This window comes from Adelges cooleyi, unplaced genomic scaffold (assembly GCF_023614345.1).
Source record: "Adelges cooleyi isolate 19-005CV unplaced genomic scaffold, UGA_ACOO_1.1 ACOO_flye_CR_arks_rails_tigmint_CR_PRNA_34, whole genome shotgun sequence".
In the NCBI taxonomy this organism is placed as follows: Eukaryota; Metazoa; Arthropoda; class Insecta; order Hemiptera; family Adelgidae; genus Adelges; species Adelges cooleyi.
Window position 1 is genome coordinate 106,828 of NW_026096013.1, and position 144,179 is coordinate 251,006.

General features: G+C 33.0%; 6 protein-coding genes and 2 pseudogenes across 6 annotated transcripts; 3 read left to right on the forward strand and 5 right to left on the reverse strand.

Annotated features, from left to right (window-relative positions):
- Positions 1-1,017: 1,017 nt before the first annotated feature.
- Positions 1,018-2,275, reverse strand: LOC126840059 (uncharacterized). The gene is made up of 2 exons (XM_050575548.1): positions 1,736-2,275; positions 1,018-1,617 (listed from the first exon to the last, which is right to left on the reverse strand). Exons 1-2 carry the CDS (start codon positions 2,273-2,275, stop codon positions 1,018-1,020), a joined length of 1,140 nt encoding a protein of 379 aa, XP_050431505.1.
- Positions 2,276-42,776: 40,501 nt separating this feature from the next.
- On the reverse strand, positions 42,777-43,670 carry LOC126840060 (uncharacterized). The gene has a single exon (XM_050575549.1). The coding sequence runs from the start codon at positions 43,668-43,670 to the stop codon at positions 42,777-42,779; it is 894 nt and encodes a 297-aa protein (XP_050431506.1).
- A 5,190-nt stretch (positions 43,671-48,860) lies between these two features.
- On the forward strand, positions 48,861-49,721 carry LOC126840061 (uncharacterized). Its single transcript, XM_050575550.1, has 2 exons — positions 48,861-49,056; positions 49,351-49,721. The coding sequence occupies exons 1-2, from the start codon at positions 48,861-48,863 to the stop codon at positions 49,719-49,721; spliced, it is 567 nt and encodes a 188-aa protein (XP_050431507.1).
- Positions 49,722-65,235: 15,514 nt separating this feature from the next.
- On the reverse strand, positions 65,236-90,984 carry LOC126840062 (dynein axonemal heavy chain 2). The gene is made up of 66 exons (XM_050575551.1): positions 90,958-90,984; positions 90,624-90,883; positions 89,108-89,184; positions 88,417-88,485; positions 87,816-87,940; positions 87,259-87,425; positions 87,026-87,191; positions 86,499-86,623; positions 84,159-84,338; positions 83,046-83,358; positions 82,491-82,714; positions 82,263-82,420; positions 82,116-82,194; positions 81,440-81,533; positions 81,169-81,336; positions 80,902-81,094; positions 80,624-80,771; positions 80,327-80,527; positions 80,142-80,269; positions 79,826-80,059; positions 79,629-79,762; positions 79,258-79,556; positions 79,072-79,195; positions 78,863-79,011; positions 78,689-78,800; positions 78,490-78,628; positions 78,206-78,420; positions 78,027-78,144; positions 77,841-77,968; positions 77,520-77,739; positions 76,995-77,336; positions 76,449-76,921; positions 76,034-76,378; positions 75,488-75,605; positions 75,231-75,367; positions 75,005-75,160; positions 74,725-74,936; positions 74,464-74,649; positions 74,117-74,394; positions 73,713-74,042; positions 73,519-73,628; positions 73,313-73,428; positions 72,936-73,246; positions 72,585-72,853; positions 72,360-72,499; positions 72,141-72,285; positions 72,014-72,046; positions 71,808-71,953; positions 71,421-71,748; positions 71,196-71,360; positions 70,945-71,111; positions 70,712-70,883; positions 70,078-70,657; positions 69,564-69,991; positions 68,569-68,929; positions 67,890-68,036; positions 67,520-67,826; positions 67,238-67,454; positions 66,985-67,176; positions 66,715-66,899; positions 66,284-66,623; positions 66,050-66,200; positions 65,828-65,982; positions 65,672-65,767; positions 65,460-65,610; positions 65,236-65,390 (listed from the first exon to the last, which is right to left on the reverse strand). The coding sequence occupies exons 1-66, from the start codon at positions 90,982-90,984 to the stop codon at positions 65,236-65,238; spliced, it is 12,918 nt and encodes a 4,305-aa protein (XP_050431508.1).
- Positions 90,985-96,136: 5,152 nt separating this feature from the next.
- Positions 96,137-104,856, forward strand: LOC126840063 (putative nuclease HARBI1; annotated as a pseudogene).
- A 393-nt stretch (positions 104,857-105,249) lies between these two features.
- On the reverse strand, positions 105,250-115,499 carry LOC126840064 (mitochondrial import inner membrane translocase subunit TIM50-C-like). The gene is made up of 8 exons (XM_050575553.1): positions 115,409-115,499; positions 113,655-113,755; positions 113,418-113,543; positions 113,248-113,352; positions 112,224-112,479; positions 111,942-112,045; positions 110,202-110,299; positions 105,250-105,433 (listed from the first exon to the last, which is right to left on the reverse strand). Exons 1-8 carry the CDS (start codon positions 115,467-115,469, stop codon positions 105,250-105,252), a joined length of 1,035 nt encoding a protein of 344 aa, XP_050431510.1. The 5' UTR covers positions 115,470-115,499.
- Positions 115,500-119,738: 4,239 nt separating this feature from the next.
- On the reverse strand, positions 119,739-120,388 carry LOC126840075 (uncharacterized). Its single transcript, XM_050575562.1, has 2 exons — positions 120,251-120,388; positions 119,739-120,173 (listed from the first exon to the last, which is right to left on the reverse strand). Exons 1-2 carry the CDS (start codon positions 120,305-120,307, stop codon positions 119,739-119,741), a joined length of 492 nt encoding a protein of 163 aa, XP_050431519.1. The 5' UTR covers positions 120,308-120,388.
- A 6,108-nt stretch (positions 120,389-126,496) lies between these two features.
- LOC126840065 (uncharacterized) lies at positions 126,497-128,593 on the forward strand (annotated as a pseudogene).
- Positions 128,594-144,179: the final 15,586 nt, after the last annotated feature.

The window sequence follows — 144,179 nt, forward strand, 5'->3', positions numbered from 1 at the left end:
ACAACTTTTAAATATCTTATTATTTATATAAAAATCATCTAACTAACCTCCACGTCCGATTTTATACAATTTATTTTAAATCTGAAATTATTTTTAAACGACAAATTATTAGCCTTTTCGCCTTTTTTTCCGAGTATTTTGCCTAGATGATCTATACTTAGAATAGAGGAGTTATATACACAGCTAATTTTAAATCATTAGTCATTTGTTCCATAGTTAAACTGACGATGTTACTTAAAATGGATTGTTTATTGATTGGTGGATGTATAATCGACCGCCCGGATATCTATAAGACGGGTTGGGTTGGATTATTAGCGTGGTTCAATTTCAATATGTTAAAAGATTCTTGAGATAAAATGGACTGTATGGTATGTAGATAAAGAGACGGTACTGAACAATAAATAGATACGTAGAAATGAGTATTTTTTAAGGGGGGGGGGAATTTTTTATTCTATCCGTATGCACTTTTATGTTGGACGTTATTTAAGATTACTAAAAAAAACTAAGAAGAATAGATTTGTTTTAAATTAAATTTTATTTGTAATACACGTTTATAATAATTAATAATAATGTTCGTAATTTTATTAATAATGAACTATTAAATAATATGTTGTTTGTTAAAAATATTAAAAGGACGAAATTTGTTTTTACAAAACTTATACTTAGTATTCTAATGGCTTTTGAAAAAAAATATCACTACTTGCATTCTTGTAATACCCATCCCACGCCACTGGTCAAAGTGGTGTCGAGATATTGATGACGAAATTCCAGATAGACCCTTAACTTTAAGATATATTCAAGTAAACAGGATAATTAGGGAAAGAGTTAAAATCAGTGGATGGCTTTGGAAGCTTATTTTGAAGAGCATTTATTCTCATTTGCCGATTGTTGTTTGAACCCCTTAATCAGAACAAGCCTGAAAATAGTGTCTTTTGTCAGCATATAAAATGTACGTCGAATTTATAATATGAATTTAGTTAGTACAGTTACGCAATTGATTCTATGCCACGGAGTTTGTTATTTGTTTCTAGCGTTTTTTCGCATCCTAGCCTTGGCCGCCGCGTTCATGGCAGGCGAGGCATTGGCGTTCAACGGACGCCGTCGCGGCGGTTGCGACGCACAAGCATCGTTCTGGTGCGACGGGACCGCCTCTACACAGTCGTTCTGCCGACGCCGGCACGGCGAGGGCGACGGCGGCGGCACGCACTGTTGTTCCAGCGGTTCTTCCAGCTCGGCGACGCCGAACAATCTTTTCCTGAAGCTGCGGATTTCCCGCATTATGTTTCGCTCGAGCAACGGGTCGACTTCGTGCTCGATGGCCGGCGCTCTAGACCAGTACTTGCACAGCTCGATCATGATGTGGTCGAGCAGCTCGTGGTCGACTTCGTGTTGCGCCAGGTTGAGCGCGGCGAACGAACCGCGCATCCGACGCCGCATCTCCACCCAATCGGGGTCGTCGTCCGGATCGGCCATCGCTATCTCGGCCATCTCTTTTTCCAGGCGACACCTCTCGGCCACCGCCTCTTCGTCCTCGTAATCAGCTTTCGGATTCACGTCCGTCTTTTTCACGTTAATCAACTCATTGGCTTCGTTTATTGCTGCGCACATGTCGATCGCCTGCAACAAGAAGGTACACCGGCTTTTAAAAACGTGTAGATCTAAGGTTTATAGGTAAGCGCCAGGCAGACCTCTGCGTTCGGTCATTGCCTAACGTTATTCGTTATTTAAATCTCACTTTATCAATGTTTTCCTCCACTTCAGCTTCGCATTGGCCAGCGGCCATCAGCTGCCGTTTTCGTTCTTCTCTTTTCTTGTCGAACGCCGATCTGTGTCGAAGTATCTCCGCCCACACGGTCACTCGGACTTCCTCGTCGCCGGCCAGCCATTCGTCTTTGTACTGCCAGTAGTCGCATGTGTGGTTACACTGGTAGTACAGCAGACTCCACTCTCTGATCAACGTGGGGAACCAAGCTTCGTCGTAGTATTCGCCCAACGCGCGGAACAAGCCGGAACACACCGGCTTCGTTGTCTGCCACTCGGTGGTGCACTCGAAGCCCGGCGGCGGCCGTTCCACTTCGTCCGGGGACGCCGGCGGGTAGATAAGCCGCTTTCTAAGCCTCTGACACTTTCCTGTTCCTTCATACTCCCAGACCTCACGTGGCGGCTTCTGCGCTTTCCTGCAACGCTGCGGCGGTATCCGTCCGGCTGACAGTTTAGGATTGAGCGGCAGCAGGTGTACGTTGCTCCTCGCCTCTTCGCAATTGTTCCAAGCCATTTCGATTGACAATTTTAAAAAACCACGTGTTCACTGTTAAATAAAACAAATTTCTATTTAAATTTTAATTAAAATTTTAAGAAGGGTTGTTATAATCATAGATAATTAATACTATAGGCAATAATATGATAACGGTTATTATAATAAAGCAAAGACTCGTTGAGCATTTTAAGCCAGAATTATTTAGTCGTTATTTATACTTTTGTTGTCTGGCATTATTTAAAAAAGAAATTATTTTTATTAAAACATAGATATTGAGTGTTAAAAGTATTTAATGGTAACTACTAAAATGTTATTGTTACGCCATCGGGTTACATAAAATCTGCATTGAACAAAATATTAAAATCAACACATCAAATTTGACGTGGTGCGGTTTTTTAACCCACGCACTGGTCGAACGGAGGGGTTTCGAAAGAAACAATACTAAATGTTGAAATAAAATCAGTTCACAAAGCAAACGTAATGATACTATGACCCTATACTGCCAATACACGGTTACTTGTTATTACTTAAACAAATACAATTTATTATTTTAATTCTGGTCCCATTACCAGTTGGAATAAAATCGTTATTCAGAAGCATATCAAATAACATAAGGGTTGAATAAGTGTAACAAATAAAATGTTTAATATCAATATGTGTACACATATGAGTAAAAACGACGACGACTCCCAATAACAATAATTAAATACTCGGTGTACACGAAATACAAAATATGCTTTCTAAAAATTCTACTGACCTATATTAACTACATAATATAATATAGTGTTTGGTTTATAATTTCAACAATAAGCAATTTAATTAATATTTATATTATTACTAAAAATATTATATAGACAAATTAATAAGTTAGTGGTAATAACCAAAAGTTTAGAAAATTGATTTTTCGGCGGAATAAACGAACGTGTTGTCGCGGAAACAGAGAGCTTGCGGTATTGACTGTCAACTGCCGGTAGTCAACCATCGCCCGAAGTTAAAATCGACCGGTGACAAGAGAGTACAGCGGGTGCCTCAACATGTGTAGCATGTCGAGGGGACCTCGTCAAATTCATATTATATACACGTATTAACACACTTAAATACATCAAAATAATAAGTACAAATGTTTACGTAAGTATATTATCGATGTTGAAAGTGTGCCAGTTTGGTAAAAAAAGAAAATATTTCTTTTTACTACTTGAACTGTTAAATGGTGTATTGTTATATTGAAATAAGCTGAATATTTCTTTGATTATTTCAACCAAATGGTTATTTATTGGTTCTTAATTATATTAGGCGATTAAATTTTAGACGTATACAAACATTTTAATTATATTGTCTTATATGTAAATTATAAGTACCACTTCAATTTTTAAAAATAATACGAGACAAGTCGGTCCAAAACATTTGAGTGAACGCGCCGAAGTATATTTTCGTCAATTAATGAAATTTCTGCTTTAATTGTATCCTGAAGGTCATCCAAGGTGCGAGGTTTTGATTCATAAACGCGTTACTTAAGGTATCCCCAAAGGAAAAAGTCGCCAACCGTCAAGTAAGATCACTTATGAGACATCTTACGTACGACATTCATTGTGGCGGTGGCAGTGTGAGGAGAAGCCCTATCTTGTTGAAACCAAACATCCAACGGATTGATGGTTCGCCTTCTTCTGCGCAACTCTGGTTTTAAGAAGTTATTAAGCATATCTATGTAACGGACAGTATTGACAGGCACAGTGTTTCCTTGTTCCTCATAAATATAGGGACCGATGATTGGCTTCTTTGTAACTGTACACCAAAAAGTTACTTTGGGGCTGTGCAGCGATCGTTCGTGGAGGTTTTGAGGATTTTCAAAATCATAATAGCGAAGGTTTTCAATTCTTCTTTCATTGACTGACTAACTTTCTCAATACAACTCATAACAAGTTTTTGCACACATTACACCTATTTTTAGGTAATCCTACAGATACCAAATTTTTGAACAATGGATTGTGGACAATACGTATTGGCTGCATTTTTTGTGACAAATTGTCAAATATACTTATCAAGAGTTTATTAAGTTACAATAAAATCTTTTCTTGATCTCCAACTATCCGAAGTTATCTGTTTTTTACACCTATTTCTGATTTATCGCCTCCGAAAGTAGATCCAGAACGTTTAGTTGTAGTTTTTTATTACAAACTTCAATACAATCATCATATTTATAGGAATGCAATCGCTACAAAATAAAAAATATATATGTTTCATGTTAGGCACATGTATTTAATTTTGTTTAATCCCTTATTCCAACAATTTTTTTAAATTCATTACTCAATAATATGTATTAACAATTATTATATAAAATTGCAACGTCCGTTCTTTCAACGCTCGTGTGACCTCGGCCTTATAGGTGTGTACCAAGTTACGGGGTCCTAGGACCAAAATTGGGGGTGTGACACTTAAGTCCCTTGGAAGGGATCGTAGACCCCTGGAGTGATGGCGTACCAGTTAGGGTACTCCGAAACAAAATAGTCGATTTTTATACCAAGTCTCTAAGAGCGTTTGCCACGGAGTTATGACGTTTACAAAAATTCAAAATTTGGGGGAGGGGAAAGGTCACTTTCAATATGTTAGGCGCCTAGGTGCCCCTATAAGGTGGCCGCGGGCCTGGAGTCTCTAGGTTCAAGACAAATATGCTAGCGCGGTTTTAGTCCTCCGGGGGGTGGGGTAAGGAAGAAAAATCTTCAGAGCCCGAGAACGGACTTCTGCTACACCCTGTATCACCAGGTGTGATTGAACACCCGGTATAATCGTAAGTTAAATTTAAATAAAATATGCCTTGAACCATAAACCAACGACAACCTAGTTTTTTATGTAGTTTTTGTTTTGTATGTATGGTATACTTTCTAAATATATTTCTTGATTTTTCTAGTTAAAGAGTACGCGGTTCTTAAATACTACTTGCTATGTTTAATAGATGATTACCGCATTTAGTCGATTTCGAGCTGTATAATAAGGTTCATCTATGTTAAAAATTGCAGTTTAAGTGTCCTGCAAAATTGATCACGGGCTATAAACAGTATTTCGTTATATTGTACGGATATATTGCTGTATATCAAATGTTAACATTTTTATAATTAAATTTCTCTAGCCTTAGTAAAAAATAATTTTAAATTATTGCAAATAACTTCTGTATGCCTGGCTGTTTATTTTATTTTATCACACACTTTTAAAAAATAAATATAAGCAGTCACAAAAATATAACGTATATTCAAATTTCAAAACAACAAAGACGAAAAAAGGGTTTATTAAAGTGTCAGTACACTTAGTAAACTAATTATCATTTTTTTAAAATGTTTTCCCTCTTTTGTTTAAGGTAAATCTCTCTTTTTAAAGCGGCTTGATTCATTCGAATACCTCCCCTCCTCTTGTTTGGAGGTTGATTTATTTGTGTATCATTGTTCACATTTGCTGCAACCAACTGAGTGAGGTCAGTTGTATTAATGTAACGTTCAGTACGGTTTTCTTCGCAACAATTACCACCACTAACGTCAACATTAGTTGTGTCTGTCCATAAATCTTCACGGGGCTTACTCACATTTGGAGTTGTATCAATCACACCGACATTTAGATCACTTACCGAATTTGTTAATGTACTGCGTTGGGCAATGAAAAAACAAACTGTTTTATAAAAATATACATACAGTTAGTCGCTAGAAATAGTGGTTATCTAACCTTATCTCGGTTACTTCAGCAGCAGACGTGACGTTGTTGTCTTGATTTAGTTCCGAAATATCGTCATTATCATCATTCGAATTAATAATACTTGCCAGAGTTCTCTCTGCTAATTGTACATCACAAGATGCTTCAGTACCAGTGGTTTTACGAAGCTGAGCAATAGTCATAACCGGTTCGACACGAGTAGAATAAATCTCTACTGTTTTCTTAGCATCACATGTTTTGATCGAACAACCGATACTCTTTTGATTACAATTATTTGTTGTTTGAGATTTATGTGTATTGGATTTCTTAAAAACACGTTCTGGTATCGGAGGCTTAGCACCTTCTCTAACATTTTTGAACAGACTTTTTACCGTGCACATGGTTTGATTCACGTTGAACACTTTGTATCGTTTTACAGGCTGTGGTAGTCGACATTTTGATATCGACTGACCGGTGCGTGGGTCTTTCAAAGACCGAAAATATGTTAGCTGCAAGCACAAAATACTTTTCAATTCGTGTGGTGTATATAGTGCATTAAAATTATGCAATAATGATATAAAACTGATATATTCAACACACACGCGTCTTGTACTAAATTAAAATTCATACAATTGGAAAAATGTAGAAATCGATTATATATGAAGGGCACAAGGGAAAAACAGAAGTAGCCACATTATGAAAATTTTAGAGTATAGCAAAAGCAAAGTTCGTGATCACATGCTATTCTAATAATACATTTCTTAATTTAAACAATCTATTAGCATAAATAAAAATTATTAGTGGTAGTTTAAGTACATTTAATTTTAAAAATAACATAATTTACTATATTCGGTGTTATCTAATAAAATAGTTGATGTTGTACATCGAAAACCAAATTGATTAAAAACAAAAAGTAGTTTTGCAATGTTTTCAAATCGAATAAGCTTAAAGTTTTTTTTAACTTACATGTCCCAAGCTTATTGGGCACTATAAGATAAAAGCTGCTATAAGTTCCAACCAATCGAATTCCTTTTAACCGTTCTACTAAGTTCTACAGAAATGAACCGAGAAAAAAGGATTCAGTTCTTTATGTCTCATTTATTATAAAAAAATTAAACCCACGAGGGTGGGTGGTTAAATCTCCAAATTATCTTATTGGGTTACTGTTAACTGTAGTGTCATTTATAGTTTAACTGACTTGTTTCTCACTGATCGGCACTGGTTTCGATGAAATTAACCACAACGCGGGATTTGAAGGGTCATTTTCTTTAGCACCCCAGTACATCATGAATTTTTTAAAATCGCCATCGAATAGGTCACTTAACGGAAATGAGTTCACTTCTACCGATTGTCCAGGCTCCGTGATTTTTTTCAGTTTGACTGTTATATTACTTAAAGCTTTGTTTTCGGTGCTAACTATCTGAACATGTACAAAACAATTAACTCAACGAAATTTATCTACTGTGGGTGACATACCGTGCACATATACACAAGAACCAACAATCCGTCTTTCGCTTCCAAGGCTTCTTCCGTGTTCCTATAGCTTATATTGTAAAAAAGTATGTGTATTTCCATTGGAAACCTATAACGGAACCGTATTAATTTTTTTTTAATGGAAAAAACTAACAATATGTAATCCTTAAGTACTAAACGTTCGTAAAAACCATTAGTCGAACCCTTTTTGCATTATTCGATGTTCACTGCCGTTATCGTTTTTCGTGCCCCAATGAAAATGATAACACCAAAATTCGTATGGACAGCGCAATGCAGAACCACTCAACGAAGGTCTTGGTCCTGAGTAGTCGACATCCACGTTTACTGTTGATGGTTTTTTAAAAAAATATTTAAGTAATCAATTGTATTATAGGGCATGGGACTGTAATTTCATGAATTTATGGAATATTACTGAGAGTAAGGGGGATTACCCTCAAGCTCCTAAAGTGGCCCTAGGATCCGCCCTCGGCTTAACCAAAATGTATCGTAATCGAAAAAATTTAATTAAAGTATGGAATAACAAAAGAAAAAACCATTAACCTGTATGTCCAGTGTTCCGAACGATTATACGCGATGGTACCACGTCTGTTTCCGTCCATTTCATTGGCGGTAAACTCAACGTAATCAGATCATTCAGGTCGATATCCAATGGGCTAGATGGATGCACCCATAAGCCCATAAATGGTAATTTCGGTATCAATTTTAAGTTACCGCTGGTATTAAAGTACTCTGGAATTTCTAAACGTATATTTAAATTGTCTTCGGGGTTTGTCATTTTTATTTTGCATTTACATAATCTTCTAACTGGAAAATATCATATACTTTTTATTTTAATGTTTTCTCACAAAAAATAAAACAAATTATTTTACCCCATAATTATAACCGATTGTTGTCATGGAGCCACCTAATCTATATGATGTATCGTATTGTAATTGTTTTATTTGATATACCACAAGGTAGTCCGATATTACCTGTAGAACCTTAATAAAAAACTCCGTACGAAAATAGAGAATTGGGCAATGTTAATAATATTATTATAATTTATTGTTTTGTGTTCTGATATGTATAATATGTTAATAATTTCAGTGTCATTTTTAATGGTTTTAGCCCTATTGACACATTTAATGTTAAATGTTTAAATTATTACATACATTTAAATGTACGTACAATTAAAAGAACCATGTACAGAAGACAAAGAACGAGAATGGGATGGACCAGGTTGTCTCTTTGCTTGGACGAATTCATTTTAGCAAAGGCTATACTGTTGGATGCTATTAGTAAGCGGCTTTAATACTTTCCTGAATTTAATTTGAATTAGTCGGAATTCTAATGTCGTTTGGAAATATTTCCACATGATGCGGAATGAATTCTCATCTTACTGCAGTTATAAAATGGGCATGGTGAAGTAGGTACTATATTTTATTTGTAAATTAATGGAATATTTTATTAATCAACTATAAAACAAATAACAAAATCAATCTTTCTTTAGTAAACTAGTAAGAGAAGTATAGTAAATAGATATGTCATAACTTATAACAAATAAATTTAAATCTTTTTTTACACAGAAATGTTTAATTAAAAATTTGTTATTATAACATAATTTCATTATACAATTGTTTGTATAAATAACAACTTAAAAAATTAAAACAAACTTTAAAGTCATTGCGAAATTACGTAGTCAGACACAAAGTTAAACTCGTCTTTATTGCCATTTTCTTTTATATACAGATTTTTAGAAGTCGTGGATTTGACCATGTTCATAGTCCATAATTCAACGCCAAGCGACGCGACGAAAGGTACTTACTACTGATGTTGCTTTAAATTAGTGTGACCTCTGTCAGGATATAATTTTAAAAAACATTAAATGATTTTAACGCACGGATTAAATCAGTATCATTAACTTCGTCTATTTCTGCATCAATATTTAACGGTCAAAATCCATTCGTCAGTTCGCCTGGTAAAAACCAACAACTGTCATCTGTCGTACACATAACACACCTATACTAGTTTCAGTTATATTATCATCATCATTTGGGTATGTTTCGAAGATAGATTATCGGGTCAAGTGTGATCATCAATTCAATTTATTAACAAACCATTAATATAATGTAGTGCGAACAAAAAAAACAAAACTAAATTAAAGCGAAACGGAAAAACATAAATTTCAAAACTAAACTAGATTTTGATAAATATGAGTATAAAATATAAACTTATATTATATAATATTGTCTCCTTTCTGTCCTGTTTATGAGGTGTACACGTCTGTGTTATCGGCTGTTGGCGTTTCCTCTTCCCCTTGTTAGTGTTGTTCCCTCCCTCCTTTTCGTGCGTTCCACAATCATTTTGATTACATTGATATTCTCTTTGGTTTTTTTTTCTTTCTCTATCACGTTTTTGTTCTAACCTACAACAATGTTTTTTGTCATTATTATACATTTTATATATCCGTGTACTTTCTTAAAAAATAGGCCGTCTAGAACTGGAGTCAACCGGCAGATCACCCGTCAACCAAGCGACCAACGGTTCGTTTTTATTGTTAATTTGTCTATTGTTAAGTTATTAAATTGTTACCCATTTTCTCTTACTATGGTTTCTGCTACTTGACAAAGCTTAACAACATCTTGACTGGCCATTGTAAGACCTATGTTTTTTTTAGTAATGAATAGTAGTAAATTTGTTTCATTGGCACATATTTCTCACTGAATGGATTTTAAAATGGATCTTGCTATAAATCCAGCAATATACTCGATCACATCATGTACCTGTTGTTTTGATAAACTGTCAAAAGTTCTTCGTCTTCATTAGTCTTGATATTACTACCTAGTTTGGTAATGTTGTTTTTTTAGTCTTAACACTAGCTACTCTTAGAATGTTTGTGTCATCTTGAGCAAGACAGTTGGCACTAAATGAAGTTTTAATTTCAGCATGAATAAAAGTGTCTTATACGCTGCCTCAAATTGGGTTACAGTTGGATTATTATTAAAACCTCTTTATCTTAAGGCTGAAAATAACATCCCAAGATGATCCTGGCTGAATTTATAAGACACCATAACTTTAATTTTTGCTGTATTGATGAGTTTATTTGTCAAATTGGTTAAACTTTTAAGGCCAACAATAAAACCTATAGAAACAGTCTTACGTGTCGACTGTATTACTAGTCATGTACTTTTGTTTGAACTTTTTCTCAAATTAACACACTGAAACTTTTCAATATAGTCAATAGCTTCAATAATATATTGTATGGTACCTATATTTTTTATTGTCTGTATTGATTGGTTTATTAAACATAGGTATTTTTAATAAAATATCTATTATTTAAAATATCAAATACATTATTTAGTAATCTGCAAAAGTGGATAGTAGCCTCTGATCCTTGAAATTTTTGAAGATTTTAAATTGACATACAGTTTATTCTCATCTAATATTAGTTGATTTTCATTCCTACAAGCTTGCCATTTTTTAAGTGGTAGTTTATATGACAAATGTAAAAGACATTCAAACATTCGAATCCAAAACAGATAAACTGAATCCTAAATTTACAGGTTTAATGTCTTTCAAAATCATTTTATCGATTTTGTTAAATTGTTTTTATTTTGCTCCACATATTATTTAGCATCACATTGTTGATGTAGTTTCTATGAGTGCGTTACACACTTTGCCATCCACCATAGCAAATATTAATTTGTGGTTTATTTTTATTTGCCTCGATTCAATTACAAAATTGCTTACACTCATTTTTTTAATTTCATCATCCATTCAGAATTCAATTAACAAAAAAACATTCAGAATGAGAAAATCTGTCTCCGAAAGAACACAAAAGTTTTTTAGAACAAAACGAAATACCATCTGACGCGAAATTGTACTTTCAAGGTATGTCCTTGATTTTTAGAAAAATGTATGCAACGCAAATGCTAGATAAAATTGATTGGAGTTCTAATAAATCATTCTACTCTAAATTAAAATACTTTTATAGCTTAGACAAACTAAACATATTTAACAAACAACAAATGTACAAAACATTTCGCAAACAATTTTAGAAATAAAATAGCACAAGAAATCTCAAAATAAAACATAATTCATTACAAAAATCGAATTAACCCTAAACAACTCTATATTCAACATCGATATTTCATTTACAAATCAACTGAAATTACATAATATACACCGTACTCTCGCAGCATGGTCATAATCGTTTTGACTTATATGGGATTCGGTTAGGTCGTTAAAGAATGCGTATTTAGGCGGAAGCTTTGTTTCTTCTAATCTATCCCAGTCACACGTGTAAGAGTATGGGTAAAAAGATTTTTAAATAACTAGGCTTAAATCACATCCGGCAAATGTCTTTGTTGTTTCCTTGAATAACCCTATGTCACATTTGCGTAAATTGGTAGTCAGGAAAGCCAAGCTTGATCCCATAAACCGATAGCTGTCCACGAAACGTATAGAAAAAGTGTTTGTAACATATTTGGAAAATGAAATAAACTGTTCCTCTGTGTTCGGTATAACGGTAATCCTTTTGTCTGTGTTCCCAAGCTGTTTTATGAGATAATGTGAATCATAAAAACTTAAGTTGTGAAAAAAACAAGGGACAAAATTTGCCGTTTTAAGCTTTAAGTTACACTTGTTGTACAGTGTTTGTAGGAAATCCCCCGTAAGATGATCGTGGTCAGCGGTTTTTGGTTTCCTTTGGTAAACAGGCACTTGCAGAGGTCACACTGAGTTTCGGCCATGTGTATGGAGACCTGCTCTTCGCTTATCTTGATATCGACATTTGTTTTCAGCAAGTCTGAAATTTTTCCAGCTTCCTCGGACACGTCTTATAAAAAACGACTAGCCACCTCGTTCGGCCCTGACTCGTTTGTCCCTCGGAACAATACTACCGACTGTCTGATATTATGTGCATCTATAAAAATATAATAATACTAATAATATAATATAATACATCTTATAATATAATATATCTTATAATATAATAATCGGATAATATTCTTTTGGTATATTATCTGCAGCTTTGACAACAAATGCATAACTTATAGGCTTATGTTCGTGTATAACTTGTGTATTCTTGCCCATGTGGTCTTCAGATTTCACAAAGTCTTTCGAAATCTGCGTAAATGGCGAAGGGAACTCTTTTGGTCTTCTCCCATGATTCAAATTTCAGTTTTGACCCTGGTTCGGACATGAGTGGAAGTGCTGGTTTGTGCTCACCGCAGATTTTTTTGTGTTGATCCAATGCTTCTCGCCCGTGCGGCTTGTGGATCTTTGATATAAAATTAAACCCAGTAAAACACCGCTTGCAATAAATCATTTTTGCGCAGTTTTTCGTTTGTTGGCCCTAAATTAATGCACTGAAGTTCCTTATACATGTATAATGGCTATCGCCCCTTTGTTTGTCACAATAAGTAAGTTGTGGTGGTCATTTTTTTCTTCTTGCACGACGCGTAATGGATATAGAATGTGTTTAATTATGTTGTTTTCATGACATACTATTAACCCAAACCCAAACACATCCTATTTTGTGCCCGTATTTTAGAAGACTCTTCGCTTTTCTCTTCTTTGGCTTCTCGTTTTAAATTGAATGAATCTACATTGATATTCGCTACATTGTAGTCATTAGTAGTCATTTTGTAGATCAGAAAGAAGAGCTAAGTTATACAGTCTAAGTTATACATAGTTTTGATGCTCCACAGAGAACCTAAGCGAACCTAAGCCATGAAGTATTTCTAATGCTCGATCCGAATTCACAATTATACTAAAAAAACTCTTTGTTTTATTATTTAAATATTTAAACGTTGCGATCATATGTCGCACCTGATTACTCACGTGAAATGGTTTGGTTTCATTGGATTTTCATTTCTTTTTCTAAACTGTCCACCGAACATCGTATAAAATACATGACTCGCAGAGGCCAATATTTTTCTGTGTGCTTCTATTTTTAAGCTTTCATCGGTAACTAAGGTAACATCACATTTATATGGCCTTTCACCAGTGTGCACGCGTTCGTGTTTTGTAAGGTCAGATTTTCCTGAAAAACACTTTAGGCACATATCACATTTGAAAGGCCTTTTGTTGTAATACTATACATAAATATAGTATCAGAGTGCGAGTAGTGATGATAATCAAGTATTGAACACAAATAAAGTTATTACAATGATAGATATATTATACATAGAATATATAAAACACAGTGAAACAATAATACACTAGTAATATGTATAAACTGAATAGAAATAGTGAGCCCCGAGCCTTTAGATCAAATGCTATTTATATTAACCCACAAGGTTGCACGCGTCTACAGATACATGTGTGCTTACAAAAACAACTTTGTTTTTCTATAACATTTCCCGGTATAGACAACTGCGTATTTTTATTATATAGATAAATAACATATTTATATATTGTAAAATACTTCCTGATATGTAGAATATTAATTATTATTCCAACACACCCCCTTAATTAATATTTTCTTAACACTATATCAATCTACTGTGATCCTCTTCACGCCTATGATTGACCGTAACTTTTCAAGTCTGTCCTTGGCTAATGGCTTCGTGAAGATGTCAGCTAGTTGGTTTTCTGTTTCTTTGTACTGCATTTCAAATACACCTTCTTCAAACTTCTCCCGAATGAAATGATAACGAACATCATTATGTTTTGACCTCTTGTGAAAAACTGCATTCCTAATCAAACGAATAGTACTTTGATTATCTATATACAAAATAGGTTTATACAATCCCTTTTCATTAGTTAATTTAGTTAACAATCTTTTAAACCAAATTAAACTTCTTATCGATTCGCAACTGGCGACGAACTTAAGCTCTTTTTCTATGTATCCGTCAGTACTATGACAGCACTAGTGCAAAAATTGCTTTTCTGAGATAGACCCAGATGTCAAAAGTGCAGTTGAATTTCTTATTCGTATAGAATTCAACAAATATTTAAATTTTGGACTTCTTGTTACTGGAAGCGGGTTACTTTGCTCTTAGGGTTAAACTTTGCTCCAAAAATATTTTTTGTTGATATCAATCGTCCCACTTTGTGTACAATGATAAATAAATTGATAATTATTGTTTCGTGTTCTTGTTATAATAACAAGTCGTTTGAAACGTTTCTAACATCAATCTATCAACTTGCCGTCAAGCTATGCGTCGTGATAAGAGCTGTTATCAAAAACATAAAAACTCGATGCTGGAAAGTTGAACAAAATCTCATAGCTTCAAAATAAAATAACAGGTAAAAAGTGTTTTATTTGTTAATACACCTTCTAAACTTTAAAAATTGTTATAGTTTTTTACACATTAATTGTTATTTCCGAATATTTATCTGTTTTACAAAAAATAAACCCCTAAATCATAAAATTTCATGTAATTTTGCTCCAAACATGTTTTTTTTATTTAATATTTTATTTTATTTCACTATGCCAGACAAGTATAAAAGAACTTTGGGTTCAAGGCCCTACAAGAATAATTCGGAAAATACATTAAAACGTTGTTTACTTGCTGTGCGGTCCAAAGAGAAGCTGAAAAAACTTTCAAAATTCCTCGGCGAACGATTATTAACAAACTGAAAGGCCATCATGTACAGTCAGCGGGACTACCCGCTATAAAACCACCACAGCTAGTGAGACGGGGATATTTCAAAGTTCAAGAATTGGATGAATATACCTCTTAAAAATATTTGAAAATGTGATATGTATTAAATTTATAAGTCTGATTATAATTTATCAGGTATATTAGAATATATTGTGTTACCTACTATGAAAATACTAAGACTGATAAAAATAGTAAGTTACTTATTATTAGTACCTGTTCACGCCGTTCAGTGCGTATAATTGTATAAATATAATTACCGTATATAACGCGTTTATAATCATAAACGTTAAAAATAACCCACTCGGTACGCGACACCGCTCATTGCGCTTCCCTTTCCGTTTTGTTTTCCCTCCTTTATTTACTATGTTGATGGTTGTATCAAGCGTCCGGATTCCCCGGCGCTTCCGTCGACGTGTGTGTGTGCTGCTTGGTTTTGCAGGTTGTCGTTTTCCTTTTTTTCTCTCGTTCGCCTATTATTAAAATATGGTTGGACAAAACTCTTAAATGTGTTTGTTTTTCTTTTCTTTATTTATGTAAAATCACTGTGTGAATATTAAGTTCATAATCTTGATTCTTAACCAATATTCTATTGGTACACGTTTTAAACGTAATATATTCGATTCAGTGCAGTAGTCATCGAAACCTCGTGTTTTTTTTTGTTCTCGTCTTCATTTGCTTTTGGCCATCACTGAACCCGAAAATTGGTTGTGACTTGCGGTGTCCACCAAAACCTTTTCCACAACGTCGTTGATAATTGTATCCGTAAGTCCTCCTTAGACTGTAACGGGGCCGGTCAAGGTCGTCGGAGCCCAGCCGTCATTCACCGTCGGTGTATAATTTTAGTTTAGTTGTTAAGATAGTTTGTAGACGGTTTAACCGTTTAGTTTTTAAGTTTTCGTTTGTGTCCATTTGCACCAGACCGAACCGGGCACAAACACATTGTACATCAATTCGCACAATCCTTTCTCCTGTGTATATAATGTTCTCCTTTCCGTATCTTTTTTTTCCCTAAGACGTCCGTTCAACGCGCGCGTGTATCGTCGTACGTAAAAGAAAAAAAAATGAATATTTACTGAGGTGTACGTTCGGTTGTCTGTAATCAGTCCAGAGTCATCCAATTGTTTATTGTGATTGAAGTCAATTTTTTTGTGTGTGTATTTATTCACCTATTTTTTTACCTGTTATTTTATTTTGAAGCTATGAGATTTTGTTCAACTTTCCAGCATCGAGTTTTTATGTTTTTGATAACAGCTCTTATCACGACGCATAGCTTGACGGCAAGTTGATAGATTGATGTTAGAAACGTTTCAAACGACTTGTTATTATAACAAGAACACGAAACAATAATTATCAATTTATTTATCATTGTACACAAAGTGGGACGATTGATATCAACAAAAAATATTTTTGGAGCAAAGTTTAACCCTAAGAGCAAAGTAACCCGCTTCCAGTAACAAGAAGTCCAAAATTTAAATATTTGTTGAATTCTATACGAATAAGAAATTCAACTGCACTTTTGACATCTGGGTCTATCTCAGAAAAGCAATTTTTGCACTAGTGCTGTCATAGTACTGACGGATACATAGAAAGAGAGCTTAATTGGCAAATCAACGACACCTATGGTATGTATGCTAAGTGAAAAAAAAATAATAACATTGAGAAATCTTCTTTAATGATTCCTTTAGTGATTTACTATTGATAATTGATCAAGAAATGTAGATGAACTCAATGAGATTGAGTTAAAAATTGAAGATATCCATAATTTTAGTTGTACCTAACATAACGATTGAAAATAAATCTACACTTATCACGGAGGAAATTATTACAAAAATTGTATATAAATAAAAGAAGCTAATTTACTTGTTGTACCTGCTGTTTTATATAAAAATATCTTTATAACAGACTTTATTTATATCATGTTTTTTACTTTGGAAACTAATAATTCAAATTTCAATTACAGCTAGGTATTTTTAAATGCCGTGTTTTAGCCCATTTACATTACCCTATTATATCTTATATCTTAGTATAAAGCATATCGAATAGTAGATTATTAATAAGCATTTACTTTGATTCCAGATTCTGAAGATATGTGGAAACCGCGGGTCCTGGTCCTTACGATGTAGTTGGTGTGTATAAAATTCAAATGGTTTTATCTAATAATTTTTGAATTTTTTATTTATATTGTCTTATTAATTTTGGTTAAATCTAGAAATTTAACATTCAACGAAGAAGATTTTATTGTCCCGGAAGACATGGAGCTGGAAGTTTGGCAAGAAGATTTTGGAAATGAAATTGTTGTGCCATTTGTTCGTGTGCCACTTACAATTGTTAACGAGGGACAGCCTTCCTCCAATACCGAGAACACAAGGTGTGTTGTTTGTAGGGACAACCTTCATACCCACGCATTCATACCATGTGGCCATAAGGTTTTGTGCCGATTGTGTGGCCAGGTTGGAACACAACCGATGTCCCATGTGTAATAGCGTGTTTGACAGTTGTTTAAGAATATGGTGAACCATTGTAAAAAAACTGTAAAAATTTAAAAAAAAAACAGTAAAATTTGTAAATATTTGTAAAAAATTATAAATAATAAAAATTTAGTATTTATTTTTTTTTCTTAATACTTTACTTACCTAGTGTGTGTGTTAATGTGACAAAGTAAAGCTTTCATTTGTTAACCTCAATAACAAATATCTGGTAAAAGTTAAAACTAACGTTGTTACGGTTCTTTTAATGACCTTTATAAGCAAATGCCAATATGAAGTGGCCGTGTTTTATTGTTGAATTAATATAAAAAATTTAAAAAGTAATATAAAAATGTTAAGAACAGACAAATGTAAAATTAAACAGTATACACCTGAACATTATTTTTTCTACTCCACAAGTTTATTTATATTAAGTTTATTGAATTCTGTTAGCAGTTCAAATCTACGAAGTCAAAGATGCAGCCAAATTATTTTATAAACAAAACTACTGCAGGCGAGTACGAGTTATTGGACATCGAAGTCGATCAAACTGATCGGGAGATATTTATTGAACAATTTGGCGAGCCGGAAGGAGTCTTGGGTAATGAGGGGTATATGCATGATATATTTGACGATAGTGAAGATGAAGAAGAAGCACAAGAACAAGAATCTACTGATAGTTCGTCTTCAACATTAGATTCTCAAGATGAAAGCGAATCAGAACGTACGTAATTTTAATTTTTTTTTTTTTTAATGAAACTTATAAAACTTTATTGCTATTTTCTGATTAATATTAGTCATTTAATTATATCTGTTTTTAAATATAGTGGAAACCCGCGTCTTTGGTGAATACACCGCTGATTATACTCCGGTCCATCCGTCCAACCTATTTCCATGTTCGAGAAAAAAGGAAACTTACTTGGACGAATGGTCTTTAGAGGACAGTAGTGCGATGAGCGACCTACGTTGGCGAATGTCATTCCCAGGCTTGGCGAACAGCTACAGAAATATGAAATGAATTTATGGTAAACTTGACAGATATTATGGTACGTCATGGGCTTATTTTAATTATTTTATTCCAATTTCTGAATCCTATCCCAATATTATGTGTCTAGATTTCAATGCCATGCGCCCCCCGATGTAGATTTTTTCTATATATACAAATGTAATTATGTCATATTATTGTTAACAGCATTATTATTATTGTTATTGTTTTATTATATTATTACTATTACTATTACTAGAAAAAAATACTGTAACATTTTGTTTTTACTCATAGCCTAATATTAATTACCATATATCTGTTTAAACCATACGTATCTTGAAAACACAGCATGTATGCATTCATGCGTGTCTGTGATAAAAATCACACCACCTAACGATCGTAAAACTCGGAGACTAAATAACAACTTATATAATATAATGTTATTGATACGCTGTGAGGTAAACCGGGTTTCTTTTGAATTATTACAAACAAAACATAATCACTCATTTAGAAAAAGAAAATAATCTATTATTGTTAAAAACTCGTAAACTATTACAAATAAATGAATATGAGAAAGAAACATGCGTTTGTTTTACAGGTTTAAAATATTTGAATACACTTATTTTATATTATGGTTCAACATTATAATATTATTATTGTATTAACAGTAATAAGTTATCAACAGACAAAACGTAAGATTCCAAGAATCATGTTAATTTATAATATTAATAATTTATATTTATAATAATTTATAATTTTTATTTTCAAATATTAACACAAAAAAAATAAGAGTATAAACGTTTTATTTTTTAGATATTTTGTTTTCACACTGTTAAAAAAAAAAAAAAAATTATGTCTCAAAGTCTATAATGAATGACTTATTTTGTCTACGGCCTCTAAAAATTAAAAACACTGGACCTGTTTTGTTTTCAAACTCGGCGCATTCCTGTTCCGTGAGCTTGAACGATTGTGGTAGAAAAACTCTATATGTTAGCCCGTCTTTTTTTATCGTCATGCGTACTACCGTGAAGTTAGGTCCAAATTTACTGGCGATAAATTTGACATTTTCTATTTGATATTTGGCGTTCGTTTCCAGCTCGCCTATACTGATTGATTTTGCGTTTGTTTTTTTCGGACTCTTCAACTTTTGACTTGAGTAAATTTGCGAAACCAGACGTGCTAAAAACAAATATATATATATATATATATATATATATATATATATATATATATATATGTAATATTAATATTTTATATTTTATAAAAAGATATATTATTATCTTATTTTTTGTTATGTACGGAGTAAATAAAAAAAGTCGTCTGTTCTTGTAGAACTTGAAAAACGGATTAAACCGTTTCGGCTAACAGTAGTATGATGTTCTAAAAGAAAAGTTATATATCTCCCACTCTTTTACTAAAATCTTTAGGTACAGGAGAGGTCAAGGCTAAATCTTGTGTTGGTACTGTTACAGTACAAAAAAATAAAAATACATACGCATCGGTTAAACAAACGTTCTCGACAAGAATGTTTTTTATTTTCTATTAATTTACCACATTGACCGCCATAAGATCTAATATGAGATATCACAAAACTTTGTCCTGGCCGCCAAGAGTTTTTTTTCGAAGTTTAGGTACTCAAAAAATTGTTAAACATTTTTTTTCTCAGATTTTATTCAAAATTTGTAAACATTAATAAAAAGTTGTTTCTAATACTTTTTTTATAGTTTCAAGTCAATTAGAGCTGAGATTTCGAATTCGATCTTGTGGCCGTAGGATGTAACTCACTGAAAAGTTATTAATATTACCCTTACCGCGAGATCTTCAAATAAATATCATACCGATTATTAGGTCATGATAGCTCATGATATTTAGTGTCTAATAGAGTGCTGTGAAGTTCGTTGTGTGTTATTTCGGTTCAACATTTCAGTATTTTAAAATGACCAGTTTAATAAAAAAAAATGAATTAACTTACACAAATAGAAAATATATTACGTTACTTCCACCCCAGGAGCTAATGGACTGTACGATGTTTACAGTTGACTATAGTAGTAGAAAATGTATTCAAATCGGCTTAGATCCAAAGGAGACATTTAATGTTAAAATACATATTTTGACTTCTACAAGCTATGTGACAGTCGGTATAATCTTATTTAGCAGATTAATATCTGCTATGAGTACAATATTGACCAATTTGTCGATTGAGAAAACCGCTTTAGAAAACTACGACTAAAAGTTTCAAAAAAATGTTATGAAAAAACTATTAACAGATGAATCATTCATGAAATTAGTTTCACGCAGGCAGCATTTATTAGTTGTACAGGCTAAAAGTGATACATGCTCCAAAATTTTACTTTGTCGTGAGGAATTATTTAAAATTCAAGAACTTCAACACGTTGTTAATGCAGTATATTACCACAAATCGTATGTAAACCGTCTTATCGTGTTAGAACAACTCGAAATATTTGTAAAATATTTAGACTCTCAGTGGAAAGAAAAAAACAGTTCCCACAGCGATGAAATGGTATGCTGCATACAAAAAATGAGACAAGAAACGATTTCTAGCCTAATCTCAAACGATAAACCTGACTATACCAACCAACTTATTTCAATCGCAGCGAAATCTGTTGCTGACGCTTGGGTTGAACTTAAACATTCCGAAATAGAGGTTATTATAGATTTTACATTATTATACAATAATACTTTAACTAAACAATCATTATAAGTGTTATTATTATTAATTATCAAGAGGCTCCTAAACGTGAAGATGAAAACGTGATAGAACAACTTGCAGATTTTGAAACTAAAACTAATTTATCACCTGAAACCGTGCAAGATGTAGATGACAGTTTCAAGTGTGATCTATGTATTTTCACAAACATAAATAATCTATGTGATAACATTACAGACAATGGGAAATATTATGTATTTAAATAAGTAAAATAGCTACTTATTGTACAGAAATTATTGTACGAAAAAAAATAAAACATTTATTTTTATTACATTGAGAGATAACCACATTTATTTATTAAGAAGTTATTCTAACAACTATCCTTCTATATTCCCTCCTCCTGCTTTTAAAAAATATGTAAAAGAAACAACTTTCTAAAATAAAGAAAAGAAAACTAGTGTCCCACACTAATGTTTTATTCAAGAATATGGTTTCGTCGTGTGTCAGTTGATGTTACGCTTTTACGTTCATAGCTGTTTTTAATATTTTAAAAAAAATTTTACTGTTTTGTACAACCGTGTTATTTTCATTAATATTAATTGTACTATCTAAAAGTCATCATGTTTACGTGTACACAATGTGGTAAATCTTTTGCAAACAAATCCAATTTAAACAGACATGGCATAAAACACACTGACGTTCGATTTCCTTGTCACGCTTGCAATAGAGTTTTTAGTAAAAAATCAAATTTGTTGCGTCATGTGAGAACCGTTCACCGTCAGTAAAGCATTAAATATATTACATTTATTTAAACAGTAGTTATTGAAAATAAGCATTAAAATCAATAGACATAAAAACAATTTATACTATTATAGATCTTGCTAAAAATGGGGTTGATTTTAATGACGCTATTGACGGTATAGGACAAGTGTTTAACAGTGAGTAGAAATAAAAAAAAATAAAAAACATAATATTCTATTCGTAATTTCGTATTTTTTATCGTAGATTTTAAACAGCGAAAACAACAACAACAACAATCTAATTTAATAACATATATTCCGTCAAACGCGCAGGCTAAGGGCACCTTTTTTATGACACCAAGTGAAACTGTTGACCCTCGTAACGGTAAGACTTGTTTTTAACAATATATATATATATATAAGTAAATATTCAACAGGTGTAGATTGTACGTCGGTTAATGTTGTACGTCAGGATAATTTTATTCATATTGAGTCATCGTTCAAGAGGAAAATTAAATGGTTTTATAAAAAAAATATAAACAATACATTGGATTATAATGAATTTTTAAACAACTCCAAACCACAAATATCTAGTCTTTTAAGTTCAATGGCATCAATTCATCCAATTAAATACAATTTAAAACTAGAAGCAACTTATAGTATACCGCAGCAGAAAAACACAACAGAAAATCGGGCTTTTAAAACGTCTGCTAGAGAGCTTTAATCGGCGAGTGATTTGAACGCTGCAGTTCTTGATGATTTTACAAAGCTCCTCGAAGAAGAAGATGAGTATGTTGCCAAGGGCTCTGGTTATTTCCTTCAAACAATTGATGGATTACTTCTGGGAGTATATGTATTTACACCGTTACGGGCATCATCTCATATATATCTACCCGAAGATATTATAAGAAAAAAGGCGGGTTATTAATCCTATGAACTTTAAGGAGAATGAATGTTTTAAATGGGCCATTTTAGCAAAGCACGTGTCATCGGGGAATAAAAATCATGTTGGTGAAAATTAGAGAAAATGTACAATTTTAATAGGATTATATATCCAACACCTTAAAAATATTAAAATGTTCGAAATCGATAATCCGGCAGTATCTATAAATGTATATTGTATATGGTTTGGAAAAACAACCGGGCCATACTAAATTCAAACCGGCACATTATGTTTATCCGCTACTTGTATTGAGTTCGGAAAAACTAGATCATTTTGATTTATTGCTCATAGAGGACGAAACTACGGACTTAAGTCACTTCACCTACATTTCAAATTTCGCGAGGTTGATACATAGTCAAAAAACAAATAATGTTTTACCGGATACGATACTCGTCCAAAAGTCCATAAATTATCAGGACAGGAGGCGCTCGATCAACACAGACAAATTTGTAACAAACATAAAACCATTTTGCCGGTAATGCCTGAAGCAGGTTCGACTTTGAAATTCGAAGCTTGAGGCAAAACAGTTCGACATCTATTTGTCGTGTACGCAGATTTTGAAGCTCTATTAATCAAACCCGATAATTTAGGCAAGAAAGGCGGAAACACTAATATTATGGATTAACATAAGTTAATGTCATATGGATTTTATGTAAAAGCTGCAGATAATATTCCTATAGAACTTTTAAAACGGTACAATATTTCTCTAACACCCATATGTTTTCGTGGATCGCAGACAATAGATTCCGCAGAAGTAGCGAAACGCTTTGTGGAAGCACTCGTTGAAGTAGCGACAAATATAAGCGCGCAACTTCAGACGAATACAGCAATTAGATTTGCTGACGAAGAAGCTCAGAGGCATGTATCTGCCATAAGTTTTGAAATCTGTCAGTGTAGTTTTACGGATTTCAATCAAAAAGTAGCTGACCACGATCATTTATGCGGAAAATTCAGACAAACGCTTTGCAACACATGCAATCTCAAGCTTCGCACACCGAACTTTCTGTCGGTATTCTTTCACAATCTCAGCTGCTATGACATGCACTATATGGTCACTCAACTAGTATATGATGATAAACCAATCAATATTATACCAGCCAGCGAGGAAAAATATATAGCATTTACAAAATATATCAAAAATAATTTTTCAATCCGATTTTTGGACTCATGTCGTTTCATGCCATCAAGTCTGTCTGCATTGACCGCAGATCTCGCTAAAGCAGGACATTCAAATTTTCGGGAGACGGTCAAAGTATTTTGCCCCGAAGACATGTCATTGTTAACGAAAAAATGTGTTTTTCCTTCTACCTTCGTCGACGGTTGGTCTAAACTTTAGGTCACAAGCTTGCCAGCTCGTGAGGCGTTCTTCAACTCACTCATGGGCGATCATATTAGTGTAGAAGATTATAAACATGCAGTGCAAGTATGGGATCACTTTAAATGTGATAGCTTGGGGATCTACAGCGATATATACACGAAAGTGGATATAATGACACTTGCCGATGTATTTGAACGATTCCGCGGCTTATGTATGAGTACATATAATTTAGATAGCGTGTTCTACTTTTCAAGTCCATGGTTGAGTTTTGACAGCATGTTAAAACATACCATGGTACAGTTAGATTTATTGAGTGACTATGAGATGCAGTTATTAATTGAAAATGGAATTCGTGGAGGTCTCGTGCAAGCTTGCACATGATGGGCTCGAGCGAATAACCCTAAAACACGCGGTTATAATCCAAACGATCCGACTACATGGCTGGTTTACCAAGATGCTACAAATTTGTATGGATATGCTATGAGTCAATACATGCCCTGTTCAGATTTTAAATGGTACGCCGGAAGTGGGGAGGAAGCACTGAGTAGATGTGAATTATCCGACCGGCTTGCACAATGACCATAACGAATATCCATTCCTTCCCGAACTCAAATGTCCACCAAATTCTAAAATAAAAAAACTGCTCGCTACACTGGAAAATAAAAAAAATTATGTAATTCATTATATGAATATAAAACAAGCGATTGCGAATGGTCTGACGGTTGAGAAGGTAAACACCTACTTCCTATACTTAAAAAAATTGCTATAAAAATAATAATTTAAAATAATTAACCCTATATTATGAACATAACAGGTACATAGAGTTTTACAGTTCCATCAATCACCTTGGCTTACTTCCTATATTGATCTAAACACTCAAAAGCGAAAATACTCAATAAATGATTTTGATAAAAACTTTTTCAAGTTGATGAACAATGCTGTATTTGGTTTGAATATACATATTTTTTTTAAAAATAAATTTATATAGTTAATATTACGATACATTCAACGTTGTGTGTATATTGCAGGTAAAACGATGGAATCGATGCGAAAGCGTGTCAAGATTGAACTTGTTTCCAATCCTCGGAGAATTCAAAAATTAATAAACAAACCCACCTTTAAGCACTGCACTACATACAACGATAATCTTGCAGCTATTTCTTTGGAGGATAAGATAATACATTTTTGTAAGCCAATATACGTAGGTTTTTCGGTGCTAGAGCTAAGCAAAGTTTTGATGTACGACTACCATTACAGCGTTATGCGCAAGCATTTCAAAGATACTATTGAATTCATTTATGGTGATACAGGTACCATTTTAAAAATATGAATAATTATAATAAATAGCTGTATTTAGTTATAAATAAAATGATAAATTGTTCCCCTTAGAAAAATTATTTTCTTTTGTAGGTATAAGAACTTATGTAACTCAAAAACACATGGTTCTTGATGACTTTAAAAGATGTCTTTTCGACGATGACAGTGATGATGATCATTATAGTATTAAAATAAATTAGAAATCATTGTTTTTTTTTTCAGCAGTATAGCAATAATACATATTATATCACATTTTAAAACAATACATACACTTATTCTCAACTGATACTTCGAAAATACCAGCAGCAAATGTCTCACCCGTCGAAATAAAATTAAAACCATATACAACAACACCAAAATTTCACTCACCGCACAGAATTTCTCCTTCTCAAAGACTAGAGCTAAAATCACACATAGACAAATTACTAAACGCAAATATAATCATTCATACAAAATCAAACTTCGCAGCACCAGCTTTCTTAGCCAAAAAGAAAGACAAAATTTCACACAGGTTGGTAATATCGTACAAGGACCTTAATGAACGAGTTGAATCAGATAATTACCCATTACCCAGATCGACTGATTTATTTAGATCTTTAGAAGGCTCAACATACTTTACATCATTAGACTTGAACAGTGGATTTTTTTCAAATTCCAATTAAAAAAGAGGACCAATACAAGTTAGCATTTACGTCTGCTTTAGGATTATATACATTTTGCAGATTACCTCAAGGCTTTAAAAACTCAAGTGCGATTTTTCAAAGAGAACTAATTATGGCATTTTCACAATACTTGTTCAAATCGGTAATCATTTTCATAGATGACTTAGCCACATTTGGACAAAATTTTGAAACAGCTTTCTCAAATTTACACCAAGTCTTAAAAATACTAAAACAATACAACTTTTCATTAAAAACCTCGAAATGTATATTTTTTTCTCATAGCATTGACCTCCTTGGGCATCAGATTTCACAGCGCGGTTTTCAGCCTCTACAAAGAAACACAATAGCCATAACTCAATTTCAAAGACCTCAAACTCCTAAACAAGTAAGAAGCTTTATCGGAATGTGTGGGTTCTATCGTAGACTAATAAAAAACTTTTCACAAATAGCTAATCCTCTATTTGATTTAACTAAACATGATTGCAAAAAAATTCAATGGCTACAACAACACGAAGACGCCTTTAATTTACTCAAAAAAGCATTAACCAATGAACCGGTACTCGCACACTTCTCAGAAACTAAAGAAACATTTCTAAGTGTCGATGCCAGTTTAATCGCTCTAGGTGCTGTTTTAGAACAATATGACGATATTAACAAATTTAGACCAATAGGTTTTGCATCACGAAAACTTTTGCAATCTGAACACACTTATTCGTCAACCACACTTGAATTATTAGGATTATGCTACGGTATTACATATTTCAGAGAATACTTATATGGAAGAAAATTCACAGTTTTTTCAGATAATATAAGCATACAATACTACAAAAATTTAAAAATACCATCAGCTAGAATAGCACGTCTAACGTTAAAGATTCTTGACTTTGACTTTGTCATTAAACACAAACCTGGAAAGGATAACAAAGTTGCAGACTGCCTTTCTAGAGAAGTCCTAATGAACATAATAGACGCTGTAATATTTCAATATGAACAAACAGACAGCAACACTCACTCAACAGAAACGAATGAACTAACACAATATAATTATACGCAAACAATCACAATGGATGATAATACACTTTATTGCACAGAAAACATAGATGAAATCAGCACTGACTCAACACACAAATACTATGTTAATACAAACGATAATGAACAGAATGTTATACAAAATATAGAAAACGAATTATCTAAAGACATTGACATAATTAAAAGTCAACAACAAGATTACTTTTGTCTCAACATAATAAAAGCTTTAAAAGGAGAAGAATGTCCTAACAAAATTAATAAAATGGCACGGCGATACACAATAATAGATGATATATTATATCTCAAAAGAAATATACCAAAACAATATAGAGAACCTATTAGTTGTACCACAATCCTTAGTCAATAAGGTAATTTCGGCATACCATTGTCCGCCGCTTGCAGCTCACATGGGCATTTCAAAAACAATTAAATTAATTCAAATAAAATATTTTTGGAAAAATTTAGTAAAAGATATAACCAATTTTATCAAAACTTGTCACTCTTGTCAAATACACAAAAACGTGCCTGGCAAGCCAGCAGGCCATTTACAGCCTATACAATTATTAACTTGCAAACCTATGTCTCGATATACAGTAGACTTCTTAGGTCCTTTACCAAATAGCAATAAGAAAAATTACATCTTGGTGATGACATGTCAAAGCACTAAATTCGTACTCACAAAAGCTACAAAGGCAGCAGACGAAAATTCTGTGGTATCTTTTCTAATACAAACTATAACAACTTTCGGTGTACCCAAAGAACTTTCGTCAGACAGAGGCAAGCATTTTAAAAATAATCTTTTATCTGAAGTATGCCAAAATTTTGGAATAAAACAACTATTCTCTTCAAGTTATGCTCCTCAAACACAAGGATTTACTGAAAAGATAAACGGCGTTATTTGCCTCGCGATAAAACACTACATCAAGGACAACGATCAATCTAGATGGTCTTATTATTTACCGTTCATCACACACGCTTATAACAATTGCCCACAAATTTCAACTTCCATTTCTCCCTTCTTCCTTTTACACGGATTTAATGCAGATATTGGATTATACCATATTTTATTATCTGAACAATTACCATATGACATTAAAAAATCTTTGGAAGATCTAAAACAAGTTAGACTAAAGATACCCGAATACATAGCCAAAGCACAACACACACAGAAATTACAATACGATCAGAGACACCAATTAACACAATACACTCCTGGCCAACTAGTTCTAATAAAATTTCCATTTCAGCAAGCGAATAAAACCCCTAAACTAGCCGAAAAATATAGAGGCCCTTTCAAAATTATATCTAAAATAAATGATGTTAATTACCTAGTTGAACTTTTATTAAACAATAAATTAACAAAAGATGTCATTCATATTAGAAGATTGAAACCATATCATGCAAGAGAAAATAATTTAATACAAGACATCGCAACTTCGTCCAAAACGCAACAAGGTAAATAATTAATATATACACATTAATACACTACACAACACTTCACATTCATCACACTAGCAAGACGCATTAACAACAATAAAACCAAAAATGAAACATACGATGGTAATAATTACAATATTATCATTAATACAACTATTATATGCATTCATAGCATATGATTGTCAAGGCCCGAAAATAAATATCACTTCCTTTAGCACATTAGACGTAGAATATTGTCAACCACCTACACTAAATAAAGTTACTAAAATTCCAATCATAAAATTACTACAAAAAACTGAATCCCAGATGATTCGATATCGTTCGTGTTATGTGGTAGCCGATTACCTCGTATCAAGATGTGCATTTTTAAGCGACTTACAAGCAGTAGAAAATGGATATTTCACGGAAATTATTGAACTCTCATACCACCAATGTCACGAAATGCATGAAAAACTGATATTTAAACTACCGAATGGTAACATAATATCAAATCTAAGGGTAAACCACACACAATCATTTGCCGCAATAATAGCAGGGTCAGTAAATAAAGACGGAGATTGTACGGGAGATAATTTTTCGACAGAAAGGCATTCTTAGAAGCAGGTCATTGTGCAAGTAAAATATCAAAATCGACAAAAGATCCCTTAAATAGAATATCTTCAGGTTGTTTCCACTCAATCAAGTTTCGACCTTGCAGATGTTCTATCACAATTTTATAATTATATAAACCTCTGTTCTTATTTTTATTTTTGTGCTGTGCTCATACGATTTTTTTTTTTATAACAACAACTTTTTTAACGTGGACTATTAGACAAACATATTAATTGTGTAAAACTTTCGTATTTTTCTTTACTCTGTGTTAATTACAACTTTGTGTCAAATTTCTTTATTTTCTTAAACCATGAACAACAAGTTTACTTATTTTGCCCTGGACACGGAGTTTGGGAATTATCAAGGTAAGGATATATTAGTTTCAGGTGCCATTAAACAGGCAATTGGTAACGCAACCCCCACTCGCCTTAGAGGGCCCCCATTAATTATTTCACACCCCCAATCTAAGCCAATTCCACCTCACAAATATGATGCTTTTCGGCATCATGTATATAATTATTTAACCCCTAAACCAACAATTAGATCAGCAATTCTTAAACAAATAGACATCTCCTTCACTACTGACTATAACACACTTAACGCTGACTATATTAATAACTACCTTTCTCATGATCCGAATCCTTTCATCATCCTCTTTCACGGCCATTATGACTATAGAATTCTAACTAAACTTGACATAACGACACCTTTCCTGAACCTAATTGCTTCACGAAAACCAAATGATACTTGCCTCCTTTCTTTGCACTCATTCAATGATAAAGAACCCATTTGCTCAACAGCAATGGGTAATTTACATAAAAATGGAAATTTACTTAACCTTACAGAAGCTCACAATCTGATATGTAACTTAACACATTGTGAGCTAGAAGCACACGATCCTGTATTCGATGCCCATAATACGGCTTGTTTATTTTCTTACTTGACAACACGCGTAGGACTTGACCATATAGAGCAATACTTAAAGGATCACTTCTAGCTCACAAAATAATCAATGTTTTCAAATATTCACTTCTCACCATAACAATCCTTAAATAACTTATAACACCTTCTTTTCCCTTTCACAAAATAACAACTTTACATCACTCACAAACATTTTTGTAAATCACAGTTATCGCCAATATATCAGGGTCAAACTCTACAACAAATCATATAAGAATGAAACATGAATCAACAAACATTCCCACAACCTCTCACAATTCAATTAACAAAAAACCATTCAGAATGAAAAAATCTGTATCTTTGGAGGATCACAATTCTTTTTTAGAACAAAACGAAATATCATCTGACGCAAAATTGCATTTTCAAGGTATGTCCCTGGTTCTTAGAAAAATTTATGTAACACAAATGTTAGACAAAATTGATTGGAATTCTAATGAGTCTTTCAATTCTAAATTAAAATATTTTTATAGCTTAGACAAGTTAGATATATTTACCAAGCAACAAATGCGCAGAGCATTTCGCAAACAATTTAATAAAAATACAAAAGCACAAAAATCTTAAAATAAAACATAATTCATCACAATAATCTAATTAACCTTAAATAACTCCATTATCACCATTGATATTTCTTTTACAAATCAACTTAAAATTAAATCAATCATTCATCAACAAAAAATACCATAAAAAAACATATCACATCCTATATCACACATGAATCAAAAATCCTCATAACAACATTCTTTTTTTTAGATGCATAAACTTAATTTCGAACACAAATTACATAATATACACCGTACGCAATGGCGGGGAAATGGTGAGAAATATTATTGGTCACCCTCTGGCTTTCCTTTTATCATAACTAGTTGGAACAACCAACTTTTAACAAGAAATTCTCAAATAAAATTAGCACCTATTGCGCTTCAATTTTTTCATAATAACCATCACGAAATAAATTTATACAAAAAATAATACATTAACATATTAAAATCAGACGATAAAAACAATTTAGTGTATCAACATCCTTATTCCATATCAATCATAAACAACCCAATTAAACATTTTAAAGATGATAATGACAACCTATATTTCTTTGACACACTAAATAAAATTTTTCATCCAAAACCATTAATGAAAATTCTCACACAAGCAATAAAACAGGGAACAGACAAAGGTTTTTCTGTTCAACAAATTTTAACAATTTGTAGCAAAACAGAATTTTTTCTTTTTTTTGCGACTTACGTCTGGAATAGACACGACAATGGTCATTACACCAAATTGTATAAACTAATTGAGGTCTTTGTTTTAACGCTATCATACATGCATTATGCTAACATTTTTGATGTCAAAATCTTATCAATTACTTCTGGAATATGGGACGATGATGTTAATATACAAAATGTACCAGACGATTTAATAACACGATCCCACGCCAATAAACACTTATTTTATCATTATTTTCACAACTATACAAGAATAAAAAACTCTTTCAAAACATTAGACATATCTTTTCAAACAATTCGAACACTTCACATTTTTCATAATGATCACTGTTTAGATCGCAATGAATATAAAACAGTCATACCATTACATACAAATAACGTAATGAACATTATAAACACCAATTCATTACAACTTACATCAATAAAATATAGGAATAATCAATTACAAACAACCGCGATCCCTAACGAAAATGGCAATATTTATCTTAATAATTCTCTTAATGAACCTATTAATATAATATTAGATATATTACAAGAGGCATCCCTAATTCATGATTCTCAATCTAACAACGATCATTACGCCTTGGGACAATTGTTATTGGGTTTTAAATTTCCAAACTTAAATTAAACATATTGTATCCACAAAATCATTCCCTATCATGAATTACATAAATGACATGACATCATTAACAAACAAATTTATCTCAATTAATTAACATATTACACACAAACAATTTATCATTAAGTATACATGTTTACATCGCTAAACAAGACACAATGATACATGCACATAACTATGAGTTCATCATATACTAATAATTACTAATCTAGAATAAGGCTTATTACTAAACATAATATAATTCACTAACACAATTTTAAAACAAAAATATATATAACTTATATAAAAAACAAAAAAGATTACATAATTAATACTATCATAAATCATGTATTTAGCATTTAAATATTAGATCTTAATAAATATCACTTAACTCAAAATATTCTCTAAGTTTTATATTATAATCATTGATTTATGTAAAAAAAAACATAAAATATAAAAGTATAAAAAAAAAAAAAAACCTTTTTATTATATACAATCTCATATATTCCCAATTATTAAATAATATTATTATCAAATGTAATCATGTCATAATTGTTATTATGTGTCTAAAACATTTGTATTTCAATATAACCTAGCACTTAAGTCATTATCACATTATATACAACTTAAACATATATATATAATGAATCATTACATATATAAAATCAATACATGCCTCATTTTCACCAAAACCATTTATTGTATAAAAAACACAACACTAATTTGTAAACAAACATACACACCTATGCTCACATATAATCTACAATCTATCAATGTGTACAACAACAGGATCCATTCCATCACATACGGTCATCGGCAACCAATCATCGGACCGCCCACATCTATACGGAAACGAATCACGAAGGACACGCAAACCAAACCGGATTGTCAAATCCTCAATACAGCCTGGTAATAGAAGGGATGACCATACTATTGTCAACCCAACAATACAATTCTGAAATCCTATTACAAACAGTAATTCGTTCGACCTTCGCAACGGTTCACGTGTTTAACTTCAGTAGTTCAACCAATCTTACTGTCATGTCGACATTTTCTAAAAGAAATGCTTGGTATTCAAATTTCATTATTGACGACTACATGAGACTTCTCGTGAATTATTCCAAGTCAAACGTTTATGCATTTAATACGGATTTCATTAATCAACTCCTCACACATGGTTTTGAAAACGTCAAGAAAAATGTAATCAAACACAACATATTTTCTAAACAATATTTCTTTTTACCAACAATTGTGTGCGGTTGCCATTGGATTCTAAACACAGTACACATCCCATCACATACTATAACACAGTATGATAGCTTATACACATATTTTCCGCAAGTAACCAATACCATTGCAACCATGTTGAAACAATACACAGATCTTATGAACATTGACCCAATTAATTGGACAATCGTTCAAGGTAACTCTCCTTATCAAGAAAACGGGTATGACTGCGGAGCATTTGTTCTCGAAATGACCAAACATATCACTATGGAAACACCATTCAATTTCAATCAGAAACATATGTCTCTTATTCGTATTCGACATGAGAAAGAATTACGACTTCAAACAATACTACCAATACTTTTACGACATGACATGGATGGGAGCAATAATCAATCATCTCAAACTTCTAAAAACACAACATTATCACCCAACTCAGCATCAGGTGAGTCCATTGAGTTAATAAACTATAAAGCCATAAAGAACAAGCGTAGACTCAAACGTATGGGTTATAAAAGACCATGAAATCACAAGAAAAGAAACTAAGCAAAAACATGATCACACATTATCACAATAATACACACACCTAAATTTTTCAGACAAAAAATATAATATATTCATAATAAAAAAAAGGGGAAACAACATGTATTACTATTATTATTTTATCCATTATTACACACCTTATCATGTTACGAGGGCGTAACATAAAAAAATTAGCCCGCACTTTGTAGTAACATAAAGCATATGTTTAAGTTTTAACTATATTTATTAAACTATCATTTTGTAATAACATATTATATATTCAAATTTATACTATATGTGACATTTTTATATAACTATCATGTTATTATTATTCAATATACAACGCGCGTAGTGTGATATAGAACCTCTTTGAATAATTTCAATAAACTTAAAATACTCTAATAGATAGCGTACATACTCATTACAGGCGTAACATTTACATAACAATAAGTTCATTAAAGAAGGGGTCGGACACACGACTCGACACGAACTTAACCAACACAAAAACGCACTATTTAACCCAGCCTACAGCGCAGCGAAGCGCAGTTGCTTTCTCTCACATCTCTCATACAACCTTCCTCTCCTTATTGTGTGGACGCCAAAGTCGGGTAGCTGTTGCCAGTCCGCCGCGGCCACCAATATCATAATCCTTCCTTATTATCCTTACACATTCATACGCCAAGTCCGTAGCGATACATAAAAAATACTATATTCATTACAATTCAATCACTTAAATACTTTAAACCGTACGAGTTTCTTATCACACACGTGTCATTATTAACCAATAAAAACACTGTTGTTCTTTCGTTCATTATATACATATACCTATACCTAATTACTTTCCTCTTAAAACTATCGTTAAAGGACATTAATTCTAGCGGTCGAACAATCCTATTACACCCATGTGACTATTTTTGGTCAGCAAGGAATGTAATCGGCTTATAATAACTCAGTAGACGTTGTTATTTCTGACAAGCGCATTGATTATTATAAAACCATTGGTAGACCGTGTACTGAATTACACTTTAACGAGAAACAGATGGTCGTAAGATAACGTTAAAACACCAGTGTCTGAAATATTTTATGAATGAAAACATTCGCGTTAAAACAACGTTCATCTCGACATATCAAGATCACATACTCAAGGAATATTGACAAGGTCATAGAGCTTCGAGTAACTCCACGACAAGGTATGTACTATATACAATATTATAACACTGTGTAATAGTAAGTCTAGAGGCAGGAAGTGAGCCCTTGTAGTAAATATACACTCATGCACACCCCGATTAAAAGACTTTACATATATATTTAAAATATCCATTCACCGCCGCTTCCCCGTGCTTTTCTTCTATTACAATGAGTTTATAAGAAACCCGAGCAAAAACAAATTCTGCAATAAACCGATTCGAGGCTTGTCTTATAATTCATGTTACATATCTACAAGGACCGTCAAACTCTTCCACAACAAACAAAGAGTTCTACAAACCATATGGCAGAGGATAAGATAATATTTGAATAGGTTTGTTAAGACTCGAATACAACAATGGCCGATTCTATGGTTGTAGCAGCAGTGGTTCATCTACAGGTGAAGAGGGTAATATGAAGTTGTCACTTCAACATAATACCACGAAGCTTTTACAAATTAACCGGTAAATTAATTAACATGGTCGAAATTTATTAAAACTACGTTTTTCTTAAATGTTGCCATACAAAACTCTTTAAAAATGGTCGATTTTCAATTTAAACCTACGCGTCGATAAAAAGCTGTTTGTACTTTATATTGGAAATTGAGAAAAATTTACTAAAATATTGGCTGTAGTAAATTGTTTTGATAGTAAAAACATTTTTCCAAACTCAACAATGGGTTATTGTACATAAATAAATATGTTCACTACTGATCTTGATCTGCTGAGCTTTTCTTCTAGCAAGCCAAAATGTGATTTATTTTAGGCTGATGTACCACATATTTTTTAATAATTATTATTTCGATTCCGTGGGACTGATGCGATAGTTGGTATTATTATCATATTTGCAAGAATTGGGGGAATAACATACTATGCAAAAGTCTTCATACTATATTCCCATACATATATTGAGCTTTTTTTATGTTGAAGACTAATATTGACACATTTCCTAGCGTGGCAAAATAATAGGTATACCGTAGGTATAATACACTTAGTAGTTTAAAACATATTTCAAAACGGTAAACGTCGTGTAGACTTTGTCAAGGCCTGAAACCACCCTAAACTAACCGAGGGCCTCTGAAACATTTAAGCCGTAGCAAATAAATAGAAAAACAATGTGCACGTGTATTCTTCAAATAATTTGAAAAAAAATGTTTTTTTACTTAACGCAAAAAATATCAAGATTACTCATGTAGCAAATTTACCGGTTTGAAAAAAGAAAGCAACAATATTATATTGCTTACAAATATTATAAAAGCCGTACCACATTATCTCAATGAATATACAGGTGCAAAATATTTAAAACTACATGGTACATATGATGCATGTCTTAGGGTGGCAAAGTATTTAAGCAAAATTAATTAAAAAATGTATTGAAAAAAAGCAGTACGGTGGGGTCGGAGCATAGTGGGGACGGAGCATAGTTGGATCGGGGAATAGTGGGGACGGGGAGGTCACAGGTGATAAAATCACTTTCGAAAAAACGCTTCGATGCAAATCGGTAGTTAGTATTTTCAAGTACAGTCCAAACCAAGCACAGTATAAACCAGCAAAGTTAGAAAGTTTTAAATTAAGGTTCTGCATTTACAAATGAGCATCAAAGCGTTTATTTGAAAGTGATTTTATCCGAGAGGACTAGTACAGTATAGGCATAATGGAATCAAAGCAATGAGGAAACGGAGAGGTCACAGGTCTACAGGAATTATTATAAATAAAAGTGATAAAATTGAATAAAACCACTTTCAAATAAACGCTTTGATGCTCATTTGTAAATGCAGAACCTTAATTTGAAACTTTCTAACTTTGCTGGTTTATACTGTGCTTGGTTTGGACTGTACTTGAAAATACTAACTACTGATTTGCATCGAAGCGTTTTTTCGAAAGTGATTTTATCACCTTCAGATTTAAAAATTCCTGTAAACCTGTGACTTCCCCGTCCCCACTATGCCCCGACCCAACTATGCTCCGTCCCCACTATGCCTCGACCCCACTGTACTGGTTTTTTATAGTCAAATTTGAAGAGTGGCTAGAAACACAATTTCCTTTTCCTTTCATCACTAATAAATCTGATCAAAAAAGTGGGCCTGGTAGACCTTTTTTTGTAAGACCTTTTCCACCAGATAGTCATCAGGATATAGAGTTTTGCTTAATTCTTCATTGTAGAAACTACCTGCTATGGGTTTACCGGTATAGTCTTCTATGTAGTAAGTAGGAGGAGAAGTAGGATTAGTTTTTCTACTTTGAATATTTCACTACTTTAGCTAGGAAGATATCCCTTAGTAAAGATGGTTTTGGACATAGAAACTCTTACTCTATCGCCAATTTAAAGCGAAATTTCTGGTCAGGTATTTTACGTCCATGTATTACAACCGAAGACGGGTTAGCCTCAGCCTGATTCGGTGTCATTCTAATAGTGCTATGTTTTGTATTATTTTACGTATCTACGAGGCTATCCAAGATAGAAACCCATTCATATGAACCTTAGGCTGTAAATTGTTTGTACATTTTTGATTTAATTATGCGATTAAATCTCTCAGTACGTCCGGGAATGTCGAGTATGTGTTTTCACAAAACCACTCAACAGGAAACCGGAAGATGCGATATCAACACGAGTACCACGGCAGCCATGGGAAGTCTTGAGCATTGACCTTATGGGGCTTTACCCCCGATCAGCTCGGGGTAAAACGTTTATCTCGTTACTCGTCGTAACGGATTGCTTTAGCCCATTGGAACCGCAACAACTCGGGTTGGAACGCGAGGTATTTCCACGTTTTGGGTTCCTCGCGTCCTACTATCAGACAACGGCCCCAAATTCGTGTCAAAGACAATGAAACAGGCGCTGAACCAATGGGGAGCAGAAGGGTGGACCACTCCGGTCTACCACCCACGAGCGAACCCAGTGGAGAGACGGAACCAGGAGCTAAAAAAAGGACTGCGAGCTCAACTGCGCGATAAACCACATCGTCTATGGAATACGTGTTTACCCTCTTTACTGTTCGCGATACGGAATCGAAAAAACTCGAAAACTGGCTATACCCCCTCTCAGCTAGTTCTTGCGGAGCCAAAGCGCCGGGTGACTGGATCCTATTAGGACCCAGAATCGAATTACCCGTAGAAGCCGAACTTATAGGAGGAAACGCGCTAGGGCAGTGATAGGGACCCCTAATGACAAACAAGTAGGGAAACCCCTAGACAGGTTCTCGATAGGAGATTGGGTGTACTACCGCAGTCACCCACTCTCAAACGCAGCAAAAGGATTTCACGCGGGGTTTGCGTCTAAGTGGATAGGACCAGTGAGACTGGGAAGTTCTCTGGGGAAAGGTGTTTTCTTCACGGAAATTAAGCCGGTCATAAAAGTTCACTGGTCCGCACTAAAACCCGCTTATGTGACCAATTATCCTACGCTGATTTCAGATGTCGCAACCCCCAGTGAAACGGGCACGAGTGGAAGACGGCCGAAGCGGCAAGCGCTTTCGCCCCCCAGCCACAACCATCAAGTCCGTGGTCCACCAGATGGAGGGGTCACGGGTCACCAGGACGCCATCCGCCGGATGAGAGGGTTTAACCAGGAATGGAGCGAGGAGGGGTCACTTCCGAACCCCCCGAAGAAGCCGGTTGTCGATACGTCTACTCAGACGTATCTACCACCGGTGATAACCTTGGAATGGGCGAAGAAGGCGACGCTCTCTGAAATACGAGACGGGCCGGTGGCTTGCGACTACACCATCGAGGATGGCTAATGGGCACCCGGACGAAAGTGAGGTCACGACCCAGACAATCTGGAGTGACCTCCTAGGTAAGGACAGGTAAGTCTGCTTTTAGGCCTAGCGTCGTAAGTGCAACACCCGGTACATCTGGAATGCCCCCCCTAGTACGCCTAAGAGCAGAGGCCCAAGGTAAGGTACAGGTAGACCGAAAACCGGCGCCAAGAGCGCTGGGACGGCCTAGCCAAAGTCAGGTAGGGACGAGAGGAAGGATGGGAGCCGATACAGGGAAGGCCGTCCGTACCCACTCAACCCCACCCCCGGAAAATAATTACTTCCGGAGGCCCCACTCATCAACAAGGCCGTTAACTGCCCCCGGGACCAGTACTTCTCCGATAATCGTAACCCGGATAAACTATAGACAGTGACTCAATTTATTTACAATTTTTTCATAAAGAATATTTAAATAACTATGTAAATACCTATAATTTTTGGCCTTAATTATGTTTATTCATTGTTTAAATCCAATATGTTATATCAAGTAGGTACTTTAACTAGTAAATTTGAATGTACATATAATGTTTTTCTCTTGTTTATTTATTATTATAGTATTTTATTAATGCCAGGGTGTCCTGCTATTGGGTGCTCAACCTCTAATAAAAAATGGTTCCTTATGAAATATTTCCCGAAAGAACCGACTAGAAGAAAGTTGTGGCTATCAAAAATGAGGAGAGATAATTGGGTTCTAAATAATTACTCATATGTTTGTGAAGTATGTGTTAGATAAAATATTTGTCCTACATTGTATTTAATTTTCATTTGATTCAGTTAAAAAAATGCATGATGCATTATTTTCAGTTAATATTCAATTTTACATTATATTACTTGACATTGTACAATAAATGTATCATTAGAGCCTTAAAGTAAGAATTCCATATTTTGGTTTGAATGTTATTTATTATTATTCTTTCCTATGTAAAACCTTTCAGCGAAAGACAAAAACGATGGTATTTATACACTTACACTAACGGACTTCACCACACGTAGGACATTATACGAAGTAATGCTAGGGCAGGTACCGTCAGGTAGGGGACACATGTTAGGACTATTTGATACCCACAATGTATTCTGTGTTAGGTCCCATTCCAATTTTTCCCATGAACATTGCCCTGTTTCGGACACAGTCCTTACTAAATGTATCTTTGATAGAATAGTCAGAAACCTTCATTACAAAAACCTATGTATGGAACTCTGAACAGCATTACCTAAAATTTTGTTATATATATTTGTATTATCTATATATATCTTGTCTTAATTGCTTAGTAAACATTTTTAGACCAGTGAACTATATTTCATTATACCACTTAATACGTTACAGAGTATTCTGGATCGCCATTTCTTTAGGATAGGTACCTTGCTTAAGTACAGCCCACGTTGACTAGCAGTGACAGGTTTGACACAGACCTGTTCTACGAAAACCAAGGTGTTTGAATCACAAATGATAGATGGAAACTCATTACGTACTATGACTTTAGTAATTATATTAAAAACACTAAGACTATATATAAAAATTAAAAGTTGCTGTTATAAAGTTAACCACGGTTTACAAAGTTATGTTACCTAAATTATTATGTAGAGGCTATTGTTAATAATGGCAGATAATAATAAAAGTATCATCATGTTTTTTTATGAAATTATGAATAGAATAGAACAAATTATGATTTCCCTATTAATTTGCATAGGTTTTTGAGTGACTATCAAGTAATTGAACGTTTTCGAGCCCTGCATGTATGTTTGTTTTTAGCATGGCCAGCTTCGCTAGTTTACTTAAGTCGAAAGTTGTAGAGTCTGAAAAAACGTATACCAAATCGATCAATATGGGTGAGCTGGAAGTGAATGCAAGATATCAAATAGAAAATGTTAAATTAAGCGCTAGTAAATTTGGACCAACCTTCACAGTAGTACGCATGACGATAACAAAATATGGAGTTTTTCTACCACAGTCGTTCAAGCTCACGGAACAGGAATGCGCCGAGTTTGAAAACAAGACAGGTTCGGTATTTTATAATTTTTAGAGGTTGTAGACAAAATAAGTAATTTATTATAGACTTTGAGACATAAATTTTATTTTTATCAGTGTAGAAACAAAATGTCTAAAAAATAAAGCGGTTATACTATTTTTTTTTTGTGTTAATATTTTAAAATAAATACTTATAAAAAAAATACTATAAATTAATATGATTCTTGGAATCTTACGGTTTGTCTGTTGTAGTAAACCCACGTATTGCATATGTGTCCCTATAAGGGCATGTCCTTCTTGCATCTATGCATGTTACTAAGAAGTGACCGATGGGTGTCCCTTCAGTATAGTTTAATTATACTTTCATTGTTTAATTGCATTATTTTATTATATTCGGGTAGAGTGACGGCGTCGTTCTATCGTTAGTAGATTACCTATCGATCATTGTACTACTCAGGTTTTATTATTATATTAACTACAAATGTATTAAATACTTATTATAATACTATCTCATTGGATTACTTATTGTAATGCTAACTAATTATTCTATCATACTTTTCTTATTGTTATTAAATATATTACAATTAACTAAAAAGTGTTCAACTTATTCATTAAAACCTACTCCTAGTTTTCCGTTACAAACGTTGGTCGTTTACGGTTTTTTGTACGCGGTCATTCGACCGGTGCACTACACTGTTGTTAACTTATTACTGTTAATACAATAATAATATTATAATGTTGAACCATAATATAAATAAGTGTATTGAAATATTTTAAACCTGTAAAACAAATGTATGTTTCTTTCTCATATTCATTTATTTGTATTAGTTAACGAGTTTTTAACAATTATATATTATTTCTTTTTTTAAATAAATGATTATTTTTGTTTGTAATAATTCAAAAGAAAACTGGTTTACCAGACAGCGTATCAATAACATTATGTTATATCAGTTGTTATTTCGTTTGCTATATCTAATGGCATGACTATAGCAGCACTACTTTCCCACATAAGGATATACACAAGTACACGTGGAGATCGCCGGACGGTATAACAATGAATTAAATCGATCATGTAATGATACAGAACAGATACCGCAGTACTATCGCTGATGTTCGAAGCTACAGAGGAGTAGACTGTGACACTGATCATTACATGGTAGTAGCAAAATGCAGGCTAAAATTAAAAAGCCAAACTAGATTAAGAAGAGAAAAACAGTCGAAGCTCAACCTCGAGTCTCTCAAGGGAGATGAGGTAAGAAGGAAGTATCAAGAGGCGATCAATAAAAATCTTGATGTAAAGAGTGGAAAGATTCTAGAACATAGGAAAGTATAAAAAACGCCTTACAGAGAGCGGCGGAACAAAGTGTCGAACTAATTAAGAACGCAAGAAATATGTGGTATAATGAAGAATGTCGTGCCGCAGTGGAGGAACGCAACAGTGCTAGAGTAAAATTTATGGCAAGTGGTACTCAAGAATTAAAAGGTAGGTACGAAACCCAGCGGAAAACCTGCAAGAGAATCATCCAGAGAGAAAAAAGGAAATATCTCAACAGAATCCTTGAAAACGCAGAAAACGACCACTTCCTAGGGAGAACCAGACATTTCTTCCGAACCATCAAGCAGTACCAGAAATTCAATCCCAAATGGAGTGCAATCAGAGACTTTAACGGACAAATACTAATGCAACCAGCAACAAAAGCTATGCGTCGGAAGCAGTATTTTGTAAACCTCTTGAATTGCATGATACCAGATGACCCGATACCACATACTAAGTACCAAAGAGCAGAACCGTGCATAGAAAGCCTGAAACTAGAGGAAGTGGAAACTGTGGTTTTTAACTGTGTTAGTTAAACTATTAAATATAAAAAAAGGTTGATTATAATAATACAAAGAATAATAGTTTATTAAAAAAATTGCACACGGTTAACCAACAAATAATAATAAAGTTTGACATGAAAAAAAGGTACGCAACGGTACAGAATAAAAATACAAGTAAGGGTACAGAAAATATTACAAAGAAATACCGGTCATGTGTATATTATCGTTGATCGCGGTACGTCATGAATATAGCGACGAAATGTGGTTTTGTTATCAACTTCATACAGGCGACGCGGTAGCTGATGATATTATACAATAAGTCCGCCACAGTACTCCCCTCCTAGTGGACTTCACGACAGGAACCTCCTAGCAAAGCGAATGACTCGTCCTGACCGGGATGTCTTCTGAGGCCTAACTGATGCTGCATCCGACTCTGGTTGTTGCACCCCTGGAGCTTGGTCTGACTGGACGATGTTGTTGGCTGGGTACTCCTCTTCTATGGTCGGATTAACCAGGAAGCATAGCTTAATCCGATCAATCGTAACGTTTACTAAATTCTTGCCAGCTTGAATTTTGAAAACTTTATTATCCCTTTCCATGACCTTAAAAGGTCCGTCGTACGGTGGCTCTAGCGATTTAATAAGCTTGTCTTTTCGGAGGAAGACGTGCGTACACTCCTTGAGTTCTGGATGGATGAATACTTTTCTCTTCGAATGATTTGAAGTGGGAACGGGTCGTAACTCCCGCATATCGTCCTTCAGCTTTCCAACGAATGTAACTGGATCGACATATTTTCTGTTAGTGTGCAGGAAATCACCTGGGAGTCGTAGAGTGGCTCCATAGACCATCTCTTCTGGTGTAACGCCCAAGTCTTCTATAATGCTTGCTCGAAAACCTAACAGAATTAAAGGAAGGACTTCTACCCAACGTTTCGTTTCGTGTGCCCTAATTGCAGCTTTTAAGGGCCGGTGTAGGCGTTCAACTAATCCATTTGCGGCCGGATGGTACGCCGTCGTACGAATCTGTTTGGCGCCTAAAGCTGCAGCAAATTTGTTGAATGCTGTAGACTCAATCTGTCCGCCTTGATCGGTGGTAACGTAGTCTGGGGCGCCGTGACGTGCAATCCATCCAGCGAAGAGCGCTTGAATAACAGTTTCCGTTTTAATGTCGGGTATTGGAAAGGCATCCGGCCACCGGGAAAAACAGTCTACTACTGTTAAGCAGTACGTATTGCCCTTTGACATAACGAGTGGTCCGACCAAGTCAATATTCAAATGAGAAAAACGTGTACTTGGCAAAGGAAAGGTGCCTACCAGGCTCATTGTATGGCGTTGTACTTTCGATTTTTGGCATGCCATACAAGTTCTTGTCCATTCAGTACAGTCTTTTTTTAACGAAGGCCAAACGAAACGTTGACGTACTAAATCAACTGTGGCTCGAACTCCTGGATGAGATAGACCGTGTAAATTATCGAATGCTTGTTTTATAAATGGCTTTGTTAAATAGAGCCTATAATTTGTCGTGGATGTATCACAGAATATTTTTATATTCGTAGTTGGTACAATAATATGTGCGAGTTTTAACGATGTATTTTCCGTTTTTAATAATGTAGCAAGTTCATTGTCGGAATTATGTGACGTTGCTAAATCATTATAATTTAAAGTTGGAAAAAAAATTGTTTCTACGCGTGACAACGCGTCGGCCACTACATTTTTCTCTCCCGATATGTGTTGGATATTGGTGGAAAATTGACTGATAAAATCCAATTGCCTATTCTGTCTGGGAGGAAATCTATCGGATTTTTGTCGAAACACATATATCAGCGGCTTATGATCGGTGAATAGCGTAAATTGTCGTGCTTCGAGCATATGACGGAAATGTTTTACCGCCGAGTAGTTCACGGTCATAAGTGCTATACCGTTGTTGTGTGGGACTTAGTTTTTTGGAAAAAAAAGCTAACGGTCGCCATCCCTCGTTGGAACGTATCTGTAAAGCCGCGCCTATTGCGGTGTCAGATGCATCGACCATTAACGATATCTCACTGCTTTCGTTCGGTAATGAAAGAAGAGTATTTTCGGATAAATCGGTTTTGCATTTTTCAAAAGCGCTAATTGCTTCTGGAGACCAGTTTATCACACGTTTGTCATTTTTTTTTTAGTTTTTTAGATATTCATTAAGAGGTGCTTGGGTTTCTGAAGCGCCAGCGATAAAACGCCTATAAAAATTCATCATAGCTAAAAAACGACGTAGCTGTTCGACCGTCGTCGGTCTCGGATAATCTATTATCGCTTTAATTTTTTCTGGGTTCGGCCTAATTCCCTCCGCGGAAATTAAATGGCCAAGAAATAAAACTTGTTGAGCTCCCAGAACGCATTTAGATGGGTTTATTACAATATTGTATTTTTGTAACCGAGTAAACAATATTTCTAGGTGCTCGAGGTGTTGTGCCTCAGACGTAGAAGAAACCAAAATATCATCCAAATAAGCCTCACAAAAATCCAAATCGATTAGTATCTCGTTAATGAACCGCTGAAAAGATTGCGCGGCGTTTCTAAGGCCGAATGGCATTGCTAAAAATTCAAATAATCCGAACGGAGTAATGATCGCGGTTTTCGGTATGTCATTTGGCTCAACCGGGATGTGATAATATGCTCGAATCAAATCGATTGGAGAAAAAATATTTTTTCCATTGAGTCTTTGAGTGACGTCTTGGACGTGTGAAATAGGATAATGGTCTGGGACTGTTATGGCATTTAAACGGCACTATCACCACACGGTCGCCAGTCACCATTTTTCTTTTTTACTGAGTGCAAAGGGCTCGCTCAGGGACTCTTTGATGAACGACAGATCCCCTGTTCTATCATGTATTTAAACTCATTTTTCGCAACCGCTAAACGGTCTGGTGGGAGCCTCCTAGGTCGTGAAAAAACAGGGGGGCCGTTTGTTTGAATATGGTGCGTTAAATTAATATTATAATTTGGTTTAAAAAAAAGTTGACTGACTAGTTTGGGAAACTTTTTGAGAAGATTAAAAAATATAGTGTCTTCATTAATTGCTGAAATTTTTGATGAAGATGCAGTGGTTAATTTACCGGTTGTAAAAAGTTTAGTTTTTCCATCAACCAAACGTTGATTTTTAATATCGATAAGTAATTAGAAATTATGTAAGAAATCAGCTTCAATAATAGGATTCTGGACTTCGGCAATTATAAATGGCCAATTAAACGCACGGCGAAGGCCAAAACTTAAAGTTAAAATCTTTTCACCGTATGTAGGTATAGCTGTGCCGTTTGTGGCAAATAGGGTTAATGAGCCCCGATGTTTAATTGGAGTAAACCGCGTCCTCGGACTCAGAAAAACACTCAATAATTCTCTTTTTGAGTGTCGAGTACATGTCGTTCTCTGGGGGTGTTAATATTATGTCGCTTACCTGCGTTAGTATCTCGCTCTCGATTGCGGCTACCACGTGGTAGAACTTTTTAGAATCCGCTTTGATCAATGCCGTTACGAACTGTGCCTCTATCTGCTTGAACCACAGCTCAGGGCTTGCACGCCAGAATGGCGGAGCTTTAAAGCTGACCCTCGATATTTCGTAACCGTTACTGTCGTATATAAGGCCGTTTGTGCCAGCGGTATTTTCTTCGGTTTTAACCATTGTGTAACACGTTTATTTTAAACAAAAAAAACAGTAATTAAAAAAAAAAAAAAAAACGTCGATGGTCACCAATGTGGTTTTTAACCGTGTTAGTTAAACTATTAAATTTAAAAAGAGGTTGGTTATAATAATACAAAGAATAATAGTTTATTAAAAAAATTGCACACGGTTAACCAACAAATAATAATAAAGTTTGACATGAAAAAAAGGTACGCAACGGGACAGAATAAAAATACAAGTAAGGGTACTGAAAATATTACAAAGAAATACCGGTCATGTGTATATTATCGTTGATCGCGGTACGTCATGAATATAGCGACGAAATGTGGTTTTGTTATCAACTTCATACAGGTGGCGCGGTAGCTGATGATATTATACAATAAGTCCGCCACAGAAACAGCTCTACTTAGTTTAAAAAATTGGAAAGCCCCAGGCCCAGACGGAATTGCCGCAGAGGTAATCAAGTTCGGAGGGAAGAGACTTCACAACCCCATTTTCCAAGTGTGTCAAGAGATATGGAATGAAGAGGAAATGCCAGAGTGTTGGAATGAAGCAACAATCATACCTCTATATTGGAAAGGAGACAGAACGGATTGCCATAACTATAGAGGCAAAGTCCTCTTGAACACAGTGTATAAGGTTTTCTCTAAAATACTGCTGGCCCGTCTCATACCTTACTCCGAGGAATGCTTGGGAGAGTACCAATGCGGGTTCCGGAAACAAAATATTGAGTAGTGAGGCAAAGAAAATAGGATTACACATGACACGGCCTGCCAGTGCATGTTTCCGTTATTAGCGATTAAATGTGCGCCCGGTCGTGTTATCAACTGTCCACCGTCTCACCGCAGGTGGGAACGATAAACTACTATATCGACCCGAGCCGGCCGTCGGTGTATGAAGAGGTCCGGGGGTGTCATCTTTACAGCGAAACACGGCGGCGATGACCACTGTAGGTAATCCGATAATCAGTTATTGATTTAACATTGGTCCGGTTTTTCACGTATTTCCACATTGTTTCTAAGTTAAAAAAATAAAAAACCTTAACTTTTTTAATTTGGTTTTTTTTGTTTCTATTTTCTTCTACCCCCCCTTTTCTACCGTGTCACACATTAGTGATGGTAAAACCAAAATAATGGAACTGCTAGAAAGTGATTAAGACCCCAGAGACACGGAAGAATGAATGTATGAAAAAGTTGAAGACTTTAAGTAATTAGGTGCAACCCTGAGTACGAAAAATGACTGGGCCAAGGAAATAGGCATTCGTATAAGTAAAGCAGAAAAAACATTTTTCGCGTTGACAAAATTTTTAAGGTCCAAATGCCTCTCTAGAAAAACCAAAGTTAGGTAGTACACAGCGATAGTTAGACCAACCCTCACATACGGTTGTGAAGCGTGGACAACAACTAAGCAATCTGAAAGAAGGTTGAGGACGTCCGAGAACAAAATTTGGAATTCAAATACGATATTTTATAAAAGTATAAAAGGATATACTAAAATAAACAGGACACATAACATATGCTGACTCATACCATACAATTGTACGCTTGGATGATTATCCTAGGAAACATTTCATACTTCACCCCCCTGCTAATGACGCATTTACTCCCTATATAAGACAATACGACGGGCTTGTCGCTGCTCAGTCGCTTAGCTACAATCGTCTGCTACTTATTAATTATTTAATTGTTAAGGCATGGTGTGCGTAGTTAACCGATTCTTTTCGTAATTGTTCGTGGTTTTGATTCAGTATATGTTCAAAGTCTTATGCACAACAAAATATTGTGTTCATTTATTATTCTATTTAATAATTTATCTATTCATTTAACTATCTAAACATAGTCCGAGAGACTGGCCTGGTTCATTTAGTTCTCTTGAGAAGCGTAGAGCAGCTCGAAGGATCCAATTCCATTGAATTAAAATATCCACTTGGAACTTGGATGTTCTCGCCAGCAGTTGGAAGATTTATATAGTTAAATAGTTAATTAATCAGTGTTTAGCTAAAGGAAGTCAACCAGAGTAGCGGCTGTTAAGTGAGGTTAAATATCGACCCTTAAGGTCGGTTGCTTCTAAATATCACAGCCTGGTTAGTCTGATCTTCTGAACGAACTTTCGTAGTCCTCTGACTAGTTATCACGTAGCATGGTAGAGGATCACCAAGTTAAAAGCGCATAAAAGTATATCTAAAAAAAGGGTAACTTCATTTGGACAAACAAGAATATACGTTAGGCGGGTCATAAACACATTACACCTAATAGTACGCGTGTTATTTAGAAGAACTTTCGGTACCTCATAGAAAATAACGAGTTCGATAAGTGCGTGTCATACGGGACTTCCATTTCAGTCACGAGAGACAACAGAGGACAACGCATTTCTACTCTATAGCTGAGCCATAAGGTACGTGAAAGCTTATTAACACCAGCATACTATTGTAGTAATAAGATATGGAAGAAGTAGGATATATTAGCAACACACATATACACACTGTTTACCCCCTTACATCATAAGAATAACTTTACTATATAAAAGCATTACAGCACATCAAATTACCCCTCTTATCCCAACTTCTCCCCACTTTCATACTACTACAAGATGTAATACTGGTTTATAAGAAAATATGAGAAATTAGTATGCTGGCTGAAATATAACTGTTTACAATTTTAGACGGCGGTTGAAAAAATGTCCACGGTCATTCCATCAGCAAAAACAGGACCAAATGCATATCAAAATTCGACAAAGTTCGACGACGATCGCAGTGAAAACTACGAATTTTTTCGTTAAAAATGCCGGAAGACAAAGATAGTCCAAAGAAGGATGACAAAAAAGACGAATCGTCACCCGATGGGGAACAACTTGCGTCTCCGTCAAAAACTTCTTTGACTTCGTGTCCTCCGCTGTTTCCTCGGCCTGACATTAAGTGTATTGACGATTTGTACGCCGATGGTCGGGCTACTTCGAAAGTGCTGATGTATTTAATGGGTAAGTCTGCGAACACGGATTCTCTTATTATTTGCATTTTTCAAATCGGACATTTTCACCGAAAAATTCAAATGGTATGACTTTACTATCTAATACCTCTGCTAATATATAAAAACCCCACCACTCACCCTATATGCGAGGCCCTGGAGTATGTGATCTCTTTGCCAGTGTAAGCTATCAGTTTTTTTAACGCATAAATATTACGGTTGCCGAACAAAAGTTTGATATTTTTCTCGCTTTGTCCATTGAAACAGTTTCTTTACGTATATATTTTAACGTGGTTGAACTTTTTAGACAATCGGGATCGCGATAGAGTGATGTTATGGATAAACAAACTGGACCAGATGACCGACGAGGCAGGTCAACTGGAACGTTTGCTCTACATCAAGTACCTGGTGGATATGCTGAGCGGACTTAACGGTCTGACCGAACCTTTTACCATGACGCCGCCAGAAACGTTGAAACCCCTGCGAAATATTTTGCCGCCAATTGTGTTCGCCGACCTGATCGACGAGGACAGTACACATTGTCGAGCAGAACGATCCAGGTGCTCAACCAGCAGAGCGCCAATAATAAATCAACCCGACCGAGATTTCTACTACCAGCAATTGTTTCCACCCGAAGGATTGTTTTGTTACGCCGCCGCGTTTAGTGCAGACGATTGACTGGAGTCCTGGGAACTCCTCGACCTCTGCAAAGGACAGATATCGTTCATATTACATATATTTATACGAATTATGTTTACATAGGGGAAAAAAATAATCACAATATTATAATATTATATTTGCATTAGACATTTGTCAGAAAACTTTTTCTTTGCTTTGTTTGCTTGAAAAAGTCTTTCCACAAATTTAGCTTTTGAACGTGGATAACGATTACCAATTTGTATACAAGACTTAGCATTTTAATGATTTTTATTAACTTAACCTTAGGTTAATTAATAAAGTTATTAAAGTTTTTAAATTATTTTATCTTCGGCCATTACCACACTCCGCCGCGAGCCTATATTTTAAACTTCAAATTGAATCGCTTTTTGTTAAAAGGGCATATTTTACATATTTGGTTGTCTGTTCTTTGTGTATAAGTTCATCATGCGTGTTAAAACGGCACATGTGCTAATGATTATGACAAAGATTACATACTATTTATTTTTATCATTCTTACCTCGTGGTTATTTCGATTGAGCTCACAGAACTAATCATCAAAAGTAGTGTAGATCGAAAGTTTTTAGTGATAGAAGTAGATGAGAACATGATTTTGGATTTCAGTTATAGTGGTGTAAGTACTACAAAAGAAGTCTTATTTCACAAGAAACTAAAAAGAAACCAAAACAGCAGCAGACTAGTTTTGATATAGGCTCATATTAACATTTTGAGTATGACACAGCCGCCAAAGGTGTTTGTAAAGCAATGTCTTGCATCAACGGTTTAGTGGTAAACACATTCCACTTGGCCAACTCAACTCGAACTCCAATCCAACTTCTTCAAAACCTACTGTACTCAAATATTGAAGTCCCAATGAAACTAGCCAAACTTCAAAAAAGACATTCAGAAAACATTGGACTATATCCCAGAAGAACACAAAGACTATTATATCGACATTATAAGCAAAAGTATCGTTGCAGATTATTTCGAAGATGATGTACATCAATATACTTTTTTAATTTAAAAATATACCAAAAATAAAAATATTTGTAATTATTTATACACCATTTTCCTGATTTTTGTTAAAAGGGCACATGTAAAGTAACTTTCAAATAGTATAAACTTGAATTAATTATTTTTACAGTATTAAAATTTGGTACAAATACCGAGTAACGTGCATGTCTATGCACACAAAAAAAATTATTGACAAAGTTACCATATTTTAGTGGTTATGCAGTTTTTTGACATTACCCGAAAGTTCACCTGTTGAAACAAGTGCCCTTTTAACAAAAAGCGATTCAATTATTATTACTGAAAACCGGTTATCGAAAAGTCGACGTTTTCAGAAAATTATTCTTAATTCATAAATGCAATTTCATTTGTACGTTCTAGCTCACAGGGGTTCAACACATAAAGGATGGAGTTGTATCGTTGAAAAATATATCAAACTCGGTCCAACTATAAATATAAAAGTATGAAATAGAATAATTTAAGACATAGCTGGTAACCAATCATCTCGTATATGTATTAAAGGTTATCGTGCCGACCCTTAGAAGCTGTAAAACGCTGTATTGACCGATACAATATTTTTAGCGCGCCACAGGTATAATACTGGGATCTAGATTACCTTAACATTTCTAACTTTATAATAGGCAAATCCCCTTTCGGTTATGCATTAAGTGCTATATTATATTATATAAGTGCACATAATATTATAGGAGACGACCTGAAACGAATTGAGTTTGCGGATCACGCAGCAACCGTACACGAGCGTAACGCCATTACAAACCGGCCGGGTTCGACCTGGCCTATATCCTAATAGCCTATAATAAAATCTGCCATATTATATCTTCGGCGTACACAACACATAGTACCCGTGTATATCCTGTGGGATTTGACTGGAAACGGCACAACACACCTTGATGCTTTATTCATGAAAGCGACAAACCCCGTTTGATCCGCACATACACATAATAATAATTGTGTCATAAATAAATACACAGGCGGCGCCGACCAGGGCAGAAAAGAGATTTGGACTGCTGGGTAGTTAAAAAAGAAAAAGATTTTGGTAGAAAACGGCCATGCAAGGCTATTTCTCGGTAATTATAGCATAACTGCCTATCTCCTTTCTTATGAATGGGACACACCAGCGCCGTCCTCCATTCCTTGAGTATTACTTCTTTTTGCCATATTTTTTTAAAAATTTCTTTATATATACTTACAATAAGACGTTCATACCTAGTGCTATCTACATCTAAGGATATAAAATATACAAACACAGTTTTAATATTTTATTACATGATAAAAGTAGGAATGCGTGAAAATTAAATTTCTAATAGCGGTGTAACACTACAAATTACTTTAAGCATCTGCATAATCAATTAAGTGAGTGATAATGGATTACAACCTAAATGGTCAGACCACTTACAAAATATTAAAAATAAAATGAGGAGGTTAGCAGTACTATTTTATAAAATTCGTTTCTTAAATAAAGCAACAATAAGAAAGAATTACATGGCTTTGTGCAATTCAATTCTACTATATGGTATAACTTGTTGGGGTGGTGCTAATAGAACAGAAATTGCTACAGTACACACTGCCCAAAAATATATTATAAAGGTAGCCTACTCCCTCCCATTAACATATCCTTCGGCGGAATTATTTAGTTGTACAAATATATTATCTGTCTATAAATTATACATTAGACAAATCTTAATAAAATCCATACTGAGGCATAGACTAAAAGATATAGAAATTCTAGAGAGGAGAACAGGAAAATTTATTAAAACACCATTTATATCCCTTACTAGCTCAAGAAGCTCCCCTGATTACATGTGTAAAATAATATTTAATAATTTGGTAGTGATGTAAAAAGTCAAATTAAAAAAGTATGTGAACTCTTTTTAAACAATACCAATGCCCTAACTATTAAAAATTATATTAAAAAATTATTAAGTAAAATAGTGGGTGACCTTGATGAGAATGTGTGTGTAAATCAATTATTAAAATGTCATTATGTGTAAGAATGTTATATTTATTTATTTAACGCCAATCGGCAATTCAAAGAGATACAATAACAAGTTAAGCACAAAAAAAAATTACAATAATAATAGTGATTAAGGTGATCTTACAGAAAAATTATAAACATTAAATGCTATTGCACAATACGACTAAAAACTAAATAGCTTATGTTAATATATAATAATTCAGAATAACATGTACGGATCTAGGAGTTATTGAGTAGACGGAGCATTCTATGCAAAGGATGGTTATGAGAGTAGTTGGTACTGTGAGAGGGGACTAGGTAAAGAGAGTGATTTCTAGTATAATGCACGGGAACGCGGAAAGAGATAGAAGAGAGGTCAGGGGCATCCACTGAGCCATTAAGAAGAGAGGTGATAAATGAAAGGTCAACATCTACACGGCGAGAAGTAAGACTAGGGATATTTAAGGAAGATCTAATGGACGAATAGTCATGGGGCGGGTGATCAATCTTAAGCAGAAAAGCAACGTAGGACAGGAATCGGTTTTGTACTCGCTCCAAACGTAGTTGGTCTTTAGCCAAATACGGGTTAGGACAAGAGAGAAATAGAGGGAACGTAGACAAGTGAGGGATGTGAAAAGGGTAGTGTTGCGCTTTATGAAACCCAGAACTTTTAGGGCTCTACCAACTGCAATATTAATATTCTGTTCGAAAGAGAGAGAAGGAACTAGGTGGATTCCAAGGTCTTTGACACAAGAAACACGATCAAGAGGAGAGCCATTGAGGGTATAAAAGAAGTTGATAGGAGTTCGCTTTCTATAGAATGTCATACTATGGCACTTGTTAAGATTGAGTGTAAGGCCAATACGCTGAGTCCAGAGACAAAAAGAGTCGAGATCTGACTGAAGTTGACGGCAGTCGGAGATGGAAGTAACTTTAGAATAAATTTTAATGTCATCAGCAAATAGAAGGACTTTGGAGAATGAAAGGTAACTGTTAATTGAGTTGATGAAAATGATGAACAGAAGAGGACTAAGATGTCCTCCTTGGGGGACTCCAGAGGGAGTTATATACAAGTCAGAAGTAGCACCATGAATTCTCACAAATTGCATTCTTGGACTAAGGTAAGATTGGAGCCAGGATAGTAAAGGATTCCCAATACCGAGTGATTCTAATTCAGAGATAAGACGGCTATGAATAACCGAGTCAAAAGCTTTACTAAAGTCCGTGAACACGGCATCAACTTGACAATCGAATTCAAAGCTTTCAAGAATATAAGATGGGAAAGCTAGGGTACAAGTGGTAGTAGATTTACCAGGACGAAACCCATGCTGGTCAACTCCTAATATATGGTTAAGACTTCTTTTGATATTAGCATATATAATGGACTCGAACAGTTTAGATATGTGGGGGAGGATGGAAATAGGTCTGTAGTTCGAAACAAGAGAGGGATCACCAGATTTAAAAACAGGGGTAACAGAACTGGTCTTCCATACAACAGGAAAAATACCCTCGTCGAGTGAGCGTCTAAAGAGCAGGAATATAGGGTACACTATAGAGTCTTGACAATTAAAAAGTAGACGTGCAGAAATACCATCGGGGCCATTAGAATTGTTATTTTTTAGGGAGTTAAGTGCAAGTTGCACATCATTAAGCGTAAAATGGCAATTAGAGGGAAGTTCATAGGGATAGCTATTATTTGTAGGGGGATTAAAAGCTGAAGAAATAGAGGAGTTATACACGGAATAGAAGTACTTAGATAACAAATTAGCAGAATCACGAGGATTATCAGCCGTAGCGTTATCCCAACGTAAGGTGGAGGGTATTGAGTTGTGCTTGTTTAGATTTTTAGTATACTTCCAAAATTGTGAGGGATTATGAGTGAGCGAGTGTTCTGTACGTTTTATATAGGACTGATAGTCTATATTTGAAGTGCGCTTGCATTTCGCACGAAGCTCAGAAAAAGCTATGTAGTCGCAAGGCAACTTGGACCGTTTAAAAACTGCAGGGCACGTTTTTTCTTCAAAATGAGATTTTTAAGTGCAGGAGAGGTCCAGAGAGGAAATTTTGGTAACTTGTAAATTTTAGTAGGAACAAACAATTCAATGGAATGATGTAGGGCTTCATTGAAAATAGAGGCAGCATCTTCGATTGAATACTGCGAGAAGGTAGACTCCCAGTTAAATGAGTTAAAAAATTGGGATATAGCAGAGTAGTTTGCATCTTTGAAGTCTTTAAAGGTATGGGTATAACCTGTAACATCGTCCGATAGGAAAGGAAAGATTATGTGAAGAGGTGGGTGGTATAGATCAGGAATAACGAGGGCCTCAGTTGCTGCACTGATAGTGACTTTATTGGAGTTTGAAAAAATAAGATCCAGAATGCTGCCATGACTATTAGGAAGGAAGTTATGCTGAAAGAAATTTAAGTAAGAAAAAGAGTCAATAATAGATGCGGTAACAATATTGTGATCATTAGTGGCAATTAATCCTAGTTCATCAGACGACCACGCAACATTAGGGAGATTGTAGTCACCACATAGGATAACTGATTGAGGTTTATAGGTGGATATGATTTGCTCAACAGAAGCAACATGGGATTCAACTACAGGAAGAGGAGAGTGTGGGGTAAATAAACACCACCTACCAATAAATACTTAGAGTTGAAGGATAGTAAGGCAAATACTTGCTCAACATTCGAGATAGTTAAAGTAATAGGATGGGATTTAATGGAATTATTGATGGCAATTAGTACTCCACCTCCTCGGAGAAGAGAACTGTTGTTTGGATTTCTATCAAGTCTTATCACCTGAAAGCCATAAAAGCCTAATTCACTATCACTAACGTCAGGTGTTAACCAAGTTTCGGTAAGGATAATAACGTCATAAAAGTAAAACATAGGAAAGGAACATCTGAGATTGACTATTTTAGTTTTAAGGCCACGTACATTTTGATAGAATATTTTTAGATTAAAATTAAGGGCCTTATTACATATATTATTGCTATTAGTATTAGAATTATCAACAGGTTTAGAAAATGAAGTTTTAAAGTTATTAAAATACAATAAGAATGATTTTAAAGTTTGTTGAGCTGAGTGGCAGTGTGTACAGTAAGACGATTGTGACTTAAAGTTATACATACAGTTGCGGTGAAGATCTGGAAGGCATGAGCAGTAGTACAAGACGGCTTTGTTCGTGACAGGTGGAGGTTGTTTAGGCAGTGGCAGGTCGGGACTTGCTAGTTTTTTGACTGGATAAATGTAGAGTTAGAAGCATGGTGGCGCCTGGCCTGGGACGACCGATAAAGTGGCACAATGAAGGGGAGTCCATCTCTATAGTTGATCGTCAGGTCAGTTTCACCGTTCTTTTTACGGTTTTCTAATTCGGCGTATACAAGACGGATAGACTCTCGTTAAAGTGGGGTGCGATCACGGGTCATCGTCACAGAACGAAGCGTACTGTCGGCAGGAAGACCTCTGGCATTTTTATTGAAGTCAGAAACTAGTTTATGAGCTATTTCTTTAGAAGAGAAGAATACCTTGAGAGGTCGTGGACCTCTATCATTAGTTTTGCCAAGTCTTATAGACTTGAGATTTGCAGGTAATTCAGGGAAGTATGGCCCGATTGCCTCAGATATTTTCGAAGTGTCATCAGAGATTCTTTCTTCTATTATGGAAGAAGAAGATTCTTTAATTCCACGAATAATGACATTCCGAGAGCATCGCTCACGTTCGGAGATCTCGTTGAGAATGATTGGAACAGTGCCAGCCGAAGAAATAGGGCGACAACTATTTGCAGATTCAAGGTCTTGGATACGCTTGTTGAGATTAGAGATGATCACACGTAGATTGTCATTGTCTGATTTTAAGGCAACAACCTGAGAGGACAGATGACTTATGCTTTCTTTCAGCTCAGTAAACTTAGTACTTTGGGATTTACATAGTAATTTACACTGGTTCAGGGTTTCAATTTGCATTTTTTGGTGCTCAGCCATAGTTTTGTTAAAAGTATCTAAGGTTAGTATATCGGTTATTTTGGAGGTAGAACGAGTAGAAACTTGGGAGACAGCATTTAGAGTCGTCGGGGCCATAGCTCAGCATAAACAAACACAAATAAGGCTACTCCCTAATGAGAGTGGATGCAACCAAAGTTGCAGCGATGCGTGCGGAGTGCAAAAGTGATACTAATAAAGATTGTTTCCACGCGTCTAAGTCTCCAAGAATCAGAGGTGAAGAAACAGCTGATTCGTTATCAGCCAGACTAGTCCGAACAGTTGTTGATAGGAAGTAGGCTGTACTCACGATTGTTCACGGCCAGCAAAGAGAACGACAATTTTTAGACTGTTGTACTGCAAAATATAGATGGATAACACGAACAGGGGTTGAGAGAGTTTAGATGAAGAAGTGAAAACACTACTAGAGAAGAAAGACCCACAAATACTCTAGAAAAAAAAATAAACTTTGAAGAGAGCGGTACTTGCTAGATAACGTTATCACATCAGTTATAAGAAATTAAGTGATTGTATTATAGTATTATTCGATTATCGTTTATTATTATTTTTATTATAATTGTGTTGTGTTTTTCATTCTATGTTAGTAAACAGTATACATTCTTATTATTAGAACTCCGTATGTCAGATACGAGCAATTTAGCTCAGTTGGCATACGTATCAGTAGTATTATATTGTATTTGTTTGTTAGTTTTTGTATTAAATTATATTAAATATTGAATAAAGATGATACTAATAATAATAATAATAATTACTTGCCGACGAGGTCTATTTCGGATTTCTGCATTATCAAGAAGATATACAATTATAAACGACATATTATATTTCAAACAACATAACCCAAAACAAAATGTCAGTAATCTAATAGTAATTCCCAAAGCTTTAATAAACACAATTATATATGCACATCACGACCCACCTATGGCATCACACATGGGAATATCCAAAACAATTAAACTTATTCAAATAAAATACTACTGGCCAAACCTAATAAAAGATGTCACAAATTACATAAAAAGTTGTCACCAATGCCAAATCAACAAAAATCCACATACAAAGCCAGCAGGTCAATTACAACCAATACCCCTGAACTCTTGCAGCCTATGACAAGATTAACAGCTGATTTCTTAGGACCACTTCCAACTAGCAACAATAAGAAATACATTCTAGTAGTTACTTGTCAAAGTTCTAAATATATCTTAACAAAAGCAACGAAAGCTGCTGACTCTACAGCAGTCATTAACTTTCTGATACATATCATCACAATATTCGGTGTACCAAGATATTTTACAAGTGACAGAGGCTTGCATTTCAGAAACAAGACTCTAGGGGATGTATGTAATAATTTTGGAACAAAACAAATCTTTTCATCAAGTTATTCTCCACAAACGCAAGGCTTTACGGAGAGAGTAAATGTCGTGTTGTGTCAGGCTATCAGGCATTACATTTCAGATAATAATCAAAGTAAATGGTCATTTTATTTGCCATACATAACATTTAGTTATAAAAAAGGTTTTCAGCCGAGTCTGCAACCATGAAAGAGCATTTTCATGTCTCGTTGAAGTACCGAATACATTAGGCCAAGGAGATTAAAAAATTATGTATCAAAATATGAATACTTTATATTTGATTTTGAATTTGGAAATCTCCCATCAAAGGAACTTATATTAGTATCCGGAGCAGTACAATTAGCACTCTCACAACATTAAATCAGGCAAATTAAGAGGCAAACCATTAATATTAAAATCACAGCCATCATATCTATCTTTTAAACAAATAGTTCCATTATTAAAACATGTCAAAACACATACCCCAAGACAGAATAAAAGCATTCACTGAACAACTAAATATAGCAATTACAACGGACTACGAAACACTAAATACTACACACATAAAAAATTATATAAATAGTAACACTCATACACCCATAATAGTATTATGGAATGGCCACATGGATAAGACAATTCTACAATCATTAGATATTATTCACAAATACCTAGAAATAACAGTATATGACACAAAAAACAATGGCATTTTTGATCTCATACTAAAAGATATGACCACAAAAAAGATAATAACTTACACAACACTAGGCCACTTTATCAAATCAGGACGATTACTCAACTTAAAAGAAGCTCACAGCATGATTTGTAACCAACATATAAATATTGGTCCCTCTCACTTTTCAGAAATTGATACTACAATGACACACTGCATTTTTAAATACTTAATCAATAGAATAGGATTAGACAAACTAGAATCATACTAAGATAACACAGTAGAACACCTATTCTTCTAAATTAATCTAAATAATTAATCAAATACTCCATTACTTTCATAACATCAAAACAATAAGACAAAAAAAAAATCAAAATCAAACTATCAAACATCTAAATCAAATATTCAATTATTAAAATATAAAATATATAACATATTTCATTTATATTTAGGAATAAAAGCAAAAATCCCCAAATCGGTCATTTGCAAATAAAAAAAAAATGGAAAAACAGCATATTTCAACATCAAATGGTATGATAATTAATAAATCAACTAATCGAACAATTACAATGGCAATCATATTCATACTAATATTAACAATGTATACAACACACGGGTTTATCGCATATGATTGTAATAGCCCATCAATAAATATCACATCTTTTAACACACTTGAAGTTGACTATTGTACAACACCCATTCCAGCAAAAGTAGAGACTATACTGTTAATCAAGTTATTACAAAAAACTGAAGTACAAAAAATAATGTATAAAAGTTGCTTGATAAAAGTAGAATATTTAATAATGACATGTGCAACCTTCTCTGATGCGCAAATGGTTAATGGAGGATACTCTGCAGATATTATTGATCTCACAAGAAATCAATGTAGAGATATTCATGACAAATTAACTTATCCACTTCCAAACAACCAACTAATCACTAATCTAAAAATAAACAACACAAAATACACTCACTCAGTAATAGCTGGCAAATTATCAGACGATGGTTCATGTTCTGGAGCTAACTACAACACTGAAAACCAAGCATGGGAAAAAGTTGTTGTCCAAGCAAGATATCAAGTTACACTATCAGAAGGCTCAGCCATAGCTAACTATAAATATGACTTAATAATACTACCAACTGGCACAAGATTAAAATTATCCGACCAATATGGAATTGATTCATACAAAGGTGTCATATTTTGGGACTCCAATACACCACATCAATGCGATGAAGATGATTTTGATGTAATCTACAAAGGAGCAGCATCAAGAATCACTTCAAACACTCCTGATCAATCTAAAACATCAATAACATACTTGGTTGAAACTGATAAAATTGCCTTTACTCTCAGAAAGATTGGCAAAGCTTTTGTATGTGGAAAGGAAGCCATTGAAACGAAACACCCACGTCTATTAATTTTAGAAAATGCTTTATACATGTCATACTTCAAAGTTAAACCCATATCCGCATACTCAACCGATTTATTTGCTTACATTAACACAAAATATGTCTATATAGAGAGCTTCTTGGGTTCTTCTGTAACGGCTATGTACCAAGACCTAATAATGAAACAATGTAATTTAGAAAGAAAATTATTAATGCAAAAATTATCTGTAGCTACATACAATCTAAACGAATTCGCTTACTTAATGGGTGGTGTTGGACACTCTGCTATAAAAGCTGGTGAAATTGTATATTTGCTTAAATGTAAACCAACAAATGTTGATCTAGCAATATCAGAAGTGTTTTATACTTGCATCACAATTGTTGTAAAAAATAAAGTACCATTTAATTAATTTTAAAAAGAAATACTTTTATTTTAAAACACATAACATTACACATGAATTACATATACCAACTCTGTTATCAAGTACTATTTGTATTGATAGGCTAATCTTGAACAGTGTTACCACATATCACATCTCCCCTTTTAATTTTTTTTTTTCATATAACAAGTAATTGCTACACAACTAACATATTATAGAACAAATTACATTTAAAAAATAATTGTATATACAAAAGAATAAAGCATAATTAAAATACATAATCAAAATTTGCAATTATGTGACAAAATACTAATTAAAACACATTAAATAATTTACATAATAGAATCGATAGATACTTAGTTAATGAAACAAAATATTACATAGTAAAATAAAAAGAAGAAATGAGAAGAATAAAGAAGAAGAAAGAAGAAGCAAAGAAAGAAATGAGAGAAAGAGAGAAAGAAAAGAAAGAAAAAAAAGAAATAAAAGAAACAAAGATACAAAGAAAGAAAGAAAAAAAGAAAGAAACCTCATATAGTATTTCTTTTCTTTCTTTCATTTCTTTCTTTCTTTCTTTCTTTCTTTCTTTTCTTTCTTTCTTTCTTTCTTTCTTTCTTTCTTTCTTTCTTTTTTTCTTTCATTCTCTTTCTTTCTTTTCTTTCTTTGTTTTCTTTCTTTCTTTCTTTCTTTCTTTCTTTCTTCTCTTTGTTTCTTTCTTATCTTTCTTTCTTACTTTATTTCTTTCATTTCTTTCTTTTTCTTTCTTTCTCTTTCTTTCTTTCTTCTTTCTTCTTTCTTTCTTTCTTTCTTTCTTTCTTCTTTCTTTCTTTCTTCTTCTCTTTCTTCTTTCTTTCTTTCTTTCTTTGTTTCTTTTTATTTCTTTGTTTCTTTTTTTTTCTTTCATTTCTTTCTTTCTTTTTTTCTTTGCTTCTTTTCTCTCTTTGTTTCTTTGTTTGTTTCTTTCTTTATTTCTTTCATTTCTTTCTTTCTTTTTTCTTTCTTTCTTTCTTTCTTTCTTTCTTTCTTTCTTTCTTTCTTTCTTCTCTTTCTTTCTGTTTTTCTTTCTCTTCATTTCTTCTTTCTTCATCTTTCTTCTTACTTCTTCTTTCTTCTTCTTTATTATTCTTTCTTCTCATTTCTTCTTTTTGGAAGAAGAAAGAAGAAAAGAAAGAGAGAGAGAGAGAGAAAGAAAGAAAGACAGAAGAGAAAGAGAGAGAGAGAGAGAGAGAGAGAGAGTCTCTTTTTCTTCTTTCGTCTTCTAAAAAGACGAAAAAAGAAGCAATAAGAAGAAAGAAGAATAAAGAGAGCAAGAAAGAGAGAAGATGATAGAAAGAGAGAGAGAGAGAGAAGAAAGAGAAGAGAGAGAGAGAAAGAGAGAGGTAGAAGAGAGAGAGAGAGAGAGAGAGAGAGAGAGGTAGAAAGAAAGAGAGAAAGAGAAAGAGAGAGAGAGAGAGAGAGAAAGAGAGAGAGAGATAGAGAAAGAAAGAAAGAGCAAGAGAGAGAAAGAAAAAAGAGAGAGAGAAAGAAAGAAAATATAAAAAAGTATCTAACCGTACAGTGTAATTTTCAAGAAACTCAGAATAATTCAGATTCAATTATGTAATTTTTACAAAAAAAATTAATACAACTTTTTTTATGTAAACAGTTGTTTTGTTAAAGTTGCAAAGTTAGGCATTTACAAATATTGTTTTTTATATATTATTTATTTTTATGCATTTTATAATTAAAAATGAAAATAATCAATATTTAATGGTCAGTTTTTTTTAATGCATATTATAATGTATATTTTGATGATTTTAGGAGCATATTTGTGTAATTTTTAGAGCTATAAGTCCTTAAGCCTTAGTCATAACTTACGACTCTAATCCAGTCAGATTGTCGGTGCTAAAAAAGAAGCCTCATAAGGATGTGTGGTCCTAAAAAAAGCACCCATAAAAAACAAAAAGACTTCCAAAACCTCATGAGTTCGTTTTACAAGGACATATTTTTTCAACCAAATGAAGAAATTGAAGAATATTAAATATAGATGGCATACCTCTATATGATGAGGATGAAACATAGTCATAATTATTAATTATTAATTTTATTTAAAATTGTAATCTTTAAATAATTTGTATATTTTGTTAATGTTTTTATTTTTAATAAACGATGCATAGTAATACTATAATAGGTTACAATAAAAAAATTGTATTATTTAATTAATTAAACACATATCCTAAATTGTTTTTTTTTTATGAAAATATCAGAGGTTCGGAATTCGTTCCTATTTGACTCATTTCTCTTTTATGTTCCGGAACTCGTTCCTCAAGATATTTGTTCCGGAACAATTACCCGAACTCGTTCCTCGAGATATTCGTTCCGGAGCAAATACCCGGAACTCGTTCCTCGATATATTTGTTCCGGAGCAAATACTCGGAACTCATTCCTCGAGATATTCGTTCCGGAACAAATAAAATGTAATTGTTCCTTGTCATTATTAATAATTTATTAATGGAACAAAATGTATTGGTTCTACATATTATGTTGTTTCGTTCGAGTTTATTGAAGGTGCACATTTTGACATTTACATGTCTTAGCTCTGGCACATTATCGAAAAAAACGTTCTTTACAAAAGCGTAACGAAAAAAGCGTTCTTTACAAAAGTGTTACTAAAAGGGGGTGGGAATAGGGATGGGGTTCCCACCCCATCCCTATTCCCCTTTTCCCTATTTGGTATTTATCTTGCCACCTATCTCCCGATAGGTGGTAAGATATAGGGGTTAGGGTGGGAATAGGGATGTGGGGTGGGAATTAGCTCTGGCACATAACCGAAAAAAGCGTTCTTTAAAAAAACCTTCACAAACCCGTTACAGGGGGTAGGAGATAGTGGGAGAGAGATAGGGGGTGATTGATAGGGGTGGGAGATAAGGGATAGGGGATGGGAGATAGTGGGTAGGGGATAGGGAAAGATATAGGAGATTTGTTGTACGTTCAACGTTCAAATTAGAACTAAATAATAAATTCAAAACAGCTTAAGGGCCCAATTTCTCTATGAATTGTTTTAAGCTAGATAATAAACACTACAATTTTAGCCAGAAACTTGATGTTTTAATATACTAGCGCTTGTTACTGCTTCTTAATATACTATATCAATATTTATAATCTCATTTATAATATTATTTATTATCTCGGTACTTCAACGAGACATGTAAATGCTCTTTCGTGGTTGCAGACTCGGCTGAAAAACTTTTTTATTGTTACTTTAGCCTTTGTGTGTGGTATTTTAGAAACAATAGACACATTTATTTAAGTTGAATGTTAATTAATTTAAGTTAAATTTATTTTTTCATATTATTTTTATACAATGTGATCTCAAATTTTCACAATATTTTTATTTTTTACCCCCTACTCCCAACTAAGTTTTTTTGATAGCAAATTTTAAAACTTAAACGGTAACGTATATGTCTTATTAACTTTTTAAATTGAGAATAATATACTAAACATTTTGACTGGTCGATGACCAGATTACAATATTTTTTTTTAAAGTTATAAGAGTTTTAAAGTTAGGATGGGAGGGTAAGTGCGGTTGGAAAATGTGCGCAGATAAAAATAATCTTACACTCCACCTTTCCTTCTGTCCTAAGCTTGAAACTTCATCACAAGTTGGGAGGGGTAAAAACAAAAAAATTGTGAAAAATTGAGATCACATTGTATAACAACAATATGAAAAAAAATATTTGAATTTCTTATTAAACCCTATGAGATATTGAGTGGTTCATGATAAAAGAATCACTCTGTATATGTCATGTAAAAAAATTACACTGGAAATTAGCCATATATTATAGCCCGTATGTATCTAAAAAAATATTAAATTAATATTAGTTAAGCGTTTTTTAACTTAACAAGTTGAAGGACTGATGGTTTTGATGGATTAGTTGCATACATATTTCTTAGTATGTATAAATTTATTATAATAACTCTGTTAACTTTCACCATGTATATACTATATATATATTTATGTACACTGAAAATAACATTAATTGTTATATCAAATGCATTAACTATAATCTTTTGGTAAATTAATTAACATTTAACTTAAATAAATGTGTCTATTGTTCTAAAATACCACACACAAAGGCTAAAGTAACAATAAAAAAGTGCACCGTCAATAAACTCGAACGAAACACATAATACGTAGAACAAATACATTTTGTTCCATTAATAAATTATTAATAATGACAAGGAACAAATACATTTTATTTGTTCTGGAACAAATATCAAAGGAACGAGTTCCGAGTATTTGCTCCGGAACGAATATCTTGAGGAACGAGTTCCGAGTATTTGTTCCGGAACGAATATCTCGAGGAACGAGTCCCGGGTATTTGTTCCGGAACAAATATATTGAGGAACGAGTTCCGGGCATTTGCTTCGGAACGATTGCAACAGGGAGTCATGAAGGAACATGTTCCGGAATTAGTTCCGAACCCCTGGAAAATATAATACATTTTGAAAAAAAAAAACATAATCCAAATATCATAATTTTGAGCTTAATTATTCCTGACTGATTTTGACTTCAAAAATTGATTGATTAGGTAGCTTTACAAAATATTAGCATTTTGGTTGGGCATGAATGAAGCCAGTGAATTAGCAACAGTAATTCACGTCACCTGATAAAATTATTTTTTGGAAATGAATGACATGTGTACAACATGTACGTTTAACTATAAAATGTTTATATTTCTAACAATAGCAATAAGAAAAAATGAATGAAATATAAATGTGAATTCAATGTCCAAAGTTTAATTTGATAGATTAAGTAAAACTGCTGTCGCTCGTTTTATCCAATGGTCTGGTGGTTCTTCTCCACTTTTCAAATACAAACCGACTACGAAAGCATCTCTTCCTTGTACTCCACATCTTTGGGGGTAGTAATACACCGGGCATAAATAAAAACCTATGAAAGAGGTATAAACAATATTGTAGATATAGTTTAATGTGGTTGCTATTTTGAAAAGGTAACTACTTCTTGCTTTTCTTCTGACGCTTTTAACAGGTCTGAACTGTATGACTGGTAATTTAGCGATCAACTGTAACGGATTAGGTTCACACAAGCAGGATGCTTTATGATCCCAGTTAGCACCTTCCAAGTAAAGACTGCGCACGTATACGCCCTCCTAATAAACATATACGATTATTTACCTCGGATTATCGTCAGCTATACCATTGATTGCTTACGTTCGGCGGCATAACTATGTCTTTTGGAGGTATAGGGATTGGTGTAAAATCCCAAACGAGTAAATCTATTGGAACGGACGTACTTCGCGATTCAATCTGTACAGTACACAATAAGATAATATATTGTAACTAATTTAGTCGTTTATATACACATACTTGTAATACGGCAGTCAGAAATCCGGTGGGAAAAGTGTAAGCTCCGAGCCAAAATAGAACCGGCGGACGAACAGTGTTCGCCCAAATTGTAAAGTAACTAACCCTCTCAATTAAATCTTGCGTCCAAGCACCCAAATTCATTAACGATGGATACGCTAAAAAAAATTATAAATATATATAAATTAGGTACTACTGAATGTCCTAACGTCTGGCGGCTTAAACCTTTGAGCCATTGGCTAGGAACTCTGCCCTCGTCTATGCACTGAAACACTTCTTCGAGATCTGGCGATATAACTACGAGACCTTTGATACCTTTTCTTAAATTTACTAAGGATGACTTAATGTTGTTCAACAAAATATTGTAGCGTAATATCTAAATATCAATCAACAGTATTAGATGTATAAATAATAGTTTCTAAATTACTCCAATGGATAATTCGATTCTGTTAATCATACCTCCTGCAAAAGCACAACATCCAGTGGATTCCTTTTGGTCCCTATGTTCTTGACTGTCGTGTCATAGTCAATAATTTCTGGTATCTTATGCAAAATTTTAGATAGTAGATTTAATACTTTTTCTTCTTTATACTCTTCGCCTCCACCTGAAGATGGCCCTTGCAGGGCCATAAGAGTTTCGCAGAATATACGGTTTTCTCCCATCAAGGATGCCATATCAGAATTCGGATGCTGTCCAAACGCTTGCGGGCTATCCACGACCGGCAAGGTTGATATATAATCTCTGTATGACTGGACATCTCCATCTCGTGGAATATAATACATTACCAGCGAAGACAATCTACAATAATTAATAGAAAAAAAATTCCTTTACACATCTGACATATACAAATAAGCAATAAACACATTAATTAAAAAACAATAAGCTATGCCTGTAAAATGGAGTGTTGATAGATTCCTCGTTAAAATACTGATTGATATAAGTGTCTAATAATCTTCTGTCCCAATCATCGGTCACGTGTCCGCCATAACAAATCCCTGCGATGAGGTATTTTAATGCATCCCACGGGGTGTCTTCGTATTCGTCCAAATAAATCGAAAGCAAATTTTCTGACACCTTATTGCGATATTTTTGTTTCGTCAATGCCAAACGACTTAAAATATAATACGTTAATCGTATAATCTTATGTATTATTGTTTACCTCGAAATCAGAGTCGTTAAAACTATACACAACGTTCCATCCGAGATTTTTAAATTTTTTTCTTTCAACGAGCACTGAATGGAAAAAGCAAAGTGCAAATAATAATTTTTTATATTTTTCTTGAGAATGACATCGAGTAAAGTCGGATTCGCTAATATTTTGATACAAGCGTGTCATGTTTGCTTTTAATCCCTAAACCAAATAAAACATACAGTTTGCGTGGACTTAGTTATGTAACTTTTATTTTATAAACCTTAGGCGGTTCAGTTGTCATCTTAATAGCACTCTGTAATATGGCTATAGGAAAATCTGGATGTGGACTTGAGCTTAACCATAATCTGAAATTTGTGTGGCTCTTTCCATCTTGCATTACGTCAACTATTTTATCTAAATGTGGCATCCACGAAAGTGATAGATGACAATTAGCAAGGAATACCCAATGTCCTTCTCGTTGTCCAATGTCGATTAAACTGTTATAAACGAACCTTATAATAAAGTTAACACAAACAAAATATTATCAAAATATTATTTTTACGCTGTAGCAATTGGTGCTTGGCCTTGACCCAATGAGAGTGTTTGAAACTTTTCTTTCATATTATAACTTGCAGCAAGGCCGATCAACATGTTTGTTGGATCGACACCAGGAGACAAAACAAATATTAATGGAGTTTTGTTACTTGAGTCTTCTAGAACGCTTTTAATGTCTAACACTGGAGGTTCTACAAATTTGGGACCAAGGTTTTCTACGATAAATTTCGAAATCGAGAACGATAATCTATCCAGCCTTAAGCTTCTCACTAACAACATTTGTTGAAATGGAGTACATATATCTTTCCATTGACCTATTAGTTAATTGCCACAATTAAAAGGCTTGTATAACTATTGTACTAATTGACAATACTTACCTACGAGATTCATGTTTTCTGGTTCAGGGGACATATACCATTCTTTCCATTCGCGAGAAAACTGTTCAAATGATTTTCCAATACCGTGGAAACCAGGCAATTTATCCAACTCAGTAATATTGTCCCAGCTTGGTAGTGGTAGCCAAGCTAAGCATAACCAAATAAATCATATTTATTTGCATTATAAATAAAATAATTTATTATGAATTTAGTAAAACACTTTAACGAATAGCACAACAAAATTGATACATTCAATGGATTGTCGCAATAAATAATAATACCGAAACACAGTTTAATTTTATCTTAAGTATATTTACGTATATTGAGCGCCACATTTGTATATTTATTGGTATTAGATACACTCGCATAACACCAAAACATATTTTAGGTTAAGAGTTTTACTTAAATACAATGAAATCCGATATTAAGGCAATGAAGAGTGATTTTTCTATGTTCAACGAGAGAACGCACGACTACTGCACATTAATGGTGAACAATGCAGCCGACCGGTACCCAAATCCCCTTTACTGTCATATAAGCAAAAAATAGAGGTGTAGATGAGGTGTGATGAGGAAAGATCCATTTTTGGTCGATGCACCGCGAGAGTTCTCTCGTTCAACGAAAATGATCTGTAAATAAATGTATATAAAACCCTGCATTATTGTATACATACCGGCACATGGATTTTCTGCCTGTTCCTCTCTGTTCAACACTATACCACCCTTTAGAAGAAAGTCAAATTCTGTTCTAGATAACTGGCCTTTGCCCAATAATATTTTAACGCATATTTGAAAAGAAAACAACAGCTTGTGATGTTCAAATAGTCCACGACACGTGTTTCTGTATACTGCATACGTGTGATAGACATTTAAGTAATTTATTCTGAGATTGAAAAAATCACATTTCTCGCTTTTCCTTATTGAGTTTTCAAACAATGTCACATACGAATCCAGTGAAAATTGATACATTGGGTCAATCTGACTCAGGTCATTAAGAATGAAAAACAACGTAGAAGCTCGATTGGCACAAGGTCTGTAACCCTAAAAAAATAGAACTGACATATAATATCATCGAAAATGGTAAAGCAGGATAAGGCATTCTAAAATAATAAAAAACACTATATTAAAATGTTTTTTAGCATATGGTTTTGCGATGAATAATTTTCCGATAAGTAACACGAAATTAAAAAATTAGATGGGTGCTGGGTCTGTTTTAGGATATATTTGAAATAGTTAGGTTCTAACTATTAAACTATGAACATCGAGAAAATCAATAAACTCTATCTGATTTGAGGAATGAACATTCACCAGATTTGAAAATCTGAAATCACCAACATTAGCGATCAGACTACGCACCGTTAGCGACGAATGCAGGGAACTTTTACAACGAGCTGAGATTTATCTTAGCTTTCATTTCACGTACAGTTTGAAAACGCACAAGAATATTTTATTTAAGATAACTGAGAGGAAATAACAATAATCATCATCATATTCTATATTTGACATACTCCCCTTGAAGTGCGAAAATGGTAATAAAGGATAGGGCTCCCTAGCTAGGCCCGAAAAACCGAGGTTTTTTTTAATAAGAATTTGCAATGTATTTTACTAACTTATTATTTCGATTGTGTACAGGTGTAACAAAAGATTTTTTTTTCAATTTAAATTATGATGTTACCTCGCGAGCAATGTCAATATCGGCCTGTGTCACTAATGCACTCTGTAGTTGTTTACCAACTGCGGCTGAGGTTTTTTTTGAGGATTCTAAAGTTTCGAATAATTCTTCGTTTTCTAACAGCGAACCTTCACTCTCGTTTAACAATCTCAACAATTCGTCCTCCAGTTCGACCAATGTTCTTTTTCCAGTGTCGATATTTATAATTAAACTATCTTTAAGTTTTTCTAACGCTGGTTTTTCTATTCTGACGACGTTCCCGAGTAGCTGGTCTTCGAGACCTTCCTCTTTTATAGCAAAGTTGACAACAGTCGCTAGTGTAGAAATTTCAGGTGGATAATGAGGATTTCTCATTTTGGTCGTGATGAAAAATCTAAACCGTTCATTGTACATTAAAAGTTTATCGCCCATTTTTATAAAGATCTTGTCGTCTGAAATAATTATTCAACTATTAATATTACTGTAAATTCTATTGCTCATATTTCTACATTTTAATCCAGGTAAAATATTGACTTACTTTCTTTTACCAGTGCTTTGGCCAAAACTGGCATTACCGCAGGGTCAACAGTTTCCGAGGCAATTTGCAACAACGCGGGAAATCCGTTCTGCAACGCGTCTTCTAGTATGTGAATATAGTTTGGTACACCGAAATCAATGACCTTCAATTCGTTCTCAGCTTCCATGTTTTTAATCCATTTTAGTGCTTGACACTGTGGGTCTATGACCAACGGCCAACGGGAACCCCTACTGATAATAATACCGTTTTCTGTACTGAATGCATCATTTGGCAACCCATTTATGTTCCATGTCCTAATAATTGCTGGATCGGACAAAAACTCAATGACTTGGTATTCCGGATCACACGGTATAGTCATTTCCCTGACCGATGTGACCCATAATTCCATGAGGGACTCTCTATATTTGGACACGAAGGGTCCCATGTAAGAAACAAATGCCGTGCTTATCAGACAGTCTCCTGGCAAATAGTCAAAGTCTATGTCGAGTTGTTTTACGGTTCTAGTCCATCGTTCTCTTTCGTCAGATAATCTGTCAATAAGCGTAGCAGCTCTCTCGAGATTCCGCCTTAATTCCTCGGCCTATGAAAACGTATATTTTAACGGTGTACAGACTTATATGGCAGTTTGGTTTACTTTTTTGACGAGTTCTTCTTTTTCTATCATTTTTTCGGCGTAATCCGCTTGAAGTTTGTCTAGAAGAATTTTCAGTTGCAAAAGTTTCTGCTCTGCCGTATAAAGAGCTAATTGTTTTTCTTTAAGAGATGCCATAGCGTTGTCTGCTAGTTCTTTTTTCGGCGCAACAATTCTAGTATATAATTTACTTAGTACATATTCTTACCTAATTTAATGTATTAAAAACAGTTTACTTGTAAATTTTTGCATATTTTTCAATAGCAATGACCCACATAGCTAAAGATTTTGCAGCTAAAGACTGAGCGCCTACTTTAATAGGATCAAACTCAGGATTTCTTGTAAATACCGCTATTTTTTTAAGGACCTTTTCAGGTATATGGTCTTTATCGAAATCTTTCAGCTAAAAATCAACAGTAAAATTATAAGTTAACAAATACGGAATATAAACATAATATTTTATAAAATCACATAAAAATTATAGTACTTGATTTAAAAAATTCGGATCTCCTAGTTGCCTCTTTGCTTCAGCCCAACTAGGTTCCGACTGCTTTAATGTCATAACAGCCTCTAATACTAATTTTACTCTTTCTGGAGGTCTCGAAAAAGATTTAACTTCAGAAAGATCTTTTTTGTTGAGTGAATTTAAAGCCTAAAATTGTTCGGTAAGTTTATAGTTGTAAAACAATTAATATTGCATTATATAATTTACATCCATCGCTTCTTCTAAAGCCGGCATTGCTAATTTTAAATCAGCTAGAGCCTGATCATATAAACCTTGACAAATAATTTCATCTTCTTTGATTTTAATACTCTGTTCCGCCACTTCCGCTTTTTGCTTATCAGCCTCTAACGTTTGGTTGTAAATTATAACAAGAAACTTATCACACTCTTTAGCGTACTGATTAACTAGTTTGGTGGCTTTTCCTAATTCTTCTGTCATACCAGCAACTTTGTTGCTAGTATCATCGATTTTATACAAACCATTTCTTAATTTATTTGCTGAACTTGCTATTTCGATACGTTTAGAATCTAAAGTCCTAGAAACAAACGATTGGTATAATGAAGAAATAAGTATAGTAACAACATTAACTAGTACTCTTTATATCCGGACACTAATTCCAAAAAATTTGTAGGAGTTACATAGTTGTAGCGTTTCATTTCAAGTATCATTCGAGTAGAACAATCAACCACAGATTGATGAATCGTGGCAAAAATATCTGCAATACAGACTCTCAACTCCTCCTATACATACATCCTATTAATAATATTTTGATCATATTTATTAACGCATATTCAATATACCTGCGTTAAAGTAACATTTTCTATGTCGTAGACCTGGAATCACATATAAGTAAATATTACACGGAAATACTGACGTGTTTAGTATGGGCATTTTTTTTTTTTTAGTTAAATTATAAACTTATTATACCCTTGGTTCTCCTGTGATTGTTTTTAAAATATCTAATGTGATTAACGAATTGGCTGCCACCTCAAGTAAAGCTTCTTTTGGCCAATCCAAAAACCAATCGATGGTTGTACAATTGATCAGCGACGGGTATTGCCGTAATCGCACTCTATAAATGTATAAATTAATAAAGGTCTTGGTAAACGATTATAACAGCAATGTAATAATACTAAGTGTACAGACCGGAATTCGTTTCCTATTGGACTTAAGCAAAGAACAATGTGCAAGTTATTTCTAACTCTTTCTATAAAAAAAGAATAAATTGCTTCAGCGGTTTCAAGTACTCCAGATCTTTTTGCAATATCTGTCAGAGAGGATTTAATCTAAAACACAACAATTATTATGTAAATACGTACGAATGAGTGTCAAGTTCTTTAGATAAATAATAGCTATAATGTAAGGCTTTACTTCTTCGAATTCGTCTCCTTTGTACAGTTTCGATACTTCTCCTGTACTTAATATGTTATTGATTATCTCCAAAAACGATTCGTTAGCTATTTGAGTATCGTTAAATAAAAATGTAGTCGGCTGATCTTTAACCCCAGTAAGTGCATAGAGGGCTTTTAGGTCTTCCTTGAATTCCATAGTGCCGTACGATTTAGTCAACTCAATAGTAAACATGTTGTAATTGCACAGCCAAGTGGCTAGTCTCGCGAGTGACGATCTTCCTGAACCACCTGTTAACAATACGATTTAGATACTTTGAGAGTTGAGAACTCAGCTATCTAGTTTTATATGTGCATAGCAAATGCGTCCTACCAATGCCAACGATGAGCATATAGCCTCTAGGCTGCGAAATAACTCTGGCTATACGGCAGACGTGATCGATGGCGTCTCTGAACAATACGAGGTTCATCGGTATTACCCCAAAACTGGCGTTGTATTCATCCAGTCTGCTGTATATGTAACTGTGCAGTACCTTCTCGTCAAGCACTTCTTCGTAAAGTACATACTTGTTCAGAAAGTCACAGAATATCGGATTATTATCAGAACTGCACAGGCTACGGTAAGTCAAGTCAAAATTTTTGCCAAGCTGATTGTTGACTTGGTCTGAAAACCATTCTCGGTCACTGAATAAAATTACGGGCGTTCATTTATTTTAATAAAAACGAATATAAGAACTTATTAATATTTACTTAATGTCAACCAAGCGGTCGCTGAAGACCCGAAATACTTCGTGACACCATAGTCGTAAAATAGAAGCCTTAGCGTTTTGGAAATCAGTGCTGCTTCGCAGTAAACCTTGAAACACCTAAACTTAATATTTTTTTAATGTGAGATCATTAATGATTCATATTATGATGATAAATTATCAGTCATAAGAAACAGCTTCTACGTAAACCTTAGATATATCTCGCAAGTTGAAGAGATAATGCATTTTTGCTGGCGTAGGTAACATACTTGAAACAACGTTACTGTACAAGTCGACCGTCATTGTAGTCAATCCTTCTCCTAATACCAATAATACATACAAAATAAAACACCCCTACACATGAATGTAGAGGAAAATATAGTGTAAACGAAATGTTTGTGTACTCGAGTCAAATACGTCCTCATTGAAATCCTTTAAGTGTTGTTGTAACATAAGACCATAAATTCGAAATATTTGAGATTCTTCTGGGAACGTTAAGTTGATGATGCTGAAACTACTCATCAAACGATTACTAATAGTATTTCTGCCGCCACCCGGAGGTCCCATAGCGCCGATCAATAACATTTTTTTAACGTATTTAATCGTTTGTTTCTGTCGGTCGTACCAGAACTCGTAATCGATCCATTGCCTGATCAATTCCAGAGGTGGTTGAGCTCCATAAACTTCTTTAGCGGGCATATTCATGTCATCCAAAAACGTTATCATGGTTTTACCTGAAATCCACAACAATGTCGATTGGTTTTATTATAATACAGCAAAACATTTTATCGAAACCACTTTTGCATACCAGCCATAGGCGCGTATAGCTCCTTAGTCCTTTTTTCCAACCGTCCTTCAATGGCCTCTTGCACATTGTTAGACGTAGTCTGAGCAGACATGTTAATCGTTAAAAACGAAAATGTATTTTTATTCAACGACTCCAAAGCTTTTTGAGCAGTCGACGTTTTTCCGGTTCCCACAGGACCTACTAAGAGGACAGGTTGTTTTTTGCTTAAATAGGCTTCAGTCAAGTAGTTATACCGGACGGTGTCAACTGTAGGTACGATTATCTTAAAAAACGGAGCGCTAAAAAGAAACAAATGTTGAAATGAAATACAAATATAAATAAAGGTTTTAATAAAATCCAGTACTGACTCTGAGTCGTATGTCCAATGAGAAGGTAATCTGTCTTCCCAATGATTTAACCTGCTGAAATTGGTATCCACATAATAATGGTAAACTGTATCTCTTACTGGAAATACTCTTTCCAACTCTCTGATGTAGATGTCGATTTTTTTGCGTCCATTTTCATTCACTCCAGCGCATACTGACCACAGCATGCTGAAACAAATCGTTGTAGTTTGTTGGGTCGCATTCAAATGAACTATGCTTTAACACATCATGGTATTTACTTACCAAAATAGAAACCATATTTTCGTGAGGAACATGTATTTATCCTCGTCGTAGTCTTTTGGAATTCTAACGGCCACATCCTCAAAAGTGAAACATTCCAAAAGTTTACAACAAGACATAACCAAACTCAATTCGGGTATCGTCACTGTTTCTGTACAGTGCATTTTTTTAAACACCAAAATATTGTCTATGTAGTTATCGAAATGAATTTTCATCTAGACAAAAACAATCATTAATAACAATTACCTACGTTAAATAACTGATTTATGTTTGAATAACACACCGCCATTCTATATGGTTCGAAATTACAAAGGCTTAACCACGAATCTACATATAGCTTCCAGCCAAAATCGTTATAATCATTAAACACAATACCGCATCTGGAAACGGTCGCTGGTGATGCTACCGCCAGATCTTCAACTTCGAACAAAAGTGAAACCTATACGATAGATTATGAAGCTATAAAGAAACACTCATTTGATTGATTTATGTCTTCTTTTGGTATTAACCTGTTGCGGCATTGTAATACGTTCACTGTTGATGAGTGTCAGCACCTTATTATCGTCCATTACAGAATTCATGTTCTCGATCCATACGGCGTCGACAGGTCCATCAAAAAGTATCCATTTTTTTTCAATTGAACTATCTTTAAGCACAACACCCGATGAATTAATTTGTATTAAATATAGACGAAATAAAATAATTATAACTAGACACCTGATGATCGAAACACATGTTTAAAATAGAAATAAATAATTTATATTACCTGAGCAGACTTTACGCATAATTGACGATAATACGCCATCCATCCATTCTTGAGTGGCTAAATTATTCTCACCATATAACTCTCCCAAAGAAAGCGCTTTCGGATTCATAGGATATTCCTGGTTATAGATATATGTGAAAAAGACATAAAGTATACGATACAAAACACTTATGGACATAAATTTCTAAATTTTCTAAATTACAAAATGTATATAAATGCTTTACATATAAGGTATAGCAGACATTTATATAGACAAATTAGTTTTAAAAATAATTGTTATTCAAAACCGAATTTAGAAAGAAATAACTTAATTAAAATACGGTTATTGTTAATCAGCTTGTTATTTAAATGAGTGTTTAAACTAAAACATTTCAAACAACACATTATAACAATTTAAGTATCCTGTATCACGTCTAGAATATTATTGTTATTTATTTAATTTGTATATTATTATTATTTTTCTCTGACACAGCGAATTCGAGGCGTGTTAAGCCACATGATAATGATGATTATTGTCATTATTATTCACCTATATTGTATACTTACAATAACCACTTCAAATCCGCTAACATCATTCTTCTTTAAAAGAGCCGAGGCATCTCTTAATATTTTCCAAGTAGTGCTTTTGGCTGCCCCCGTTTGTCCTAAGACCATAACCGAGTGTCTTGAATTTTGTGTTTCATAGAGCTGAACGATTTTCGCAATCGCAGCTTTCGACGGCTGAAGATTACGTTTAACCATGCATGTAGTTATGGCGTCAATCAATATGTCGTTTTTTACTGGCGGCAAAATAATATTGATAAACAAGTCGTTGGTTATACCCATGAAGAGCGGCAAGTCTTCCTGGGTAAGCTTTGCAAGATTCATATTTTGCATTGCCAATAGTAGTACCTAGTAGTTGTAGAACGTCAAGCAAGCATTCTCAATTTATACATTAAAAAACAATAATATGTAATATTACTTCTTCGTTCGGCAAATGAGAATAGAGGCGTCTGCATTGACCCGAGTACCGTAACAAAGCAACCATGCCCCGGAGCCCAAACTCATAATGGTCTTGTTTACTGAGCTGCTGTTTGCACAGAGAAAACAAAACAAACACCTTGTTGGCTAGATTTCGGGTGTCCTTAAAACCTTCGCCGAACAACATAATCTCGGCGATAAGTTTACTGTCCGGCACCATCATAGAAATAGCGCGAAACATTGACTTGAGATTGTCGGGCAGCTCCGTTCGTCCAGCATATCCGGGATTCATCGTGATGAATATACCGCAAGTGGATATCAATCTAATTTCATTTCTTTCGAACACAAAAGACGTCTTGTTGGCGGCGAGCGCTGAGAAAATGGATAATATTTGTTGTGCGACTACGGACAACACTTCAATGTTGATACGGTTGAACTCGTCGAAGCATCCCCACGCGCCCTGTTGAGCGAGACCTGCGGAAAAACGTATAAAAATTAAGTAATATAAAAACCAGAAAGGAGAGAATAGTAAAAGAAAGATTATTACCGGAGAAGTTACGACCCATGCTCATGTAGTCGTGTCCTTCGGAACAATTGATGACAATGACATAGTAGGCAAGGTTTTTTCCCAAATCTTTGACCGTTTCAGTTTTGCCCGTACCCGCAGGTCCTTTAGGACTGCCTCCTCGGAACAAGTGCAGGGCCGTGGTCAACGTGATGTAACACCTGTCGGTTAGCGGCGTGATCACCAACCTACCTGAGTTTCCCAGGTATTCGTATCCATACAATTGTCTCGTGTTGGTTTGCCGAATGACTATGTCACTGATTTTCTTGTCCCAATAAAATCTCAACTGAGACATCCATTCAAACGCCGTCACATCCATACAGTCTACATTATCACATAGTATGGTAGCCGTACGAGTTATAGTTTTTATTTAATTACCGGATTGCATGAGATTTTAAAAACTATTTAAAATTGATCTCGATTTTACGTTTCAGATTTTATTAATCATTAAATGAACGTTCTTGCAACCCGGCAAAAACAATTGTTAAACAACCGAATAGTACGCACTGTTCTTATACATTTTTTCGATCACGTCTCTAGCGTGAATTTCTATAGTGACCAAAGCCACCACCTTTAACCTTGCGGTTTTCGGTAGGTTGCCTCTGATTGCGTCGGAAAACTTTGACAGCACTTTTTTCTGTTTTTTACGGATTTTTTTTAACGGTAACTTGTTCTCAATCTGTTTACACATTATCAACGCCCGCGTACAGTCGGTCGTCCATTGTATCTGCAATAAGACACAATATAAGCGTCAATTCTTTTACATACTGCAGGAATCAACCGTTCTGATTACTATTATATTATGTTAGAAAGTGGTAAGAAAATTACTTGAGACGCAGTGATACACAGCTGGCCCGGCCAATTTAATATCCAAACGTCACGATTTTTCAAGTTTTTCAATAATGATAATTTAACTTCTTTGAACATGCTTTTCAATGAAGCTCGCATAGCACTTTCTGTTAAATATATACCCATTGTAGGGTTTAATTTATTTAAAATTATTTATTAGGTTACCTATTGCAACTAGCCAAAATTCAACGGGCCCTTCACACATAACCGATTTGACCCAAGGCACATACTCTCCATCGTCAGAATACATTCCGATAGCTTCGAAATATTGATCTCTGCCTGACTGTAATTAACAAGACAAATTTCAAAATAACAACCGAGCACATTTCTTTTGAGAGGCTTACATTCATTTTAACTCTAGTAATGTTATCAAAACATTTTTTCAAATGAGGCTGTATCATTTCTGGATTCTTTGAATTTCCCAAAATCTCCAATAGATCGTCATTGGATATAAAATAAAACCTTGGAAACACATGACGCTTGGTTTCCATGTACACTTCCAGAGCTCTTTGAATCGATTGTAGACGATCGTTCATTGTATTCAAATGTTTGAGCAACGCTAAAATAAATAACCAGATATAATTTTTTTTAGTAATAAAAAAAATATGTATAAGTACATAAAACTTACATTTTGAATTACAAGCTTTAAAAACGTTTTTGACGTGATACATTTTCGACGTTATTTTTTTCCATTCTGACGTCAAAATACCGTATTCCCGTGTTTCATTTGGCATTTTTTCCCGAATGTCATCACCCACAAATATGTTCTAAATAATACGATTGAAAAAATACAACTGCTGATCAATACTAAGTAAAAAAAGTATTACTTCTAAATAAATGTACAGCCTCTGTACGTTGAGTGTCATTTCCAATACTTCCATAACTGTACCAAGCCCTTTTTCCCAATAGTCGGCTTCTTCCAGAAATATAGATATGTATCTAAAATTATCCATATTATTATTGTATAAAAACTATACATGTGTGTAGTAACAACTACATACTTCGATCCTTTCATGGAAGATATCTGTACCAATTGATCCTCCAAAGCTTGCGTTATGTCATCAGCTGCTTTTAGACGATAAATCTGATTCTTATATGGCTCTATACTTAACTTCATATTATCCCAAGTTTCTCTTATTATCCGTAAAGCCTATTAAATAACTAAGAACGTTACTATCGATTCGACGACATTATTCGTTATTTAATTTACATTCTCAATATTAGCTTCCATTGACGCTCTGGTTGAAATTTCACTTATTTCATCTTCAAAGTTTTGCATTCCCATTCCTATTACCATTTCTAATGTAAACGTTTCGTCGGTCTCGTCAAATTCTCTATTGATATTATTTTGATTGTTGAATTGATTTTTAACGGTTATTTCATACATTTTACTCACGATTGTATTACTCTTCGCACTTCGTCCCAGTGTCTAGCTCTCATCGATGGGTTTTTCAAATCAGTTATTAAAGGCAAAACTCTTCTAAACGCGTCCACAGCGTTTCTCGTAGTTTCTAAGACTTCCCATTTTCTTTCTCTCAGTTCCTTTACCAATTGATTTAACTTTTTAAATAATGATTGTGCTGTAATTTCCATTTCGGACACTTTAATCTCCCAAAATTTTCCATATTTATATCTTTCCCAAGCTACGTCCCATTCGTTTATTGTAGACCATACTAGTTCTAAAGTAGCTAATTCCTGATAAAGAAGAACATATTATTTATAGTTATATATCACTTTCAACTATAACGTAGATATTGGAAATTTTACTTCTTTGAGTTTTTGTAATGCATATGATGGTACGTATTTTACACCAAATAGAGCAAGATCTGCTTTTAATTGCTCTTCCGCTGCTTCCAATAATGCCAATTTTTTTTTCAAATCATCAATATAATCCAGCGCGTCTGTAAGTTAATGTAATAGATAATATCAAGCTGTATTTAGTGATGTGGCTGTTGTGTAACTACCAGCTGACTTCCAGTCTGAAGTAGTAGGCATCGTTTCGTAATAATGTTGTAACAAATCGTCCGACTGCTGCTTTATAACCTCTTGTTTATTTAAAAGCACGTTTAAAAACTCATCGCGTTTTCCTTCTAACATAGCTTCCGCTGATTCTAGCACAGCTTTGTAGTCATTCCAATTTGTCATCATATTATTGTATCTTATTCTCATTATATCCGGTATATCAACACTATGTTTTTCTATAACATAATATACCTAATCTATATTAATGTGACATACGAGACTGTTGAAACTATACAGCGTACACGAGTTGACTCATACCTAAAATGGTTATATTATCCCCAATAATCCAAAAATCGTTTTCTTTAATCGCGCACTCCAACACTAATTTATTTCGATATTCAGTAAAACTGACCATTTCAAAAATAGTTTTTGGTGGTGTCATTACGCTAAAATACAATTCGAATAGAGCGAAAGAAATAGTATTAGAGTTACATTTAATTTACCGTATGCTGTTGACGTTTGTATATTCATAAATTCCTTCGATGAGTTTTGCAGTTATTTCCAACAGTAGTTGTGAAAAACTATGTATCCAAAGTTGACAATGCGAAATTATTTGTTTGATCATAAGGCTTGTACGGATCACAAAGTACGAAACTGAAGATACCGTGTGCAGTTTTTTAATATCCTGTATGTAATTCAAGTATCTAAAATAATGAAGCCCGTCCACAATTAATACAATCGAATAGGTAATTATTATAAGGAAGCGTGCAACAACTCTGATGGAATTAAATTTTTCTTACTGCGTGATTTCTATGTCAAAGTTTTCTGCAGAAGGCTTGCTGTTTCTAAAATTTTCGAAAAATGTGGGTTTGTCTACAATCCAAATATCGCTGTACGATAGTAATCTGGACATATACTGCCTGATTTCTCTTAAGCCATGTTGTGTAGCTAATCTCGATTTAAAACAAAATTCTTAAGTAAGTACATAAATCATACGTAATTCATAGAAATATAATACTGCATAAACTTTTTTAAAAACATCTTGGAACATATTTTTACAGGTTCGTTCTAAACTTACACATTTCTATTTTATGTTGTATATCGTTGCAAATCTTGTCTTCCGCTATTTCGTAACCGTACGGTAGCGATAACACATTTGTTGTCTTAAACGTTTGACTTAATCTCGGTATAGATTTGAATGCAATAACCAAACTAGGCAATGATTTTATTGAACACATAGCTAATGTCATTAAGTCCGAGACGTATTTAATCTAAAAACGACGTGATTGAACATATTAGAATTAATTGTAAACCGTTGATTTGTTAATAAGCTTATGAAATGTACCCGACGGCCTTCTATGCTGACGTGAATCTGAAAAATAGGTACAGGTCCGAATCCATAGCCAATTCTCAGCTCTAACATATTTTCCATTGACCACCTAGAGTTTAATATTAATGATTCCCGTACTAAAATATCAATATGACCGACGAATTCTTCCCAGTGAACGACGACCTGCAGTAAAAATATAACGCGAACTATAAGTATAAACACTGTTCGATTAACACATCACATAATTTGAACAGATCACGAAGCTGATTTTTATGTAAATACTTACATCAGTAATATGGTCTTCAAATCCTTCATATACGATTGATCCGTATCTGACGATTTCGTTGTAGCTATCTACGATTTGTATCATTATCGAATTTCTGGTATGTAAAATATAAATAAAATCGGTACTTAGATTACACAATATCAAAGCAAGCTATCAATAGCATTCTCAATTAGACTGACCTATATTTATCAACTTTCGCTATGTACTCATTAATTTCCATCGCTTGTGTCATTTGGAATGTATACAATGGAGTATTCGCAATTTGTTCGCATATTTTAAATATTTCTGTTATACAACGTTTATAATCGTCTTCAAAACTTTGACTCTAATTTGAGTGCATAAAATGAAATGTTAATCGTCGTATCTTTTTTACCAGTTTCCCCTTTCACATTCAAAGAGAGGTCACTAATATCTCAGCTATCGACAACCTTATCTTAACGTTAAATAGGCCCCCCTCGCTGTTTCTTACCCCCATTTTTATTTTTACAGCTCAACACTGCTATCCACCTTTCATCTCATTCCCACCTAACCGTTTAAAAAATATATTTTCAATGCCTTCATGTTGCGTCAACTTAAACGACGAATAAAGCTACTTTATGGTGACTCAACTGTTTCCAACAAGGTATAGCATTTAATAAGATATGTATCGACGAAGTCGGCGTGACGCCAAGTATACTGTATCACCAACGGCGATAATATCTTGTTACAACTTTGAATCTTTTCACCAAATAGTGGCAATTCATGTTCAGACAAACCTGATGAATTTTCAAAAGTCGTTTAATGCAAGGTCGCTTTTCGTATAAATCATCTATGTTTCATTTACCGGCAACAAAATAGTCGTAGCTTTTAATAGCCATCGTGATGTTCCTGTACACGTTTTTAATTTTTGGTGTCATATCCGCAAGATAGTTGACTATATAAGGCATTCGAAATTCTATCAATAACCAGGACTCGATTTCGTTCATTAACACTCGCATATCTCTAAAAAAAATTCAATCGTATATCATGCTGTTGCGTAAATCATTCTAAAAGATATTATAATTAAAAGTACTCGTCCAAGTTAATTTGGAAGCTCCAGTGGTATTTTGATTTTCTACTTCCCGATAGCAGTCGCTTGTCCAGTCTTTTTTCGAAGTCGGTTTCATAAAATTGATCAGTCCACATTTTAAAAATAGTTTCCATCATGTTGTGAAAAACCTCGACGTATTTTATGTAGTTTTTGTGAAATATTTTTGCGCTCGGACACGTCACAAGCCATGGTCGATCGACCAACATCTATATGTTATAATGTACTTAAAATTATTTACTCCAACGATCATTTCTATTATTTTTTTAATTCTATTTAAATATCTGAAATCCTAACAATTTATGATTTGGTTATTTTTAACCGAAGATGCATGTAGGTACCTATTTTATGAAAATAGGCAATTGACAAACACAACCAGTACAAAGATTGTATATTGTCACAAAGTTAAGTCAATAAACGTTTGTTGCGATTCGTATATTTTTTATAATTAACTCTCAAAGATAGATTAAATAAGAACTGTAAAGAATTCACAATGTTATGCAATATATCTTTATTTTTATTATTATACTACTGACTTACATTCTTAAAATTTGTAATCATTTTGAAATCAATTATACTCATGCAGCATATTCCCGGATATTTTGTCAAAAATGATGGAATGTGATGAATGTTACTCGGTATCAGCATCATCGCTGTGGTGATATTATCAGTTAACATTTTGTAGATGTCGTTGGTCTTCTGTTGGATGCACAATTGGAGCTGCGGCCAATTAGAGAAGTAGTGTAAGGTTTGTAAAACGTACAGTGCATCTTCTATATTACATGAAGCATTTAACGCGTCGCTTAATAAATGTTCTACTTCTGAACACAGATCACGGACATCATCTCGAAATCTAGATTAGTGATTACACGTATTATTATACATAGGAATTTTACTTGATTCAAATTATGAAAGTAATAATAATTAATATATAAAAGTGACTAGGACTAGGCTGGGTTCACCGATTGCAGCATTCTATGTAATTGGTTATTGCACCCATAGAAAATATGGTGGAGAGGAAAGTTGGAATTGGAATAGTTTCTAGTAAAGTGGGATGGAACACGGAAAGAGATAGACGAGAGCAAATCGACGGCATCGAGAGAGCCGTTGAGGAGAGCTGAGATGAAAGAAATGTCAGCCTTTTCACGATTGTAAACTAAAGTAGGAATATTGAGCGCTGAGCGGATAAGGATGTAATCATGTTGAGGATTTTCTATATTTAAAATGAAAGCAGCAAAGGCCAGAAATAGGTTTTGAACTCGCTCGATGCGTACCTGGTCCCGCACTAGGCATGGATGACAAACTACGATTTTATACTCAAGAATAGAACGTACTAAGCTAAAATAAAGGATGCGAAGACATAGGCTTGAGGAGAAGTTGGAAGTATAACGTTTGATAAAATCCAGCACTTTAAGGGCCAATCGAAACGTTTTTATGGTGGTCAAAAGAGGATGGGCGAAAAGTAGATACCTAGATCTCTGACGATGGATACCCGGTCAACAAGAAAACCATTAAGATCACCTCTGGGGATGGCGGGCTAACTGTAAATTAGCATATACCTCTAAAACTTATACTGTATGAAAGAGAAAAAAAAAAATATATATATATATATTAGTTATGACATATAAAATCAGAAAAATTGATATATCTTACATTTGTATATGATGAAACCAATCGCTCGTTTTTAAATTAAAAATCGTGTTGACGACATTCTCAATAGTTTTGACAATATCGTTGAAGCGCAATTCAATAGATTCCACGATTTTTTCAAAATAAAACCCTTTTACAAATGAGAATTTTGGTTTCGGTACGTAAAGCTGTTGTATGTTCATTCTAAAAACATATGGTATTATATTCAATGTATTATTCTTAATATTTTACATACAAACGATATGTATTATTAAAACAATTTGTTTACACATGATTGTGTAACAAATCCATTGTATGACATAGAATTGAACACATTGAATTGAAATAGAATAAGTTATGTATTTCTAAAAAACGGCATGTCTACGGTGGCAGCCTAGGATGCCTGAGCTATCCCTGCAATTTTTTAATGTCGCCGGTCACCCCGATTTGTAAAACAAATAATTTGCAACTTTTATTTAAAAAATTAATGCCTTTTAAGTATTGTTATAAAGATATGTTTAAAAAAATGAGGTAGTGTTGCCAAATTGTTGTCTCTGACCATTTATAATCCTTATCGTTATCGCAATATAATAATATGTATGTGGATTGTGAGTAACTGTTACTATTTATATGAATTATTTTTAAAACTATTGACGGTAGATAATTATCGTAGTGTACGGTTCATAGACATAGCCCAGAGTCGTGGTCTAGACCCCGTCCGACTTCGGAAAAACCTATACTGTAAACGGACTACGGTAAGGTTCGCCTCTGTTATTTGATATTGTTTCTGTTGTATTATTTTATCATGTGGCAAATGTTTTAAGTCACATTTTTGAATAATCAAAAATACATCAATTTAAATAAAGTCGTTTAAATTACATCAAGTACAATACATTCAGTCCAAGGGAATTTGACTACTGCAAAGTATAGTGAAGAAAAGAAATGTGTCTTTGATTTTCTTGGGATAGTAAAATTTATTTTTTTTTTTCGAAGGAAGTCCAATACGACATGTAGCATTTCAAGGATTTGCCAAAGTATATGACGCTAAAAAACAAACGTTGAAATCAATGTCTCAAACTAGATAGGCTTGTTTCGCTGAGGTAGTATTAAAAATAATTACATTGCTTTATTAAGTACGTTAGAAGATATAAATTCCTAATGTTTGATACCTGAAGAGAGAGCTAAGAGCAGTGGACCAAATTTATCTTAAAAAGCTTCAAACTTCAAACTTCTTACTGCTGTTTTATTTATAAACGCCTTAAGATCTTCATTAAACTCATTAAGAAATTCATTGTATATTTATTAATACAAAACAAATGTACAAGGGAAATAATATTGAAATACTAATTGTTATTTTTCCATTATTAGATGTGTTATTATCTGGAATTGATAATGGATTTAAACAAGAAACATAGAAATTTATAACTATAACTGGACAACTAATTAACTAGTCGAATAACAATTCATCTTGTTTACACATACTAAATAATTTGCTAAATGTTCAAACTCAAGAGATTCTTGTTGAAATTAATCTTTTAAATAGTATTGAGGAAACACCTGAGGAACATCATTAGATTATGTATATAAGTGGATTGATTGGTTAGTAGTAGAAGAAGATTCGATATTTTTTTAGACATTTCATGATTGTCTTAAATGTTTTATAGTTTTACCAGTGACCAGATGTGGATGTGATAGGAGTTTTTTTTTAAAATGGCATAGTCAAAACAAAATTAAGAAACGCAGTGACACAAGAAAGACTAAATGCATTATTACTCTTATATACTTATAAATAATATTAATGTTGACGAAGTTATTAATGATTTTAAAAATGTTTCGACAAAAAGAAGACTTGTTCTTTGAAATATGTCATAAACTATTATAAATATTATGTGTTGTTATTATTATTATTTTTTATATTGTCACTCATGTTTTGTACTATTTAAAGAACGTTGTTATTGAGTACACTTACACATCATATATTTTGTTATTTATGTAATTCATAATACACCGTAATTTTTTTTTAAAACTATTACAATAGTTTTTGTTTAATGTTACATAATTGGGTTACAACTCTATGATTATTTAAAATGAAGATTACTAGATTAATGTGTATCTAAGTGGTTTAATAGATAATTAATATTTCTGGAGTTAAATTTAAAGGTAGGTACTTATAATACTATATTAATTGTAAATAGATAATACACTTTTTTTTTAATTTTTTTGGAGAGACTTACCCCTCCCCTTAAAAATACGGCCTTGAGTTTAAGGTTTTATTTTCGGTTTATTAAGGTAGCGCCGGTCATTAGCTAGGCTGCCGCTGTGGATAAAGTCTAGTCACGACTATGGCAAGTATATAATACATACCTTTGGAACACCATCATTGCCTTGCATATGTATTCAATATCTTTTAGTCGTTCCAAAAATGCATACACGGCTTTGGCTTTTATCCATACTTTTCCTTTATACTTGAATTGGTGTACACTGACCGCCTGCAAAAACATCGTTCTAAAAAGTACAGTGAGTAAGTCACTGATCAATAGAAATTATGTGATAAAACACATTCAAATAAAAGTTTCGATGCAAATCTGCAGATGGTAGAATACAAAATTTAATTTTAGTACATGTATTTTTAGTATTAGGGTGGATACGATTAGGGTTGATCGTTTGCCTATTAAAATGTATTATAGTCGTTACCCATATTTAACTTTTTTAAAGTTTTGGCCCATCCCCATTACATGAACGTGATTTGCATTATAAAGAAATTGGTTAAGTGGTTTAAAATATATCGTGGATTCCGACAAAAAAAAAATAAATACACGGCAAAACCAATACCTTCTTAGCTCCGTATCGAAGTTAAAACCAAATACCTAAATAGACAAGTAAATTCGAACCTCTTTGAACATTTCGATAAAATGATTACAGCAGTTAATACATTTGTGCACAGACTCAAGTGTCGCTTCTACGTTGCCTTCAAATAGTATTTTTATATCAATTGTTCTGCGACATATGAAAATAATCTGATTCCCAAGGTAGTCACAAAGACGGTTCATGTCGGATCTAGAACACATTTGGCGCTAAATTCAAGTCTATAAATTCATATGCCTAGACGTGTAAGGGTACTTACGGTCGGTTGTAGTACGGCGATTCCTCGAATATGTAAATGATTTTAGTGAATGTTTCCGGCAACATGTATAAAATTTCATCTGGTGAAATAATTGCATACAGTTCTGTGCAGGATTTCATTAACACTTGCAGGTAGTTCAAATTTGACTCGGCTTCGATCAAGCCCGTCTGAAAGCATTAAAAAAAAAAATAATTTTATTACTTGTTACTATTACAATAATCAGACTTAAGTTTTATAGAATTAAACCAAGACCACGTTATCCTAAAATTAGATTATTTAGACAGAATTGTTTACAAAAATAATTATTTCAGAGATCTATTAACTATATTATGGACACAGTTGCGTATCAGACAAAATATTAAATGTAATGCAATTCGGTCGACATTCAAATATTTTTTGTTCTAAAAACCGATGAGATAATAGCGATAAATATTCCTAACGAGATTATGTATCACTTGCGATGATAGCCAGGAAATTAGAAATGCTATAAAATGTAAAAAGGTTATGGTATCCACGTTTAGTGAACAATGTGTATGCAATGTACATGTTATAGTTACCGTGAGTTTTTCCATCATTCTCTTAAATGCTGTCGAAGAGACTGGTCTATTTTTATCCAATATAGTTAACAATTCGTAAATACTTTTATACTCCAACACGACTACTGTATATCTAAAATCGGTTACTAGAAAAAAAAAATCCGATTAGTAGATAATATTTATGTACATAAAAATGTGTATTTATAAGTATATTCTTTATAGGTCCAAACAGCTGTACTTATTTCGATCTAAGTTAGCACATATATTATTTAGATTCTGGAAAGGAAACACCACGGGGGTAAGAAAGCACCCTTAAATGGGCGGGAGGGGGTGGAACTTGGTAACATGTAAAAATAATCGCAAATGGCTCATATTAGTGTCGAATCCAGTTCTATGTCCGGGGTAATCTCTGAAACTACTGACTCAATGTCTATGTAGATGGGATGAAGATAGAAAAACAATGAGGAGGGGGAGCGGATGGGGTACTGTTTTCATTGGAAGCCAACCAAAACCGAGTACACTTAGCTAGTGTTCAATAAAAACATGTACTTATTGATAATATACTTACATCTCTCCTGCCAGTAATTAAACTCATCGATAATGTGTTCCATGGAAAACTCACACTTCGTAGCGTTTCGGTGGGTATCGCTTAAACGGTTCAGTATTTCCGAGTATAATTCTTTTAAAACATCTAAATATGAACGTACACAAAAATGTAGTTTATTTTATACATCGAGTGAAGTTTCTTTGGAGCTACGTTTTTTTTATAGACGCAGGGCTGGATCAAGGGGGGGGGCTAGAATGGACTGTAGCCGCGGGCCGCAATTCAAAGGAGGTCACAATGTTTCGTTTCATTTTTATTCAATAGTGACTTATTCATGATAAAATAATAGAATATAATAAGTCAAACTAATTCAGCGTACATTTTTGAGTCTGCTGTTTTTATTCTAAATTATATTGATAATCCAAAATCCAAATAAAAAGTATGGACGACCTATACTTTTTTATAAAAATATTTTCTTTAATTTACTTACAAATTTTAAAAGAAATCGAATATAACCTTTTTATATATAACTCACCTAACTTACACTATAAACATATTAACTAATCTAAAATTAAGAATCTATGGAATAGCATTAAAGTTAAATCTTACTAATTATTCTTTAATGAATATATGTATAAGATATTACTAGTTAGGTTAGGTATGGTTTACGAACTTGCCCTGCCGAACCTGGGAACTTTTTTTTTTTTGCTGTTTAAGAGCAGCTGGATTACTTGCTAATAAAATAAAATTAAAAACCAATAATAGTCACTTTCAACGACGTTGATGGTAGTTTCACTCATGGGCGATGTTTCGGCAACAAATTCACTAGGCAAGTATTTCAAATATCTGAAATGGCACAATTCGTAGATAGCATGTTTGTTAAGTTTGTAGAAGTCATGTTTTTCTGCTATAAAAACTCGTTAAAGAATCAACTGTATAATTTTATACTGTACAAAAAATTTAATGAAAATGGTAGTGTTTTTATTTCATTAAAATGTGAAACAAAGTGAACCCGACGGGTAAATTTATAAATCCATCATAGCCCACAGAAGACACATGTTATATATTGTATAATCAATATTTAAAAACTAATTTGAAATATAATTTGTAAATAATACCTATATATCTATACCAGGAAAACTAGTTTGTTATAGATCTTATAATAATCATATTTATGTACTTCTTTTAAAATAAATACTCTTTCAGTCTACTCGAAACCGTTGTCCGTGTAATTTATATTATTATTCCGTAAGTACCGCTCTCACCAAGCGTGGCTGAGTAACTGAGCCCCTTGGTGAGAACTCTTATATTTTAGTATGGATACGTTTTTGGTCTAAGTACAAAAATTTGCGACACGTTTTCGTGTCACGAAATGAGGCGCGTCGGCCGAGTCTGGTGTATTTAGCGCAACCGGTCCACAGTTCAATTTTGCATTTTTTTTACCGGTTATTCTCAGAATATAAACTAAGATAATCTGTTATTATTACCAGCCCATGGAATGTGGATTGCGAGTCACTGATTGCATGCCGTATTATCAAGGACATAACCAAAAACATATCCACCATTCAATGTTTTTGGCCGTTCATTTAAGGGGATTGCATACGGTCTATTTTTAAGGAGTATAGTATAGGCAATACATAAGAAAAACTAAGGTTTTTATAAATGTCGACCATATCAATCAATTTACCGGTTAATTTGTATAAGTTTCAAGGTAATAATTTTAATTTAAATAATATTTTCTATGAGTGAAAGCCATTTTGGTTTATTCTAGACCAAAAAGCCAGACACAATATAAACTACATAGAATGGTTCAATTTCAATTCTGTAAAAGGATTCGAGTTCTTTGGAAAATTTACTGTAATGTTAAAAGCTGATTTTGATTTAAAAATGTCAGTTTCTTGTAATTAATTAAAATAAATTTTCAATTTTTTCTAAAATAAAGACTCAATTTTTTTACATGAAAGAAAAAATAAAAAATCTGTTTCCTACAAACCTAGTGAAGTCGCCAAAGAACTCGTATATCTATACAGAATTAAAATCAGAACATCCTGAGAAATTTTGTCTGGCTTTTTGGTGAAAACGTCAAAAAAGCGACCGCATGCAATCCCCTTAATTGGCAGATTTGCCAAAAGTGTGTCTGCTAAAACTTGTATCGTATGAACCTAACCGATATCTTTGTAAATATGCAAAGGATACAGTCCGGCCAGTGAAATATAAAAGGATGGACTAGAGAGTCCAGGAGCATGATCATTGTTTCTTCCATGGCGGCTTTGAACATTCCCGACCTGACGACTCCGTCGAAGTTGTTTTCGTCCAACCACAGTTTATTTCCATCTTCGTCCACAGCCGACTTATAGAACCACGCCAGCCAGCCGGAACGCGCATTGGGAATTCGAGAATCGCCCTTAAGTACACTGCCGTCGTAGTACAAAAACAGGACGGTCTGATCAGTGGAAACGAACCTATTAACTTCTTTTAGAACGTCCTCGTTCCAGTCAGTTTTTTTCAAATCTGGTATTTTTGTGCGCGATGTAATACGTTTAGCCTGGACATTTACACAAACTGTCAATATTACAGCCACTCCTGGCCGTCTGCATTGACACGTCACCTATTACTTACTAATTGTTTTTTCAACTTGATATCCATTCTAAAATCAACTGTAAGAATATATTTATAACAACTGAATTCACGTTAAGATAACGAACAAATGCATAATCGGTTAGTTGTCTGTTATAAATAAATATGTCAACAGCCGTTGGTATCGACAGAAACCGTTTATGAAATACATTGATTATTCATTTTATTTTTATGTACAACTATGTTATTTTACGAAATACTTAAATGGGGTTTTCTGGTGTAACAAGGTTACAATTTGGCAAACTTTAAGGCTAGAGGGTATGACATTTTTTTGCCACCAAAATACACAACTAATCTTACTGAATTTTAACAATATATGTAAAAAACATTTGTTTTTTTGGAAAATATGAGCCTAAGTAGTTAAAAAAAATACTAAATTGTATTTTATGGTATTCCGATACTCAGTTTAACACAAACACACACAATTTAGGGTCACCATGACCAACGAATGAGGGACACGGTGTCTAGTTATCAAGTTAGTTAAAATTTCTAAGGATGATAATATTTTTTCAACAATATTGGTGTATCAATTTAAATCAGATTCGGAGTCACTTTCTTTATTCATAGATTTAAAGGAAATTGGAAAACCTAAGATAAATCAAAATACAACTCTGGTTTAGATGATAGAAATTTGAGAGATGAGCTAGAACGGAATCAAAATGAAATTGATTTATTTGTTCAGAGTAATCTGGAAAAAACAGCACGCGCGAGGGGATTATAAAGAATTATTAATTTTGACGCAAATATTTATTGGGAAACTGCCTGCGACTGGAGTTCAGTTTCTACATTTAGGAGCCTACCATCATGTTCGATGGATGTCGAAAGCTATTTATTCTCTAAAAATATACTTATTTCGGGAACAGTTAAAATTAACTCCTCAGGAGCAAAAAGGCCTTACATCTATTTTCCTTTTCATTGGTATAATTTATGTAAGAGCTTGGTTTATAGCCCCAAACGCTGCTCGAGCACCTAACCACGATTTACAATTGCTCAAGAAACTTACCGATTATCAATCAATCGATAAAAAAATATCGCAAGTAACGTTAAAAAAAATAGCATCTTATAACATCTTTGGTATCCGAATCCACAAACAGCTTCAGTGGCATTTTTTGATGAAAAATTATCAGTCGACATCAAAAGAAATATGGTAGCGAAACTGGACGTTCGAAATGAACTGAATCAGGGAAATTGTAACAGAATTGAAGTAAAAAATCTCAAAGGTATCGAGGATTTTCTTAATAAAGAAATTGATTATTTCATTGACTCTGGATCTGTAGAATTTTTCGAGAGAAATGGCTTAGATACAGAGTTTTTAGATCTGGATCCTCTGATGTGGAACCAAAACAAACATTTTTAAATAGGTCTAGCTATTTTAAAGGGGCTAAAGATTGTCAACGACTGTGCAGAAAGAGCCGTCAATTTTGTCCAAAATTATAATAACATTTTGACTACAAACGAAGAATTCTTTAAGATGCAGTAAAGAATTTCAAGATTCTACGAAAGTAACGAGTATAAAAGAATTTAAAGTATGAATCAGCATATTTGGGCCTGATTTTTATGTAAGATCCATATGTTTTATATACATAAATATGGTTAATAAGTTATATTAACACAATAAAATTGTTTCCAAACTAAATGATTAAACACAAAATCAAAATATCTAAATCACATTAATATTGCACACAACCACTATAATATTATATACATTTATTTAATTTTTTTTTCTACCTCTCTCATTTTTCCATTTTTTTTTATTATAAAAAATATACATTGTAACTATCACACATCATCCCTACCAAAATATATTGTCAAACCTGTAAGGGCGTTTTGTCAACTTCAAATACACCTGGAAACGAAAACAACATCAAAGGATCAAATCAAACAACCAACCACAAGGCAACCTTATCTCCTTCACCTGCATAAAACAGCAAATGTCATATAACAAAAACCACCCACTCCCTAGAAACACAAGATTTTAATTAAGTGAAAATTTCACCACCAGGACAAAATACAAAAAATATAATTCAAAAGAAGAGACCATCCAATTTACTAATACCTCAGTATTCGACTTACCGCGAGCCAGAACATACACAAACTATAATAGTACTATACCAATACCAACATGTCTTTCATAACAAGTACATCCATATACACCGAAAATACCATCGAGAAATACTTAGAGTTAATAATTGACAATACTAATAACAATTATTATTTCTACACTAACTTCCTATTGGATTACATCAACAAAGGATTCGAACATGTTAAACAAAAAATAAACAAAGACATATTACTCAAAACCTATCTGTTCTTCCCGTTCAACTTCAATGAAAATCACTGGATGCTCATCACTTGCCATGTGCCTACAGAGAGCGTGATAATATATGATGGAAGAAGAGGAACTTACGAGGACATCACCTCCGACTTAATTGATTTCCTTACTCAATGGGGAAATGAACACAAAATAAAAAAAAAACTATGGACGGTTAAATTCGGCAACCAACCGATGCTAACTAATTCATGGGACAGTGGGCCGAATTTAATTGAAATCGCAAAACACCTAGCAACAAACAAATCGCCGAACATCAACCAAGCCATGATGCCATTCATAAGAACGAGGCATAAGGAGGAGATTGCACAAAACACACTTTTTCTCCAACCTACAACACCACAAATAATTCTGACAACACACCCTACTCAGGTACATAAATTAACTGTTAATTTTAAAACGTTAAAAAATAAAAAAAATCCTTCTAAAATAAAAAAAAATAGATTAAGAAGACACAAAAAAAAAAGGCAAAGCCTAATTGCAAAAGAAATGTAAAAAAAAGAATGCAATACCTAAATCCCCAATAGCACTTTTTTTTTAATCAACCTGATTTTAATTTTTTTTAAAAAAAAAAAATGTTTTATATTAGGCCACGGGGACGTGTCCAAAATTCGAAAGTGGCACTTTGTAATGATTATATTGTACTCATTGAATCATTTACATGTAATATCATAATACATAATACATAACACACAATACATGAAATTATATGCACTAAAAATACCTCTATATATGATAAGATTATATGCACTAAATTCAATATATGCACTAATCAAAAATGTCAATTATATAAGATCAATTATATGCACAAATAATAATATCGCACACAATTATTTATATATTATTTCAAATACAGTATTTTATAAAAGTATTAAAGGATATATTAAAATAAACAGGACACATAACATATGCTGACTCATACCATACAATTGTACGCTTGGATGATTATCCTAGGAAACATTTCATACCTCACCCCCAGCTAATGACGCATTTACTCCCTATATAAGACAATACGACGGGCTTGTCGCCGCTCAGTCGTTTAGCTACAATCGTCTGCAACTTATCAATTATTTAATTGTTAAGGCAGGGTGTGCGTAGCTAACCGATTCTTTTCGTAATTGTTTATGGTTTTGACTCAGTGTATGTTCCAAGTCCTATGCACAACAAAACATTGTGTTTATTTATTTGTTTCATTTAATAATTCGTCTATTTAATTCTCATGGAACTTAAAGCGTCAGGGATCCAATCTTGGAATTTTTTCTGGAATGATGTCTCGTCAGCGATTGGAAAATTTAAGTAGTTAAGTAGTTAATTAATTAGTGTTTAGCTAAGGGAAGACAGCTAGAGTAGCGGCTGTTTAGTGAGGTTAAATATGGACCCTTAAGGTCTGTTGCTTCTAAATATCGCAGCCTAGTAGTCTGATCTTCTAAACGAATTTGTGTAGTCCTCTGACTAGTTATCACGTAGCATGCTAGAGGATCACCAAGTTAAAAACGCTTAAAGGTATATCTGAAAAGGGTAACTTCATTTGGACGAACAGGAATACACTCCGAGCGGATCATTAATACATTACACCTAGTAGTACGCGTGTTATTAAGTAAAACTTTCGGTATCTATTAGAAACTAACGAGTTCGGTAAGTGCATGTTGTACGGGACTTCCATTTTCAGTCACTACAGACAACAAAGGAACAACGAAGAACAACGGAGGACAGCGAGACAACGCATTTCCACTCTATAGCTGAGCCATAAGGTACGTGAAAGCTTATTAACACCAGCATACTATTGTAGTAATAGGATATGGAAGAGTAGGACACATTTAAAAGCACACATACATATATTAAAAGTAATTTCATAAAAGACATCACAAATTACCCCTCCTATCCCTATTTTTAGCCCCCATCTTTATTACTACAAATTGATTTTCAAAATAAAACTAAATAAAAATTCCACGTTAATAATAATGGTAGATATGTTCACAGTTTTGAAATTGACAAACGAATCAATCCTTTTTTTCCCTGAGAAACAAATTATGTGATATTGTATGAAAATTTGAAATTCTAAACCACTATATTGGATTTCTTACATAACATTGTCCAAGTGTAATGTTTTTTTTTTTTATGGATTTTAAAAATTATATATTAAATATTTTAGCTTATAATGTATTTATAAGATGTAATATTATATGTACATTGAAATACCTTTATTTTATTAATGAAGGTGATGTTCCTCAAATTCTTGACTAAAATAACTTATTTTGTACGTTTTTATTATCTCTTTAAAAGATGTGTAGATTTTGTATTTTTTTTTTTTTTTTTTACTTGCATTTTTATTATTTGCGTTTATTTAAATATGATATTACTAATATTATTTTTAAAACAGGATGTTAAAGTTTTAAAAAATTGTATAATTCGTTTTCTGTATTTATTCAAAACATAGAAGGTATAATTTAAAAAACTCAATATCTTTCTGCAAAAGGTTTTCTATTTAACTGACTATAATTTTTATTATTTACAATTTTTATGTTACGTACAATTAAAAACTTTACTGTTATATTAAAATATGTTTAAGTATTTTAAATATTTTTTTAGAACCTAAGTTTGTGTTTTAAAAAGGTTTATAAAATTGTTTTAGTAACTGCGTACCCTAATTATGGTAGTCAGATGTATCAACTATCGATTTAAATAAGAAAGCATCCGAGTTTTGGACAAAATGGAATTTTCCAAACTGCGTTTTAGCAATCAATGGAAAACACGTTCGAGTTAGATGTCCAGACAAAACAGAATTGCTTTTTTTATAATTATAAAGACTATTTTTCTATAGTTATGTTAGCAATGGTCGACGCCAACTATAAATTTATCACCATTGACGTTGATTTATTTGGCCGAGAAGGTGACTGTGGTATATTTTTAAAATCAAATATGGGTCAACAAATACTGGCTGGGTCATTTGGGTTTCCAGAAAATAAACAGTTACCTGGATCTGAAAAGGTTCCCTCACATGATAGTAGGAGATGAGGCGTTTAGACTCCACCTCAATATAATGAAACCATATACCCGACAATCTGCAAGACATGATAAGTCAAAAGCTATTTTTAATTACAGATTGAGTCGTGCTAGAAGGGCGACGGAAAACGCATTTGGGCTACTAAGCCAGGTTTTCCGGTTTTTTTTACCAACTTATTAATATAGACCCCAAGACGTGCGATGACATTATTGTAGCTTGTTGTTTACATAATTTACTTAGGGATGCATATTTAGAAGAGAATAAACAGGCATTTTTCGAGGAACGAGATTCAGAGGTACCAAACAATATAAATACCAATAGCGAGAAGGGTTTTATAAATGCAGGTTTTTCATTAAGAAACTAATTTAAGGAGTTCTTTAACAATGAAGGATCTGTATCATGGCAGGATGACAATTAATTAAAAATAGTAAATAGTAAATAGTAAATAGTAAATTCCACTGTCTAGAACATAATCTACTGACAAATAAGTAAAAACGATATTAAAATCAAATTATTTTTTATAAATAATACAATATTGTTTTTTTAGTAGTCTTAAGTTATGAATATTAAGTTAAAATAAATAATTCAAAATTAAACAACAATTCGAAAATTTGTCATGATATTTGTTATAGACAATATTTGTACTCTTATTATTTAAAAACAACATTAACTAAATATTAAATAATACAAAAAGCCAGTACAGTGGGATCGGGGCATAGTGGGGACGGAGAGGTCACAGATCTACAGATTTTATTATAACTGAAAGTGATAAAATCACTTTTAAATAAACGCTTCGATGCGAATCTGTGGATAGTATGTTCAAACCAGTTATAGCGGTTTAAAAGATATCGTGGGACCAGCAATAATGTACTTAAAATATTTAATATTTAGTCTTGTGCAGGGTGGATACGATAAGGGTTGATCGTCTGACTATAAAAATGTACTGTCATAGTTACCCATATATCGTAATTAACAATATAATAAAAATATTTTCATTACCTGTTGACTGTTGATTCACTCGCACATAGCAATCTATAAACTGACTACGGCCAAAGTGTAAATTTACCCTATTTTTGGGGTTTTTTCTTAATAAAAAAAGAATTTGACTACAGGTTTTTGAGAAAATTGTAAATGTTATAGTTCCATTTTAGATCTACCTTCGGTCTAATTTTCAGATCTAAATCTCTATAACTTTGCTTGAAAAAGTTAAATAAAGAAAAAAATTCGATCCCTTCTAAGGGAAAGGGTTTATGATATTTTTTTGGTTTGTTAATGTTTATCGATAGTACTATGTTTGAAGAACAATTCATATCAATTTGGAACATTTTCGACTACTTTTAAAAAAGTTATGGAGCATTGTGATTTTAAATTGAAAAATTTGTAAATTTTTTAGGTGTTTTTCTCGATTTTGATGTGGAAGAGGTGACTTTTTTTAATTTTTGCCCCGATAAAATACCTTCCAGGTATGATTTCTGATCTATAGAGTTGCTACACGAAGAAATCGGTTCTGCGGTTTACGAGATATCGTGAGTTCAGACACAAAAAAAAAAACAATACCTTCTCAGTTCCGCATCGAAGCTATAACAACTTTGTTGAAATAGGTAATCAAATGATTTTTATATTATGTGAAAAAAAGATTTTTAAAATAAAAATATATTGTTTTGTTCTTTTGAAGGTTAATTTGTTAAGAAGTCAAATCTTCATTCACCTGATGATGGTGTTTGAGTTGTAAAACAAATGTCTTGTGCTATCAATGATTTGATAGCACAAGACGTTTAGAATTAGTGTGAAGGCATAATGGTTAGGGACCAGTTCAAGGAGTTTTTCAACAATGAAGGAGCAGTATCGTGGCAAGAAAACAGATAAATATTAAATTGACAACTTTTTAAATACATATTAATATACGTACAAAGAACTTATTTAATAATATACATATATTTTTTTTATAGAAACAGTATTATACTAAATTAAATAATTATCAAAACTAATCAGTACAAAATTTAATTTATGCCTTATAAATATAATTGTGTAGTGTTATTTTTCAGTATTATCACCAGCTATAGTTATTTATTTTATTAAATTTAACAATGAACACATAATTAAAATGAATTCCTTATTATATCAAAATATTGGTTTATTGATAAACATCCTGTTGAGCTTGATTGATTGAAATGGTTTTTTTCAGTCTGTGGTACTGAAGAATTAGATGATGAGCTAAAGTATGGTGTTGTTGAATTTGATAGAGACGAGTTATTACTATAAATAGAGTGAGGCTGAGTGGGTTTTGTAAAATCTGATATTGTAGGTTCTCCTACCGAATACTTTTTTTTTTGAGATCTGGCACTTAAGTTAATGCTTGAAGTTTTGCTTCGACAATTCCTTTGGGAGGAAGTTTTTTGACAGTCATTGCTATACTTTTGAAAATATATCCATATCATCAACAGTATTTTCCCTGACCAAAAGATACTCATTTTGAGATTGAATACTATTAATAATAGCTGTCCGGTCATTTTATCTAAACTCTAAAAGGTATAAAAAAGCAAAAAAGATTGCTACTGGTAGATGACTAAAATTATAGAAAATATCCTTACAAAATCAGCTATACATCGTTTTGTTGACTAGAACCATTTTGGATAACGGTTAATCTCAATTTTCAAAGCTGGAATAATTCAGAGAATAAATTTAAGCAATTAATAGCTGATATGTGTTATATTCCTCACACAGCTAGCTGTCTTCACAGATATTGCATTCATTGTAAAGATAAACAAATTTCATATTCAGAATTTGATCTCCAATTAATCGTTGCAGTCCAGCAATGGGTTAAGGTGGATTGTAAGTATACCGATCCAAAAACCAAACTATGAAAAAATATAACCGATTGGTCAAGAAATCGGCTTTAAAAACCTTGCATAATTTAATTTTGCATTTTTAAAAAAACTGAAAAATTTAATCGCTGAAAACAACTATGCAAGAAAGTGATGTAATTATCCATTGTGGTTTTTCCGAAAATTACAGTACCACGAGGAAGTGCAATCTGTCCACTTTGGCAGAAACCGTTTAAATATAAGCCTACATACTGTAGTAATTTTTTTTTAACACGGTTACGAACAGAAAATTAAATATTTTTGTATTTTGTCGGACAACCTATTTGGGCACATTTAAAGCCTATTTTTGATTTATTTAAAAAAGAATGTTCTCGATTAAAAACAATACATTTTTTTTAATGGCCCGTCGTATCAATATCGAAATAAAACTATATTTTATTTTATTCGACACCGCTTCGCTTTGGTTTTTCCATTTTTGACCAATACCACATGGAACTATCATGAATCAGGTCACGGCAAAGGTAGATAGAGCGGTTACTCAAGGAGAAGACATCATAGATTTTGGGTTTTATTCGTCGAAATGCGACAAAATTTGACCAAGCTAATTGCCTCATAACGTTATACTCATCATTAGTACGGTCAATTTTAGAATACGGATCTGTTATATGGTCTCCTTATACCCAGAAAGACATTCAAAAAATTGAAAGGGTTCAAAATCGTTTTTTATCATTCGCTGGTTATGTTTTAAACATTTCTCATCCCCCTTATAATTACACAGCAATATCTGAATACTTGAACTTATCTAGCCTTGTTGCGAGAAGAAAATTGTTAGACATTCGATTTATTAATAATTTAGTTCATGGTAAGTTCGATGCTATCCGTTTACTTAATAGAGACACATTTCATTGGGTCCCGTAATAAACAGGTTTTCGAAATCAGCACTCGGAAAACAAACTATTTATGTAATGACCCTATCCAAAGAACCATGAATATAATTAACTCGGACCCCAGTCTCCTAGACTTTTAGTCCTAGTAAAGTATAAAATTAATCCCACAGAATGTTTTATTTTGTTACTATGTTTATTTTTACTTTCATTTGCATGCGTTTCACTATTTTTAACTGTATACTATTATTAATAATTGTAATTTATATAATTTAATTGTTATCTTTATTATTTACTAATATGTAAGTATTTTCTTGTAAATTGCCGTCAGGCGTAAAATAAATAAATAAATAAATAGATGTCAACAATTTGTCAGAAGTTCTCCGATCTACTCAAATTGAAGTAATTAAAAGCACATCCATTTTGAGTATGGTAAAATCAATTCCCAAAGGGATAAGACTATTTAAAGGGACATTAATAGTTCACCAAGTAGTGTGGGAAAATGTTTGTTCTTTTATACAATTGAATAGTATCAGTTGTTTCTCAGCTGTCGAATTGCAAAAAACCAATAACATGATTGGACACCATAAAGCAATACATTTTAGTTAGTTAAATATTAGTGCTTAAATCTTGTTTGTTAAATTGATAACATTTTAGGAAAAAGAGTTTCTTTCTTTTTAAAGTTTTGTCTAAAACCTAAACAAATTATTTTCCTTCTGTTCAGTTCTTGAAGATGTTGATAGTTCCTGTATTTTGTTTTTGTTAAACTAAGTTAAAAACAAAAAAAAATTCCCTCACTCACCTGTTTCATACCCTTACAGCAGCCATTTTTATTTTAATGTTATAAGAGTAACAGAGTAGTCCAGAGCAAAAATAATTTAGTAAAATTACGATTTGTAACAATGGAAATTACAAGATAATTTCTAGGATATTAGCCCATATAACTTTTATGGTCTCTGTCACCTTTCTGTACAAACGTGCCGTTAGCGTCCAAAAAAACAATTACAGGTTTACACGAATCCAATGTTTTCAATCAATTTAACTGTTCTATACTATGTATAAACATGAACGTACGTCAGTAACCAGACATGACGCAAATAATTAATATTTGTATCAGAATACATTAACAAAAGGTCTCCCAAATGGTCTCGTGCATAGCCATTTACCATTAACGATTCTGACCTGATTTTCCTTGCAACGTCATCGGACTTAATGTCTTGTGAGTTCCCACATTCTATTTGGGCCGTCGAAGCTGACTTTATTGCTTCAGAAGTATGTACAAAAGTTTTAGTTTTGATTAAACTCTCTAAAAATAAATATCGTTGCACGCCTTTGACATGACATGTTAGGCCAGACGTGGGATCATGGTTGAAATTAATATTGGAACTGTACACATGAGCTTTGTTCGTTTTGAAAAAAAAGTGAACACTAATTAGCGTAGTGTCTGGGTCAAGTGTAAGGGGTGTGGTATTTGAAAACAAACGTTTTTGGTGTAAATTAATCAACTGATAATTTATTTCTATTGATAGTAGAAAATGCCTTGGCTCCACAAATATAGATAATAAATTAGATTGCTAACTAGTGATAAAACGTGAAGTCATCCGTCCGCCATTTAAAATGAGGCAAATGAATTTTATCTCTAATCAAATATTAAATAAATATTGTGATATAGGGAATAGGAATTCCGAATTCGTAATTTTAAAATTTTTCTATTATGCCTTACCAGGGGGTCTATTCTTGAAACCATTCGAAAATTATTCGTATACGACCGATTCGTATACGAAATGTTCGTATGCGAATGTCAAGAATACCATTTAAAACAGTGTTATATGACTATTCGTACACGAATAATTTTCTACTGCGATCACTCAAAGCACTCGAATAACATTCTATTATGGGTCCAATACGTTGCAACTACTGGGGTATAGGCAGTAGAATCTATGATTCGCGTACGAATAACGATTACTTATACTCATACTTATACTTATGTTAACCACGGTGTCATAATTTATGGTAACGTACTATAATCAAAAACTTTAACTTAGTCTTAAAAGTCTAAATTACCAATAGTTGTCAATTTGTATTGTATAGTCAACAGTGTCGACTGTGTAATGTGTTTTACTGAATTTACCGTAAATTATTTTAAATAATGTGTTACCTCTATTGTTGACTACGTTTGTCGATATCCATTTATCGTTTAGTGATTACTGCCGGTGTCTGAACATTTCGGCAAGATTATTACTAGAGACCGAAAACCCACGAGATAAGTAAGGTCTGCCTTGTCTAACTATAGGTTTTATAAAAGCTAAGTATTGTCATTACTGCATAACTTTTTTTTTAAATGAATGATGATAATGATTTAATAATGCAATTATTTGCTATTGAAGAGTTGGAACAGAGAGAACTTGACGGAGAAGTAACTAGGTGAACTTATGAGCCTATTGATCCTTTTGAATGTAAGTACACAGATTTAATATTTTATGTTACTATTAAAATAGTTATTATATTACTAAAATAAAATATGTCTATATATATATATATATATTTTTTAACAATTTGCTGTCATTACTACATACCCATAATTATTAGCATGCAAGACTGTTTGGAGAAGAATAAAAAAATACAAATTAATTCGAAAATTCCTAATCTATAAATACTAATATTTAGTAAGTACAACTTTCTAAGTTAGTTCTTCTTACCAATAATTTTCATAATAGTAATAAAGTCTTAAATAATTATAATTTTGTATTATTATTATATATTGTAATTAATTATCAACTAAAAAATATTTTCAATACAATATAATGAACATAAATCAGAACCAAATAAATGATTTATTAAAATTTAAACATTACATTAGTATACTATAGAATGTTGATAAAGTGCATTTTGTACTAAATACCACCTACTAAATATATAGACTATATTTTATAAAGTATACATTTAACTAAATTTAATTTTACTATTTAGAGTAATCATAAATATTTAGAAATAATATAAATAGTAAACCAATTGTATATTTAAATATTTGACAAGATTTTAGACTATAAAGTACTATGCAGTATATAAATACGTTTTACTCTTAATTATATACTCAAAAGAGTCGATGAAGCTGAGTAATTTAAATGTTAATTACCCGTTATTAAGTAAAACATGGTTTTTTAAACGTTTTTTCATACTTGATGTTATTTAATAATTTAGACCTAACAGATAGACAATTTATTAGTTTATACCGTCTTTCAAAAGAATTATGCCGAAGGGTTGTTGAAATGGTACGTCCATTGAGCGCAAGGTCAGATTTATGGAATATTGATAAATAAATGTTACGGATTTAATGTACATCTTTAATTTACTTTATGGTATAAATTATAGGTTTTTACCGCTTTAGGTTTTTTTGCTGCTGGCAGTTATCAACGAGGTGTTGGCGCGAATCGACATACTTCTATTAGTCAAAGTTCCGTGAGCCGAATTTAGAAGAAGTAACCTCAGCTTTGTGTGAGTCGGCAGTTTTCGACAAATTTGTTTCTTTTCCGCATAACATTAATGAGTTAATTTCTGTTAGGGAAGAGTAAGTAGTACTCATTAATGGTAGTATAAGTAGGTAATGGAAAATTGAGAACCATTAATAGAAAATTTCGGATATTTTAATAACTCTAATCCAAAATATTTTAACTTGATATTTGACTATGGTCTATTCGGATATTTCCAATTACTAGTATAAAGATAAATTACTATATAAATTATGTTATAGATAATATATTTTATTATAATACATATCAATTGTTATTATTATTAGGTTCTTTAATAAATTCCGGTTACCCGGTGTGATTGGTGCTATAGATTGCACACATATTGCAATAGTACCGCCAAGAACTGAAGATGAGTTATATCCCGAGCATATTTATGTAAATAGAAAAGGGTATCATTCTATAAATACTCAATTGGTAGGTATAATTTTAAATTATTATTACAATATTAAGGTGTAAAATATAATTTATAATCATTTATAATGTGTAATGTAATAGACATAATAATTTAGATAAATAGTTTATAATCGTTAAAAATCTCATACATGAATATAGTTCTCTATTATTGTGGTAACAATAACCCACAAAGCATGCAGTTGCATGCCTTGCAAAACAGTTTAATGATAAACTATATACTTAGCACTAAACAGATACATGTTGATGATGTTTAATAATAACACCAAGTATATTTAAAGATTTTTGATGCAAATTTACGCATAATGAATGTGTCGGCACGTTTTCCTGGTTCTGCAAATGATGCGCATATTTGGAATGAAAGTAATGTAAAAACATTAATGTTAGACTTGCATGAAAATGGTTTCAAGTCTTATTTTTTAATAGGTATGGGTTTAATAAAATATTATTGCCAATTTCTTTGATTTTTTAAAATAAGCCTTCATTCTTTGTTAGGTGACTCAGGATATGCTTTACGTCCTTGGCTTTTGACACCGTTCATAGATCCGGCTCCAAATTCTCCAGAAGCATTATTTAACGAGTCATTTTGTAAAATTCGCTCAATTATTGAACGTTGTAACGGGGTTCTAAAAATGCGATTTAGGTAATACACACCTATCGTTTGATTAGTATAACATACTTCATAGTCTGTGATATTTAAACATTTTATTTTAAACTGTTTAGATGTTTGCTGAAACACCGTGTTCTACATTATTTGCCAAATAAAGCATCCAAAATAATAAAATTTTGCATTGTGTTGCATAATTTGTGTATAATGGAAAATGTCCCTCTCATCGATTTAGATGACATAAATTTAAATGATTTTGATTTTGGCATTTTCGAACCTATGGTTGAATAATGATAATAATTTTAATTGTATACATAAATAATATAGTAATTCCTGAATTGCAGTGATATAAATCCGAAAATCCGCATTTAAAAATAAGCGCATTCGAAGCCACACAAAAATCGTATAAGTATTAAATATTTTTAAAGTATAGCGTCTTGTACCTAAGTTAATTGTTTTTGATAAAAATGAAAAAAAAAACGCAAGTTTGACTATAACTTGCTTTCAGATTTTGGATTTATTTAAATCCGAAAATCCGGAATACGAAATCCAAAAACAATTAATAGTCAAAATTGAACCTTTTTTTTTCATCAAAACATTTTACTTGGTACACAGCTTGTAATACTATTTAATATTTATAAGATTTTTAGTGGCTTAAGTTGCGTTTTTTTTTAAATACGAAGTTCAGGTTGCCGTAGAATCAATTTCTTCTTCACTTTCCGAAGAGTCATTTAATCCGGCCAACAAACATAAGGCTTTGGCCATTTTTTCTTTTGCCTTTGTAGCTCTTTCTTTTAAATCGGTTTGTCTTTTCAACAACTCAATTTTATTAGAATAATAGGACTCCATTATTTTGTTGCGGTTGTCGCTAATTGTTGACAAATGTTGAGAGGCAAGTTGAGTTTTTTAGAAACCCATTTAGAAGTTTTAGGCCTACATCATTTTTTATTTTACAAAATATATGTACAATAAAAATGTTGTAATTAATTAAAGGGTACATAATATAAAATAATGTAATACAATATATTAATACAATATAATATTACATAAAATAATATTATAATATAATATATAAGCTAGATAATATAATAATTCAGGTAATATACCGTAATTCGTATACGAATGCGTAGTAGAATAGAAAGAGTAATAGAAAACGCAATTTCAAGAATACAGTTTTAAAAAACCAGTAGAAAGTCACATTTCGTATACGAAATGGTAGTAGAAAATTTTCAAGAATAGACCCCCAGTGTTGTGCATTTGGTTGTGACAATCGAAATTAGGAATACAAAGAAATTGGTGGTTAAATGTCAACAAATCCTATAGTAAATATTTGTCTAGATAAATTTTCAATAGTACATGATGATAGTCCAACTGATTTAACATATTATGGCCCAAGAAATATTTAAGAATATCAAACGCACACCCAATTATTCCACACGATATAATCAATGAAAATCTAATTTTAGAAGGCATTAGAATAGTATCGCCAATATCATTTATGAAAGCCGGTTTTCAAGACGGACTAGCACATATTAGTAGTTTTCGACGTCAAGTGTATATACACCCTGATGACATTGCAAACGTACCCGGCTCCCTACTAATCAAATACGACAACACGGACTTTAGAATCTTTTTAACGGACGACACGATGACCTGTTTTATATGTAAACAAACATAATACTAATATTTAAATACAGCCCTAACATTATATGCCTTCAAGAGACAAACTTCAGCAAAAACAACGTCGGAACTCTAAAAAATTACGTAGAATATACCAAAGAAAGAAGTATATGTAATAGGGCCAGTGGAGGGGTGTCGATTTACATAAACTCCGCATTCCCTAGCGAGCAAATTCAAATTAAATCCGACTTAGAGGTAGTAGCAGCAAAAATAAAAAGCAAACAACCATTAACAATATGTAATATCTATATTCCCAACCAAAAATTATTCTCGTGCATCGACATTGAAAATATTATACAGCAACTACCCTCTCCTTACATTATTGTGGGCGACTTCAATAGCCATCACACCTCTTGGGGCTCATATAAAATTGACGAAAGGGGTAATGAGATAGAGAAACTACTAGATAATGAGAATATAGTTATTTTAAATAATTGCGAACCCACTCGCATTAACCCTAATAACGGTAATCTATCTGCAATTGACTTAGCCTTCTCAAACGCAGCTTTAGCAAACGGTATAGAATGGAATACACTTCCAGACATATATAGTAGCGACCATATCCCTATATTAATCACCTGTCTACCCCGGAAAAATAACCAACAATCTAAATCTACCAGATGGAATCTTAAAAAAGCCAACTGGGAACTATTCACAGCTTTAATCGAAGATGAAGTAAACACAACCGAACCCATTGAAGATCTTACAAATACAATAGAAAAATTTACCAACACTATCATTAATATAGCTGATAAAACCATTGGAAGAGCATCCATTTTTTCAGAGAAGCCCCGGGTACCTTGGTGGGATGATGAAATAAAACAAATTATAAAAATAAAAAACACAGCGTTCAATAAATTTAGAAAACATCCCTCCCAGGAAAACTTTATTGAATTTAAAAGACTTAGAGCAAAATCTAAATTTACGATTAAAAATAAAAAGAAACTCTCATGGCAAAACTTTACATCAACTATAAACTCATATACAGACTCTAAAATAATATGGAATAAAATAAAATCCCTGAAAGGGCTTAATAGAAATAATAGCATTAAACTAATTGACAACGATAAAATATTAGAAAAAGACGAAGAGGTTACATCAATAATTGGAAAATATTTCCAAAAATGTAGTAGCGATGACAATTATGACGAGAAATTTTTGGAATACAAGAAAACTATGGAAAACCTTCCATTTACTGGGAATGAAATTCATCCCGAAACATGGGAATTAACAGAGTTGAACAGACCAATTAACATCCATTAACTTGACCATGCAATGACAAAATGCAAAAGTAAAAGTCCTGGACCCGACAACATCCCCTACATATTTTTAAAAAACCTTGGAACTAAAGCTAAAAACCAGCTATTAAAAATATTCAATGAAATATGGGACACAGGTAATATTCCAGATAGCTGGAAAAATGGAAATGTAATAGCGATACACAAACCAGGGAAAAACTAATTTCATGTTAATGGTTATAGACCTATTACATTACTCAACACCATGTGTAAAATAGTAGAAAAAATAATAAATTTTAGATTAGTCTGGTATCTCGAACACATACAATACTTCAATCCTATTCAAAGTGGATTTAGGAAAAATAGGTCTACTTATGACGCTCTCAGCAAAATACAAGATGAAATAAATTCGGCTCAACAGGGTAAGCAAAACCTAGGACTTGTTAGTTTAGATATAGCCAAAGCTTACGACACAGCATGGAGACACAACATCAAAACAGAACTGTTTAAGGTAATAAACAAAGGAAAATTTTTTAAATTTATTGAAAATTTCCTTCAAAATAGAACATTTCAGGTCAAAGGAGTAAATTGTTGTTCAGATAAATACATTTTGGAGAATGGTGTCCCTCAAGGATCGACATTATCTGTTACGCTTTTTCTAGTATGTATTAATAATGTAGCTAATACTATCTCAGCACCAATACAGGCTACGTTATTTGCCGATGACTTTAATATCTCTTGTAAAAGCAAAAACATAAAAACAGTGAGATACTTCTTACAGGACTCTTTGGACACTTAACTCAAGATTTCAATTCTCCCCTGAAAAATCAAAATGTATCAATTTTACTATGAATTGCAAAACCGAAAACCTTTCATTAAAAATGGCCAACAAAGAGATTGAACAAGTCACAGTCATAAAAATATTAGGTCTAACCTACGACCAAAAAAATACATGGGTACCCCATATAAATCAGCTAAATATGTCTTTAAATCGAAACTTAAATTTAATCAAAATGATATCGAACACTTCTTGGGGTGCAGACACCTTAACTTTACTGAGAATATACAGAGCCATTATTAGGTCCAAAATTGACTATGGATCTATAATATACAATAATGCATCTACCAACACTCTTAAAAAAATAGAAAGCAAACACAATAATGGGATACGTCTTGCCCTAGGGGTATTTAGAACCAGTCCCATAAATAGTATGCTAAATATTGCAGGAGAACTTCCCTTACATTTACGTCGTTTAAAATTATCTCTTCTTTACACAGCTAAATTAATAAATAACAAATAACCCAGCAATAAACCACAACAAATCAAGAATCGACCAAGCCAAACTTAAAGGAATAAATCCTGAAAGTATCACTCAAATAGAACAACACCAAATTATACCCTGGACAACCAAACAAACAATATCCGAATACTACAGTACAACAACAACATTACCACACAACATAAAAAGAATAATACAAGAAAAAATAGAAATAGAATGACAAAACATCTGGCAACAATCAAACACAATGCTAAACGAAATAAAAAACAGTATAAAAAGATGGCCTAAAAACAGCATACGTAGTAGGAAGATTGAAGTCATATTAAACAGACTAAGAATTGGACACACAAAACTTACTCATATGTACTTACTAAAAAAAGAAAACAAGCCAGTATGTCAAACCTGCGGCACCTCTCTCACGGTCAAACATGTATTAGTTGAATGTAAAAAATACGAAGACCTCAAAAAAATCAACCAACTGCCTGACGATCTATGGGAAGCTCTGGGTCCATATTCCGACGTCTCCAAAACTGTTAATTTTATCTCTCAATCTGACTTGTATGTACTCGTATAAATAGTATTTATTGTATATATCAAAAGTTATAAAATAAGATAAATGTATTGTATAGCCAATGGTCATTGTAACCGAGGCTTTTGATTAATAAAAAAAAAAAAAAAATATTTAAGATTTAAAAAATCATATACACAAAGATATTTTTTGTTTGAAAGTTAAAAATAAAAATGAATAATTCAATTTTTAATCTCGTGTTATTTTCATTATTTTTAAAAATATTTAAAAAAATGAACTATATATTTGTACACTATTACTTTTTAGATAGTAGTCTTTCACCGCATACACCATCCTACACTCCTTCTCTACTGAGGAGAAAAAAAATAGAAAATTGTTAGAATCGCCAGTTTAATAATGGGTTTTAAAAAAAAAAGTAATAAATAAATAAATCATAAGTATACCTTATACTAAGATATAATTAAATATATTAATTATAAATAATTTATCAATAATTATATTTCAGATTTAAACATAACAAATATATACAGAAAACATGTTTATTAATGGTTTGTGAACTTTAACCAAACTAAGCTGTCATAATATTAAACATAATTTACAGAAAAATAAATACTGAAAGTTTTAGTTATGCTCTATTATTTTATCGATCAATTGTAATAAAATAGAACTTAAGTAAAAACTTTTATAAAATAGTTTTTCGCTACTTTGAAATTAGGAACAATGAATTTATAAATAAAATTGGCAACTATTAACTAGTTTGTTAGAACTATCTGTTTTTTTTAATGTATACACAATAGTGTACGTAATATAAGGTATTTTTTGCAATTCACTGTCCTGTAAAATTAGACTTTTTACAGTTAGTCCGCTGTTCTTCGGAAGACGCGATATGACATTTGATTCTTGATTCACTTATTATTAAACCAAGAAAACCACGAAAACCATGAATTATCTACGTTTTTATTATCTACCTGTTCTTCTACATCTATAATTTCTTCTTTTTTTTCTTCCTGAAATTAAAAAAAAAAAAATTTTACGAAACAATAATCATATATCAATAAATTAAATAAATAATCTTAGTATGTTTATATGACTTCTATATACTAGAATATGAAAACAAATAAAGGCTTATATTGACTCTAGTCGCCTCATCCGGGTTGATTCTGCCTCAGGGTGTGTTCCATCCAACATCAGGCCTCCGATTAAAACCAGTAGCGTCCTCATATTTAGATATTCGTATACAATAACAAAAAAAATTGTTTTTTGAATTTAAATTAAAAATATTTTTCAGTTAAGTACCAACGCCGTTTAGTATAATATTTATTGATTTATGTAAATTATATTTTATTGTGTGTATCAGGAGTGATTCTGATACAAGATGAGGTTCTGGCCACCCTTTGTAAAGTTCCATTTGTACTTCATTCACTGCCTCCTCGAATATTATTTCGTATACGTCCGTTGAGACACCATGTTTTTAGGCAATATATGTGTATATTTTAATGCTCGTATTGGATCTGGTATGTTGCATGAATCCACTCCATGTTTGGATTGGCAAGATCTGCCAAACACACCGCCAATGCGTCTTTATAAAAATAACTAATACCTTTTACAGCTCAGCCATTATACGGGCGATGTGCATATGATACATCTCTCGTTTTAACAATCTGTAATTGATTGCCGAAATGAAATGCTTCCGGTCGTCCACATTTAAATTTTCGGCAATTTGTGCAATTGTTATATGGAAATGTTTAATGGAGTCCATCGTAGACCTGTGTGAGCCTTTTGACATTTTTATGTCTTTGCTTTGGCACATAAACGGAAAAATCGACACCGCTTATCATAACGAAAAAACCGACGTGTATGTTGTAGTCACAACGTTCAAAATAGAAATGAATAATAAATTCAATAATTTACGGGGCCAAATTCTCTATGAATTGTTTTGCCAGATATTATGAAAACACTGATACATAAAAATGTATCCCATGGTGTTGCGGACTCGTACGCAAGCTGTTAAAATATAATATGTAATACCTATGTGAAAACTTTTTATTTTAGACGATCGAATACTGTTTTTACGTCGAACAACACCGAATATTATACGGTACGCTCTCGCCGATTAATAGGTCTCTCCCTATAAATTATTATTATATTAAACTTTATGTATTTTTTGATAATATAATCAGGATAAATCATGTTATTAGGATACATATTTCTGTACATAAATGTTAAACGTGTGATGATATTTTGTTGTAGTGACAATGGTTGCAGACAGCTGGCAGAATGCAGGCGCCTCTACAAATGTAACGTTTGCTCAATGCATTTTTCTCAAAAATCCAACCTCGCTGTACACGTAAGCACGCACATGGAAGTAAAGCCATTTAAATGTATAGTATGCTGTAAGTAATTTTCTCAAAAATCCAACCTCAATCTACAGGAACGCACGTACACAGCTGAAAAGCTCCCATAAATGTGTAGTCTTTTAAGTCATTTTCACATAAATCCAACCTCGATAAACATTTTTGTTGACAATTAATTAATCAAATATGTGTATACAATGATTGTTACATTTTATAATGTTCACATGTAATAATTATAATTTAAAATTTCATGTATATTTATAATGTCTACATAATATTTATAAATTATACTTACTTTTAAACTTTGTTGTTTTTCTCGAAAGAACTTAACAGGGTCATCATATTGTTTGTATTCTTTTATAACTCCTTGAACGTCTTCTATGTCATTTACGAATTCCGCTAAACATATCAAAAACAATTTTATTAAACAGAAATTTCTTAGATGATGGATTTGAGTTAGGAAATTGAGTATTCTATATACATTTTATAGGTACTCAGCTAAAATAAAAAAACTGGTTTTTATCTATTATTTTAAAATAGACTTAAATTGTAAAAATTGTGTTATTAAATTATTTACTTGTTAAAAAATCTGCAAGGTCGATGAGAGAATTATCGTTTTCGTCACCATTCCATCTAGGTATTATTAAAGTGTTGTTGGGTTGAAGTGCTGTCCAATTTTTATTCCAGTCAACAACGATCACTTTTTTTAAATTACGGTTTATTTTGTCTACATTTTTTAAAAGATGGCCATTTTTAAAATCTGCACACTGACGTGAAAGTCGATAGTAAATCCAGCCCAAAGGATCAAGCTCGTTTAATATAGGATGAGCAATCTGTACAACAGAAATGGAATCAATTTCTCCTTGAAATTCCTAATATTTTAATTGACTATTTAGTAATTCTGGAACACTTAACGGTAATGGAAAGGGTTCTTTGTTTATGGGCAAAGAATAGGCATTATTTGACAAAAATTGATCTAAAAGTCAATATAGTGTTTATTTGTTTTGAAATTAAGCTATTTCCATTCCCATTAAGAATGATATTGTCTTTTATTACTGATTAAACGTCAGTATAGAAAAAAAAACTAAACTGCGTTCTATTTACAGTTAACAAATAATGTGAGTTATTTTAAAACAAATAACATTAATTTTAGACATCCAGCGGTCTATGCTGCCTATGGTATCAAAGCTAAAATGAACATTACATTGTGTAAATTTGTATTACATCAGTATCACTAATGAAGAACATAATTTATTTATTTTTAGTTAAGAGGTTTTTTAATTTGAAGGATTATTGAAAGCCAGTTCTTTTTATTATATATCTCATTAAATATATTTTATATTTAATTATTAGTACCACTCTAAACATTAATAGTAGATAAATATTTAAATCATTTATAAAAAAAATAAATTGTTTAGCTATGATGCAAAAAAAACATTGTTGGTACTTCTTGAATTATGTTTCTACATTTTTAATTCTTGCATATAAGGCAAATTGTTCAAACAAATTATTGTAATGCACATACACTAATTAGGTTTTAGTTTTACATGTAATAAAAAGGTATAAATAATTCAAATTTATTGTTATTTATATATACTTACATCGCCATTTTCAGCTGTAAATACGACTACTTCAAAGTTTTTTCCCACCTTTTCTAAAAAGTAGTCGACATTGGGTCTCTTTTTGAATTTCCACCCTGTACTATACTGCATATTTAATTTAGTTATTAATGAAACCATAATTTCCTGCAACGAAGAAATCCTATTCTTACGCTCCACTCGGGATGAACTAGAATATCAATCATTTCAAACACTAGGGTGTACTGTGGTTTTTCGTAATAATCAGGCAATGGGTCGGGTAGCAGTTTATCAGGAACAGTTAAGGGAGTTGTCAGCATCTAATAACAGGAAACTTTAATGTACTATCTTATTCATTATGGCAATATAACATTATTGTGTTTAATAGCTATGTTTAAATAATAGATTTAATGTATAATATATAGCAATACCTTATGATAAAATTGAATCCTAAAACACAACTTTTCATATGTCTGAATTATAAAAGGGTCATCTTTATTTACATTGATAATTAAGTCGTCATCTCCATAACCTGAAATACCAGAGTAGAAATGTGTAAATAACGAGCTACAAGAAGCTGATTTAATTTTGGTTTTAACAACAAACGGCTAGGTACTCAGTAAATACAATCCACATCCTACAAGCGCTGTTAATGAAATAGCAAATGCCTTAGAACTCAATACTATCCATTTTTTTAATGTTGACTTTACTTTTATTGCTTTATGATCAGCAATATCAGATTTGAATCTATAATAGCCAAAATTCTTATATTTGGATACTACTAATAAAAAAATTAAAAAATAGACATTGTAATACATTTTTGTAAAATGGTTATGAAAATACCTCAATTTAGAAACTTACTGTTAGGAGAATTCAGTAGTGGCCGGTAATACTTAGAACTAGATACAACTAAAAAAAGGCGATTTAAGTAACTAATACTTTTAGTCATTTTTTTATTATTGTTCTACTTGTATCGATATAAATAATAAAACAACCGTAGTTCAATATATGATTATTTATTTAATACTAGCTGTGTTGCCTGGCTTCGCCCGGGGTTATGCAATGTGTTTATTTTTTTAAATTTGATCATAGCTAACGAAGAGTTTGTGTTGTTTAGATGTATAGAGTGTATTATTTTTTATTTCGCTATATTATATATATAACCAACAAGTTGCCAAAATTTTTCTAGATATGTATGCTAAATTAAAAAAAATTCGACAAAGAAGTAACGTTTTCCATTTTTACCCCTTTAAACACCCCTGAAGATTGAATTTTGGAAAATCCTTTCTTAATGCACATCTAGAATATTAGAAGAATCACTGCTCCACATTTCAATTTCATACGTTTTGTAGTATCAGAAAAAAAGGTTCAGATCCTATCCTAAAAAAGTGTCGGCCAATCAAAGTAGTGGTATATACATTGTGGCTAAGTCTGTTTTATGCCTCATTCAGGGAACAAATGTACTTTACCGGGCACCTTTTTTTTCGATTTTTTTTTAATCGATAGTACGTTCAATGCTGATGAAATTTTGCTAATGAATTTTTTGCCGGACGAACTTAGTTTCGGAGTTACAGACGTTTTAAGTTCGCAATTACGGCCGGGCGCGCACTATACAATAACACGGTTACAGCGGGGTCGACTACCTGTTCTCGCCCTTAATGCAAGGCGACGCGACAATACTTACGGCGATATCCCAAAATAGCATTTTATTCATATCGGATTTTTATTGCATTATAGATAGTAATGCAACTATATAATAATTATATATATTATTAAATATATATATATTATATAATAATATGCTTTATCTACTATGTTTGAAATGCCATAAGCTACCAAAATGGCTAACGAGCATCATGTGAATTTATTTGACCTAAAAGAATGGAGCTCAAACGAAAACGGTCTAACTTTAATTAACAAATTAATAACATTTAATGTTCTTCCGAACACAAGAAAGTGTCCGAAAAGCCATTTAATGGTATTGGTCAATGATGGCAGTGTACTAGACAATTTCAAATTGAAATGTCGCACTAAAACTGAAAACCGCTCTAGGAAAATGGTTGTTTGCAACTACAGGTAAAATCATTTTTAAAATGGAGCAATTTTTTCGTTTAAAATTTAATTTTTATAATTTATAATAGTGTTTCATTGCGTAAGTCGACATTTTTTTACCGGTCTCACTTACCTCTACTATCCATTTGTGGTTTTGTCAACTTATGGACAATGAATTGTCCATCAAACGTCATTCAAATGCAACTTCGGTTGTCCAATAAAACTGTTGTGGATTGGGAATCGTTCTGCAGAGAAGTGACGTTTGATGCAATGGTACATAACAAAACGCAATTGGGAGGTATAGGTAAGACGGTGGAGATCGACGAGTCCAAATTTGGTCGCCGTAAATATCATCGGGGCCATAGGGTAGAAGGCCCCCCTCCCGCGGGACCCACCTTGTCGTGGTGGGGGGGCTCACCGGCATTAACTTGGTCGGTGCCAAGAGGTTCCACCCGTGAGTCGACCCTTACCTTAGTTGGTTGGGGTCGACGAGGTCCGGTCCACCTGCTAGCACCAGCAAACGGACCAAACCCTGGCGGTAGGGTAAAAACGCAAAGGGAAGGACAACCCTCCAAAACCCAATATGGAAAGTCTCAACAACCGAAATATTGTTACCGCCCCAGTGTCTTCGGATGACACAGGGGACGCCGGAGGGGGCTCTAGTAGCCCGGCCCCCACTGGTGCCAACCAAGGGCGATGCGAAGGGGAGGCCCCCAACCAAATGCGAAGTGGAGGTCCCACAACAATCAGGTGGAAGTAGATTTGGCCCTGCGAGCGGCAAAAGAAGAGGAAGAGAAAAAGGCGTTAGCCCGACTACAGGAACTTGGCCCATTTAGTCTGTGTGACGAGATGGATACAAGAATGATTAAGATTTGTGAAAGGCTGGAGAGGCACCTTACCCAAGGCCAATCTCCCAACGCAACAAAGGAGCTAATTGAGGAAACGATAAATAATATAAAGGTATTAGAGCCAATCCTCAACACCCTTAGGGATGAGATTTGGAAAATCGACCAAGAGCTGGTAGATGCAACCAATCGGGAAAGAGAAAGGGTTTATTACGCGAGAAAAACAATCGATGTCGGGGTGTCAACAGATCCCATCACCGAAGAAGACAGAACAGAAGTCTCAGTCTCCTCCGGAGGTGAAACTCTAGACGAAGACGAAGCATTCAGAATGCCAAACAGAGAGGATTCCCCGGTCGTACGGCAGCCAAGGAAGCGCAAGAAAAAGGATGACGAGCCCATCTCGGAGCCGAGCTTTGGGTCTTGTAACATACAGGACTTGGAGGACGACGATGTGGCCATCGAGACCGGCCTGCGCCTAGCGTTGGTACAGGCCACCCGCCTTACTCTAGAGGTAGATGGTGCGAAAGAAGTAGGGGAGATCGCAGACCACATAGTGGAGGCGGCGCACGAACTGGACAAGACAGTTACGGCGCTCAACGACCTATGGGCGACTCGGTCACCCAATAACTATGGTGAAAAACTGGCACATGCAACCCTAAAAACTTCCGACCTCCGGGAGCTTGGGGTGCAGTATAGCATTATGCAAGAATGCATAGAAAAACAGAAAGGAAGAGGCATAAACCGAGTAATACAAGACGCGTGCTCAAAAACCGGAGTACTACTCAAGCGGATCAGCGAACGCGTTGAGACTGACACGGGTCCCCAAATCCCGCTGGCAGTCACGTCGAGCCCGTCCGTTGAAAAACCGTTGGAGACAGTCCAGGTGCCCGTGGACGGCAAGGAGCGGGACACTAAGAAAGTAAAGAAGAAAAGAAAGAAAAAGAAGGAAAAAGAGCCAGCAAAATCTGGAGACAAGACGACAAGACGCAAACTTGCACCTCCTCGACCACAAGGGATTGTTATCGCTAGGGCCGATGGCGGTGGTAGTTATGCCGACATAGCCAGGAAGCTTAAGGACAATATTGACCTTAATGCTCTGGGCGTCTCTATCCAGGCAGTGCGTAAAACGAAGGAGGGCCATTTGGCCATCACAGTGGGCAAAGGAGCCGATGCCAGCCAGGCTGCTCTCAAGCTCAAAGCTGCGGCGCAAGACTTACTCGGATCCGACATCGGTATTCGAGCATCGTCCAACAAACAGGTTGTGGAGATAAGAGACATCAGCGCGGAGGACGGAGCCGGTGATGTATACGCTGGCATATGTCAAGAAGGTGCCAACATCAATGAAGTTAGTGTTCAGAGGATCACCCCCTCATACGGAGGAACACAAAAGGCAATCGTTACGGTGACGGCAGAAGTTGCAAAAGACATCTGTAAGAAGGGGAAAGTAAGAATCGGATGGGTCTTGTGCCGTGCTCGACCAGCAGAACGACGTCTGGACCGATGCTTCCACTGCCATGGCTACGGCCACAGGCAAGCGGGATGCAAAGGCCCAGACAGGTCTAAGCAGTGTATGACATGTGGGGAGGAAGGACATCTCGCAAAAGATTGCCGAGCCTCACCGCATTGTGTCCTGTGTGAAGCCAGACAAAGAAACGCTGACCACTATCCCGGCAGCGGGAAATGCGAAGCGTATCGAACAGCGAAGGCCAAGATGAAGAAGTGAGACCTGGCGGCGTCTGAGACGCGGGGTAGAAGAGGAGCAGTCACCAGCCCGGCGGCATCTGCGATGCGGGGTGAAGACCAACCCAAATAACAGAAGTCTTAACTTAGAAAATGTAATAATTGTCTAATTTAAGAGATGTATTGTAATTTCAAAACTTATTAGTAGACTAAATTTAGAAAATTGTTTGTGTAATAATTGTCTAATTTAAGAGATGTATTGTGTTTTTCATACTTGTAAATATTTTGTATATATCGTGTTTGATTTCACAATAAACGATGTAAGCGGCCCCAAAGTAATGCTTAATAGGCGAGTTCTGGGGCCGTTTACGATTCAAACAGGAAAAAAAAAAAAAAAAAAAATAGGGTAGAAGGCCAATGGGTTTTCGGTGGAATTGAGCGTGAAAGCGGTCAATGTTTTCTCGTCCCAGTTGAAAGCCGTAACGCCGATACGCTCGTAACTATTATTTCGGAGTGGGTAAAACCGGGTACTACGATAAAAGAATCAGTGGCGTATCACTATTATCATTATTGCGATTAGGCGTACGATAGACTGGGCGAATACGGGTACAATCACCTTACTGTGAACCACAGCATGAACTTCAAAGATCCTGAGACGGGTGCACACACAAATGCAATTGAGTCGGCTTGGCGTCACGCGAAGGCGTCTTTACCGACGTATAAAAGAAAAAAAGAATTTTATGGTGGGTACTTGGCAAAGTAAAAACATTAATTTTTAAAAATCGTATACAATACATAAAAACATTTCATTTATGTGGGCAAAATAACCCATTTTTTATGTTACATGATTCATATCACAGAAACAGTATTATTGTATTCCGTGATAAAATGTATAGTAATGCGCGCAGTTTATCTAAATGTGCGCGCACGTGGTCAGTGGTACTGCCATCAGCCGTGGTGGTGGTAAAATTCTATTGTCTCGCCGGTGTCGGGACTTGGGAAAATCCAAAATGTCACATTATTTTTTTTTTGTATATTATTTTACCGCGTGCCGTGTGTCATCATTCATATGCCATTTTGTCTGCGGATTGTGGACTGTGCGTGTCTACAACAAATTCGAATCATGTCTAATTCGTTGAAAAAGGTAAGACTTTTTATAATTCAATTAATTAATTTAAATTCAGAAATATTAGCAGTTTTAAAAGGAGAAAAGTAACATATTAATATGATTATTTTTCAGTTATAAATAATTATTATAAAAAGAATAACTAAGAATATAACAATATTTATGTATTAAATTACATACTAATATTTTTTTGTTTAAAGTGAAATTTATTTATTATTATATAGCTTAATTCATGAGTCATGACACTGCTTTTAGGTATTATTTATAATCAATGGTACTAGTGACTACATGGTAACGGATTAAAATTATACAGTTGTAACGGACCTACTTGTCTAGACCTACTTGTTTACAATTATTTTTAAAGATGTTTTATAGTTGATAGATTTCAATTTTTCAATTAGGCAAAATCATCATTTTAATATTATAATTTTGATTGTACATACACATTTAAATTTTCCAAATTTTCCATTTAACTATGGTATATTTAATATAGGTAACCTAAATGTAACATTTTAATGATTAAGTACTACAATGTAACAAAAAATTAAAAATGCATCCTACAACAGTATATTACTTATTTATTTGCAGTGATGTTCCCATCAAATTTGTTGAGGGTATACTCGGCACAATACATTTTAACAATTACATTGAAAAAGTTAAGATGCTAAAAAAAGTCTTCCATATGTTATTGACTATATTAAGTTCCAAACTATAACCTTGGTATATAAGAGAGGAGTGTTAATGATAAAAAACGAATATTTATTTTCATTTTTTAAATTTATTTACAAAATGAATACATTAAATATAATTATTTATTTAAATATATTAATAAAAAATTGTTTTTGGGACTCTCTACCTTGCTGGTCTATTTCCTCACTTCTTTTACCACGTAATGCAGAGACTGCCGATCGATGCTCTCGAAGCCAAACCTTCACATATGGTCGTGGATTGAAATCTGCAATAGGAGGGCCATTTATGGAGATGAACATCAAATCTGACACATTTTCAATTGTTAAACGAGTTCTTAAATCAGTTATCGTGAGGTTCATTTCGGAAAACCCTCGTTCGCAATCAGCTGTTGTTGTGGGGAGTATGTTCAGCGTTTTTATCAGACTAGAATAAGCATTACGTGTACGAAAATCTATAACACTTTCAAACTCAGATAAACCAAATCTACATGCCACTTTTTTGACTTCATCTTCTCCTCTGGCGTCGTCGGTTTCCGTTTTAAATACTTCGTCGATCACCTACACAATAAAAGAAAATTTCATTTAAACAATGGCCTATTATAGTAAATGCAATTATACTTAGAAATTTCCTTTACCTTTAGGTCTTCTAACATTGTACTATTTTCATGGTCTTTGAACAAACGTTGACGCATGTTGTCAACTAAGTTCTGCAAAAACTGAAGCCTGTTTATCCCTCCAGAATTTGTTATTGTAATTTTGACACCTTTATGAACTGATTTTTGAATAGCTTTAGCTACTTCCATTTCTTTTTCACCAGGATTAGCCTTCAAGCTTTCCAGAATCCTAATTGTTCTGCACATCTCCGATTGAGCTTGCATTAAAGTTGTTTTCCTAGATTGAAGTATGCGAGATAACATTCCAAGTTCAGAAAGGACATCGTAGAAGAGTCCAAGTTCATAAAGGAAGGAAGAAGATTCCAATTTTTTTTTTATCCCATTAGCTGTAGAATCACGAATTTCAGAGACGTGCGTATGAATACCAGGATAGTTGTTCCATATAGCCTTTACTGTTTGGAAGCTACTAGCAGACCAGCGGACATTTAAGATACGACCTATTTTTTTCATTTCAATGCCCACTTCCACACAAGCTTGATCTAATCCCCTCGAGTTTTTGGGACTTTGGTGGTAATACGTGTAGAGTTTGTCCATGAAACTCTGGAAACGGGAAACACCAGTGCAGTTTTTTAAGACGTCGTGTACTGATAGTTCAAGGCGATGGCATAAACAATGCCATACGAATAGTTGCGGCATCTTTTCACACAATTTTGCAGCGACTCCAGCTTTTCTACCCATCATCACACTTGCACCATCGCTTGCAAACGCAATCCAATTCTTCAACGCAAACGACCTTGATATTCCTACACGTTCTAAACCTAACCATAAGGTTTTTTCAATAGTTTCAGCGTCTTGTCCATTCAGCTCAATCAGATCTAAGAATGCTACTATGGGAGCATCTGTATTAAAATATGACAAAATATAAACAATTAAAGTGCACTTGGTGCTTAACGTAGTCGCTTCGTCCACCAAAATGGTGAATTTCGAGTCTGACTGTATAAGGCATGAAATGAGCCGTTTCCGCATTTCCTTTGCTATAACATTTACCATTCGCGTAGCAGTTGTCCGGCTATGCAAGGATGACCCCATGTCCAATCCATTGATTTGCTGAAGTTGTACAAGTTCTTCAAATTGCAAGAAGGGGCGATGGTTCTTTGCCATACAATACACCGTTTCAAAAATTCGCATATTTGAATCCATTTCCTTTTCGGATATATGTTCAAACATATTATCCAACATTTTTTTAGAGCTTTTCTCCGTAATTTGTTCTGCTAACACGTCAGATTTACTTTCTGAGTGTTGTTTAATTTTACTCCTCAAAGACGCCAGTTGATTTTTTCTATTACTTCCAGCAGCTATTATACCAAAATCTACCCATTCGGACGAGATTCGAATTTTACCATCAGCATTCGATTTTTGAAATTGAATACTTTTTTTTCCTTTAATACAAGTACTACATCCTAATTTCCCGTTTTGGCAATCTAACCATGGATTTTTTTCCTGAAATTCTGCCACTTGTTCGTTCGTCCATAATGTAGGCCACATTTTAGCACAATCGATATTATCCTTATTGGATGTTATCAAGGATAGACCAGCATCAGCAATTACATGAGCGTCACTTTTATTTTTTTTCCCTGGACCGGTCGTAAAAAATCTATCGATACTACCACGTTTCGAACTCATTTTTATTTGTATTACTAAAAAAAAGAACGATTAACGAAACAAATTTTCATTAGAAATACCCGAACACCAACCGAAGCGTAACTAACGAGGTCTAGTCTAGCCCGTCTGGGAATATAATACTATAAAAATAATCTCAATGAGAATGCATTCTATATAATATAACTGTCAAACTGTAAAAAGTATGAAATTGTAATATTATTATCGCTTGTGACGGCCTATTATAGGTCGATCATAATAGTGATAATGACAATTTAGTAAAATTGGGTTTACAGGATTGACGTTATTTTCCAAAATAATAACAATTTTATGAAAAAATAGGCCTGGTGCACAACATTTTACTTACTATCTTTATAAATATAATACATTTATAGACATGATTATTTTAGTACAACTACTATTCTGAGTATTCAGTATAACAACGTCGTAAAGATAACACTGACAAACGTCGTCCTAGTGCACAGTTTTTAGTTTTTACCGGCCGAAAACAATTTCCGTACCAAAAATAAAAATATATATTATTCGGTTTTCTATAAAAGACATAAGCCCACTACAAAAAACAATAACTATTTTTTTTCACAAATGAATTGAGACTTGAGAGTATACGCAGTATACCCATGATTTATAAAAAAAATCTCGAGAGTATACGGCGTATATGGAGTATACCCTATGGGAACACCACTGTTTATTTGGTATCCCACCAGTAAAAAATAAAAACACTACTAAACCTTGAAAAACTCAAATAATAAATGTTTTATTTTATTATTATTTCAAATAGTTCTAATTATAATTTTATATATAAAATCAAATATTTTCTTAACTAAATGATTTAACAAAAATAAACAATAGTCTTATTCATACACATAATTTTTGTTTAGGATGCATTAATGTAATACCAAATATCTTTACCTGCAATACGCTGCACAATTATTCTTAGCTATCAGCTAAAACTGTTGTGAATTATTGTTTATATTTGTATACTTTATTTACCATATGAACGTGTAAAACGTGTATATTAATTTGTAGTAAAACGAAAGTTCTTATTTATTTTTTAACTTCTAACTGTAATAATACTATAGAAATATGCAACATTATAGTGAAAGCTATTTAGCTTTTTCACTTTGTAAATATTTACAAAAAATTCTAAAATATTATTTTTTTCTATATCTGCTATAAAGAGACCCGGTATTGTTAACAAACAAATCTTTCAATTTCATAATATAATTTAGCTTCATAATAATGTATATTATTGATATTTTAGAAGGAAACCAAAACATTTTGAAAAACATTTATGAAGAGCTGGTAGCAAATCGATTAATGAATGAGAGGGTGTGGAATATGATTAACAGTTTAAAAGACGATATAAAAAAGGTTACCGGAGCTAGTGGATTGGGGTTTTCTAAAGAAGTTGTTGAAGATCAGTTATTTTTAGAAAAATTTCCATTTACAAATAAAGATGACGTTATGAAGTGTGAAAAATTATTGGAAATAGATACAAATTTAATAGAAAAATTGGTATGTTTCTGTCATTAATTTTTTAAATAAAAATAAAAACAATACATTTTTAAGTTGAAGGGCAATGTTTTTTCATTCATATTTTATACCCAATTTCAAATATTTCACATTGAAATTGCTTTTTATTTAAAAAAAAAAAATGTTTATATCGTCACTTGAGATACAACACCTCATATATAATTTTTTTGGCCAAATCGAGCTTTGTTATTTTAAATTCTGCAATGTAGGTGTCAACTGATGGGCTCAGAAATATGATACATTCAATAAATAAAAGCACTATCATCGAATAATTCATATAACATGGTTATAATGTTATTGAATGGTTATTGCTCTTCTGTAAAGTTGTGAAAGTTGTGTAAAGCGACGACATGTATTATTTAAATGTATACTGAATATTATTTGACAATAAATGATTTGTTTTTAAACCTATGCCAAGTAGAAGTGTAGGAGTTTTTTCTGTTAATACTGATAATATGTCTAATGCTTTTGATATATTGTTAAATATCATTAAATTTAAGTGTTTTTTCGTTGTTTAACTTACAAATAACCAGGCAGTTGTAATTAAATTATAATAAATATATAGTATTGTGGTGGATGCAGGCAAAAGATTGCCCGGCCGGTGTCCGAAGACGTTGGTCGGTAGTTGTCGTGTGCGTATTTATATGTGCGCTCTGGGTGACTTTGATCACATGCGAGAAGTTCGCTACGGTTCGTCACAACTACCGAGATCGGGCGATCTGACCATGTGTTGAGGCGGTATCGATGCCGACAGCTAGGTTGCGCTAGCTGTGGCGCCTCGTGGCCATACATCCACATCCATACGCCACAGTACTATAATAAACTTGATAGTAGTAAAATTTGTGTTTTATTTTATTCTTTAAACGATATTATATAAAATGTGATTAGTATACTTATTTTTTAATTATTATATAAAAGACTATATGGATTACCATAAAGATAATTGCAATAACATATATTTCTTTACATAATTATACATTTTTATATACCATTTAAGTTGGTGTGGAGAAGGTTATATTAAAGGGGTAAATTCCTCTCTACCCTTAGTGTTCTTAAAAACCTCTAAAAAAACGTAAATGTAACATACAATTTAAAACCATTAATTTGAGGTCCAAATTAACATTCCAGGGATGGTTTTTAAAAGCATGTTCATGTTATGTTTCAGTAAAACTATTTAGGTAATATAAACCTAATTCATAGTTTTATGATATTTCATGCACTGTTATAAACAACATGGCATATTGCGTTTATGAGATGTTTTTGGAACTCCAATGGAAGTTACGCAGAAACGTTTCTGAGTACCCTGGGAACTTTAATTTTATAAAACTAAAACGATTCTTTGCACGGTGGGTGTGGATCAAGTATATTAAAGGCTGTAAATTTACTTAAAATTAATCATATACCTTGTTTTGGTCATGCACTGAACACTGGCATAACTAGGGCATTCAATATTCCTCCTGTCAAAATATGTGTTGATAATGCCATCAAAATTAGTTGAACATTCCACTACAGTAACAAAATGAAGAGAGCACTGTTAGAAGCACAAATTGAACTAGAATTACCGGAGTTAGTACCACCTTTCTCTTCTGAAATAAGAACAAGGTGGTGGAGAGTTACCTTCCTTGTTTATTAATTTTAAGAACTGAATATGAAGCATTAAAAAAAATGTTTACTACGGCAAAACACTCTGTCCTCTTGCTAATTCAAAATCATTGAACTAATTGATAGAATTTTAAAAGTAATTGGGCCATTAAAAGATTTAGGTGAATCTATGTCATCAGAAAAATTAGTAACCATTTCCTGTTTGTGGCCAATTTATAAACGGCTATTAAATAAACATGAAGTATTACAGACTACTATTCAACAATGCGTTCTTGCTCATAATATTGATAACAATGATAATACTGAAGATAGTACCCTGGGAACTTTAATTTTACATAACTGAAACGATTCTTTGCTCGTCGGGCAGTGATGGCCATTAACTGTTTTTTTACAAAATGATTGATATAGCTAGCGTTAACGCATTTGTACTGTACAATTCGTATACAAATAATATTGAGATAAATAGGGCTGAATTTTTAAAAAAAATTAGCATTTACTTTAGTTAAACCAGAAATGGAAAGACGATATAAAAATAAACGAATACCTCGTGTACTTCGTTTAAAAATTGGAGAGATTTTTAACAAAAAAAAAGATCTGTCAGTTTTATGTTTTCGACAAACGGCTCGAAGTAAAAAAAACCTGTAAAATTTGTCCACCAAAAATTAAAAGGAAAACATTTTATATTTGTCATTTATGTGGAGATCCGATCTGCTTGGTGTGCTCTGGAAAAGTGTGCAGTCATGTCTCAGTGGTGAATGAAAATATATTTTAAGACTTTTTTATTTTATTTTACTTTTTACAATTAAAACTTTTAATAATAACAATAATAACTTTTTTATATACAAATTGTCTTTTTTTATACAGACAAAATAGGGTATTTTAGTCATTGTTTTTTTTATTAAGTTTTAATTTTTTTTCAGTGCGGCGGAGCCATGCATTTGAGTGCACGGTGATCCGACACACTGCATGAAAGGCAGAGACCAGTCCGATCTGACCCTTTGCACTTCTGCGCGTAGCGGCCTTACCCGTGGCACTGATAAAAATCTGTTGAGACGAAGCCTAAGCCGAAGCTTCAACCTTCGAAGTGTAAAACAATCTTGGATTCTATTACTTCAAAAATAAATCAACAGAGGAAAAAATGTAAGTCGTTTAATCAATAGTCACTATATGAAGTGAAATGTTTTATATTAATAATAATACATTAAGAAAATTATATGCAAACAAATTTAGCGAAGGAAATTAAATAATAAATTGTTAAAATATTATGTTATAATGAATTAATTAATGTTTAAACATCACTGTATGTAATTTAGATTTTTGAGATGCATAGCGCATGAGACTAATGGATGTCGATCTACTGCATGGATACACACAGATGCAAATGACAATAGGTTCACCTTAAGGAAAACTCATAACGATCAAAGAAGACATGACGACACGCAGAAGAGGAAATTAAGGAACAGGCTTGGAAATCAATGTGTTGATCATAATCCTAGACCATATTCAGCTCGATTTTTGTACATGGTAGCCATTGTCGAGTAAGTCAAATATGTTTAATAAGTATATCACTGTCCAAACAGTAACCAATAATATTGTTTACTAAAAATAGTACTCATAATAGGATATGGAAATGTGAGGAAATTGGAACTATTCTTCTGATTTAATGTTGTTAATTGTTCTTGACTTTCAGCTATCAAGAAGGAGCCGGTGACTACCTTTTTTTGCAAGCAGCAGATAGGATGCGAAGGATCAGGAAACAAGTTTTCCCGCCTACACCGAGAAATCTTTTGCACTTACATCAGGTACTACAACTAGAAGAAAACCAGGAATTCAGTTTAACATTTCAAACACCACCCAATTTGTGAGTAAAAGAAAGTTAATTATTATTTGTTAAATTGTTATGTGATAAAATTGAGTTTATTATTATTATTATTATTCATACAGGTTTTATCAAGGACCGCTTAAAATATTGCCTACATTACATAACTTTTTTTTAATTTTATATTTTTTTATTTTCCTAGGTAACAATAGCTGGCTGTGATGGAACATTTAATACTACACCAAAAACCACAGATAACGATTGCTACCAGCTTTTTACATTCCAAGTCGTGTATAAACATGTGGTGTGTAAACTATGTAATAATGTTAAAGTAAACATAATTAATATAATTTGTATACTTCCTGTTAATATAAGTATATACTACCTACTTTCAGTGTTTTACACTTGTCTATACGCTGTTGACTGGGAAGACAAAAGAAATTTACAGGGAGCTCTTCAGGTACATACGGAACATTGTTCCTTTGCAATATGAGAATGTCACCATTATTACCGATTACGAGAGATCACAAATAAACGTAATTGAAGGTGTTTTGATGGAGTCTACGCATCAGGGCTGCTATTTTAATTTTTGCCAGGTAATATTAGTTTGTCTTAATTAATATTAGAAATCTTAATGGGGCTAACTCACTGGATATAGAACTCCATACATATTATATATATATATATATATATATATATATATATATTTACTCGAATGTATGTATAGTCCTTTTATTTTTATTTATGAAGATCCTTTAATCGTTTATATTATAATGCTCTCCGGCGATGAAATAAAAATGAATAAATAAACAAAACTTAGCATATTACTGTCAATATTTATAATTGTAGAAGAATGTGTAATAATATTTTATATGGTTATTGTTTAATAAATGTAGTATGCTATTCTAGGCGATTCTTCGGTATACAAGAAACAAGCAGGTTGGTGTCTTCAATTTGTTGAAAGAAAATGCTTTTGCTGCTCGAATCTTTAGGATGGTATGTGTATTCTTTTTGTTCAAAAAATAAATAAAAAATTACTTTTACCGAGGATTTGTTTTCAGATACTCGCAGTACCTTATCTACCACCGGACAGTATCGAAATTGACAGAATTCCGCCAATGGTTGATGGTTTCAACGCTATAGCTACCTATATGCTCCAGACGAAGATGTGGCCAACCAGTTCAATTCTTTTATTTATGATTACCTATATAGATTCTGGTTTGGAGAAATTCGACCTGATAATATTTCTGTATTCAGAAAATACACTAGGACAAACAATTATTTAGAAAGTTACCATTCAATGCTATTGCAAATTATGATGCCTTATCCTTAAGTATGGGAGTTTATTGGTAAGTTCTTATGTAAGGTCTATTAAAATATTACATTTTCGTACAGTTGAATACATATTTTTAATTAACGGTAGAATTGATATTAATCTATTTAATATTTTTATAGATCAATTGAGGTTGAATTTAAGCAAGCTCGGAGCAACCTCAGAGTGAGTAATATCTTAGAATATGATTTAGTCTGTGATTTATTTTAATGTGTACCAAATTAAATTGCAGATCCGTGTTGGTGTTTCAACAAGAACAAGGGAATCCAATACAAGAGCAGTTGAAGAATTTTTTGAAGAAATGACACAAGACTATACAGAAGGACGGATTCAAACATTTTTACGGAGAGCTGGTCATCGAGTCGATAGATATATAACTCGAGAAATTGGCAATTAACTAGGTAACTTGTTACTTTTTAAAAAATATATGATAACATTCGTGCAATAGTGCACGTGTATATCTTTTTTTTTTTAGAGGGGAATTTTGCTGTAGCAATGCCAAATAAGTATTAACCTACATACTTTGTACATTTGGAATGGCATTATGTACTTTCAAACATTGTTTCTGTAAAAAAATTTAAAAGTGCAATTATATTACTTGTGAACAATGCTATTCATTTATTAATATTTTGTAATGATTTATTTACAGGTGGACTTAAGTTGAGTTTTACCATTTCAAATTGACTTCTACCATCATTCAAGCTGGAGGAAATAGTTTCAAGTAATAGCACTTAACTATTGATCAAACCTGTTTAATTTCAATAATTATTTGTACCGGAATCAAAACTGTATAATAAGTTATTCTTTATACTGTTTTTTGAAAATAAATTACACTTTGTTTAATAATAAAAAAACTTTTATTACTGGTTATTTATGTTGTTGTCTGCTGTAAAACCTATTTATAAAATAACAATCTGTGTCTGTGGTACACAATTGTAACAATACGACAAAAAAAAATATTCCTATCTAAAACGCTACTATATAGTTTAAATTACACCATCTGCACAGAGTTAAGTACATATATTCACAGTCCATCATTATTGCTTTACACAATTTATGAATGTAACATACATTAATAGCCAAATGTTGACCCAATGCATTTTTAATTCATATTATTTTCTGCTCATGTCTTATTTATTGATAATTATGTGTGTGGAAATGAAAATATTTAAATGTTAAATAATGATTAGACAACAGAATTTTGAGTTGCTTAAAAAAAAAACTGTTTTATTGCATGAAACGTAAATTGTAGATTTATAATTAACCAGTGTATTGTTCTAAATTGTATTAAACATTTTGTAAAGAATGTTATTATAATACTTTTTACAAAAGTTAAATAAATAATAACAATGCCCCCAACAAAGCACAAACAATTTTTTTTTCCACATTTTATTCATTACCTATATATATCTCCTTAAAATTTAAAAGGAGACAATTATATAGCCTAAATAATCGAGTATACCAATAAACTACTATATGAGTTTTACCATTGATGTAAAAATATTATAATTTATAAAAATTTAGAAGTTTTACAATGACTCAAATATAATAGATAGATGCTAACAGCTAAGGAATAAATAATATTAAAATAACCAATTTTATCCGTAGAAATTCGTTATCAGCTATCGCTATACGGAAATATCGACGACGGACGATGCATAGCTGATGGGCAGACCATGCGGAGTACGGTTACTATTTATAGTTATTCTTATAATCTTATCTATAATATTTTATTACACGTATAGGCACACATTCAATATTTTTGTAATTTCGATTTTCGATAATCATTCAGCAGTGTATTAGAGATGGGATAAATGAATCATACAAGTGATTCGAATCATTTGAATCGATTCACTACAACGATTTGTTCTTTTGATTCGGCCAATTTTATTATAAGTCATCCGTCTTGTCCGAATCAATGAATCGCTTTTAGCTCTTAACATGGGACTGAATTTTTATTAATACATATGTTTAATTAGAGAACATAGTATATAATATATTTTTACACAAATACCATGTTGTAAAAACTGAATAAAATATTATATTTAAGTTATATTAAAAACTGATTTTGGCATCAGCCGAGCTTGGGTCACGCTCGATATTTTTATTACTTTTATGACGTTTTTTTCGAAAAATAAAGACGGTACAGTTGTGTGAAAAGTATTCTGGTTTGTACGTCTCTGTATAAATCATATTGGTTAGGTATTTTATCGTTTATTTATAAATTTTGGCCATTTTTTTTTAAACATATTTTACCCTAGCTTAGTCAGGCAGTCTCTATACTGACCAATGACAATAGAAAAAAAAAACAATAATAAATTATAATACTGAAGCTAATCCCGAGTCACGACCTATGCAATATTGTCTTTGTTGTATATTCTTATATTAATAAAAAAGAGGGGGTTTATTTCAACAAGTAAATTCCTATCTTCTAACCTTTTTAATTTTAACATTAGTAAACCATAAGGTATTTGGAAATGCTAGACATACGAGTGACATAATAGTGATTTTTATTTGAAATAGTTCTTTTTTAATAGTTGTTGTGTTTGTATTTGTTTAAATTAAATTTGATTGGCAATTGTGTTATACATTAAAATAATAATGAATAGAAAAAAGAGCCATATATGGGATCACTTTTCACAACAACTGAATGTTGCAAAAGTGGTACTGCCAAAAATAAGTTTTACAGGTGGTTCAACTAGCAATCTTGATAGGCATATGAAAACCAAACATTATACGGTACCTCTAGATAGAGTAAAAAACCAGGAACCTTGCCTCGACAAACCGAACCCTGATCCAGATGATCCTTTGCCAGAGAACGCTCTTTTTACTACTAACGACTAATTCAACATCAGTAATACAAAAAAACCTGGCTAACCCTACCACACTGAGCAAAAGACAAGGTAATATTTCTAACTTTATAACAAGACCATTCTCGATATCAAAATCTAAGCAAATTGATATGCAGCTCGCTAAATTTATTTTTTACCACTTCCATCCATTTTCTATTGTGGACGAAAAAGAATTTCGTAAGCTAATATCTATATTAGCCCCTGGATATTCAATTCCCACAAGAAAAACTATTTCAAAGAGTATTCTTGACCAAGCATATATTAGAATTTTAGATAATATTAAGTGTCAAATTGAAAAAGCAACTGCTGTTTGCCTAACGACAGATGCGTGGACATCAGTTAACAACCATAGCTTTATTGCTGTTACTGCGCATTATATTAATCCAGAGTCTAAATTAGTAGCACATCTCCTTGGCTGTTTTCATTTTACACAACATCATACTGCTCTAGAAATGTCAAAATTCCTTCTAGATATTGTTGGAAAGTGGAAAATCGAAAATTTAGTATCTGCTGTTGTAAGTGATAACGCAACAAACATTAAAGCTGCTATTAAATTATGCACTTGGAGACATGTACCTTGTTTTGCTCATGTCCTTAATATTTCAGTACAAAAAGGCTTAGAAGTAGATGCAATACAATGTATTATAAAAAAAATTAGGAACATAGAGGAGTTCCTTAAAAGAAGTACTAATGCTCTTCAAAAGCTCCACGAAGTAAAAAAAAAACTGACCAGCAAGTCTTGAAACTTATACAAGATTGTAAAAACAGGTGGAACTCGACTTATGATATGATAAATCAAATTTTAAAAATTAGGGAGCCAGTCGTATCCACTTTGGCAATAATAAACAATGAATTAAATTGCATTTATTCAAAAGAATGGGAAATTATATCCGAAGCTTGTACACTTTTGGAAATATTTAAAATTGATACGGAGGAAGTAAGCGGGGAAAAACATGTAACCATTGCTAAAGTTAACATATACTACAGATCACTTGATAGTCATTTATTAAAATACATGTATGGTAAGAATACATCAAAAGAAATATCAGACATGGCTACTACTATTAGGTCAACACTAAATCATTACTTCCAAGATTTGGAAGATAATGAAATAGTAAGCCAGGCCATGATATTGGATCCGCGGTTTAAAAATCATGGATTTAATAACTCAGATAAATATGAAACTGCCAAGAAAAAACTTTCAGCTAAACTACAATCTATTACGGTTGATTACAGTGATGCAAATGTACAAAGTGAGAATATAATTGTTATTTCAAATCATAATACTAAATCTGTCATATGGGAAGACTTTGATTAAAAAGTAAGTTCTTTAGTGGGTCAAAATAATCCAACAGTAGCAGGAATAATAGAACTTGATAAATATATTAACGAACTATTATTAAGCTGTCATTCCGATCCGTTATGTTGGTGGTCGGAAAGGAAGAATATTTATCCAAGACTGTATGAGTTGGTTAAAAGAAGACTTTGTATACCAGGGACTTCAGTACCTTGCAAATGCATTTTTTCAAAAGCTGGACAGGTATTGACTGACAAACGATCAAGGCTAACAACAGATAAAGTTGAAAAAATTGTATTTTTACAAGCTAACTATGAATAAAGTTAGTAATATTCAATGCTTCGTATGCTATTTAGTGTGTTGATAAAACTTAATTTTTTTATTTAACTTGTATTATCTTTAAACGGTTTAAACTTTTCTTAACTATAAAAAAAATCTTTTTGACTTTTTATTATTAACAATACTATTTGTTTTTGTTGACATATTTTGTTAGAATTTATTTTATATCGCTATTTGCTGATAACAGATAAAGAGTTATCATTTCAGATTTTATTCAGTTCATGAAGACTAGAAGAAGGGGAAACACGACAAAAGGTCGCCCGACAAAACGCCACCGGACAAAAAATCGACAAAACGTCGCCGGGCAAAAATCGACAAAACGCCGCCGGCTCGCCGCCGTAAAAAAAACCGCCTCTCAGTAATGCCAACACTAACAATACTTGTATCATTGATTAAATACACATAGATAGCTCATGCCAATAGAAAATATGGAAACACGTTATTTAGTGTTCTATACTATTCATAGATGTCGTACAACATTACAAAATAATATTTTTTGTTATGCCGTATTTTCAGACACCGCCGCGACCACCCGTCGTGCGCAAAGTAAAACTGGTTTTGCTATCGGTATGAGATTATATTTTATTATATGAGTTTCATACAATTATTATTCTTTTACAAAATATAAACGATTTATAAATGAATGTTATCCATAAGATTATTTCAGATATTTTTCTTTTTAGAATTTAATTATATTGTATGTCTAAAGCTTTTGCTCTAAAGCATTTGTTTATTGCAAACAAAATTTAGAATCTTAGTTCTAAATATGAATTAGTTAAATAAAACGGTTATAAATATAGACTAATTTAACATGAGGCATTTTTTCTACTATTTTTATAATTATTTTTTGAGCGTTGGTAATAAATATTTTAAATGAGTCAGTTGGTCTCCTTAAAAACAATTTTGAGCTTTCAGAATCATAATTTTTACAAAATATGAGAAACTCATTTTCATTAAATTGCTCATCATTAGTTTCTTTTAAAAAATTATTTTCACATAATCTACACTTAAATTTTTCTACACATTTTTTGCCTAAGTAACCTGAAAAATATATAAATTTTATGAACATTTTTCTAGTGTTACGTTAGGTGTATAACCATCATCACTTTCTTCAGTGAACGAAATAGACGACAACGATACAGAGGAAGAGCTATCTAAAATTGCATTAGTATCTTCAATATGCATGGTTGCTTCATAGCGATTATCATTGTCCAATAAATGAGTATCATTATCTGCTTCGCAGTTCGAAAATATAGACGGTCTCATAAGATTTATTTTAACATTGATACGAAATGTCGTCCGGAAAATACGAGCTGTCGGATTTCTAAAAAAAAAAAAATAACTAAAACATTTTTTTTTAAAACACGCTTTTTCTAAAAAAGTGAGGTTTTTAAAAAAAAAATGTATTTGTTTATTTCACTTTTTTTATTTTTACTTTTTAATTCTATTAAAGGTACTTAATAGTTGGTGAATAGATTACTAAATTCATTTTGGAAGACTGTTGGAAAGCCCATTTTGGCCCCGCTGGACCTGGATACCCGGGTCCCAATATTATGACGGAATATTGTATTCTCATCCGAGATGAGTGTCTGTGCCAAGTTTCAGCCCCCTACGACATCGGGAAGTGAGTTAAATTAATTTTGCAAGATTTGAAAAATACCCGTACAAACGTACGTACGTGTTAGCGAGTTGAAGAAAAGCATGTAAAAAAGAAATTTTTTCGTCATATCAAAAATAAAACAGAAATTAAAATCAATAAAAAAATTAAATTTTCTCATAAAACCATTATTTATTATTTTTAAATATGTTTAATAAACTAATTAGACTGTTTTTAAAAAAGTTATGGAGCGTTGTAATTTTAAGTTGAAAAATACGTAGTTTTTCTCCATATTCAAGGGGAAAAGATTTTTTTAGAAAGAACTTTTTAAATTTTTGGTCCAATAAAGAAATTTATTCAGTGACTTAAAGATAGTACAGACACAAAACAAAACAAAATAAAAACATATTTTTAAAAACAATACCTTCTCAGCTCCGCATCGAAGCGTAAAAATGTCGCAGAATGGCCTATGTGGGATTGGATGCCGACCGTTTTTTTAGTCAAAATACATCATTTTTGTCGATTGTACAGGCCGAACCAGTCATCTGATAAGATTATTTTCATTATTACAATATAGAATATTTCCCTGGGTTACTCATACCACATTTTTTTATCTTTTTCGCTTAAGGCTATTTTTATTTAATCAATGCTTGTATACAATATACGATTATTAATGGTGTTAGTTGTGCTGCCAGCATGACATATTATTAAGGAGTAATTATTTCACATTTTATTCATTAATGAGCTAACGACTCAAACGAGGCTGTTTTTAAAAAATATTTCCAGATGGCATTTTGAAAGTCGGATAAGAAATCCGAATGTATATTTTTCACCACAAAAAAAAAACGATATTTTATTATCTCTAGAAAACTGTTTACCTATTATTGAACTGTTATCTTTGTTTATTTTATAAATGCATGTAGGTATTACCTATATATTTTTAGTACTTATTGCAAAGTGTATAGGTGTAAAATGGTGTTATTGTTTTAAAGGAAGGCAAAAAAATTATACACAATAATTATTCGTATACCAAACAACACATACTAGAACATTCCATTCGACGGAAATGTTCACAAAAAAGTTTAAAAAAATAACATCCATCGACAAACGTAAAAAATCAAAAAAACTTATACATAAACATGTATAAATAAAGTTAAATTTTTACTTTTATTAATAACAGTTAACTGGTTCATTCGTTGACTTCAAAATATAGATGATAAAACACAGGGCAAAACCGCACACTTTTAAAATTGCTGTATTCAAAAACCGCACATTTTATAATGACGTATAAACTATTGTAACGCTTGACCCTCGGTTGGGTTCAAATTAAGCATTATTATTAGCTAATTAAATAAATTATAAATGCAAAAACTTGGTAAGGTAATAATTGATTTTATTGATTGGTAATGTAGGTTGCTTCCTATAGAATAATAATAATAATGATGACGATGATGAGATGGAAATGTAGGATGTAAGTATGGAGCGGGGATGAAATCACGATCGGACCGGCGTCTAGATCGTGATTAAAAAAAAATAGATTAGCTCAAGGCTAAGGAGCTGGGGATAATATTACCTATACTCTATTGCTGGCTATAGGCGACACAGTGTGCGGCAGAGGGTTTACATACGCTATACGGTGTGGCTCTAGTGGGGAGATGGACGGCAGGCGGTGAACTTTCCAACGACGGGGACGGGGCGACGGCGACGAGTTGGAAGGGTGGGAGTTGGCAGCTAGACTCAATTGGTAGACGGTGCGGCTAGCGGGGAGATGGGCGGCAGGCGGTACGACGACGGTGAGATTGACGCAACGGCGACGGCGAGCGCGACTGGTGTAGTTGCGGTGGGAGTTGGCAGCTAGATGCGGCTCCTCCTCGTCCTCCTCCTCCTCCTCCTGGCGGCGTATGGCTCGGAAGACCGGGGGGACGTAGTCGGCCAACTATTACCACTATACGGTTGGCTAAACCGATGGATGCTTACCACTGTGCCGTCCGCTCGTATATATTTAATCATGCCCATAGCCCGCCCGTATAGTCAATGTTAGCCACTTTACATATGACTGTTAATTGTGTGTCGACTTGTGGCTAGTGCAATGGGCGTTTCAATATGGTCGACACACTTCTTACGTATTTTATTAATTTATTTAGCTCTACACTACCCTATTCGGTATTTATGACCTTATTAGTGTATCGCTTCGAATACAGCGATGGGCTGCGCGCTCTCTATCGGCACCTATAATTGATCCGTCCTACGGGCGAGTAATCGTCCGTCTTTTTAATGTTTTGGTAGCCGCGAGATTGCGGGGCGTAAGTGTTACACTATTATTTATATATATATTAAAAAACATTTTTTTGGTACAATTTATATGTTGAAAAATTTAAGATATAAAATTAAAAAAAAAAATTTTAATTTTATTTGCTGAAATCATTTCTAACGTTTTAAAGAAATTTCAAACGATCCCCGTCCTTAAAAAATTCTTCCCAACATTTAAACAAGTGTTCCTAAAAATGAACCCAATTTCATTCAAAATGATGTATTAAAAATATTAAAATGTGCCTATTAACTAACTTGTTTTTCAATTGGACGGACAATATTTTGAATACTCTTATTAAGCTTTCGTCATTACTTCCTATTATCGTATTATTTTCTATGGATGACACCTCTCAGCGTGTTATTTTTTGCGGTGTCTCTTGAATGTCATTAGAAGCCTTGCGTTTACAATTCATTTATTACGTGCCTCTTGTACCTCTTTTTACCCAATATAAGTGTGCGGAATTCACCTGGCACCGGTACTTACCTGGAAACCGATGAAATGTGCGGTTTTTGGCTGTAACCGGTTCATTCAACCCCTGTTATATTGTATCTATTTTATCTTATTATTCAGATTTACCATGTTATATTTCTCATTGTTAATTAGATATTTGTCCGTATTGTTTAAAAAAATTAAAATAAAAAAAGACTATAATGGCAGGTAGGAAAAATAACAGTCGAGTTGCCGCGCCGGTTGAATTAACTACCTGCCAAATATACCTTCTTAGGGACGAAAGTATACGCGTCCCTGTCTTACTTCGTATATTTGTTATTCGTTATTAGTATTAAGTAAAATTATATTATTATTTATTAAAAAATGGTCTTAACAATGGCGGTTCTAAAAAAGAATATGAAATAACATTTAACCATTTTTTGTATCCATTGCATTTTTTTTTATAAATATATCCATTTAAAAGTATTCTTATTTTTTCGTATATATAATAATAGTTTTAAAATTTAAACATAAAAACATTGAGAAAATTAAAAATTATGGAAAAAAAATTACTAATTAGTTCATGTGCGTGTACATTTTGTTTTTGTAAAGCCAGTCGGCCGAATAGACTTGGGAACAATGACCTCGCTAAACCCCTGGCCAGAAATTAAGTTAATTTGTTGTGTGTGAATTTTATTCACAATTGTATTTTGTTTAGTTAACTGTTTGTTGCACCGGTGAGGCAATTCTAGTTTAAGTACTAATGATAACCGAAAAAGAAACTTTTTTAAATTATTAAAGTTTTCAAATTATCAACATTATACACACTGCACACATTACACATTCGACACTACAGTAACTCTTTGGTATTACTAGGCAACCCCATTCATCCCTTTTGAGCTACTATATACACCATTACATTTCCTTTGCTTTGCAGCGTAATCGTTAAAGCTGATAGAATTAAATTCCGATAGTAAATATACAGTATTACAGTGGATATAAAAATAATATAATATATTTTATTTATTTTGTAAAATATTTCAAAATTATCCTATTATACAAAGAAGTATTTTATTAGTGTAAAAAGCTCATTCAACTTAAACTCTATAAAATTGATTTACTTTTTTTAATGTAATGTAAAATGGCTTAAATTTATAGTAGAAGCGTTATTTATACCACTGAAATACCAGGAATTAGTTATAGTTGTAGTTAATATATGTATATAGTGAGGGACAAAAGATTAAAAATATAGCGTACGTACAAGATACGAAATATCTAATAATAGTATACAGAACGTGCACAAAAAGACCCAAAAATATTTGGTGTTTATTTGAATAAAAGTTATATATTATTGTTAGTTAGCGCGTATTTTTTTTTTTAATTTCTATAGGTTAATTTTTGGTTTGAAATTGAGCCCCCGAAAATATTTTTTTTTAGTAATTGAGTTTTAAATATTCGGTTGTCAATAGGTGTTTGGCACACTCTGTATATTATATCATCTTCGTAACCAAAACAAAAAATAAAAGCCACCACCGGCACCAGAGCATACGGACAGACGGAAGGGCGAGGAGTGGCTACGGGTGTCCGCAAATTGTTTTGACTAGAACAATAATAAATCTCCAAAATTTCGTCGGTAACCGATGCGAATTTTATACATATACCTACATGTATTAGGATTTTATACCAAATCGTACACCATTAGACTTGTTTTATTAAATTATTTTAGTAAAAAATATTTTTATACATTATTTTTGAACAATTATTTCAGATTATTAAAATTAAAATCTATTTTCTTAATAAATTTAGAATTCGTCAATCGTACAGTTTTTTAAAAAGTATAAATACTTATATTAATTTATATTTTATAATAAAAACTAATAGAATAGCATCAGAACAAGGTTATCTTACTTTAAGAACAGCACAATTCATAATACAAGTTTATAATTACATATTCTTATAATAATATCATGTGATAGTCAATATTACTAGCCTTAGTAATCGGTCAATTAATGTATGTAATCCGATATTAAAAAACAGTCATCACCTGTTGTCTGGGCTTAAAGTGGGAAAAAATTACAGGGGGGCTAATGTCTCCATATAGCTTAAAGCGTTCCATATATAATTTTATGTATAATGTCTAATGCATATAGTATATGTAATATAGAAACAGTGATTGTGTAACATACTCATCCCACTTTTATCCCTGAATAATGTTCAAATTTGTAATTTATTTTATAAAAAATTTAAATCACAAATAATACAACATTTTTAAGAATAACTCGTGTTTTATAAAAATTTAACATTTTGAAAGAGAATATTTTTTCTTATAATATTAAGTGGTTGTCTTTTAAGAAAACTAAAAAAATCGCCCAGACAAAAAATATATACATCATAAAAATGTAGTGTTTTTAGTGCTTTAAATTAGTGATGGGAATCCGAAAATCCGGATTTTTCAAAAAAAACGCTTTTTAAGTCATTTGACAGGTAAATGATATTACTTTAATTGTATCTGGGGTCGCATTTATATTATTTCTGTTGGAGTATAAACACAGACAAACAGAAGCACGAAGATAATGATTATTACTAGACATTAAAAATTACGAGTTTACTTACTTACTTTTGACAAATATAATAACAACAGACTAGCAGTTATTGATGAAAATTTGATTATAAGTATAGTAATAAATTAATACAATTTTAATATATAAAGATATTTTTTTGGTTTGTCAACGTTTTTCCGTTTACGTTGTATAGTACTTTATCCGAAGAATATTCCATAGAAATTTGGAACAAAATCGACTATTTAAAAAAAAGTTATAATAAAAAAGTAATATGTACATTTTTATGTGTTTTCCCAATTTTGAAGGGGAAGAAGTGAACTTTCAAAATTTTGCCCCAAGAAATTAACTTTTAGATTAGATTTAGATTTAGAACGGGAGGCACTTGTGACGGCCAACCCTTGTAGTCAGAACGATCGGCTGGTGGAAATAGTGATTGAATATTGTGAGAATAAACAATATAATCTCAACTATAATCGTTCATGCGTAGTTGCCGTTAAAATAGTGCAACTTTAATACAAATAACTCTATTATTGTTAGTTGTTACAATTCATAAATGTGAAACGTTTATAAAAATAGTTGAAAACATTTTGGTAAATATATTATTTTACTTATCAAATTAATCTGGATAGTTCATCATGACCCTCGGAGACAGTTTGGGATTAAAACTGTCATGGGTAGGAAAAATTCTGTTGCGGTGGCGTTTAATTTTACAAGTCAGTCACACGTTAGAAAACAGTATTTTATGGTGTTTAATTTTTTTTCCAAGACAGCCGCCAAAGGGTTAGAGATTTCTAATATATAAAGTAAATACATGAAGAAATCGGTTAACGGCATAGAAGATACGTCCAGACACAAAAAACAAAAATAAAAACAAATAAAAACACATCATTGTAAAAACAATACCTTCTCAACTACGCATCGAAGCTAAAATAAAAATTGTTTTTTGGTAAAATATGCCGTTTTTAAAAATATAATACATAAGGACTCGTTTTAATCATCAAGACATAATATTAGGTAACTCACGGAGCATGATCTAACCTCTCTCTGGATAGTTTTTTTTATTCAGCGAATTTAAATTCTCTTTATTCTTTATCCAGCGAGATAAGGGTTTTCTATACTTAGGTCAATACTTCCTAGTATACTTATTATTCATTATTATATGAAATATAAATTATATAAAATATGAATTGTGTGAGTATAAGACGACCTGACGATGGACAACATCAACAACGCTAGTCGAATACTCGAATGACTAAAATCTAAATTGTAGAAAAACGATCATTTTTACAATTCAGTATAAATTGCAATGCTCTGCCAATGATCCTCGTTTCAATAGTATTTTGTTATACACCGTACATGACAAAATATCTAAAAATAATATCCTCATCTGCAATTTGCGGGTGCCATGCGGCGACGACGATAGCGGTCGATAAGAAATGTCACGCACTCGCAGGCACAAGTCAATAAACTGTTTGAAACCACAAAATTTGAAATTGAAATTCACTTTAATACATCATTCTACTTCAAACGTACTGTCCTTAAAAATACTCCGATTTAAATTTTTAAAAAACATTTGAATTCTTCACAACATTTTCAAGGCATCGGTCGTGGCACAATTTTAAAATTAATTTCAGTTAATTAATTATTTCAATGTAAAAAAATGCAATTTTTTAACTTTTTTAAACTGAAATAATTAATTAACTAAAAATAATTTTAAAATTGTGCCAAGACCGATGCCTTGAAAATGTTTTGAAGAATACAAATATTTTTTCAAAACTTAAATCGGAGTATTCTTAGGAACAGTACGTTTGAATTAGAATGAGTTGTTTTCGACTAAAAAAACGCAGGTGTAGAGGCCCCTTAAGGGGGAACATCCCAATGAGTTATCGACAAATTCCGTAGGAGCGCGCCACTATTATCGGTTGCAATAAAATAATATAAATTGTACACGTACTGTCGTCGCACGTCGGCAACCGGCAACGTGCGACGGTCTGGTGCGATAAACAACAATGTTCTCAGTTTACAATACTATTGTCATATGCCTACCTACCTATCCGACCGATTATGAACCCATCGGCCGAATTTACGGTTAGGTACATATATACACCGTTCAAAATAAAAAGCGATCTCGGTGGCTATCTGAATGCCACGTGGAAAACCCGGTTTTCAGGTAGCCGCTGAAGTCGCTTGTTATTTTGAACAAGAATATACAAGATAATAATATTATTATTATTATTTATCATTTATATTATGAATGATATTAGAATTATTTGTTACTTCGTGACTAGGTCGTACTGTGTAGATTGCTATACTTAAATTTAGATACATTTTGCGTTTTTACCAAAACGAATGTTTAGGCATGTTATATGTCATTACCATTTGCGTCCCTGAAGTGAAACGTGAAAGCGGTAAAAGCGCAAAGTGTGGTTTTTTCTAAAAAATAATGGCAAACAAAAACATGGCCAACCATTTAAAAGCAAAAAAAAAAAAGCTCGAGACCCCAACTCATTGAAAGTTTAACTTATAATAGAATGCAAAAAAAATATTCTCTAGTCGTTCCAGAGACTTCTTCAAGTTCTCTAGAGATTCCTCTTTCTGTGGAAAATACAAATATGTAAGTATATCATTGCAGTAATAATAAGTATTTGTTTATTTGACCAATGATATATTATAATAAAATGCAAGCCAATAGAGGTATAATCTCCATTAGCATACATACTCTGTAATACAAAATATAATGAATTATCTATTAACCCATTTTCCAAAATTTAACCCCTAAGAGTGTAAAAAGAAAACGCGTATATTCAAAACAATAAAAACTCTCCGTTAGCTTGGATCAAATTAAAAAAAAAAGAGCATATTGCAAAACCCCGGGCGAAGCCGGGCAACAAAGCTAGTATACTATATTATAGTACATACTACGGGTACATATATATATATATGCATATGGCGTATTGACCGGGAGTGCCTATGGCTAACTTTATGCCAGCTCGGTCGCCAGGGTGCATGGCATTTCAGCCATGCACCCGGGGTTGATAGTGTGGGTCGCCGCTAAAAATCCCGGGTGGTCACCCATTCGGGATCAAGCAGCAACGGACACAGCTTAACCTCAAGTGCCTTGAGGCACCTGAGATGTCCACTGCGCCACACCTCCAGATATTAGACTGTTTCAAAAAAATTTTTTTTTACCTCCACTACGAAAAATGGTTAAAAAAAGCGTCTGGTTTAAAATGCTCATTTGCAAAAACATTCATTTCCCATAACCCACATAATATTTTAGGTTTTTTTATACACGCAAATCACAATACAGTAAACAATTCTACTATACGGCGTGTAAAAGCTTGTAAAAAGCTCTTCAAGATTAATTATAACTATAATATTGGTTTTATATTGAGTTTTGTCAAGTAGTTTGGCCGATAAAATCATCGGAATAAAAAAAGTAAAAATGTACCTAATGACGGGGGATGACGGTGAAAACGAGTATTCCAATAACGAATTAACAAAACATGTACTTAATATAGTTATTTTTCAAACCGTTCATTTGATTGAATATTAGAGAATTGTTCACATAGATGTAGTAATTATATATGTTGCCTCACAGCACACAATAGCTAGAATATAAATACCAAAAATCCCGAGATTATCGATCCTAGACTTCCAAGAGGATTACAAATTAGAGATCCTGCTAAAATTACAGAGGCTCAATATCGTATAAAAAAGAAAAGTAAACAATAAACTAATAATATAGGTACGTGTATTTTTTATTTTACTTTTTTTCATATTTTTATAACACATATTCATATCTTTTCATTATATATGACAATTTTTTGAATTCGTAATGTATACAAAATGTGTACAAATGGTTGTATTATAATGTATTATTACTAGACATAAAATTTCTTTACAAACTTATTATTATATTTATTTTTTCTACAGTGTAAATTATCTACTTGTACCTAATACCTATATTATTAATTTATAATAAAAAATATAATAACTATAGCGCACATCACACATGGATCAAGTATTACAAATAATAATAAAAATAATAATGGAACACAACAAATAAATGCATAGTCAGGAATAACAATAACCGGTTCGTACAGAAATAAGCAACTATTGCCGCGCGCACCACCGTTACCTTCAAAACTTAGATCTCTCTCAAATCATTCAAGTCGTGTTCTCAAAAAAATTATAAACCTTCTACCCAACTTATCGCGGCCTCTCATTTATAAAAATAAAATCATTTACCTATTCAGATTCCTGTTTTACTTTTAGATAGAAAAATTAGATTGTTAACTCGGTAAATTCCAATGTACTGATTAGTTTCTTGAAATTGTATAGGAACTTGATTTATCACCATATATTATTTATTATAAGCGGTATTTTTATAAAAAAAAAATCTTTTGAATTGTCTTAAAATAAATTAGAAATAAGTAAACTTTAAAAATGAATATCTGAAAAAAACACTTTAACCTGCCTGCAATGTCTTTAAAATGTAAGAAGATTCCATAGCTTTCTTCTTTTTGTACAAGAATGGATTTTATTTCTGTTAAAATCAATATAATAGATTTTACAATCTTAAGTTTATGATCAA

Bases quoted from the DNA above. Each gene is read 5' to 3' on its own strand.
- LOC126840059 (XM_050575548.1), bottom strand. From the start codon at position 2,275: ATGGCTTGGAACAATTGCGAAGAGGCGAGGAGCAACGTACACCTGCTG. The intron at 1,618-1,735 runs GTGAGATTTAAA...TTCTTGTTGCAG, and splicing joins TGGAGGAAAACATTGATAAA to GCGATCGACATGTGCGCAGC.
- LOC126840062 (XM_050575551.1), bottom strand. From the start codon at position 90,984: ATGGATATCAAGTTGAAAAAACAATTA. The intron at 80,528-80,623 runs GTAAGAAAAATT...TCATTATTTTAG, and splicing joins TTTGACATAGAAATCACGCA to ATACTTGAATTACATACAGG. The intron at 70,884-70,944 runs GTAAACTGTTTT...ATTATATACTAG, and splicing joins AAATATGCAAAAATTTACAA to AATTGTTGCGCCGAAAAAAG.
- LOC126840075 (XM_050575562.1), bottom strand. From the start codon at position 120,307: ATGCGTCAACGTTTGTTCAAAGACCATGAAAATAGTACAATGTTAGAA. The intron at 120,174-120,250 runs GTAAAGGAAATT...TTTATTGTGTAG, and splicing joins CAATGTTAGAAGACCTAAAG to GTGATCGACGAAGTATTTAA.
- LOC126840064 (XM_050575553.1), bottom strand. From the start codon at position 115,469: ATGACGTTTGATGGACAATTCATTGTCCATAAGTTGACAAAACCACAA. The intron at 113,756-115,408 runs GTAAGTGAGACC...CTGGTATTTCAG, and splicing joins ACCACAAATGGATAGTAGAG to GTTATGGAGATGACGACTTA. The intron at 105,434-110,201 runs GTGAATCAAGAA...GTCAACAATTAG, and splicing joins TTTTCTTGGTTTAATAATAA to CGACAACCGCAACAAAATAA.
- LOC126840061 (XM_050575550.1), top strand. From the start codon at position 48,861: ATGCCGGAAGACAAAGATAGTCCAAAGAAGGATGACAAAAAAGACGAA. The intron at 49,057-49,350 runs GTAAGTCTGCGA...TGAACTTTTTAG, and splicing joins AGTGCTGATGTATTTAATGG to ACAATCGGGATCGCGATAGA.
- LOC126840060 (XM_050575549.1), bottom strand. From the start codon at position 43,670: ATGTCAAAGGGCAATACGTACTGCTTAACAGTAGTAGACTGTTTTTCC.